General features: G+C 35.3%; 5 protein-coding genes, 1 long non-coding RNA gene and 5 pseudogenes across 13 annotated transcripts; 5 read left to right on the top strand and 6 right to left on the bottom strand.

Moving 5' to 3' along the window:
- Positions 1-43700: 43700 nt before the first annotated feature.
- Positions 43701-59809, bottom strand: LOC146897661 (uncharacterized). Its single transcript, XM_085736200.1, has 9 exons — positions 56882-59809; positions 56538-56786; positions 55720-56415; positions 51652-52476; positions 50714-51424; positions 48008-48823; positions 45720-46415; positions 44094-44917; positions 43701-43764 (listed from the first exon to the last, which is right to left on the bottom strand). The coding sequence occupies exons 1-9, from the start codon at positions 59807-59809 to the stop codon at positions 43743-43745; spliced, it is 7767 nt and encodes a 2588-aa protein (XP_085592326.1). The 3' UTR covers positions 43701-43742.
- An 11800-nt stretch (positions 59810-71609) lies between these two features.
- On the bottom strand, positions 71610-73734 carry LOC146897660 (F-box/FBD/LRR-repeat protein At1g13570-like; annotated as a pseudogene). The gene is made up of 3 exons (XR_015023076.1): positions 72972-73734; positions 72378-72524; positions 71610-72268 (listed from the first exon to the last, which is right to left on the bottom strand). The product of XR_015023076.1 is annotated as an F-box/FBD/LRR-repeat protein At1g13570-like (transcript).
- Positions 73735-73825: 91 nt separating this feature from the next.
- Positions 73826-77531, bottom strand: LOC146897659 (PKS-NRPS hybrid synthetase cheA-like; annotated as a pseudogene).
- On the top strand, positions 77519-79294 carry LOC146897658 (uncharacterized; annotated as a pseudogene). The gene is made up of 2 exons (XR_015023075.1): positions 77519-79056; positions 79144-79294. The product of XR_015023075.1 is annotated as an uncharacterized LOC146897658 (transcript).
- LOC146897657 (uncharacterized) lies at positions 79260-80326 on the top strand (annotated as a pseudogene).
- Positions 80327-81958: 1632 nt separating this feature from the next.
- Positions 81959-108471, bottom strand: LOC146897656 (uncharacterized). 5 transcript variants are annotated; one of them, XM_085736196.1, is made up of 13 exons: positions 108147-108471; positions 107827-107937; positions 106943-106993; positions 95003-97968; positions 94659-94907; positions 93841-94536; positions 89118-89939; positions 88180-88890; positions 86318-87133; positions 84650-85345; positions 83029-83847; positions 82632-82705; positions 81959-82361 (listed from the first exon to the last, which is right to left on the bottom strand). In XM_085736196.1, the coding sequence occupies exons 4-12, from the start codon at positions 97925-97927 to the stop codon at positions 82664-82666; spliced, it is 7776 nt and encodes a 2591-aa protein (XP_085592322.1). In that variant the 5' UTR covers positions 97928-97968; positions 106943-106993; positions 107827-107937; positions 108147-108471; the 3' UTR covers positions 81959-82361; positions 82632-82663. The 5 variants fall into 5 exon arrangements, with proteins under 5 accessions (XP_085592322.1, XP_085592324.1, XP_085592321.1 ...); XM_085736198.1 differs by having other exon boundaries at positions 95003-97960; XM_085736195.1 differs by having other exon boundaries at positions 108339-108471.
- An 844-nt stretch (positions 108472-109315) lies between these two features.
- On the bottom strand, positions 109316-110178 carry LOC146897655 (uncharacterized). Its single transcript, XR_015023074.1, has 2 exons — positions 110075-110178; positions 109316-109963 (listed from the first exon to the last, which is right to left on the bottom strand). It is a non-coding gene; the product is annotated as an uncharacterized LOC146897655 (long non-coding RNA).
- A 689-nt stretch (positions 110179-110867) lies between these two features.
- LOC146897654 (tRNA (guanine(26)-N(2))-dimethyltransferase 2-like) lies at positions 110868-118621 on the bottom strand (annotated as a pseudogene). Its single transcript, XR_015023073.1, has 18 exons — positions 118427-118621; positions 117915-118002; positions 117398-117555; positions 117131-117212; positions 116937-117051; positions 116496-116627; positions 116114-116196; positions 115211-115555; positions 114985-115042; positions 114439-114560; positions 114022-114161; positions 113864-113936; positions 113337-113457; positions 112996-113104; positions 112700-112768; positions 112447-112504; positions 111300-112194; positions 110868-111055 (listed from the first exon to the last, which is right to left on the bottom strand). The product of XR_015023073.1 is annotated as a tRNA (guanine(26)-N(2))-dimethyltransferase 2-like (transcript).
- Positions 118622-128283: 9662 nt separating this feature from the next.
- On the top strand, positions 128284-133271 carry LOC146897653 (uncharacterized). Its single transcript, XM_085734304.1, has 7 exons — positions 128284-128433; positions 128561-128710; positions 130564-130629; positions 131341-131415; positions 132039-132168; positions 132457-132582; positions 132819-133271. The coding sequence occupies exons 2-7, from the start codon at positions 128562-128564 to the stop codon at positions 132960-132962; spliced, it is 690 nt and encodes a 229-aa protein (XP_085590430.1). The 5' UTR covers positions 128284-128433; position 128561; the 3' UTR covers positions 132963-133271.
- A 1023-nt stretch (positions 133272-134294) lies between these two features.
- LOC146897652 (desiccation protectant protein Lea14 homolog) lies at positions 134295-135419 on the top strand. The gene is made up of 2 exons (XM_085735206.1): positions 134295-134575; positions 134949-135419. The coding sequence occupies exons 1-2, from the start codon at positions 134370-134372 to the stop codon at positions 135202-135204; spliced, it is 462 nt and encodes a 153-aa protein (XP_085591332.1). The 5' UTR covers positions 134295-134369; the 3' UTR covers positions 135205-135419.
- Positions 135420-139334: 3915 nt separating this feature from the next.
- Positions 139335-140333, top strand: LOC146897651 (late embryogenesis abundant protein At1g64065-like). The gene has a single exon (XM_085734846.1). The coding sequence runs from the start codon at positions 139445-139447 to the stop codon at positions 140102-140104; it is 660 nt and encodes a 219-aa protein (XP_085590972.1). The 5' UTR covers positions 139335-139444; the 3' UTR covers positions 140105-140333.
- The last annotated feature ends 415 nt before the right edge of the window (positions 140334-140748 follow it).

Genomic DNA, 140748 nt, shown 5'->3' with positions numbered 1-140748 from the left:
GATCTAAGACTCTTATGTATGAAGAAATTCATGTTGGAAGGAGGACAATCCACCTTGTGTATCCTATAGATTTTATGACAGAGATTAGTCACCATTAAACATTGGCGCACGACTGTTACAAACGACATTGATGCATCCACTTCACATGTTGTATAGACTCTAGAGGCATATATACTGCATATTGATATGATTATGAGCAACATTATGAGTATGAGCAGCATGACGAGTTGCCACATGCGCCACCACCACGGTACCTGAAGGTGAGAAAAACACAAGAAGGGGGGTTGAATTGTGTTTTTAAAAATTCTTCGTTTCTCCTAAAAACTGAACACACTGATCAGAAGCTAGGTGAGACAGCTTCTGAAGTGATAATCAGAATCTAAATGCAGCGGAATAAAACAGAGAGAGAGAAGAAGAACGACACAAAGCAATTATACTGGTTCCTTCCACAATCCGGAAGTAGTCCAGTCCCCCTTGCACTTCCAAGGAGATTTCACTATGAGTAATATCTGATTACAAATGCTCAAGCACACAAGCAAGAGACTTCCTTTGCTCAAGCACACAAGCTAGAGACTTCCTTTGCTCAAGAACACAATCAAGAGACTTCCTGCTCAAGCACAACTGCAAGAGACTTCCTAACTAAACAAAATTACACAGAAAATTGTTTAAGGTTGAACACTTGATATACAATCAGAGGTGCTCACAATACAAATCAGATACAGACTCAATGAACTTAAGAATTTCTAAGATATGACTTTGAGACACAGAAATTCTAAGTGAATGCAGAACAATTTCAGCAGAGGTTTGGTACTTGTGAAAATCTTGTGAGTCTTTCGTTTAGCGTTCTTGCATTACCAATTCTCTAGGTCTTCACTCCTTTATATAGAGGTGTGAAAGAGACGCTATGAAATTGCCAGCACACCAAAGAGTCGTTAGTTGAAGCTTGATCTTTCACCAATGATCTTTTGCCTGATTTGGTTGTTGTCCTATGAAGAACCAATTTGAAATCCATTCCTTATCCAAGGGAACATATATGCAGGCGAGACCGTATTCTGGAGCTGTTTTCTTGTCTTGAAGCGTGGACACAAAACAGAGTAGTGGAGAACGTGGTTGTACAATTCGTACAAAGTACAATGTCAACGCTTTCGTCCAAAATGCAAGCACAAGCCTTCAAACATCTTTGAAATGACCGTTGCAAAATTCCACTAATCCTTTGTTTGTGTTTTCGAATCCAATGGACAGCTTTTGCATTGATAATTCTTCAATTCTTGAATCTTTTGCAAATCCAGTTGAGATTCAGCTTCTGGTGAAATAGCTTCTGATGAGGCAGCTTCTGATGATATGACTTCTGCAGCTTCTGATGACGCAACTTCTGATGATGTGGCTTCTGGACCTCTTGTCTTCAGAAGCACTATTCTTCAGGAGCAGCTTTACTTCAGGAGCGCTATTTCTTCAGGAGCAGCTTGACTTCAGGAGCGCTTTGCCTTCAGAATCATCTAAGCTTCATTTTCTTTTGCTCTTTATTTGCTCATTCAGAACCAATGATGATGTGACTTTATAATTATGGTCCTGTACACTTGAACAAATATTAGCTAGTCCAATTTACAATTTTTAATACCTTGTTATCATCAAAACTCTTTAAGGTTCATTGTTAAACACATTTTGTTCCAACAATCTCCCCCTTTTTGATGATGACAAACAAAAGTATTTAAAATTGATCAATTGTTGTTAATCTAATTAACAAGTTGACTTTGGGGTTCTGAGGTTTGTAAGCCCAGAATCTGAGGTTTGTAAGCTCAAACTCCCCCTGAGTCTGATAGTATTTAAGGTGAGGTTTGTAAGCTCCCCCTAAGTTCTATCCAGGTTAATTAAATTCATTTTTCGCGCAATAAAATTATCAGAGCTTAAAAACAAAATTGAATCATTGAAAGAATTAACTTATAGATAAGAAGAATGGTTCAATTAATTTTACTTGAATTTTGATACTCCTTCGTTCGTTCATAGCTTATACCAATAAGGTAAAAAAAATGATAGAAGTTTTTCAAAAATTTCAAATGCCATTAATGGGGCTCAGAGCCTTTAAATACTTGTCACATATACTCCCCCTTTTGTCATTATCAAAAAAAAATAAAAAAAACATAAAAGACAAAAGGAGAGTATACAAGAAATTAATCAAAAGAGAGTATACAAGAAATTAATCAGATCAAAAATATATGAACATGAATATCTAAAATATCAGAAGCAGCTAAACAGTCAGAATCAGTAAGCATTCAGAAGCAAAGAGAATTAAAACAGAATGGTTTCAGAAGCAAGGACTAGGAATTCAAAACAAACAACAAACAAAAAGAAAAACACAAGGGTGTGCAACTAAGTGTTGGTTTGATGTTGTTTCTTCATCTCCTCCATTTCTTCAATCTTCTTCTGCAACAGTTCTTCAAGCTGTTGTTGCCTCTGGAGAAGAGCTTGTTCCCTTTCTCTAGCTTCTTGCTGCTGCTGTGCCATCTGTTTCTTCAGAAGCTTACACAACCTTGCTTCTCTGGTCAAGTAATCCGTTTCTAAGAAGAAAGGCTGGTTTGCCAGGAGCAGTGTAGAACTTCTTACTCTAAGACTCTGATTCAGATTTTCCATTAACCTTCTGACTGATGCTTGCTTGACTCTGATGCATTTAGCCTTGATCTCTTCAATAAGCTCAGCTGCCCGGTTCTGAAGAGATGCCCAGGAGTCTTCATATGCACTTGTGAGATCAATTGTCCTTCGTTGATCCACAAGATTATGCAATCTACTAAGGATTGTCAGAAGCTCAGAATTAATATATCCAGATTCCAGGATGTTTGTGGGTGGTTGTTCAAGGATTTCAAGATCAGAATCACTGATTTCCAAATCTTGAAAAGGGTTAGGAATTGGAATGGTAAAGTGTGTTTGAGTGTTTGAAGATGAAGGCTGGTCAGAGGCAATGTGAGTGGTAGAGGTTGAGGCTTGAACATTGACTAGAGAGATGTCAACATCCATGGGAGTTGGTTGTGGGGAGTGTTCAATTTCAGTTGGTGGTTGTTGTGGTGAAGTTGATGTTTGAGTGTTGAGTTGGGGGTCAATGGTAGCTGTTGGTGATTGTGGGGGTGTTGTGGGTTTATGTGGTTCAGGTGTTTGTTGATGGGGGTTTTCTGAAACAACGTTTTCAGAAGCAGCTGCTTCTGGAGTTGCTTCAGAGGCCTTTTCTGAAGTAGATTTGTCTATGGGTAACTCACCTGAGTAATGGAGAGCAAGATTGTCTAAGACAGAAGTGTCTTCTATTGGTTCAGGTACAGATGGTGAAGAAGGTGAAATGGGGATAGAGGTGACTGGAATCTGAATTACCTGATCTGCAGGGCCAGCTTCAGAAGTGATCTTCTGTGGATCAGCAGCTTGAGGAACTACTTCTGAAGTTCCCTCTTCTGGAGCATTTTCAAAAATGAGCATCATATCGTCTTCCTCATTGTCTTCAGTGGGCTTACCAGCAATGGCTCTTACTTCAGCCAATTTATCTTTGTAGAACCTATCACAGTCTTCCAATCCCAAAGCCTTGAGCTTTTCATCTCTTTGATGAGTGTATTGTGCTTTTAGATCCTTTTTGTCTGCAATAAGTTCAGAAGCACGTTCATCTGCCATCCTTTTCCTTATTGGAGTCATCTCAACCATAGGACTCACAAGTTGAAGGGGAGCCTTCTTCTTCTTCAGCTTGGGATCAGCCTCTTCTTTTTCCATTTCTTCAAGAGCTTCCTCCAGCTGCTCTTGAGTGATTACCAAGTCTGCCTTACCTTTTCTTCTCTTCTGAGGAATAGAAGCAGCACCAATCTTCTGCATCTTTCCTTTATCCTTGATAGAAACAGGTTTAGCTTCAGACTTAGCAACTTTAGCAATAGCAGCTTCTGACTCAGTACTGGTTCTGGCCTTCTTTCCTTTAGTAGGAGCAGCATCAGATTCAGAACTAGTTCTGGCCCTTTTCCCTTTAGGTGCATCAGAAACAGCAGCTTCTGACACAGCAACTGCTTTGGCCTTCTTGCCTTTCCCTTTAGCAAGAGCAGCTTCCTCCTGAGACCTCGCATCTTCCTCCAAGACGTACTCAGCTACTAATCTAGCTAAGTGTTCAGGATTACTTTCCTTAACTATGGAAGGAAAGTCTCTGATAATCTCAGATTCTTCTGTGGTCAACTCCAACCATTTCTCATCTTTAGGAGCTGTCTTGAAAAAGTGCATTGAATGCAAAGTCTTGCTACTGATAGTCTTCTCTGCAGTAGAAACTTCGAAGCATTTATCAGAAGCATCCCTTGTTCTTCTCAACAAATCCAGCACTTTCCCTTGATAAAAGATCTCAGAGAGCAATCTTCCATAGGGCACTTGTTTCCTTCCTTTGACTGTGCTTTCATTAATAGCCCAGCAGAGATGATCCAATACATATCTTGGAAAGTTTATCTTTTCCAGATTGGTCATGAAATAGATTGCTAGCTTCTGTTGGTTGTTGGGTTGATCAGACCCACCTGCTCTTTGAAAGAAGCAATCATTGCTGAATTTCACCAACATTCTATTGTGAATCTCCATTTCAGAAGGCTTAGCATCTTTGTTTCCACCCAGAAGAGTGTTGTAGTAGTTTTGCAGAAGGACATCATCCTTTTTAACAATTTCTTGAAACCTTCCTTCTGCATCCATTCTACAAGCTTTAGCAACTATCTCCTCTGTGATGATTACAGGAATACCCATCACTTCAGACCTTATCTCAAGGCTACTGAAGGAAGTGGGATTCAACTCAATCTCCTTCTTTCCTTTCTTCGACCCAGCTGGTTTATCTGCTGCCTTCACAGGCTTTCTATTGACGATTTCAGCCCTTAACCAGAAATCTTTGACCAAGTTCACATATGTTGGCCCATTTAGCATGTTGAAGTAGCCAGACAGTTTCTGAGTTTCTACGTAGCCTTCCATGTCCACTTCGTACTTCTTGAGTGAAGTGAAGTCCACTGGCGATTCTACTTGGACGATTAAGGATTTCCATGGAATATCCATAGTCTTCTCTTTGTAGATGGACCCAGATTCTGATACGCTTTGCTTGTTTGATGTAGATTCTGAAACTTTTGAGCTTGATGATGCCATTTGATGATTGACGAAGATTTGAAGAAGATAAAGATTTTAGGGTTCTAAGGTTGAGAGAATGCGCTTACTTCGCAAGAGGTTTGAGAGCAAATGTGTTTGTTGTGAGTGAGTAGTGTGTGAATTGTCAAAGTGTTAAAAGTAAAACGATTGCAATTCAAAAGAGACAAACAAACATAACATTAATGACAAAATTGGGGGCGCGTGAAAAGTACTTTCAAAGCTATTAAATCATCATTGCCCTTTTAGTTATACACCAACACATACAGGCCACGTAAGAAGTTCACAGAGTGACTACCAAGTTAGTGGGCCAGAAGTTACTTTTTAAAAGGTAACTTCCAACGTTTCCACTAATTCAACTATTCAGAAGCAACAAATCCAGCTTCTGGACTTCAGATGCTGACGTCATCATCAGAAGCGAGTTTTCCTCAGAACCTCAATAAAGAGCTTCTGATGGACTACCGCTTCTGAACTAACTTCAGAACCTAAAATCCTATTCAGGAGCAAGCAAGCATTTAATCAGATACAAAGTGCATGTTCAAATTTTTCTTTATAAAATCAAATCTTTCAACAGTTAAAGGCTTAGTAAATATATCAGCCCATTGATTTTCAGTATCAATGAATTGTATATCTAAAATTCCTTTTTGAACATAATCTCTGATAAAATGGTGTTTGATTTCAATGTGCTTCGCTCTTGAATGCAAAATTGGATTTTTAGACAAACAAATAGCAGCAGTATTATCACAATAAATGGGAATACTGTTAGCAGTCATCTGATAATCTTCCAACTGATGTTTCATCCAGAGTAGTTGTGTACAACAACTTGCAGCTGAAATGTATTCTACTTCTGCTGTAGACATAGCAATAGTTGTTTGTCTTTTGCTAGCCCAGGATATAAGATTATCACCCAGAAATTGACAATTGCCACTGGTTGACTTTCTTTCAATCCTATCACTAGCATAATCAGCATCACAGAATCCAATTAGCTTATAATCTAAGGATTTCCTATAAAGGAGTCCAAGATTAGTTGTTCCTTTCAAATACCTGAAGATTCTCTTGACAGCAGTCATATGAGATTCTTTAGGATCTGATTGGAATCTTGCACACAAGCATACACTGAATAAAATATCTGGCCTAGATGCAGTGAGGTATAACAAAGAACCAATCATACCTCTATACAGCTTCTGATCTACTTTAGCTCCTTCATCTTCTTTGCTTAAGGTGCACGTAGGGTGCATTGGAGTGTTCATCACTTTACAATCTTCAAGTTTGAACTTCTTCAGAAGCTCCTTTGTGTACTTTGATTGATGAACATAGACTCCATCTTTGCATTGATTGATTTGAATGCCAAGGAAGAACTTCAGCTCTCCCATCATGCTCATTTCAAATTCATCCTGCATCAACTCAGAAAATTCCTTGCAAAGAGATGCATTAGTAGAACCAAATATTATATCATCAACATATATTTGCACAACAAGAATATCTTTCCCAAGGGTCCTTCTGAAGAGTGTAGTATCAACCTGTCCTCTTTTAAAGTCATTTTTGATTAAGAAATTACTTAGTCTATCATACCAAGCTCTGGGAGCTTGTTTCAAGCCATATAGTGATTTCTTCAGTTTAAAAACATGGTCAGGATATTTAATATCCTCAAATCCAGGAGGTTGCTTGACATACACTTCTTCTTCTATGACACCATTTAGAAAAGCACTCTTGACATCCATTTGATATAATATTATGCCATGATTAACTGCATAGGAAAGAAGTAACCTGATTGCTTCCAATCTTGCAACTGGAGCAAACGTTTCAGTGTAATCAATGCCTTCTTGTTGACTATACCCTTGTGCAACAAGCCTGGCTTTGTTTCTTGTTACTTCACCTTGCTCATTCAGCTTGTTTCTGAATACCCATTTTGTTCCAATAATGTTCTTGTGCTGAGGTTTGGGTACCAGATCCCACACATCATTTCTTTGAAATTGATTCAACTCTTCTTGCATAGCTAGGATCCATCCATCATCTGAAAGTGCTTCATCAACTGTTGTAGGTTCAATCATTGAGATTAGTCCAATCATTGACTCCTCTTGTCTGAAATGTGATCTTGTTCTTCTTGGACTATCTTTGTTTCCAATGATTAGCTCCTCAGGATGTGAAGACTTGTGTTTGAATGTGTTTCTGGGAGGATCTGCTTGATGTGAGCCATCTTGTGCTTCATCAGAAGCAGCTTCATCTTGTGCTTCTGATGTGGGTTCAGCTTCTGGACTATCTTCAGACTCAGCTATCTGATCAGGTTCTGGAGTAGCTTCAGGAACCTGTATCTCTGCAGAACTTTCACCTTGCTTTGAAGTTTTATCTCCAAGCTCCTTGTCATCAAATTTAACGTGCATAGATTCTTCAACACAAAGTGTTTCTGAATTATACACTCTGTATGCCTTTGACCTTTCAGAGTAACCTAAAAAGATTCCCCTTTGGGCCTTGGCATCAAATTTCTTTAGGTAGAGCTTGTTGTTCAGAATGTAACATGTACATCCAAATTGATGAAAGTAAGAGATATTGGGTTTTCTTCCTTTAAAGAGTTCATATGCTGTTTTCTCCAAAATAGGTCTAATATAGATCCTGTTCTGAACATAGCATGCTGTATTCACTGCTTCTGCCCAAAAATGTTTTGGTAAATTGTTTTCATGAATCATGGTTCTGGCCATTTCTTGTAAAGTTCTATTATTTCTCTCTACAACCCCATTTTGTTGTGGTGTTCTAGGAGAAGAGAACTCATGGAAAATTCCATGTTTTTCACAAAAAGCTTCAAATGGCTCATTTTCAAATTCTCCACCATGATCACTTCTGACTTTCAAAATTTTTGATTCTTTTTCAGATTGAATTTGAGTGCAGAAGCTACTGAATACATCACACGCAACATCTTTACTCTTTATGAATTTCACCCAAGTCCATCTGCTGTAATCATCAACAATGACTAATCCATATCTACTTCCATATAGGGATGCAGTATTCACTGGTCCAAATAAATCAATATGGAGTAATTCTAAAGGTCTGGAGGTTGAAACAATGTCTTTGTTTTTAAAAGATGATTTCACAATTTTCCATCTCTGACATGCACCACAGAGTGCATCTGAATGATAGTCAATGTCTGGTAGCCCTTTCACAAGTTGTAACTTACTAAGCTTAGAGATTAACCTCCAGTTAGCATGTCCCAACCTTCTGTGCCACATCCATTTCTTATCATTCATTGATAGTAGGCAAACCACCTTCTGATCAGCCAGTTCAGAAAAATTGATTTTATAGACATTGTCAACTCTCTTTCCCTTGAACACAATGGATTTGTCTTTCTTGTTGATTACTGTACAGTTGGGTTTTTCAAAAAGCACATCATAACCATTATCACAAAATTGACTAATGCTCAAAAGGTTATGTTCAAGACCATCTACCAACCATACATTATTAATTGAGGTAGAGGAATTACCAATAGTTCCTGTACCTATGATCTTGCCTGACTGGTTGCCCCCAAATTTCACATTTCCTCCCTCTTTCATTGTTAGGCTGAGGAACATGGACTTGTCTCCTGTCATGTGTCTTGAGCAACCGCTGTCTAGGTACCATGATCTTTGCTTTGGCACTGCTCTTAGACATACCTGCATCATTGACATTTTTAGATTTAGGTACCCATTGTTCTATGGGTCCTGGAAGGTTAGTACTTAAGGCTTTACTCTTCACTTCTTGTACCTTGTGCTGTGAGTTGGGTTGCTTCTGATTAACCATCACCTTAGGTTTTGGTACTTCAGAAGCAGTAACTATCTTCTTCTGAAACTTAGACTTCAGAACCCCAGATTTTGGTTTCACCAGACTCTGAGGAATAGGTTCTGATCTTTTCAGGATCCTGACCTTTGAAGTCTTGGAATCAGATTTGATCATAGCCTTTGACTTAGAGTTCTTTGGCGTTGAAGTAATCTTAGCCTTAGGACTAGAAGCTTCAGGTTCTGATTGAACAACAGTTTCCAACTCAGCCCCTTCTGGTACAAAGAATGTTTTCAGACCTTCCTTGATGCATTCACAACAAGATTTTAGATTGGTTTTCTCAAGTTTCACTTCTGGAAAACCAATTCCTCTGCCATTGTTCTTGTAAATGCTATAAATCATAGAAGCTACTCTGCTTCTGTCAATGCCAGATATAATAAAATCTTCAAGAGCAATTTCATGGTTACTTAAAGGTTTTTCATTACACTTTTCTTGTAGCTTCTGACATAAGAACCTGAGCTGATCTTCATATGTTTTACACATGAAGTCAAAGCCCCTAAGTCCTTGTTCAGAAGCTTTCAGATCCAATAGAGTTGATTTTTGCTGTTGTACCAAATCAGCATATTTTTCTTTTAAATCCTTCAACTCATTGGTTCTTACTTCAAAATGTGTAAGAAGTTCTTTAAGTGACTCAACAAGTTCATCTCTGGGAATTTTGGAATATACCTCGTTTTCATCTTCTGAGTCTGAATCTGATCCAGCTTCTGAAGTTGCTGTTGCTACCAACCCAACAGCTACCTTTGCATCTTCATCAGCTTCCTCTTTATCAGATCCAGATTCACTACCCAAATCATCCCAGGTTGCCATTAAACTCTGCTTAATCTGCTTCTTGAGTTTGCTTGGTTTGAATGTAGACCTCTTTGACTTGTCCTTTGACTTTTCTCTTTGAAGATCAGGGCATTCAGCAATGAAGTGTCCAGGCTTCTTACAGTTGAAGCATCCCTTCTGATCTTCTTTCTTTGAGCTTCTGGAGTTACCCCTTCTGGAGAGAAACTTTCTGTTCTTCTTGGCCAGATATTGAAGTCTGTTTGAGAGCATGGCCATTTCAGCAGCATCTGGTTCAGAATCTGAACTTGACTGTTCTTCCTCTTCAGATTCAACTACTTTGAGAGCTTTTGATGACTTGCCTTTGGATGGAAGAGCTATTGATTTACTCTTCTTAGTAGACTCATGTTCATTAAGACTTAACTCATGAACTTTGAGAGAACTAACAAGATCTTCAACACTTAAAGTGTTTAAATCTTTAGCTTCCTCAATGGCAGTCACTTTTGGTCTCCATCTGGCAGGTAAGCTTCTGAGTATCTTGCTTACATGATCAGAAGCAACATAGCTCTTCTTTAGAATCTGTAGCCCAGAAACTAAGGTTTGAAACCTTGAGTACATCTCCTCAATAGTTTCATCATCCTTCATCTTGAATAACTCATACTGATGTACAAGCAGGAGAGCCTTTGCTTCTTTGACCTTCTTGCTCCCTTCATAATTTGAACAGAGAGAAGCAAACATAGCTTTAGCAGTGGATTTGTCACTCATCTTCATATACTCTGCTTTGGGTATGGCAGTGACAAGGGCTCCTTTGATAATATGATGCTTCTTGTAAAGTTTCCTCAGTTCTGGAGTATGTTTCTTTCTATCCACAGCAGCTCCTTCTTCATCAAGGACTAAATCACCAACACCATCTTCCAGAATATCCCATAATTCTTCATCCAGGCTCATGATGTAACTGTAAAAGTTGGTCTTCCACCAAGAGAACTCTTCAGCATCTCCATTGAACTTTGGAACTTTTCCAACACTGGTTTTCTTACTATCACTATAATCATGTGAGACATGTTTATAGCTAGTATCACTAGAACCAGTAGGAGGAGGAGTAGACATGTTTTTCTCAGATCTTTGACTGTTGCACGGTTAAGTGTTACACAACAGACCCAGGCTCTAGATACCAATTGAAGGTGAGAAAAACACAAGAAGGGGGGTTGAATTGTGTTTTTAAAAATTCTTCGTTTCTCCTAAAAACTGAACACACTGATCAGAAGCTAGGTGAGACAGCTTCTGAAGTGATAATCAGAATCTAAATGCAGCGGAATAAAACAGAGAGAGAGAAGAAGAACGACACAAAGCAATTATACTGGTTCCTTCCACAATCCGGAAGTAGTCCAGTCCCCCTTGCACTTCCAAGGAGATTTCACTATGAGTAATATCTGATTACAAATGCTCAAGCACACAAGCAAGAGACTTCCTTTGCTCAAGCACACAAGCTAGAGACTTCCTTTGCTCAAGAACATAATCAAGAGACTTCCTGCTCAAGCACAACTGCAAGAGACTTCCTAACTAAACAAAATTACACAGAAAATTGTTTAAGGTTGAACACTTGATATACAATCAGAGGTGCTCACAATACAAATCAGATACAGACTCAATGAACTTAAGAATTTCTAAGATATGACTTTGAGACACAGAAATTCTAAGTGAATGCAGAACAATTTCAGCAGAGGTTTGGTACTTGTGAAAATCTTGTGAGTCTTTCGTTTAGCGTTCTTGCATTACCAATTCTCTAGGTCTTCACTCCTTTATATAGAGGTGTGAAAGAGACGCTATGAAATTGCCAGCACACCAAAGAGTCGTTAGTTGAAGCTTGATCTTTCACCAATGATCTTTTGCCTGATTTGGTTGTTGTCCTATGAAGAACCAATTTGAAATCCATTCCTTATCCAAGGGAACATATATGCAGGCGAGACCGTATTCTGGAGCTGTTTTCTTGTCTTGAAGCGTGGACACAAAACAGAGTAGTGGAGAACGTGGTTGTACAATTCGTACAAAGTACAATGTCAACGCTTTCGTCCAAAATGCAAGCACAAGCCTTCAAACATCTTTGAAATGACCGTTGCAAAATTCCACTAATCCTTTGTTTGTGTTTTCGAATCCAATGGACAGCTTTTGCATTGATAATTCTTCAATTCTTGAATCTTTTGCAAATCCAGTTGAGATTCAGCTTCTGGTGAAATAGCTTCTGATGAGGCAGCTTCTGATGATATGACTTCTGCAGCTTCTGATGACGCAGCTTCTGATGATGTGGCTTCTGGACCTCTTGTCTTCAGAAGCACTATTCTTCAGGAGCAGCTTTACTTCAGGAGCGCTATTTCTTCAGGAGCAGCTTGACTTCAGGAGCGCTTTGCCTTCAGAATCATCTAAGCTTCATTTTCTTTTGCTCTTTATTTGCTCATTCAGAACCAATGATGATGTGACTTTATAATTATGGTCCTGTACACTTGAACAAATATTAGCTAGTCCAATTTACAATTTTTAATACCTTGTTATCATCAAAACTCTTTAAGGTTCATTGTTAAACACATTTTGTTCCAACAATCTCCCCCTTTTTGATGATGACAAACAAAAGTATTTAAAATTGATCAATTGTTGTTAATCTAATTAACAAGTTGACTTTGGGGTTCTGAGGTTTGTAAGCCCAGAATCTGAGGTTTGTAAGCTCAAACTCCCCCTGAGTCTGATAGTATTTAAGGTGAGGTTTGTAAGCTCCCCCTAAGTTCTATCCAGGTTAATTAAATTCATTTTTCGCGCAATAAAATTATCAGAGCTTAAAAACAAAATTGAATCATTGAAAGAATTAACTTATAGATAAGAAGAATGGTTCAATTAATTTTACTTGAATTTTGATACTCCTTCGTTCGTTCATAGCTTATACCAATAAGGTAAAAAAAATGATAGAAGTTTTTCAAAAATTTCAAATGCCATTAATGGGGCTCAGAGCCTTTAAATACTTGTCACATATACTCCCCCTTTTGTCATTATCAAAAAAAAATAAAAAAAACATAAAAGACAAAAAGAGAGTATACAAGAAATTAATCAAAAGAGAGTATACAAGAAATTAATCAGATCAAAAATATATGAACATGAATATCTAAAATATCAGAAGCAGCTAAACAGTCAGAATCAGTAAGCATTCAGAAGCAAAGAGAATTAAAACAGAATGGTTTCAGAAGCAAGGACTAGGAATTCAAAACAAACAACAAACAAAAAGAAAAACACAAGGGTGTGCAACTAAGTGTTGGTTTGATGTTGTTTCTTCATCTCCTCCATTTCTTCAATCTTCTTCTGCAACAGTTCTTCAAGCTGTTGTTGCCTCTGGAGAAGAGCTTGTTCCCTTTCTCTAGCTTCTTGCTGCTGCTGTGCCATCTGTTTCTTCAGAAGCTTACACAACCTTGCTTCTCTGGTCAAGTAATCCGTTTCTAAGAAGAAAGGCTGGTTTGCCAGGAGCAGTGTAGAACTTCTTACTCTAAGACTCTGATTCAGATTTTCCATTAACCTTCTGACTGATGCTTGCTTGACTCTGATGCATTTAGCCTTGATCTCTTCAATAAGCTCAGCTGCCCGGTTCTGAAGAGATGCCCAGGAGTCTTCATATGCACTTGTGAGATCAATTGTCCTTCGTTGATCCACAAGATTATGCAATCTACTAAGGATTGTCAGAAGCTCAGAATTAATATATCCAGATTCCAGGATGTTTGTGGGTGGTTATTCAAGGATTTCAAGATCAGAATCACTGATTTCCAAATCTTGAAAAGGGTTAGGAATTGGAATGGTAAAGTGTGTTTGAGTGTTTGAAGATGAAGGCTGGTCAGAGGCAATGTGAGTGGTAGAGGTTGAGGCTTGAACATTGACTAGAGAGATGTCAACATCCATGGGAGTTGGTTGTGGGGAGTGTTCAATTTCAGTTGGTGGTTGTTGTGGTGAAGTTGATGTTTGAGTGTTGAGTTGGGGGTCAATGGTAGCTGTTGGTGATTGTGGGGGTGTTGTGGGTTTATGTGGTTCAGGTGTTTGTTGATGGGGGTTTTCTGAAACAACGTTTTCAGAAGCAGCTGCTTCTGGAGTTGCTTCAGAGGCCTTTTCTGAAGTAGATTTGTCTATGGGTAACTCACCTGAGTAATGGAGAGCAAGATTGTCTAAGACAGAAGTGTCTTCTATTGGTTCAGGTACAGATGGTGAAGAAGGTGAAATGGGGATAGAGGTGACTGGAATCTGAATTACCTGATCTGCAGGGCCAGCTTCAGAAGTGATCTTCTGTGGATCAGCAGCTTGAGGAACTACTTCTGAAGTTCCCTCTTCTGGAGCATTTTCAAAAATGAGCATCATATCGTCTTCCTCATTGTCTTCAGTGGGCTTACCAGCAATGGCTCTTACTTCAGCCAATTTATCTTTGTAGAACCTATCACAGTCTTCCAATCCCAAAGCCTTGAGCTTTTCATCTCTTTGATGAGTGTATTGTGCTTTTAGATCCTTTTTGTCTGCAATAAGTTCAGAAGCACGTTCATCTGCCATCCTTTTCCTTATTGGAGTCATCTCAACCATAGGACTCACAAGTTGAAGGGGAGCCTTCTTCTTCTTCAGCTTGGGATCAGCCTCTTCTTTTTCCATTTCTTCAAGAGCTTCCTCCAGCTGCTCTTGAGTGATTACCAAGTCTGCCTTACCTTTTCTTCTCTTCTGAGGAATAGAAGCAGCACCAATCTTCTGTATCTTTCCTTTATCCTTGATAGAAACAGGTTTAGCTTCAGACTTAGCAACTTTAGCAATAGCAGCTTCTGACTCAGTACTGGTTCTGGCCTTCTTTCCTTTAGTAGGAGCAGCATCAGATTCAGAACTAGTTCTGGCCCTTTTCCCTTTAGGTGCATCAGAAACAGCAGCTTCTGACACAGCAACTTCTTTGGCCTTCTTGCCTTTCCCTTTAGCAAGAGCAGCTTCCTCCTGAGACCTCGCATCTTCCTCCAAGACGTACTCAGCTACTAATCTAGCTAAGTGTTCAGGATTACTTTCCTTAACTATGGAAGGAAAGTCTCTGATAATCTCAGATTCTTCTGTGGTCAACTCCAACCATTTCTCATCTTTAGGAGCTGTCTTGAAAAATTGCATTGAATGCAAAGTCTTGCTACTGATAGTCTTCTCTGCAGTAGAAACTTCGAAGCATTTATCAGAAGCATCCCTTGTTCTTCTCAACAAATCCAGCACTTTCCCTTGATAAAAGATCTCAGAGAGCAATCTTCCATAGGGCACTTGTTTCCTTCCTTTGACTGTGCTTTCATTAATAGCCCAGCAGAGATGATCCAATACATATCTTGGAAAGTTTATCTTTTCCAGATTGGTCATGAAATAGATTGCTAGCTTCTGTTGGTTGTTGGGTTGATCAGACCCACCTGCTCTTTGAAAGAAGCAATCATTGCTGAATTTCACCAACATTCTATTGTGAATCTCCATTTCAGAAGGCTTAGCATCTTTGTTTCCACCTAGAAGAGTGTTGTAGTAGTTTTGCAGAAGGACATCATCCTTTTTAACAATTTCTTGAAACCTTCCTTCTGCATCCATTCTACAAGCTTTAGCAACTATCTCCTCTGTGATGATTACAGGAATACCCATCACTTCAGACCTTATCTCAAGGCTACTGAAGGAAGTGGGATTCAACTCAATCTCCTTCTTTCCTTTCTTCGACCCAGCTGGTTTATCTGCTGCCTTCACAGGCTTTCTATTGACGATTTCAGCCCTTAACCAGAAATCTTTGACCAAGTTCACATATGTTGGCCCATTTAGCATGTTGAAGTAGCCAGACAGTTTCTGAGTTTCTACGTAGCCTTCCATGTCCACTTCGTACTTCTTGAGTGAAGTGAAGTCCACTGGCGATTCTACTTGGACGATTAAGGATTTCCATGGAATATCCATAGTCTTCTCTTTGTAGATGGACCCAGATTCTGATACGCTTTGCTTGTTTGATGTAGATTCTGAAACTTTTGAGCTTGATGATGCCATTTGATGATTGACGAAGATTTGAAGAAGATAAAGATTTTAGGGTTCTAAGGTTGAGAGAATGCGCTTACTTCGCAAGAGGTTTGAGAGCAAATGTGTTTGTTGTGAGTGAGTAGTGTGTGAATTGTCAAAGTGTTAAAAGTAAAACGATTGCAATTCAAAAGAGACAAACAAACATAACATTAATGGCAAAATTGGGGGCGCGTGAAAAGTACTTTCAAAGCTATTAAATCATCATTGCCCTTTTAGTTATACACCAACACATACAGGCCACGTAAGAAGTTCACAGAGTGACTACCAAGTTAGTGGGCCAGAAGTTACTTTTTAAAAGGTAACTTCCAACGTTTCCACTAATTCAACTATTCAGAAGCAACAAATCCAGCTTCTGGACTTCAGATGCTGACGTCATCATCAGAAGCGAGTTTTCCTCAGAACCTCAATAAAGAGCTTCTGATGGACTACCGCTTCTGAACTAACTTCAGAACCTAAAATCCTATTCAGGAGCAAGCAAGCATTTAATCAGATACAAAGTGCATGTTCAAATTTTTCTTTATAAAATCAAATCTTTCAACAGTTAAAGGCTTAGTAAATATATCAGCCCATTGATTTTCAGTATCAATGAATTGTATATCTAAAATTCCTTTTTGAACATAATCTCTGATAAAATGGTGTTTGATTTCAATGTGCTTCGCTCTTGAATGCAAAATTGGATTTTTAGACAAACAAATAGCAGCAGTATTATCACAATAAATGGGAATACTGTTAGCAGTCATCTGATAATCTTCCAACTGATGTTTCATCCAGAGTAGTTGTGTACAACAACTTGCAGCTGAAATGTATTCTACTTCTGCTGTAGACATAGCAATAGTTGTTTGTCTTTTGCTAGCCCAGGATATAAGATTATCACCCAGAAATTGACAATTGCCACTGGTTGACTTTCTTTCAATCCTATCACTAGCATAATCAGCATCACAGAATCCAATTAGCTTATAATCTAAGGATTTCCTATAAAGGAGTCCAAGATTAGTTGTTCCTTTCAAATACCTGAAGATTCTCTTGACAGCAGTCATATGAGATTCTTTAGGATCTGATTGGAATCTTGCACACAAGCATACACTGAATAAAATATCTGGCCTAGATGCAGTGAGGTATAACAAAGAACCAATCATACCTCTATACAGCTTCTGATCTACTTTAGCTCCTTCATCTTCTTTGCTTAAGGTGCACGTAGGGTGCATTGGAGTGTTCATCACTTTACAATCTTCAAGTTTGAACTTCTTCAGAAGCTCCTTTGTGTACTTTGATTGATGAACATAGACTCCATCTTTGCATTGATTGATTTGAATGCCAAGGAAGAACTTCAGCTCTCCCATCATGCTCATTTCAAATTCATCCTGCATCAACTCAGAAAATTCCTTGCAAAGAGATGCATTAGTAGAACCAAATATTATATCATCAACATATATTTGCACAACAAGAATATCTTTCCCAAGGGTCCTTCTGAAGAGTGTAGTATCAACCTGTCCTCTTTTAAAGTCATTTTTGATTAAGAAATTACTTAGTCTATCATACCAAGCTCTGGGAGCTTGTTTCAAGCCATATAGTGATTTCTTCAGTTTAAAAACATGGTCAGGATATTTAATATCCTCAAATCCAGGAGGTTGCTTGACATACACTTCTTCTTCTATGACACCATTTAGAAAAGCACTCTTGACATCCATTTGATATAATATTATGCCATGATTAACTGCATAGGAAAGAAGTAACCTGATTGCTTCCAATCTTGCAACTGGAGCAAACGTTTCAGTGTAATCAATGCCTTCTTGTTGACTATACCCTTGTGCAACAAGCCTGGCTTTGTTTCTTGTTACTTCACCTTGCTCATTCAGCTTGTTTCTGAATACCCATTTTGTTCCAATAATGTTCTTGTGCTGAGGTTTGGGTACCAGATCCCACACATCATTTCTTTGAAATTGATTCAACTCTTCTTGCATAGCTAGGATCCATCCATCATCTGAAAGTGCTTCATCAACTGTTGTAGGTTCAATCATTGAGATTAGTCCAATCATTGACTCCTCTTGTCTGAAATGTGATCTTGTTCTTCTTGGACTATCTTTGTTTCCAATGATTAGCTCCTCAGGATGTGAAGACTTGTGTTTGAATGTGTTTCTGGGAGGATCTGCTTGATGTGAGCCATCTTGTGCTTCATCAGAAGCAGCTTCATCTTGTGCTTCTGATGTGGGTTCAGCTTCTGGACTATCTTCAGACTCAGCTATCTGATCAGGTTCTGGAGTAGCTTCAGGAACCTGTATCTCTGCAGAACTTTCACCTTGCTTTGAAGTTTTATCTCCAAGCTCCTTGTCATCAAATTTAACGTGCATAGATTCTTCAACACAAAGTGTTTCTGAATTATACACTCTGTATGCCTTTGACCTTTCAGAGTAACCTAAAAAGATTCCCCTTTGGGCCTTGGCATCAAATTTCTTTAGGTAGAGCTTGTTGTTCAGAATGTAACATGTACATCCAAATTGATGAAAGTAAGAGATATTGGGTTTTCTTCCTTTAAAGAGTTCATATGCTGTTTTCTCCAAAATAGGTCTAATATAGATCCTGTTCTGAACATAGCATGCTGTATTCACTGCTTCTGCCCAAAAATGTTTTGGTAAATTGTTTTCATGAATCATGGTTCTGGCCATTTCTTGTAAAGTTCTATTCTTTCTCTCTACAACCCCATTTTGTTGTGGTGTTCTAGGAGAAGAGAACTCATGGAAAATTCCATGTTTTTCACAAAAAGCTTCAAATGGCTCATTTTCAAATTCTCCACCATGATCACTTCTGACTTTCAAAATTTTTGATTCTTTTTCAGATTGAATTTGAGTGCAGAAGCTACTGAATACATCACACGCAACATCTTTACTCTTTATGAATTTCACCCAAGTCCATCTGCTGTAATCATCAACAATGACTAATCCATATCTACTTCCATATAGGGATGCAGTATTCACTGGTCCAAATAAATCAATATGGAGTAATTCTAAAGGTCTGGAGGTTGAAACAATGTCTTTGGTTTTAAAAGATGATTTCACAATTTTCCATCTCTGACATGCACCACAGAGTGCATCTGAATGATAGTCAATGTCTGGTAGCCCTTTCACAAGTTGTAACTTACTAAGCTTAGAGATTAACCTCCAGTTAGCATGTCCCAACCTTCTGTGCCACATCCATTTCTTATCATTCATTGATAGTAGGCAAACCACCTTCTGATCAGCCAGTTCAGAAAAATTGATTTTATAGACATTGTCAACTCTCTTTCCCTTGAACACAATGGATTTGTCTTTCTTGTTGATTACTGTACAATTGGGTTTTTCAAAAAGCACATCATAACCATTATCACAAAATTGACTAATGCTCAAAAGGTTATGTTCAAGACCATCTACCAACCATACATTATTAATTGAGGTAGAGGAATTACCAATAGTTCCTGTACCTATGATCTTGCCTGACTGGTTGCCCCCAAATTTCACATTTCCTCCCTCTTTCATTGTTAGGCTGAGGAACATGGACTTGTCTCCTGTCATGTGTCTTGAGCAACCGCTGTCTAGGTACCATGATCTTTGCTTTGGCACTGCTCTTAGACATACCTGCATCATTGACATTTTTAGATTTAGGTACCCATTGTTCTATGGGTCCTGGAAGGTTAGTACTTAAGGCTTTACTCTTCACTTCTTGTACCTTGTGCTGTGAGTTGGGTTGCTTCTGATTAACCATCACCTTAGGTTTTGGTACTTCAGAAGCAGTAACTATCTTCTTCTGAAACTTAGACTTCAGAACCCCAGATTTTGGTTTCACCAGACTCTGAGGAATAGGTTCTGATCTTTTCAGGATCCTGACCTTTGAAGTCTTGGAATCAGATTTGATCATAGCCTTTGACTTAGAGTTCTTTGGCGTTGAAGTAATCTTAGCCTTAGGACTAGAAGCTTCAGGTTCTGATTGAACAACAGTTTCCAACTCAGCCCCTTCTGGTACAAAGAATGTTTTCAGACCTTCCTTGATGCATTCACAACAAGATTTTAGATTGGTTTTCTCAAGTTTCACTTCTGGAAAACCAATTCCTCTGCCATTGTTCTTGTAAATGCTATAAATCATAGAAGCTACTCTGCTTCTGTCAATGCCAGATATAATAAAATCTTCAAGAGCAATTTCATGGTTACTTAAAGGTTTTTCATTACACTTTTCTTGTAGCTTCTGACATAAGAACCTGAGCTGATCTTCATATGTTTTACACATGAAGTCAAAGCCCCTAAGTCCTTGTTCAGAAGCTTTCAGATCCAATAGAGTTGATTTTTGCTGTTGTACCAAATCAGCATATTTTTCTTTTAAATCCTTCAACTCATTGGTTCTTACTTCAAAATGTGTAAGAAGTTCTTTAAGTGACTCAACAAGTTCATCTCTGGGAATTTTGGAATATACCTCGTTTTCATCTTCTGAGTCTGAATCTGATCCAGCTTCTGAAGTTGCTGTTGCTACCAACCCAACAGCTACCTTTGCATCTTCATCAGCTTCCTCTTTATCAGATCCAGATTCACTACCCAAATCATCCCAGGTTGCCATTAAACTCTGCTTAATCTGCTTCTTGAGTTTGCTTGGTTTGAATGTAGACCTCTTTGACATGTCCTTTGACTTTTCTCTTTGAAGATCAGGGCATTCAACAATGAAGTGTCCAGGCTTCTTACAGTTGAAGCATCCCTTCTGATCTTCTTTCTTTGAGCTTCTGGAGTTACCCCTTCTGGAGAGAAACTTTCTGTTCTTCTTGGCCAGATATTGAAGTCTGTTTGAGAGCATGGCCATTTCAGCAGCATCTGGTTCAGAATCTGAACTTGACTGTTCTTCCTCTTCAGATTCAACTACTTTGAGAGCTTTTGATGACTTGCCTTTGGATGGAAGAGCTATTGATTTACTCTTCTTAGTAGACTCATGTTCATTAAGACTTAACTCATGAACTTTGAGAGAACTAACAAGATCTTCAACACTTAAAGTGTTTAAATCTTTAGCTTCCTCAATGGCAGTCACTTTTGGTCTCCATCTGGCAGGTAAGCTTCTGAGTATCTTGCTTACATGATCAGAAGCAACATAGCTCTTCTTTAGAATCTGTAGCCCAGAAACTAAGGTTTGAAACCTTGAGTACATCTCCTCAATAGTTTCATCATCCTTCATCTTGAATAACTCATACTGATGTACAAGCAGGAGAGCCTTTGCTTCTTTGACCTTCTTGCTCCCTTCATAATTTGAACAGAGAGAAGCAAACATAGCTTTAGCAGTGGATTTGTCACTCATCTTCATATACTCTGCTTTGGGTATGGCAGTGACAAGGGCTCCTCTGATAATATGATGCTTCTTGTAAAGTTTCCTCAGTTCTGGAGTATGTTTCTTTCTATCCACAGCAGCTCCTTCTTCATCAAGGACTAAATCACCAACACCATCTTCCAGAATATCCCATAATTCTTCATCCAGGCTCATGATGTAACTGTAAAAGTTGGTCTTCCACCAAGAGAACTCTTCAGCATCTCCATTGAACTTTGGAACTTTTCCAACACTGGTTTTCTTACTATCACTATAATCATGTGAGACATGTTTATAGCTAGTATCACTAGAACCAGTAGGAGGAGGAGTAGACATGTTTTTCTCAGATCTTTGACTGTTGCACGGTTAAGTGTTACACAACAGACCCAGGCTCTAGATACCAATTGAAGGTGAGAAAAACACAAGAAGGGGGGTTGAATTGTGTTTTTAAAAATTCTTCGTTTCTCCTAAAAACTGAACACACTGATCAGAAGCTAGGTGAGACAGCTTCTGAAGTGATAATCAGAATCTAAATGCAGCGGAATAAAACAGAGAGAGAGAAGAAGAACGACACAAAGCAATTATACTGGTTCCTTCCACAATCCGGAAGTAGTCCAGTCCCCCTTGCACTTCCAAGGAGATTTCACTATGAGTAATATCTGATTACAAATGCTCAAGCACACAAGCAAGAGACTTCCTTTGCTCAAGCACACAAGCTAGAGACTTCCTTTGCTCAAGAACACAATCAAGAGACTTCCTGCTCAAGCACAACTGCAAGAGACTTCCTAACTAAACAAAATTACACAGAAAATTGTTTAAGGTTGAACACTTGATATACAATCAGAGGTGCTCACAATACAAATCAGATACAGACTCAATGAACTTAAGAATTTCTAAGATATGACTTTGAGACACAGAAATTCTAAGTGAATGCAGAACAATTTCAGCAGAGGTTTGGTACTTGTGAAAATCTTGTGAGTCTTTCGTTTAGCGTTCTTGCATTACCAATTCTCTAGGTCTTCACTCCTTTATATAGAGGTGTGAAAGAGACGCTATGAAATTGCCAGCACACCAAAGAGTCGTTAGTTGAAGCTTGATCTTTCACCAATGATCTTTTGCCTGATTTGGTTGTTGTCCTATGAAGAACCAATTTGAAATCCATTCCTTATCCAAGGGAACATATATGCAGGCGAGACCGTATTCTGGAGCTGTTTTCTTGTCTTGAAGCGTGGACACAAAACAGAGTAGTGGAGAACGTGGTTGTACAATTCGTACAAAGTACAATGTCAACGCTTTCGTCCAAAATGCAAGCACAAGCCTTCAAACATCTTTGAAATGACCGTTGCAAAATTCCACTAATCCTTTGTTTGTGTTTTCGAATCCAATGGACAGCTTTTGCATTGATAATTCTTCAATTCTTGAATCTTTTGCAAATCCAGTTGAGATTCAGCTTCTGGTGAAATAGCTTCTGATGAGGCAGCTTCTGATGATATGACTTCTGTAGCTTCTGATGACGCAGCTTCTGATGATGTGGCTTCTGGACCTCTTGTCTTCAGAAGCACTATTCTTCAGGAGCAGCTTTACTTCAGGAGCGCTATTTCTTCAGGAGCAGCTTGACTTCAGGAGCGCTTTGCCTTCAGAATCATCTAAGCTTCATTTTCTTTTGCTCTTTATTTGCTCATTCAGAACCAATGATGATGTGACTTTATAATTATGGTCCTGTACACTTGAACAAATATTAGCTAGTCCAATTTACAATTTTTAATACCTTGTTATCATCAAAACTCTTTAAGGTTCATTGTTAAACACATTTTGTTCCAACAATCTCCCCCTTTTTGATGATGACAAACAAAAGTATTTAAAATTGATCAATTGTTGTTAATCTAATTAACAAGTTGACTTTGGGGTTCTGAGGTTTGTAAGCCCAGAATCTGAGGTTTGTAAGCTCAAACTCCCCCTGAGTCTGATAGTATTTAAGGTGAGGTTTGTAAGCTCCCCCTAAGTTCTATCCAGGTTAATTAAATTCATTTTTCGCGCAATAAAATTATCAGAGCTTAAAAACAAAATTGAATCATTGAAAGAATTAACTTATAGATAAGAAGAATGGTTCAATTAATTTTACTTGAATTTTGATACTCCTTCGTTCGTTCATAGCTTATACCAATAAGGTAAAAAAAATGATAGAAGTTTTTCAAAAATTTCAAATGCCATTAATGGGGCTCAGAGCCTTTAAATACTTGTCACATATACTCCCCCTTTTGTCATTATCAAAAAAAAATAAAAAAAACATAAAAGACAAAAAGAGAGTATACAAGAAATTAATCAAAAGAGAGTATACAAGAAATTAATCAGATCAAAAATATATGAACATGAATATCTAAAATATCAGAAGCAGCTAAACAGTCAGAATCAGTAAGCATTCAGAAGCAAAGAGAATTAAAACAGAATGGTTTCAGAAGCAAGGACTAGGAATTCAAAACAAACAACAAACAAAAAGAAAAACACAAGGGTGTGCAACTAAGTGTTGGTTTGATGTTGTTTCTTCATCTCCTCCATTTCTTCAATCTTCTTCTGCAACAGTTCTTCAAGCTGTTGTTGCCTCTGGAGAAGAGCTTGTTCCCTTTCTCTAGCTTCTTGCTGCTGCTGTGCCATCTGTTTCTTCAGAAGCTTACACAACCTTGCTTCTCTGGTCAAGTAATCCGTTTTTAAGAAGAAAGGCTGGTTTGCCAGGAGCAGTGTAGAACTTCTTACTCTAAGACTCTGATTCAGATTTTCCATTAACCTTCTGACTGATGCTTGCTTGACTCTGATGCATTTAGCCTTGATCTCTTCAATAAGCTCAGCTGCCCGGTTCTGAAGAGATGCCCAGGAGTCTTCATATGCACTTGTGAGATCAATTGTCCTTCGTTGATCCACAAGATTATGCAATCTACTAAGGATTGTCAGAAGCTCAGAATTAATATATCCAGATTCCAGGATGTTTGTGGGTGGTTGTTCAAGGATTTCAAGATCAGAATCACTGATTTCCAAATCTTAAAAAGGGTTAGGAATTGGAATGGTAAAGTGTGTTTGAGTGTTTGAAGATGAAGGCTGGTCAGAGGCAATGTGAGTGGTAGAGGTTGAGGCTTGAACATTGACTAGAGAGATGTCAACATCCATGGGAGTTGGTTGTGGGGAGTGTTCAATTTCAGTTGGTGGTTGTTGTGGTGAAGTTGATGTTTGAGTGTTGAGTTGGGGGTCAATGGTAGCTGTTGGTGATTGTGGGGGTGTTGTGGGTTTATGTGGTTCAGGTGTTTGTTGATGGGGGTTTTCTGAAACAACGTTTTCAGAAGCAGCTGCTTCTGGAGTTGCTTCAGAGGCCTTTTCTGAAGTAGATTTGTCTATGGGTAACTCACCTGAGTAATGGAGAGCAAGATTGTCTAAGACAGAAGTGTCTTCTATTGGTTCAGGTACAGATGGTGAAGAAGGTGAAATGGGGATAGAGGTGACTGGAATCTGAATTACCTGATCTGCAGGGCCAGCTTCAGAAGTGATCTTCTGTGGATCAGCAGCTTGAGGAACTACTTCTGAAGTTCCCTCTTCTGGAGCATTTTCAAAAATGAGCATCATATCGTCTTCCTCATTGTCTTCAGTGGGCTTACCAGCAATGGCTCTTACTTCAGCCAATTTATCTTTGTAGAACCTATCACAGTCTTCCAATCCCAAAGCCTTGAGCTTTTCATCTCTTTGATGAGTGTATTGTGCTTTTAGATCCTTTTTGTCTGCAATAAGTTCAGAAGCACGTTCATCTGCCATCCTTTTCCTTATTGGAGTCATCTCAACCATAGGACTCACAAGTTGAAGGGGAGCCTTCTTCTTCTTCAGCTTGGGATCAGCCTCTTCTTTTTCCATTTCTTCAAGAGCTTCCTCCAGTTGCTCTTGAGTGATTACCAAGTCTGCCTTACCTTTTCTTCTCTTCTGAGGAATAGAAGCAGCACCAATCTTCTGCATCTTTCCTTTATCCTTGATAGAAACAGGTTTAGCTTCAGACTTAGCAACTTTAGCAATAGCAGCTTCTGACTCAGTACTGGTTCTGGCCTTCTTTCCTTTAGTAGGAGCAGCATCAGATTCAGAACTAGTTCTGGCCCTTTTCCCTTTAGGTGCATCAGAAACAGCAGCTTCTGACACAGCAACTGCTTTGGCCTTCTTGCCTTTCCCTTTAGCAAGAGCAGCTTCCTCCTGAGACCTCGCATCTTCCTCCAAGACGTACTCAGCTACTAATCTAGCTAAGTGTTCAGGATTACTTTCCTTAACTATGGAAGGAAAGTCTCTGATAATCTCAGATTCTTCTGTGGTCAACTCCAACCATTTCTCATCTTTAGGAGCTGTCTTGAAAAAGTGCATTGAATGCAAAGTCTTGCTACTGATAGTCTTCTCTGCAGTAGAAACTTCGAAGCATTTATCAGAAGCATCCCTTGTTCTTCTCAACAAATCCAGCACTTTCCCTTGATAAAAGATCTCAGAGAGCAATCTTCCATAGGGCACTTGTTTCCTTCCTTTGACTGTGCTTTCATTAATAGCCCAGCAGAGATGATCCAATACATATCTTGGAAAGTTTATCTTTTCCAGATTGGTCATGAAATAGATTGCTAGCTTCTGTTGGTTGTTGGGTTGATCAGACCCACCTGCTCTTTGAAAGAAGCAATCATTGCTGAATTTCACCAACATTCTATTGTGAATCTCCATTTCAGAAGGCTTAGCATCTTTGTTTCCACCCAGAAGAGTGTTGTAGTAGTTTTGCAGAAGGACATCATCCTTTTTAACAATTTCTTGAAACCTTCCTTCTGCATCCATTCTACAAGCTTTAGCAACTATCTCCTCTGTGATGATTACAGGAATACCCATCACTTCAGACCTTATCTCAAGGCTACTGAAGGAAGTGGGATTCAACTCAATCTCCTTCTTTCCTTTCTTCGACCCAGCTGGTTTATCTGCTGCCTTCACAGGCTTTCTATTGACGATTTCAGCCCTTAACCAGAAATCTTTGACCAAGTTCACATATGTTGGCCCATTTAGCATGTTGAAGTAGCCAGACAGTTTCTGAGTTTCTACGTAGCCTTCCATGTCCACTTCGTACTTCTTGAGTGAAGTGAAGTCCACTGGCGATTCTACTTGGACGATTAAGGATTTCCATGGAATATCCATAGTCTTCTCTTTGTAGATGGACCCAGATTCTGATACGCTTTGCTTGTTTGATGTAGATTCTGAAACTTTTGAGCTTGATGATGCCATTTGATGATTGACGAAGATTTGAAGAAGATAAAGATTTTAGGGTTCTAAGGTTGAGAGAATGCGCTTACTTCGCAAGAGGTTTGAGAGCAAATGTGTTTGTTGTGAGTGAGTAGTGTGTGAATTGTCAAAGTGTTAAAAGTAAAACGATTGCAATTCAAAAGAGACAAACAAACATAACATTAATGGCAAAATTGGGGGCGCGTGAAAAGTACTTTCAAAGCTATTAAATCATCATTGCCCTTTTAGTTATACACCAACACATACAGGCCACGTAAGAAGTTCACAGAGTGACTACCAAGTTAGTGGGCCAGAAGTTACTTTTTAAAAGGTAACTTCCAACGTTTCCACTAATTCAACTATTCAGAAGCAACAAATCCAGCTTCTGGACTTCAGATGCTGACGTCATCATCAGAAGCGAGTTTTCCTCAGAACCTCAATAAAGAGCTTCTGATGGACTACCGCTTCTGAACTAACTTCAGAACCTAAAATCCTATTCAGGAGCAAGCAAGCATTTAATCAGATACAAAGTGCATGTTCAAATTTTTCTTTATAAAATCAAATCTTTCAACAGTTAAAGGCTTAGTAAATATATCAGCCCATTGATTTTCAGTATCAATGAATTGTATATCTAAAATTCCTTTTTGAACATAATCTCTGATAAAATGGTGTTTGATTTCAATGTGCTTCGCTCTTGAATGCAAAATTGGATTTTTAGACAAACAAATAGCAGCAGTATTATCACAATAAATGGGAATACTGTTAGCAGTCATCTGATAATCTTCCAACTGATGTTTCATCCAGAGTAGTTGTGTACAACAACTTGCAGCTGAAATGTATTCTACTTCTGCTGTAGACATAGCAATAGTTGTTTGTCTTTTGCTAGCCCAGGATATAAGATTATCACCCAGAAATTGACAATTGCCACTGGTTGACTTTCTTTCAATCCTATCACTAGCATAATCAGCATCACAGAATCCAATTAGCTTATAATCTAAGGATTTCCTATAAAGGAGTCCAAGATTAGTTGTTCCTTTCAAATACCTGAAGATTCTCTTGACAGCAGTCATATGAGATTCTTTAGGATCTGATTGGAATCTTGCACACAAGCATACACTGAATAAAATATCTGGCCTAGATGCAGTGAGGTATAACAAAGAACCAATCATACCTCTATACAGCTTCTGATCTACTTTAGCTCCTTCATCTTCTTTGCTTAAGGTGCACGTAGGGTGCATTGGAGTGTTCATCACTTTACAATCTTCAAGTTTGAACTTCTTCAGAAGCTCCTTTGTGTACTTTGATTGATGAACATAGACTCCATCTTTGCATTGATTGATTTGAATGCCAAGGAAGAACTTCAGCTCTCCCATCATGCTCATTTCAAATTCATCCTGCATCAACTCAGAAAATTCCTTGCAAAGAGATGCATTAGTAGAACCAAATATTATATCATCAACATATATTTGCACAACAAGAATATCTTTCCCAAGGGTCCTTCTGAAGAGTGTAGTATCAACCTGTCCTCTTTTAAAGTCATTTTTGATTAAGAAATTACTTAGTCTATCATACCAAGCTCTGGGAGCTTGTTTCAAGCCATATAGTGATTTCTTCAGTTTAAAAACATGGTCAGGATATTTAATATCCTCAAATCCAGGAGGTTGCTTGACATACACTTCTTCTTCTATGACACCATTTAGAAAAGCACTCTTGACATCCATTTGATATAATATTATGCCATGATTAACTGCATAGGAAAGAAGTAACCTGATTGCTTCCAATCTTGCAACTGGAGCAAACGTTTCAGTGTAATCAATGCCTTCTTGTTGACTATACCCTTGTGCAACAAGCCTGGCTTTGTTTCTTGTTACTTCACCTTGCTCATTCAGCTTGTTTCTGAATACCCATTTTGTTCCAATAATGTTCTTGTGCTGAGGTTTGGGTACCAGATCCCACACATCATTTCTTTGAAATTGATTCAACTCTTCTTGCATAGCTAGGATCCATCCATCATCTGAAAGTGCTTCATCAACTGTTGTAGGTTCAATCATTGAGATTAGTCCAATCATTGACTCCTCTTGTCTGAAATGTGATCTTGTTCTTCTTGGACTATCTTTGTTTCCAATGATTAGCTCCTCAGGATGTGAAGACTTGTGTTTGAATGTGTTTCTGGGAGGATCTGCTTGATGTGAGCCATCTTGTGCTTCATCAGAAGCAGCTTCATCTTGTGCTTCTGATGTGGGTTCAGCTTCTGGACTATCTTCAGACTCAGCTATCTGATCAGGTTCTGGAGTAGCTTCAGGAACCTGTATCTCTGCAGAACTTTCACCTTGCTTTGAAGTTTTATCTCCAAGCTCCTTGTCATCAAATTTAACGTGCATAGATTCTTCAACACAAAGTGTTTCTGAATTATACACTCTGTATGCCTTTGACCTTTCAGAGTAACCTAAAAAGATTCCCCTTTGGGCCTTGGCATCAAATTTCTTTAGGTAGAGCTTGTTGTTCAGAATGTAACATGTACATCCAAATTGATGAAAGTAAGAGATATTGGGTTTTCTTCCTTTAAAGAGTTCATATGCTGTTTTCTCCAAAATAGGTCTAATATAGATCCTGTTCTGAACATAGCATGCTGTATTCACTGCTTCTGCCCAAAAATGTTTTGGTAAATTGTTTTCATGAATCATGGTTCTGGCCATTTCTTGTAAAGTTCTATTCTTTCTCTCTACAACCCCATTTTGTTGTGGTGTTCTAGGAGAAGAGAACTCATGGAAAATTCCATGTTTTTCACAAAAAGCTTCAAATGGCTCATTTTCAAATTCTCCACCATGATCACTTCTGACTTTCAAAATTTTTGATTCTTTTTCAGATTGAATTTGAGTGCAGAAGCTACTGAATACATCACACGCAACATCTTTACTCTTTATGAATTTCACCCAAGTCCATCTGCTGTAATCATCAACAATGACTAATCCATATCTACTTCCATATAGGGATGCAGTATTCACTGGTCCAAATAAATCAATATGGAGTAATTCTAAAGGTCTGGAGGTTGAAACAATGTCTTTGGTTTTAAAAGATGATTTCACAATTTTCCCTCTCTGACATGCACCACAGAGTGCATCTGAATGATAGTCAATGTCTGGTAGCCCTTTCACAAGTTGTAACTTACTAAGCTTAGAGATTAACCTCCAGTTAGCATGTCCCAACCTTCTGTGCCACATCCATTTCTTATCATTCATTGATAGTAGGCAAACCACCTTCTGATCAGCCAGTTCAGAAAAATTGATTTTATAGACATTGTCAACTCTCTTTCCCTTGAACACAATGGATTTGTCTTTCTTGTTGATTACTGTACAGTTGGGTTTTTCAAAAAGCACATCATAACCATTATCACAAAATTGACTAATGCTCAAAAGGTTATGTTCAAGACCATCTACCAACCATACATTATTAATTGAGGTAGAGGAATTACCAATAGTTCCTGTACCTATGATCTTGCCTGACTGGTTGCCCCCAAATTTCACATTTCCTCCCTCTTTCATTGTTAGGCTGAGGAACATGGACTTGTCTCCTGTCATGTGTCTTGAGCAACCGCTGTCTAGGTACCATGATCTTTGCTTTGGCACTGCTCTTAGACATACCTGCATCATTGACATTTTTAGATTTAGGTACCCATTGTTCTATGGGTCCTGGAAGGTTAGTACTTAAGGCTTTACTCTTCACTTCTTGTACCTTGTGCTGTGAGTTGGGTTGCTTCTGATTAACCATCACCTTAGGTTTTGGTACTTCAGAAGCAGTAACTATCTTCTTCTGAAACTTAGACTTCAGAACCCCAGATTTTGGTTTCACCAGACTCTGAGGAATAGGTTCTGATCTTTTCAGGATCCTGACCTTTGAAGTCTTGGAATCAGATTTGATCATAGCCTTTGACTTAGAGTTCTTTGGCGTTGAAGTAATCCTAGCCTTAGGACTAGAAGCTTCAGGTTCTGATTGAACAACAGTTTCCAACTCAGCCCCTTCTGGTACAAAGAATGTTTTCAGACCTTCCTTGATGCATTCACAACAAGATTTTAGATTGGTTTTCTCAAGTTTCACTTCTGGAAAACCAATTCCTCTGCCATTGTTCTTGTAAATGCTATAAATCATAGAAGCTACTCTGCTTCTGTCAATGCCAGATATAATAAAATCTTCAAGAGCAATTTCATGGTTACTTAAAGGTTTTTCATTACACTTTTCTTGTAGCTTCTGACATAAGAACCTGAGCTGATCTTCATATGTTTTACACATGAAGTCAAAGCCCCTAAGTCCTTGTTCAGAAGCTTTCAGATCCAATAGAGTTGATTTTTGCTGTTGTACCAAATCAGCATATTTTTCTTTTAAATCCTTCAACTCATTGGTTCTTACTTCAAAATGTGTAAGAAGTTCTTTAAGTGACTCAACAAGTTCATCTCTGGGAATTTTGGAATATACCTCGTTTTCATCTTCTGAGTCTGAATCTGATCCAGCTTCTGAAGTTGCTGTTGCTACCAACCCAACAGCTACCTTTGCATCTTCATCAGCTTCCTCTTTATCAGATCCAGATTCACTACCCAAATCATCCCAGGTTGCCATTAAACTCTGCTTAATCTGCTTCTTGAGTTTGCTTGGTTTGAATGTAGACCTCTTTGACTTGTCCTTTGACTTTTCTCTTTGAAGATCAGGGCATTCAGCAATGAAGTGTCCAGGCTTCTTACAGTTGAAGCATCCCTTCTGATCTTCTTTCTTTGAGCTTCTGGAGTTACCCCTTCTGGAGAGAAACTTTCTGTTCTTCTTGGCCAGATATTGAAGTCTGTTTGAGAGCATGGCCATTTCAGCAGCATCTGGTTCAGAATCTGAACTTGACTGTTCTTCCTCTTCAGATTCAACTACTTTGAGAGCTTTTGATGACTTGCCTTTGGATGGAAGAGCTATTGATTTACTCTTCTTAGTAGACTCATGTTCATTAAGACTTAACTCATGAACTTTGAGAGAACTAACAAGATCTTCAACACTTAAAGTGTTTAAATCTTTAGCTTCCTCAATGGCAGTCACTTTTGGTCTCCATCTGGCAGGTAAGCTTCTGAGTATCTTGCTTACATGATCAGAAGCAACATAGCTCTTCTTTAGAATCTGTAGCCCAGAAACTAAGGTTTGAAACCTTGAGTACATCTCCTCAATAGTTTCATCATCCTTCATCTTGAATAACTCATACTGATGTACAAGCAGGAGAGCCTTTGCTTCTTTGACCTTCTTGCTCCCTTCATAATTTGAACAGAGAGAAGCAAACATAGCTTTAGCAGTGGATTTGTCACTCATCTTCATATACTCTGCTTTGGGTATGGCAGTGACAAGGGCTCCTCTGATAATATGATGCTTCTTGTAAAGTTTCTTCAGTTCTGGAGTATGTTTCTTTCTATCCACAGCAGCTCCTTCTTCATCAAGGACTAAATCACCAACACCATCTTCCAGAATATCCCATAATTCTTCATCCAGGCTCATGATGTAACTGTAAAAGTTGGTCTTCCACCAAGAGAACTCTTCAGCATCTCCATTGAACTTTGGAACTTTTCCAACACTGGTTTTCTTACTATCACTATAATCATGTGAGACATGTTTATAGCTAGTATCACTAGAACCAGTAGGAGGAGGAGTAGACATGTTTTTCTCAGATCTTTGACTGTTGCACGGTTAAGTGTTACACAACAGACCCAGGCTCTAGATACCAATTGAAGGTGAGAAAAACACAAGAAGGGGGGTTGAATTGTGTTTTTAAAAATTCTTCGTTTCTCCTAAAAACTGAACACACTGATCAGAAGCTAGGTGAGACAGCTTCTGAAGTGATAATCAGAATCTAAATGCAGCGGAATAAAACAGAGAGAGAGAGAAGAAGAACGACACAAAGCAATTATACTGGTTCCTTCCACAATCCGGAAGTAGTCCAGTCCCCCTTGCACTTCCAAGGAGATTTCACTATGAGTAATATCTGATTACAAATGCTCAAGCACACAAGCAAGAGACTTCCTTTGCTCAAGCACACAAGCTAGAGACTTCCTTTGTAACACCCCGTTTTCCCAACATAAAAATTTCATTTAAAATCAGAGTATTTTGATCACAACGGAATGTCACATACTTCATTTAAATCATAAAACGGATAATAATAATTATCTTTTCAATTCAACATCATGAAAATCTTAAAATTGTTGCAGCGGAAAATAGTTCAACATCTAAAAGTCTTGGCACGCAGGCCTTATTGGAAAATCTCATAAATTAGTTCATAAAAGAGACACGTAAGGAATAGAAGTAAAAGCAAGCCCCCATCCCGTTACGTATCAGAGCACCTAGACACCAACTGAGAGTCCACTCATGAACGCCTCTAATCTTTATTACCTGCACATTACCCACGGTCGAGGCAACATATACGCAGAAGGGGTGAGATTTCATAGTCAATACATTAAGCATATAATCCAATAAAATGCATTTAACAACTTAAACATTAATAACATGTCAACAATTAACAATCAGTATATATTTCATTTCATAACAAATACAATCATCAAATATCATTACTAATTTTCATCACAATCATAATCAACTTAACACTCAGCTTGACGACACAACTCATCTTTGACCATGCAACTCTATCAACTCAACAACAACTTGACAACTTAACATCATGAACTTCTTGATATGCAAATGCATGTGGTACCAATCAACAACAAATGAGCATAATAGGCTCTTCAACGTGTGAGCACAAAGGCTGCCGGGCCTAAAGCCCCCAACTTTAATGAGCACAAAGGCTGCCGGGCCTAAAGCCCCCAACTTTAATGAGCACAAAGGCTGCCGGGCCTAAAGCCCCCAACTTTAATGAGTATGCAATGGACTCAAACTTCCAGCAACTTAGACGACATCATGAACGACTCATACGACTCATAATCATGGACAACTTCTTAATTTCTTGCAACATAGACCGACTCATGCAATCTCAAGACATTAAAGGTCAGCAGCAATGAACAGCAACAGATTTACAACATATAACAGTGTTGGAATATCTCAACATCATTTAAGGAATGGATTACATCAACATAATATCATAAAAACATCATAACATTATTCATGCAACATTACTAATCATTTCAGTCATATAAACAGACTTCTGTAACATCTGGAAACATTCTAAATCACCCCCATTCTTACTTCTAAGGTCAGCTCAAGACTATACGTGCGAAAGGATCGCATCGGGACAATTTTGGGCAACTAACAGCCTAACTCGCAGTTGCGAGTAACTTCACTCGCAATGGCGAGCAAAGTGTGCATTCTGGGTTCCTACGTATTTACTCGCAGTGGCGAGTTATTCTGCTCGCAGTTGCGAGCTCACAAGTCACTCGCAGTTGCGAGTTATGTTGCTCGCAGTTGCGAGTTCTGGGTTCTAGCTCGCAGATGCGAGTGTTCTTGCTCGCAGGTGCGAGCGATGAATGTCAGTACGGCCAGAAACCTAAAAATCACAACTTTTCACCTATATTCATGATTCCTTCATCCAAATAGCATCTAATTATCATCTTAAGTCATATCTAAGGTCTGTACACTAATTTTGCATCAATCTAACATCTGTTCTTGATTCATTCATCAAAATTGATCCTAAACCTAATTCTCAATTCTCACCAAAACTTAACCTAATCATGCTAAATTCATCCTATAGAATTATACCCTTAATAATATTGAAAATTAGTCTCACCCTTACCTGATAATAGCAGAATCGCAGCTCTCCTTGGTCCTTCTCTCTTTCTGACTTTTTCTCCAAAAACGTACGTACTACTTTTCTTAACTTATGTCTGTCTATTTATCTTTCCTAATTACTCTTATCACTACTAATTGCTCATCTCACCACACAGCCCAATTTTTAATATTTTTATTTTATTTGTCAAATCTTATTTTATTTAATAATAAAATAAGTCATAACAACCTAGCAACTTCACCACAACAAAATACTCCACATTATGCAGTTATAAATCATGTAACCCACTCAACTTCATGAATCATAAAATTCACACATATCAATCATGAAAATCACGTAAATCATATATATAAATATATTTTTAAATAATCGAATAATTAAGACGGGCGTTACAACTCTCCCCAACTTATAGAATTTTCGTCCTCGAAAATTTACCTCAAGCAAACAACTCTGGATAAGACTCCATCATCTTACTCTCTAGCTCCCATGTCAGGCTTTCACCAGTCGTTCCACTCCAAACAACTCTCACTAGAGGTATCTCCTTGCCTCTCAACGTCTTCATCTTGCGATCATCAATCCTCAAGGGTAAGGTCTCCACCGTAAGGTTGTCTCTAACTTGCACATCATCACTCTGAATCACATGGGACGGGTCTGGAACATACTTCCTCAATTGCGACACATGGAATACATCATGCAAATTTGATAAATGCGGTGGTAAGCCAACTCTGTAAGCCACCGTGCCAATTCTCTCAGATATCTGATAAGGACCAATAAACTTTGGAGTCAACTTCTTTGACTTCAATGCACGACCAACACCGGTCGTTGGAGTAACTCTCAAGAACACATGGTCTCCCTCTTGAAACTCTAGGTCTTTTTTACGCTTATCATGGTAACTCTTCTGTCGACTCTGCGACGCTTTCATCTTCTCTTGAATCATTTTCACCTTCTCGGTAGTCTGTTGAACAATTTCTGGTCCTAGAACCACACTTTCACCTGTCTCAAACCAACACAACGGAGTCCTACACCTCCGACCATACAAAGCCTCGAATGGTGCCATCCCAATACTGGAATGATAGCTATTGTTATAAGTGAACTCTATCAACGGAAGATGACTATCCCAAGTTCCACCTTGCTCAAGCACACATACTCTCAACAAATCCTCAAGTGACTGAATCGTTCTTTCCGACTGACCATCTGTCTGAGGATGATAAGCCGAACTCAATCTCAACTTAGAACCTAAAGCCTCTTGCAAACTCTTCCAAAATCTAGAAGTAAATCGTGGATCTCTATCTGACACGATGCTTGAAGGAACACCATGCAATTTCACTATGTCTCGAATATAAATCTCTGCCAACTGAGCCACAGGAAAACTAATATTAATCGGAAGGAAATGTGCCGACTTCGTCAATCTGTCAACAATCACCCAAATAGCGTCATTTCCCTTAGGAGTATTCGGCAAACTTGTCACAAAATCCATGGATATACTATCCCATTTCCATTCTGGTACATCTAACGGTGTCATCAACCCAGCAGGTTTCTGATGCTCTACCTTCGACTTCTGACAAATCAAACAAGAGTACACAAATTGTGCCACATCACGTTTCAATCCTGACCACCAAAACAGCTTCTTTAAATCATGATACATCTTTGTAGCTCCCGGATGAATGCTCAAGCTACTCCTATGACTCTCTTCCAGAATCATCCTTTTTATCTCATCATTGTCTGGAATACAAATCCTACCTCGGAACCTCAACACACCTTGATCATCGACTTTAAAGTCACCATCTTCAGTTTGATTACTAGCAACCAACAAGTCCACAAACTTAACATCAACCTTCTGTGCATCTCTAATACTTTCCAAGAAATCGTTATCAATTTTCAGCATTCCTAACTTAACGCTCCGAGACGACATTTCACAAACTAAGCTCATATCTCTAAATTGTTCAAGTAATTCAAATTCCTTCACCATCATAGCAGACATATGTAAACTCTTCCTACTTAAGGCATCCGCAACAACGTTAGCTTTACCCGGATGGTAATTCAAGCTAAAGTCATAATCTTTCAACAATTCGAGCCACCGCCGCTGTCGCATATTCAATTCTTTCTGATCAAACAAATACTTCAAGCTCTTGTGATCACTAAACACCTCAAATCTCGAACCATACAAGTAATGTCTCCAAATCTTAAGGACAAATACGACTGCAGCTAACTCAAGGTCATGAGTAGGATAGTTTCGTTCATGAGTTCTCAACTGTCTTGATGCATAAGCAACAACTTTACCATCTTGCATAAGTACACCGCCTAAGCCCAATTTGGATGCATCACAATACACTGCAAAAGGTTCATCAGGTTTTGGCAAAATCAAAACTGGAGCCGTCGTCAAACGCTTCTTCAATTCATTAAAACTGTTCTCACAATGAACATCCCACACAAAGGTTTTACCTTTACACGTCAACTGTGTTAACGGAAGTGCCAACTTAGAAAATCCTTCTATAAATCTCCGATAGTATCCTGCCAAACCCAAAAAGCTTCTAATCTCTGTAACTGACCTAGGAGTCTCCCATTGTGATACTGCTTCAACTTTAGATGGATCAACCGCAATACCACTACTAGAAATAACATGGCCCAGAAAACTTACCTCGTTCAACCAGAATTCACACTTAGACAATTTAGCATACAACTTCTTCTCCTTCAGCACTTGCAGAACGATTTTCAAATGTTCTGCATGTTCTTCTTCTGTCTTAGAGTAAATCAAAATATCATCGATGAACACAACCACAAAGCGATCCAAAAATGCATGGAAAATGCGATTCATATACTCCATAAACACGCCAGGCGCATTACTCACACCAAAAGGCATCACCTTATATTCATAATGACCATATCGCGTCCTAAAGGCCGTCTTCTGCATATCTTCATCTTTTACTTTAATCTGATGATAACCCGACCTTAAATCAATCTTGCTGAACACACGTGCACCCACCAGCTGGTCCATCAAATCATCAATTCTAGGAAGTGGATATCTATTCTTTATAGTCACTTTATTCAGTTGTCGATAATCAATGCACAACCTCATACTTCCATCTTTCTTCTTAACCAACAATACCGGCGCTCCCCAAGGTGAAACACTCGGTCTAATGAACTTCTTCTCTAGCAAATCCTCCAACTGTTTCTTCAACTCAGCCAACTCAGAAGCTGACATACGGTAAGGTGTCATAGACACAGGCTTCGTTCCCGGAACAAGGTCAATAGAAAATTCAACTTCTCTTTCCGGTGGTACATCGGGGATTTCATCAGGGAAAACTTCAGGAAAATCACACACCACTTGCAACTTATCAATCACTGCTTGATTCTCCAATGATAAGGATGCCATCAAGGAAAACATCAAGATCCCATCACGTTCTAATTGCTTCAGCTGCTTAGTAGACAAAAATTCTGCTCCACTTTCCTCTTCGGCAGAAGAGAAATGCACCGTTTTACTAAAACAGTTAATGAGAACATGGTTGTACTCTAACCAGTTCATACCAAGAATTACATCCATTCCACTCAGAGGCAGACAAACTAAATCAATCTCAAAATCACGATCAAACATAGACAAAGGACATCGTAAGCAAACAAGAGAAGTAGTCACCGAACCCTTAGCTGGAGTTTCGACGACCATTTCTCCACTCATATCAGACACAGCAAGACCCAACTTAGAAGCACAATCAAAAGCAACAAAACAATGTGTAGCACCAGTATCAATAATAGCAACTAAAGGAGTATTGTTAATATAACAAGTACCTCTGATCAAACGATCCTCATTTTCAGTCTGAGTACCAGTCAAAGCAAACACTTTCCCTCTAGTCTGAGTCTTCTTCGGATTCGTACACTGAGACCCAATATGACCCTCTTCTTTGCAGTTAAAACACACAATGTCCGCATGCTTACACTCTGCAAGTGTATGTCCTTTACTGCCACAACGAAAGCACCGTTTAATATCCTTAGTACAAGCAGTACTCTTATGGCCTTTCTCGCCACAAGTGTAACAAACAACCTCAGCACCAGCATCCTTCTTATTAGACCTCCTCTCATCATTAGCTCTTCCTTTTCCCTTGTCAGCAGGAGCACTGTAAGGCTTTGGGCGACTTTGTTGGCCCTTACCCCTCTTCTCACTCATAATCTTATAATGAGCTTTGCTGTCATCTTCATAGATTCTGCATCTGCTCACCAAAGCAGAAAAGTCACGGATCTGTTGGTAACCAATGGCTCGCTTAATATCAGCACGCAAACCATTCTCAAACTTGATACACTTGGAGAACTCAGCATTGTCCCCCGTGTAGTGTGGATAGAACTGAGCCAGCTCCACAAACTTTGCTGCATACTCTGTCACCGACATGTTTCCTTGCTTTAGCTCAAGGAACTCGATCTCTTTTCTCCCGCGAACATCCTCAGGAAAGTATCTGTTTAGGAATTCTCTCTTGAACACAACCCAAGTAATAACTGCATCATCCTGCTCTAGGGTAGGTTGGAGGCTCACCCACCAGTCATCAGCTTCCTCAGCCAGCATATGCGTTCCAAAACGCACCTTCTGATCATCAGTACATTGCATAACTCTGAAAATTCTCTCAACCTCCTTGAGCCACGTCTGTGCTCCATCAGGGTCGTACCTTCCTTTGAAGGTAGGAGGATGATTTCTCAGAAAGGTCTCCAACATTCTCACATCAGCATTCGCACCAGCACCAGCATTTGGATGTTGTCCCACAGCTTGGGCTACAGCTTCCAAAGCAGCAGCAATCGCAGCATCATTTCTTCCAGCCATTCTAGTCCTCTTATAGCAAATAAGATTCGCAGCCTCCAGGTCTCTTCTCTGCACAACACACAACGTTTAGAATATCATAATAGTGGTATTCCAACTGCTAAGGACACAACTCGACTCACTACTTGGCCGGACGGACCGACCTGCTCTGATACCAATTGTAACACCCCGTTTTCCCAACATAAAAATTTCATTTAAAATCAGAGTATTTTGATCACAACGGAATGTCACATACTTCATTTAAATCATAAAACGGATAATAATAATTATCTTTTCAATTCAACATCATGAAAATCTTAAAATTGTTGCAGCGGAAAATAGTTCAACATCTAAAAGTCTTGGCACGCAGGCCTTATTGGAAAATCTCATAAATTAGTTCATAAAAGAGACACGTAAGGAATAGAAGTAAAAGCAAGCCCCCATCCCGTTACGTATCAGAGCACCTAGACACCAACTGAGAGTCCACTCATGAACGCCTCTAATCTTTATTACCTGCACATTACCCACGGTCGAGGCAACATATACGCAGAAGGGGTGAGATTTCATAGTCAATACATTAAGCATATAATCCAATAAAATGCATTTAACAACTTAAACATTAATAACATGTCAACAATTAACAATCAGTATATATTTCATTTCATAACAAATACAATCATCAAATATCATTACTAATTTTCATCACAATCATAATCAACTTAACACTCAGCTTGACGACACAACTCATCTTTGACCATGCAACTCTATCAACTCAACAACAACTTGACAACTTAACATCATGAACTTCTTGATATGCAAATGCATGTGGTACCAATCAACAACAAATGAGCATAATAGGCTCTTCAACGTGTGAGCACAAAGGCTGCCGGGCCTAAAGCCCCCAACTTTAATGAGCACAAAGGCTGCCGGGCCTAAAGCCCCCAACTTTAATGAGCACAAAGGCTGCCGGGCCTAAAGCCCCCAACTTTAATGAGCACAAAGGCTGCCGGGCCTAAAGCCCCCAACTTTAATGAGTATGCAATGGACTCAAACTTCCAGCAACTTAGACGACATCATGAACGACTCATACGACTCATAATCATGGACAACTTCTTAATTTCTTGCAACATAGACCGACTCATGCAATCTCAAGACATTAAAGGTCAGCAGCAATGAACAGCAACAGATTTACAACATATAACAGTGTTGGAATATCTCAACATCATTTAAGGAATGGATTACATCAACATAATATCATAAAAACATCATAACATTATTCATGCAACATTACTAATCATTTCAGTCATATAAACAGACTTCTGTAACATCTGGAAACATTCTAAATCACCCCCATTCTTACTTCTAAGGTCAGCTCAAGACTATACGTGCGAAAGGATCGCATCGGGACAATTTTGGGCAACTAACAGCCTAACTCGCAGTTGCGAGTAACTTCACTCGCAATGGCGAGCAAAGTGTGCATTCTGGGTTCCTACGTATTTACTCGCAGTGGCGAGTTATTCTGCTCGCAGTTGCGAGCTCACAAGTCACTCGCAGTTGCGAGTTGTGTTGCTCGCAGTTGCGAGTTCTGGGTTCTAGCTCGCAGATGCGAGTGTTCTTGCTCGCAGGTGCGAGCGATGAATGTCAGTACGGCCAGAAACCTAAAAATCACAACTTTTCACCTATATTCATGATTCCTTCATCCAAATAGCATCTAATTATCATCTTAAGTCATATCTAAGGTCTGTACACTAATTTTGCATCAATATAACATCTGTTCTTGATTCATTCATCAAAATTGATCCTAAACCTAATTCTCAATTCTCACCAAAACTTAACCTAATCATGCTAAATTCATCCTATAGAATTATACCCTTAATAATATTGAAAATTAGTCTCACCCTTACCTGATAATAGCAGAATCGCAGCTCTCCTTGGTTCTTCTCTCTTTCTGACTTTTTCTCCAAAAACGTACGTACTACTTTTCTTAACTTATGTCTGTCTATTTATCTTTCCTAATTACTCTTATCACTACTAATTGCTCATCTCACCACACAGCCCAATTTTTAATATTTTTATTTTATTTGTCAAATCTTATTTTATTTAATAATAAAATAAGTCATAACAACCTAGCAACTTCACCACAACAAAATACTCCACATTATGCAGTTATAAATCATGTAACCCACTCAACTTCATGAATCATAAAATTCACACATATCAATCATGAAAATCACGTAAATCATATATATAAATATATTTTTAAATAATCGAATAATTAAGACGGGCGTTACATCCTTTGCTCAAGAACACAATCAAGAGACTTCCTGCTCAAGCACAACTGCAAGAGACTTCCTAACTAAACAAAATTACACAGAAAATTGTTTAAGGTTGAACACTTGATATACAATCAGAGGTGCTCACAATACAAATCAGATACAGACTCAATGAACTTAAGAATTTCTAAGATATGACTTTGAGACACAGAAATTCTAAGTGAATGCAGAACAATTTCAGCAGAGGTTTGGTACTTGTGAAAATCTTGTGAGTCTTTCGTTTAGCGTTCTTGCATTACCAATTCTCTAGGTCTTCACTCCTTTATATAGAGGTGTGAAAGAGACGCTATGAAATTGCCAGCACACCAAAGAGTCGTTAGTTGAAGCTTGATCTTTCACCAATGATCTTTTACCTGATTTGGTTGTTGTCCTATGAAGAACCAATTTGAAATCCATTCCTTATCCAAGGGAACATATATGCAGGCGAGACCGTATTCTGGAGCTGTTTTCTTGTCTTGAAGCGTGGACACAAAACAGAGTAGTGGAGAACGTGGTTGTACAATTCGTACAAAGTACAATGTCAACGCTTTCGTCCAAAATGCAAGCACAAGCCTTCAAACATCTTTGAAATGACCGTTGCAAAATTCCACTAATCCTTTGTTTGTGTTTTCGAATCCAATGGACAGCTTTTGCATTGATAATTCTTCAATTCTTGAATCTCTTGCAAATCCAGTTGAGATTCAGCTTCTGGTGAAATAGCTTCTGATGAGGCAGCTTCTGATGATATGACTTCTGCAGCTTCTGATGACGCAGCTTCTGATGATGTGGCTTCTGGACCTCTTGTCTTCAGAAGCACTATTCTTCAGGAGCAGCTTTACTTCAGGAGCGCTATTTCTTCAGGAGCAGCTTGACTTCAGGAGCGCTTTGCCTTCAGAATCATCTAAGCTTCATTTTCTTTTGCTCTTTATTTGCTCATTCAGAACCAATGATGATGTGACTTTATAATTATGGTCCTGTACACTTGAACAAATATTAGCTAGTCCAATTTACAATTTTTAATACCTTGTTATCATCAAAACTCTTTAAGGTTCATTGTTAAACACATTTTGTTCCAACAGTACCCATCACCACCACCACAATACCCACCACCGCCACCACTTTGCTATTTAAACAAGGCAAGGGTTCGATCTAAGACTCTTATGTATGAAGAAATTCATGTTGGAAGGAGGACAATCCACCTTGTGTATCCTATAGATTTTCTGACAGAGATTAGTCACCATTAAACATTGGTGGAAACTCCGTATCTATAACATGGTAATAAGACAAAACAAGGCAAGCAAGACTTCCATGTCAGGTCAAGCCCGATTTCAAGTTATTTCTTGCAAGACAAGCTAAGGGTCTTCAAAACATGAACACATTGTAATGGCACCAACCATGCTATTGACACATGCTACTTCAAGCATGGTCTTCCTCCAAGGTATAGATACAAGAATGCTTCTCATAGTGTATGCACTGATTCTGTTGCACAAGAAGTTGATTCAGATGACAACAACATGGTTTTGGGTTTAAGCAAAAAATAAATTCGAAGTTTTCTTGCACCGTTACCCTCTGCTTCCCCTACTGATGCTGCCCACTCCTCAAAACTTGTCAGCTCATACAATCACTCCATCACATCTCCTAACTTTAGTAAATGATCCTAAATTTCAGATTCAGAAATTACTGATCATATAATCTTTTCCTCACACTTTTCCTCTCTGCTTATCGAACAATTCAGCCGATTTCGGTTTTCCTACCAAATGGTCAGTCATTGCAATATACTTAAACTGATTCTTTAGTGTATTTTAACATTAATGTATCCTTAAATGACATCCATAGTGAAACTGAAACTAGAAATAAATGGACAAAATTAAGAGTAAACAAATGGAACCAATACATCATACTGAAAAATGTTCTTGAGTTTGTTATCAAACAATACAGTATTTTCTTTTATAATTAACAGTACATATATCAAACAATACAAGGCCATATTTATTCTTCATGGCAGCCAGCCAATAAACTTGCATACAATCACACACATTGTTACATTAATATATAGAACAATAAACTTCTTGTAACTTAAACCACACAACCGTACTTATTTTCTTAAACACAAAACATAGTAACACTGGAATAAATCCAAATATAATAAAGTAAAAAGTATGACCACTGGAAAAATCCGTTCCTCTTCATCAACTGTCGTTACCATCAACCTCATTTTCCAGTTATTTTGCTGCGGTATTGGAGTTGGACCTCACCTGTCAAATTATAAAAAGAATATAAGTTCTACATCTTATAATAGTCACACACATTATTAATATACTAACATATAAATCTAGAGTTTAATAAACTATACACTTAGTGTAAAAAATTTAACAAATGTGTTAAATCATATTTCAGTAAACAACCTGTACAAATCATTTTCTTTTTTTAAGGTATTACGATTGGATTAAACACACACACACACACAACCCTCCCCAAAATAAAGTAATGTCATATATCACTCTCCAAAATAAATTAATACTCTTACCATTCAACAGTCTTTATCAACGTCATGCATCCTCTTACGGTCTTACCGAGTTATTAGGGTCAGCCTAGGTACAAAAACAGTGATGTTAGTTTGATAATAATGAAGGAAAAAAAAAAGGTTCTTTAACTATAGAAATGGTAATATTTTATTTTTCAAGCTAAAATTAATATCTCCCCTTGCTGGTTTGCTTTCAATTGGGAGTTATTGACAAGGCAAACTCATTAATTGAACTTCCATTGTGAAAATATTAGCAGTATATATGTGATGGTTGCTCACAAATACAATGTACTTCCCATCCAAAAAAATTGACCTAATTACTAAAATGGTACACAAAGGTGTTCAAAAACTAAAGTTTCTATCTTCAAAAAACGAAAAAGAAAAGTTAAAACATACTTGCATTGTGCCAGAAACTCCTTATGTATGGTAGAGTTGAGGTCAATTTCCAATGGGACATCATCTGAGATATCCTGAAATTTAACTCCCAACAACTTGTCTGCATTGATAGTACCTGGACAGAAAGTTTCCATCTTGTGGCAGTTGATTACAAACACGTGCTCCAAGGATGGAAAACACAGAGTAAAATTCCCTGAATAAAAGCACTTGAGTTCATGTAAATCTTTAAGATACAAAGCCTGGAGCTCCTCAAATATTATCTTTTCATCCTCATCCGATGCATCACCTTCATGAGATACTATCTCTTGTATTGATTCACAACATATAATATCCATTGTTTTGAGTCGAGCCAAACTTTTGGCTGTTGAGGATGCGAACAAGTTTACCAATCCGTTGCAGTCAGACACAAACAAATGCATCAGATTGGAGAAACATACAGTAGATACTGCTATGTTCCTTAAACGAAAGCATCTAGCTATTTCCAATGTTTCTAGATTCTTGATTAAGGGTTCAACCCAAGAGTGCTCTAACCCAATGGAAACGAGCTCCATAAGTAAATCCAATGTTAAAACTTTCAGATGGGATAGGAGTTCTGTATAGACCACATCAGGCCTTTGAAAGCAGAAAATCTCCGTGAAGGAACTACAAGACACCGCAAGCTTCTGTATATTAGGCACCTGTTGTAAAAATGCATATGGAAATACATCTGATTCAACATGAAAGCACTCCAAATAAAGAGCTTTTAATTTGTGCAAGAGGTTTCTCTGCGAAATAATCTTCAATTCTTTCTCACTCAGTAACAAGCTCTGCAGATTGGGTGTAAGCTACAAAGATAAACCAACGATCAAGCAAAAGAAGGTTAGGGAGCCGGTTATAGATCCAACTCTTTTACATATAATGAAATAATGAACCTTTCAAGCTACAAGATGCTCAATGTATAGTTATTGATAGATTAACTATTTCAACAAAATATGGGCAAACAAGTTAGCTTAAAAGAAAAAAACCTTTACATTTTTAAAAGAAAGTGAAGTATTCTATTTAAAATGGTGGAAGGTTGGAGTGGAGATCATTAAGAAGGTCCGCATGGTCCCTATGAAGAATATATGATTATGAAAAATCGTTTTAGATGATAAAGGCCTTTAAAACAATTTAAGCACCATTGATATGTATGTATGATATAGTACAATGGCTTGCAAGAATACATCATTATTAATAGTCTAGTTAGTATAATATTTGAATTTATGTAGATGTGTAAAACATACAAAAGTTCATAATTAACAAGAATACTTCATTTCTATTTTACTTTAAAATGATATATCAGCTTACATTTTAGCTATATCACTTGTTTTTACTTTAAAATGTTATATTTTTATTGATCATGTCTCCTACAATTCATAATACGATTTGATTCATAACTCAAAAAATAGGTTTTTGATTTACAATTGGAATCTTGATTTTAAAACCATGATTATAACTTTATAAGCACTACCAAGGTCATATCTCTAGTTAGTGTTGGACATTCAACAAATGTCAATACCATTCATATAAAAGTAAGAAGGAAATTAAGTTCGGTTTTTAGGAACCATTCGGGATCCTGCATCAAGGAGAGTTGTAAAGAAATGATACCTTTTCAATATCGATCACTTCACCTTCAGAATGTGACTCTTGATGTGTGGATAACTTCAACGTGTCAAAATGAAGTGAACGGTAAAAACACTTGAGCTTTGGCAATTCTAGTAGTGTCATTGAGATCACACTAGGGAATGAAAGCTCCAAAATTGTTCCTTTGGGATCTGCATTATTTTCTGCAACAATAACCATCAGCTCTTCACAGTGTTTCACGTGTAGATCTTCAAGTTTCACAAGATCTTTGGCTACTGAGGCTGGGAACAAACTTCTAAGGCCTTTACACTTATCAACATATACTTGTTTTAGAAGTTCAATTGTTAGAATTCCATGAGGATCTTCATTCCAAACATTCTCCAAATTTGGCAACTGCTCTAAAGTCAATACCTTCAGGGAAAAAGGGAAGGGAATCAGGGCTGGTCCCTTAGTTGTCATTTTTCTGTCTTCTGTTATACATTTCACATCAAATATGGTTTTCACAAAACCACAATTTCGAACTGCCAACTTTTCCATTTTTGTTAAGAAAGGAAGTAAATTGGATGGTAGTACTTCAGACAAAAATTGGCACCCGTCCACAATTAATTCCTCCAAATTTCCAAAGCAAGAGTGTGGGACTGGCAAGCCATGCCATACATCCTGTAGTACTGGTTCATCAAAGAGACTCACAACAGTTCCTTTTGGTGCATAATCAGAAATCTGCACATGCAATAGAGTAGAAAAAATTACTTGCTATTTACCAAGGTCAATAAGAATTGAGATGTGGAATTGTAATTTCATTTCATTTTCCAAACATAGAAATTTGTTCAAAAGGTTATATTTTTAAATCTGACTTTTTCTAAGGCTGTAATTAAACCAGGTTTAGGGGATTTGAGTTTTTGTATAGACCATAACAGCTTACTACATGCAGTTTAATGATGGCCTTGTAATATCAAATATATACCAAAATAGACTTATCCCTCCAAAAACTCCCTCTTCAAAACCCAACTCTCAAACATACCCGAAGCAATCAAGAAAGGTAGACTAGCACCTTGTAAATCATCAACAATGTATACACTAAGCAAGGGAAACAGACTTGTAGAGCTAAGTATTCTGAGATCAAATAAGTATGTTGTTAACATGTGTTGATGTGTTAAGAAATTAAAAATAAAAATATCAAATGAATTGTACTAACATCTAATATTATAAAAAGGGCAGCACGGTGTATTGTACGCAACCTTACCCCGTTTTTTACACAAGAGGTTGTTTCCAGGCTGTGATACCCGGATACGAGATACGATACAGATATGATGCTGCACCGATACGTCGATACATAAAAATTTCAAAAATCAAGATACGATACGGCTGAGATACGTTAATAAAAAATATTATATAATTAAATGTACAACATAATTATAACCATTTTTTAATATGCAAATATATTAACAAACAAAAGAAACCAGTCATAGGCTCGTAGCACATCAAAATAAATATGAATAATATTGACGATTAAGAGAGTGATGATTAGTCAATGACATACACATTATATCCCAAAAAGAGCACCATCAGTGTTATACTATATCAAAAGGAACATTGTTAATGTTATACTATATCGATCCAAAAAAGAAGCACTATATCCAAAAAAGAACAGTACTCGAGAGTTAAGTTATTTTAGTTAACATTAATTGGGAACTATCGGGGCAGGTAGCGGTGCAGGATAATTATCGGACACTCTCCTGATACGTATTAGGAAGTATCGGATAATTATTTTTTTAAAAAATAAAATTTAATCTTCAGATACTCTCCTGATACGTATCGGGAAGTATCAGACAGGTATCGGTGCAGGATACGCAGGGGATACGGTACGTCATCCATTTTGAAGTATCGGGGCTTCATAGTTTCCAGGACACTAACATCTAATATTATAAACAAAAACATTTACTTTTTTACTAACTAATTAATAAAAATAGTAAATTCTATTTCAATTCTTTAATATTGTGTCCAACACACTTTAACCAGAATTTATAAAATAAATAATCAATATGACCTATAGATAAATTTTTGGTTTGAATTTTTTTAAAATTCAAATCGATTGTGTTTACAATTGTAATTAGTTGCATATATATATAAACTCAATTTTAATTTGATTGACTAAATTTTTGAAATAATTCAAATTGACAATCTTATGCTAATCTTAATAATAATATAAGCAAATCTAAATTCTAATAATATTGTGTTATACATGAATACTTGTAATAATGTATTTTGATCAACAACCGTAAGAGTATATATGTTATTGATTCTGTACATACCTCTTCCTCAAACCTCTTGCCTATTGTAGCATTCAGATCACCTTCCCATTGTGGTGTTTTATCTTTGATGAATGTAACTCCAGAAGACAATTTGGTTGGATCTATCTTGTTGACTGGACTGAAAGTTTTCATCCAGATGCATTGAATCAAGGACACTTTCTCCAAGGATGGAAAGCACAAGGAAAAATTCCCAGGGTAAAAGCACCTTAGCTTAGATAAATCTTTTAGAAACAAAGTGTGGAGGTCCTCAAATATTAACTTTTTGTCTTCACCTGATTCATCCCCCTCTGTGGACACTATCTCTTGCATTGATTCACACAATTCTATCTTCATTACTTTGAGTCGGCGCAGACTTTTGGCTGTTGACGATGTAAACAGATATAGCATTCCACTACATATATTTACAGCCAAATATGTGAGGCTGGAGAAAGATACCATGTCTGGTACCAAGTTTATTAAACGATAGCAGCGTCTTACTTCTAATGTTTGGAGATTTTCAAGAATGGGGCGTAGCCAAGAGTGCTCTAAACCAATGGAGTTGAGATTAAAAATCTTATTTAACTCTATTTCTTTTAGGTGCAAGAGGAATCTTGTGTAATCAGCATTAGGTCTTTCAGCAGAGAACAACTCTTCAAGTAAACCATATCTGAATTCCAACTTTCTTATAATGGGTAACATGCCAAGGAACCGATATAGAACACTATCTGACTCTTGTTGAAAGCATTGCAGTTTTTCAAATTCTAATTTACAAGACTTGGGATTCCATGTAACCCTGGTGTCTCCAATACCAAATGATAAATGCTTCATACTAGGAATCTGGATAGCCAATGAGGAAAAACAAATAAAGGAAATTATATATATATATATTAGATGTATAGACAAACACAACTTACATAGAACTAACTCTTCTATTAAAATAAAGATTTGATGTTAATAGGATCAAACTGAAGGGATAATTGAATATGAAAGAGTGAATACGAAGGATTGTAGAAGATACAGAAGCAGATCCTTCTAGGAATTAATGTATTATTTGCTTAAGAGGGAATACAATGGATGGAGAGAATTCTCCCTGCAACAATAAAAAATGTAAAGGCTACTGAAATGCTGGCCGAATGATAATTCCACTGGGAATATCCCCTACTGAGTGGAGAATGGCTCTCGCTCCCCCAGTCCCAATTTTCACTCCAAAACTAACCCCCTTTCCTCATTGACTCAATTCCATTATATTCACATTCTCCTTACTGATTCTCTCGATCCCCACCACTCCCAAGCTGCTACCTGTACAATTATTATTAGTTACATTTCATCTTAGTTCATCATTTTTCTCCTCATTTCCTGCCATCTGTCCCTCTTGCACACCCACTCCTTCCTTTTTCTTTCCCTTTTCTACCCTTCCTTAACATAAACGTACATATTCAAGAAGCCTTTAAGAAGTATTCTAAAAAATATTTGAAATCCCATAATTGTTATAAAACTATATCTGTTTATTATTAGTCCATCACTAGACAACAAAGTATGAGTCAAAGCATGGAAGAATTGGATATTGATGAGCTATGTTGCATATGTACGGGTACAGTACCTGGTACGAGAATACAACAATTTTATGAAAATTAATAAGGTACAGGGTACATCAATAAAATCATGAGCTTTGTTATATAATATAACATGAGACAGATAAATTCTTCAATTTACAACAAAAACATCACCATAAAAGTTTTAAAAGTTGAAAATTAGAGTTGGTTACAACAACAAAAAAAACTCATGCACATATAACACTAGAATAAATAGCAAAAATAGAGTACTACGAGTACATACGCGTACCCGATACGGGTACTTCACAATTTTACAAGTACCATGCTTCAGAGTTGATGAGCTTTAGGAATTAGATTAATTGTTTAAATATCATCCATTGAATAAAAAAAGAAAAATAGGAATTGTTCTGGACCGGCCAGAAGGCCAATCCCATAATGACACGTGGGCCAAACGTCCACCGCACTAAGGCGCGACGCGCCGACGCCTGAAGGACGCCAATATCAGTGCACCGCATCACATTCGAGCATGCCTCCGTGCGTCAATCAACCTACACTTGTCCTCTAACCGCTCCGTAATCACACACCGCATATCCCAGAGACGGTTATTCTCACTCGCCCCTGTATAAGGGTGACTTATCTTCACCCTCAAGGTACGATTCACTTTTCACCACACTTTTTACACACTCTCTCTCTCTCTCAGTTCCATAACTGACTTGAGCGTTGGAGTGCTAACGTGCCTGCAGGCACCTTTCGCTCCACCGCACCAGAGCACTTTAGCCACCGTTGCCTCTCATCCTCACCGGCCAGATCAGGAATAGATTTCAGTGATAGATACATTATCCGGTTATAGGTTCGTCAATGTGATGCCGCTGGGTTGGGTATACTCTATATTATCTAGGGAAGCGAAACTATTTTTAACCACCTCAGACCAAGTTGTGAGAAGTACTGAAATATTTTATTATTATTATTATTATTATTATTATTATTATTATTATTATTATTATTATTATTAATCTTAATAGTATTTGATTTTATGTTTATTTTATTTTATTTCATTTCCTTAAATCACTCCTTAATTTATATATGGAGTGTCATTACTTACTCTCTCCTATAAAGGAGCACATTTCTCATTCGAATAAACAAGTTGTGAAGGCATAGAATACTTTCAGCATACCTTTTCAATTGGAATCAGGGCTTGCTCCTCTGGATGATCTTCTTGACATTCGAGTATCACCAAGTTACAATGATATGCATACAATTCTTTTAGCACGGGCCATTCTAACTTATGTAAACCACGATAAAAGTATTTGAACCCTGGCAATTCTACTATGTACAATGAGGTCAGAGAAGGAAACATTAACTCTTTAGTTGCTTCTTCTGCAGGTATTTCATCCTCTGAAAATATTTCTACCAACTCTTTACAGTCTGTTACGCTAAGCATCTCAAGTCTAGTAAGATCTTTAGCCACCGATGCAGGAAACAAATATTTAAGGGTATGACATCTTGAAACACTCATTTCTTGTAGCACTTGAAGGCAAAAATTTCCTTCTGGATCTTTGTCCCATACATGCTCCAGGATTGGTAGATAGGAAAAAATCAATTTTTTCAAGCGAAATGTTCCCAAAGCTTTTGTTGCCCTTGTGTCATTTATATTAAATATGACTTTCACAGCACTGCACCCTATTACGTTTAACTCTTCCAAATTACCAAAGCAAGGAAGTAAATGAGATGGAATTACATGCACTAGATTGTTACATTGTGATACCACCAAAGATGTCAAGTTGTGAAACATGTACTCATGCACCAAATCACTGCAATGCCATACTTGTTCTAATAATTCAGGATGATCATAAAGGTTCAGTTTCTTTGTATATCTGAAAAAAATCTGTAAAATCAAAGAAATAAAGTAAAAATTATTAAAGAATTACAAAGAAATGAAGGTGCTGTGAGTTAAGACTCAAATATTCAACAAGCTAAATTATTTATTATAAATCAAAAATATGACTATAATGTTTAGACTAAGATTCTAAAATATATAAATGGAATCGGTATTATTTTGATTAAAAAGTAAAAAATTAAGATGAGAGAATCTGGTATTTAATGAATAAGCACCTTGTCTTTGAAAACTTTTTGTATAGTGGAATTCAAGTCACCTTCCCAATATTGTTTCTCTTCCTCTTCTCCTCCAATGGTGTGTATATTTTGTAGCTTTGGTGCTGTTGTCTGACCCACAGTGAATGTTTCCATTCTGAGGCAATCTCTCACAATCAATATTTCCAATGATGGAAATTTAAATTCACAGTTCTTGTAGCTGCAGAAACTTGTAAGGTTTTTTAATCTCACCAGCTCTAAAAAAACCAATTTTCTAAATACAACTTCAATCACTCTGTCTTCTTCATTTCCCTCATTGGCTACTATTTCCTGTACGTTACATTCGATCACCTTCATTTTTGCAAGTTGAGCCATGCTTTTAGCTGTTGAGATTGCCATTAAATTCATTAATCCACCACAAGAGTGTACTTCCAAATATGTTAAGTGAGTCAAAGATAGAGAGGAAGGTGCTAAAGTGACCAAACTGTGGCAGTTAAATAAGAGCAAATGCTCTAGTCTTTGTAGAAGTGGGTCTCGGTCAAATCCTAGATCCTTTATCGCTGATGACTGCAAATACAATGTCTTGAGCTGTAATACAGTTCCCAATCTTTCTTGTGGTGCTATGTTTTCACGTGGGACTAACTCTTCGAGCATATAGTCAGAGAAAAGCAAGTCTAGCCTTTCTAGATTAGGCATTCTGTCCAGAAACCAGTAGAGAAGTTCAATACTCTCCAATGAGCGCAAGCTAAGCTCTTTCATACAGTCCATTCGGTACTTCCATTTGTTGCTCTTTAACCACCGTGCTTCCTTTAAGCCAGTTTCCATGAACTCCAAGTTGGAAATTACCTAGAAAACAATGAAATAAAGGTACAAAGAAGAAGGAAATCTCAAAATAAAAAACTATTGATGAATAGAATCCACACATACATCCCACAGTATGGAGGACCCACTTAATTTAGTGAGATCTGCATGAATTTCATTTAATGATAGAGCATGCATAATAAAAAGAATATGTCATAATTTTATATTGTGTTGCTAGCATTGTTGTAAGTGGTAACATTCTCTTTCTTAATTGCTAGTTTTTTCGGTCATATGCCATTTTATTTTTCTTGGTTTTGGATTGGATCTAACTTAACTCGACAAAATGGTTTTTAAGGTGAGAGATGTCTCCACTTAAAAACATTATTTCAGGCCATATACAATTCAATATGAGGCTCTCAACACACCCCACTCACGCCTACAATTGGACATGATATGGATGGCCCGCCAGAAGGTTGCCCATTGTATTTTTAATAGGCTCTAAAACCATCTTAAAATTTGGGATGCACCAAACGCAATCCCACAAAACTAGCTTAGAGGCGAGGGATGTCTCCCACCTATAAAACCTAATTTTGGGCAATATAGCATCCAATGTGTGGGACTTTGAACAATTTTATTCTTAAAAAAGGAATAATAAGGGAGACATATAAAGGGGATATGTGACTAGATGCCTTTAGAGGGATTTTCTATAATAACAACAACAATAATGATGATGTAGTTTTGACACAAGTGAATTGGTTGTGAAAAGTGTCAATAGATTACATAAAAAGCTACATGATCTAATCATACATGGTAACATCAATCAATAGTATATATATAAAGTAAGACTTTTTATGTCACGTGTCACTTCCACATTCATTCTCAATATTTTTATTATTTTTTCTATTTTTAAAAACCAATCAATCAATAGTATATATACAATGTAAGGTTTTTTATGCCACGTGTCACTTGCACATTCATTCTCAATATTTTTATTATTTTTTTCAATTTTTAAAAACCAATATTTTATTTAACATAAATATCTCAACAAACTTTTGATCTTATATGCATTGAGTATTTTCTTTAAATTTTTATTGAATTTCTAATATTTTATGTAGCAGAAATATCTCAATAAACTTTTTTTTTGTGGTGGGAAATATCTCAACAAACTACACATCAATATAAATCAATGGTGTATATATATATATATATATATATATATATATATATATATATATAAAGTAATGTTTTTTATGCCACGTGTCACTTCCACATTCATTCTCAATATTTTTATTATTTTTTCTATTTTTAGAAACCAATATTTTATTTAACATAAATATCTCAATTTGATCTTATCCACTCAATATTTTCTTTAAATTTTTATTGAATTTCTAATATTTTATGTAGCAGAAATATCTCAACAAACTACACGTAATACTTTCAACAAAGTTTATATATATGATCTTATTTTATGATTAAAAGACTACAATTTGTTTATTTGTTTTTAGGAAAAGAAGCTTCAATTAGTTATTACTAATCTTTTAGCACTATACCATTCAATTATTTTTTATGTTTTAGGAAAAAAAAGGGTTCAATTAGTTATTATGTTATTTTTTAGCAGCATATTCTAATGCAAATGTTAACTATAAATAAATTAATTTTCGTTAATCACATATTTACATATTTTGAGCACAAGCAGAAACCTCAAACCTTCTTTTCATCTAACAATTTTCCCTTTTCAGGTTTGTCAAACACCAATTTTATTATTTCTCATACATATACTATTGATATATATATATATATATATATATATATATATATATATATATATATATATATATATATATATATAGAGTCAGGATCCGTTGACACCAGGTGTCAACGGATTCGTTGACACCAAATCTCAACCATCAATTTTTCTAATCCAAAGGCTGTAATTGTTTCATAAATTAACTCACACGAGCCTTCTCTGTAGACTTTCATATGATTATACACTCATTAAACGAACAACAATGAAAGCATGTATGTTCTCACCGATCTCACCTCCTAGTCCTGATTCATAACAATCAAAGATAGCAACTTGTGGTTTTCAGTGAACCGATAATTGGCAGCCAGCTCTATTTAATTTGAAGGGTTTTTTCATTTAACCAAAACCATAACTTTTGATTTTATCTATTATGCATCCAGATCTGCAATTGCTTTTTCATTCATGTATATTTTGCAAGCCTAAAATCCCAACTATCGAAGAAAAACATAAAAATATACAAATGGATTTCAATTGATTTAGTAAATTTACATAGGTTATGATTCATATGAGCAATTAGCCATGGGTGAATGAAGATGCAAAGGACCAACCAATAATTACTCTTCTGGGTGTGAATAATTGGTGATTGTATAGTAGATAATTTGAGACTAATCAAAAGAAATGATTGTTGAATAAGGTCTTTTAGGAATAAACGATTCTTGAATAATAAGGTCTTTCAGGCACTAATTGATCAGAGCGATATTCATTTACCTAAAATGAAAATAAGGAGGTGATTCAGTGCACCAAGAAAGTTGGAAATTTATGGAGATATTTTAATGAGAATTATGAGCCTTTGATCAAACTTAAATGAATGGTTGAGATTTGGTGTCAACGAATCCGTTGACACCTGGTGTCAACGGATCCTGACTCATATATATATACACACGTACATATATTTCAACCACTTTCTTCACTTTCAATCGATTTTTTTTCTCTCATACGCATGGGCCACGAAACAAACCCATGACCCCAAAACTCTTACCACTTGGACTAATTCATTATTGATTTTTTTACACTTTTTATTCTTACATTGGACATTCATCTCATCATTTATATTTATTTTTAAGATATTATTATAATTGTAAATTTAAATAAATTCAATTTAATACTTACACGTGTATTCGTGCATACAAACTTATAAAACTTATTTAATATTTAACACGGGCAACACCGGGTCTCTAAACTAGTCGTATAAAAAATGGTAGGGGAGAAGACTTTCATGCATGATATTCTCCGTATTTAAGTTGTGTGTGAGTGCGTGAAATAATTAACTATCAATACTTAAAGTCTAATAAGTATATCAGTCAGCAAAAAAAGAGTTTAGTGGTGGGTGCTACACTTTTGGATAAAATTTTGAGCTTTTACTTTCCCTATTAATTTTCGTTTTAAATTCTTGCAAGACTGGGTATTTTGTTTTCTTGATGTCAATTTAAAATATGTAATTCTTATGAGTTGGAACAATTAGATAGCAGTTAATAGTTCCTTACCTCCTCAGCTAAGAAAACTGCTGGTCTTTCTTCATTTGTGGTTTCTGCTGTGAATATGTCCAGCTTCTCACAAAAGTCCACAGCCAACTGCTTCAATTTTGGACATTCTATATGTCCCCCCTTATAGAAACGCTTAACTTTTGACAGGCCATAGAGTTTCATGAAGGTTACTTCAGGAAACACTAATCGTGTTTGCGGTCCATCATCCCAAGCAACAATTTCCTCCATTCTATCACAAATATTTAGCGAAATGCCTTCAAGCCTTTTTAGATCTTTGGCCACAGAAGCTGGTAAGAGATAGCCTAGTTGATTACAATCAGAAACCTTTATATTCCGCAGATTTTTGAACCTAAGAATTCCTTGTGGGTCTCTGTCCCATACTTGCTTCAGGTTTAGTAGTTGCTCTACCACAATAAGCTGCAAGTTTGTGTCCATCCTAGATGCATCCATTTGTTGAAAATCTTTGATTTCAAAAATCACTTCCACTGACATGCAATTAATAACCTTCAAGCTGTCTAAACTCCCAAACCATCCTGTCATGTAACTAGGAAAAATCTTGTCAAGTTTATCACACTCTTCAATTTGCACAGAAATGAGACTAGAAAAGGAATCAGCGCCAACTTCAACTTGCCATATATCTTTCAACCTATTCAGTTTGGTGAGGTGGATTTCCTCCAACTTAGGAAAGATGCAGACCTGAATTTTGATGCATAAAAGCCATATGGCAATGAACTCAAATACTCAACAAAAATGCACAAGAGCAAGAAAGAACTGTATACATAACATTAAGTCAACTACAACTTTACACCTTTGCATACCTTGTCCATACTGTTTCCTTCAGTGATAAAAATCTTCTCCATCATCCCACAATCACTTATAAAAAGGCCTTTCAATTTCTTAAAATTGCTAGCCACAGACAATGAACATAAGTATTTTAAGTTATAGCAATCATTCACAGTTAATTTTATTAAATTTTGAAAGCAGAAATTTGATATAGGCTGATCTCTCCATATCCTATGGCTTTTGATTGAGGATAACTTCAAACTCTCCAGGTTTGGAATTTCAATCTGCAAGAACACACGGAATTACTATATTTGTATCAAATGAAAGAGAGAAAAAAATCACAAATCAACAAAAACTGGAGGAATATTATGCATCATACCAGTTCACCAAAGAGTGAAAGGGGATCCATGACACTGTGATCATCTTCTGCAACAGTAATTTCTATGTGATCTCTTTTTGTTATTTGCTCTTCTGTAGAGGGCATCTCAACACAGGTATAAAAACTAGTAAATATTGGTAACGATTGTAGTGTTAAAGAGCGTAGCTTATTAAACTCGACCTTATTAAAATTTGCTTGCCCTTCCTTAACAACAATCTCCTCCAAAGAATCACATTCAGAAACATCGATTGTTTCTAGACTAGCAAGAAATTTAACCATGTAAAAGGAGAAAAGAGTCTTCAACTGGGTACACATCTTGACCTTGATGGTTTTTAATTTGGCAAATGAGGCATCTGTAACTGGAGTATAACACAGCATCTTTATCTTCCTCAGTTTGTAGAGGCATAGAGATTCCAAATTGAGAAAAACATTCTGAGGATTGAGCAGCTCTATTGAGTTAACAATATATTCAATGCCATTGTTATTTATGATGGATAAATGTTTGAGATCTGGAAATCCATTCAAATTCAACTCGTAAAATGCATTTTGAACACCATTTAGCTCTCCCAACAACAAATTTTCAACTCTTTCAAACAACAACTTTATCCCTTTCTGAGCGTGAATGTCAGTGCCGTCTGTTAGCAATGCCAAAGATCTTGATGCTTTGTACTTATTTGGCATCCTGAAATCTCCAACTGAAAGCATCTTGAAGTCTCCAATCACAATTTTGTAATCAGTTAACCTGTCAAAGAACAAGTCCCTAGGCAAAACTGCAGCACTTGGGATGAATAAGTCTACAACCCTAAGTTGGTGTAAATGTTTTAACTGAGAAAGAAATGAAATTTGACTTTGGTTTGGCTCTCCATCTACCACCACTTTGATCAAGCTCTTTCTTATATACAACTCTTCTAAAGATGTCAACCTTGATATAAAATTAGGTGAAACCGCCTTCATTATGGAACAGTCGCTGATGTCAAATAACTGTAGCTTATCTAAGAACCCTAACTCAGCTGGCAAGTTTTCAATTTGAGATCCAGAAAAGCTGAGAATTCTTAATTTTTTCAGCTCTCCTACGATGGATAAGTTTTCACCTAGAGCACACCGCTCCAAACAAAGCATTCTGAGGTTTAATAGGCATTTAATCGAAGATGGTAGGCATGATAAATGAAAACCAGTCAATATTAATACTCGTTTTTCCATTCCTTCAAAAAAATTCTCAGGTATTTTCAAAGAAGGATCATTGCTGTCAATTTGGAAGAACTTAAGTTGAGGACAATGTATGACTTTAGGAAGCTCGTCAATGATATCACAGTTGCGTATAGAGATAGCAGTGCACCTCTCGAGTATATCCTTGTCCGGCCAGTCATCTAATTTGCCATTTCTCAAAGCAAATACATTTTTCTCCTTGTGTGCTATAGACAAAGCGGCATCTTGAATCATATCATGCATATTGAAATGATCATTGGAACTACCATCCAACATCAAACTCGAGTCTTTTAGCTTTTGGATTGATGTATATATTCTATCACGAGCTTCCCATAGCGTATAGACCCTTTCAAGTATACCCAATCCAAAGCAATACTTCACCAAGTCCATAATTAATTGTTGATGACCCATTTGAGCACTAAGTAAGAAAATGGACCGGAGCTCCTCACTTTCTAGATGATCATAACTCATCTTCACATAAATCTCCATAGATTTCTGCACTCCACACAGTTCCTCTTTTTTAAGTTTTTCAAGTGTGGCTTCCCACACTGACTCACTCTTTTTTCGTAATGCCCTTCCAACAGTAACAATTGCCATGGGTAACCCTGCACAATACTGAACAATATCCTTTTTAAAAGTGGACATTTCATCATGTATTCCAGCCTCCTTCTTAAACAACTTTAGAGATTCCTCATCATTTAATTCCCCCACATAGAAAACTGACTCGACGTCCATTTTATCAGACAATACTTTTTTGTCTCTCGAAGTTAGCAAAATTTTGCACCCATTATAATCACCAGTAGATTTTCCTTTTTTCACCATTGTGAAGTTACGGCCTTTCATATCTTCAATTGTCAGACGGCTTGAATCATCATCCATATCATCGTCAAATGGAATCCCTATCTTATTCAAGTCTATTCTGTCCCAAAGGTTATCCATGATGACAAGGGTGTTCTCCTTCTCTTTCTTTAACCTCCTCCTTAGACGGTCTGCTCTCACAGTCTCACCTTCCCCTTCCAAATTCAATCCTAACACGTACGCAATTTCTTCCTGGATTTTTCGCAGGTTGGGATTGTCAGTTATTTCTACTATAACTACCACATTGAACAACTTCTTGTCTTGAGCTTGTTTACCAATTTCTCTGATTAAAGTGCTCTTGCCCACACCACCTGGCCCATGCACTCCAATCATTCTCACTGTAGAATCTTCTAGTTTTTCCATTATGCTTTTAATTGTATCTTTTCTGGAACCAAAGTCTTCATAGTCAGCATTATACAATGAAGTATGCATAGATGTTGGCTTTTGCTGATAGGAAACTTTTTCAAACTTTGACGCTTTACTTAATATCCCCTGGACATTCACTGCCAGCTTCTTTGCTTTTCTTCCTAGTCTATGTCTGTTCCTCAAGTAACGATATAAACCACTGGAAAACCTTGTCTTCGTGTGGCCTTCATCATTTTTAAATGCCTCCAATTCATTTTTATTTTTTTCGTCCACTTCCGAAAGCCAAGCTGCGACATCACTTTCGATTATTCCAAGATTATCCTCAGCTTCATCTACTCGATGTTTCAGGCTCTCTCTTTCAAGAATTAGCTCCTCAACAAGATTGTTTAGTGCACTAACATTTTCCTTGTAATAGAAGATGTAACCCACATGCCGAATAGACAGGTTCAACACAAAATCAACAGCTTTTTCTACACATTTGGAGGATGCAGCCTCCATACTTTCTTCTCGATTTTATTGAACTAAGTATACCTACATCTCTTTATTTCAGACAAATCAGAGAGTGGAAATATATCAGAAAAAAGGTAATTAAGAAAGGTAAGTGGAATTTGATCAATCAACAATCAAAAGTAGATTAGTAAATTCAAGTAATGATGATTTTGGAAAACAAAAACAAATGACTGAAATGAATAGTTTATTAAGAACTGTCGTGTAAAACAAATAATCAACTCAAAAGAAAAAATGGAATCGATATTGACTAGATAAAATGTTTAGTAGAGTTAGTTGTGATTAGCTTTATATAATTTGGATAAGTTTGTTAGTTAGTTACATGAAGACCTGTTCTCTAATGTTTTGTTTGCGAGTTTAGAGGGGAAGAGATGAGAGGGTTTGGAAAAAAAGGAAGGAGTAAGTGGAAAAAATAAAGGACATTTGGAGGAGGGGTTTTGGGGGCTTCTTTTTCTTCAAAATATAAAACCCTCCTCATTTAGGGAACTAAAAAATTGTATTGGTTCCTTCAACAAAAAAAAAATGTATTGGTGGATGGTTTTGGGGGGGTTTGAGAGGGTTTATGTGAATTCTTCACATTTAATATATGTTGTTATAATATTCTTAAAATTAAAAATATATTAATCAATTAATCATAAGCATTAATTTATCACTTTCTAAAAAAATACTATTTAAAAAAAAGTGAAAGATTTCTCAATTTTCCCCTATATTTTTGTCCCCCCAAAGCTCTTCCTTCCCCTCCCTTGCAAATTCCCAAACAAAGCCTAAGTCATGTATATAAATACTATGTAAACTCTATTCATCAATCAATGAAAATAACAACTTTCCAATACTCTCTTCTCTCTCTATAACAACCTCTAATTACTCTATTCTTCTTCCTCCATAATTCATCCAAAACCTAGATTGCTTGCATTGCAAGAAACACAAGCTGCACTAATATCCGACACCCTATAAAATGAACATCGAATAAGTGTTGACGTTGGACCCGAAGAGAGAGAGAAAGAATTAAATAAAAAGAAAATACCATATAGGATTTCTCTAAAAATTAATACCCAACCTTACTTTTGTTCATTATTATATGTAAACATGAACATATTAGCGCCCTTGTTAAAAGGTTCATCTCTAATGTGTTTTTTTCCAGCCTAAACTCGGATACTATATAAAACATTTCCACTAATGGCCTTTTTTCCTTAATATTGCCCCAATAAGAATATTCACTGCCAACTCCAAGGCGTCTTCTTCTTTTCATTTAAGCTTATAGGATTTCAAAGTGTGTGTGTGTCTATATATATATATATATATATATATATATATATATATATATATATATATATATATATAAATATATATAGTCTCAGACTGAATTTGATGTACCGAACAAGAGAGAGAGAGTCATCCGACGGCACTGCAGATTCTGCGGCGGCGCGAACCCAACCAACAATTTGATTTAAACTTTTTCTGTCTCCCTTATTCAAAAAAATAAGTATTAAATAAACATATTATATCAGTTTACTTTTTTGGATGAATTATGTATCTCTATATGCAATTGCAAAACTAATCCATTGAATTGAATATAACACGTGATAAAATTTAGTTTTCAAAATAACGAAGGAAGAAAAGAATTTCGTCATTCTTGATTTGAAGAGGGTGACGAGGTTGTCAACTACAGATCGACATGCATTATTACATTCTCTAAAGCGTAGTAAAAAGAAAAGCTTAGTTAACAAATCTTCTCGTTCTACTCAAAATGTTAATGGTGTTCCGTAGTCAATTGGAGCGACGTCAGTTAGTAATGATGATTAGCAAAATTGGACGATCTTACATGCTAATTCTAAGGTAGCGGTAGAAGATGTTAGTGAAATAGGCAAGTCCATCGGGGTGAAATTTAAAGGGGATAGTGCTAACATGTTTAATGTTTTATCGAGGGTTGAAGGTAGAGGTCGGCAAGGAGGTGAGGTAAGCAATTCTCGAATTGAGGATGGAAAGAGGGATGTGGGTGGATATTTGGAGTAGTTGGGTTTTTGGTGGTGGCAGTAGGAGGTCCTTATGAAGATAATTACATTTAATAATAAAGGGTTGGAGAGGAGCGAGGGAGGTGATGAGGTTAGTTAAGGACAAATGTCTAACTGTGTTGTTGTGCATTCAAGAAACAAAGTTGGAACTTTTAAATGATTATCTGTGTTTAGGTCTTTAGGGATCCTCTAACAATGGATTCTCTTTCTGTCCTTCAATTGGAGCATCATGAGGTGTTCTGACATTGTGGGATGTGTTTGAGGTGGAAGTGTGGGTAACTAGAAGTTTTGAAAATTTACGGTAGATTTATTACAAGTGGTAATGATTTCTCTATTGCTAATGTATATGTTCCTTGCGACATTATTGATAGACAGTTGCTTTGGATGAGGTTGGGAGTTTTTCATTAATAATAATAACTGGGAGGCTACTTGGTGTGTGAGTGGTGATTTCAATGCCATTGAAAGAAGGAGTAGGGGACAAGTAGCCAGCAAGAGGATTTTTTCTAATTTTATTCAATTTATTGTCGACAATGTGCTACTTGATCTTCGTCTTTGTGGGAGAAGATTTACTTGGTTGGGGGGGGGGGGGGGGGGGGGGGGGTCATTGAGTCGCTTGGATATATTTTTTATTGTTAGAAGAGTGGAGTTTGCTATGGCCTAATTATATTCATGTGTGTACTTGCAAAAAAAGTACGGTAAGGATACTAAGATTCTAGGGTTTAGACTGATGATTAGATGCCTTGAGAATGCTCCCAAGAGTAGTATTTATAGCCCGCTGTGGGCTTGGGTTTCGGTTTCTTGGTTCCCAAGCAACAAGGGTATTTGTGTATTTTAGGCGGTTTCTTGAGGTTTCTAGAAGCTTAGAAGGGCGGTGCCTCAAGGCGAGCGCGCCAGGGTCTCAGGAGCCCTTCTGGAGGGCGCCCGAGCCCTTCTGAAGGTCTTAGAGCCTTTCTGGAGGGCTTATAAGCCTTTAGGAATATTATGACGGTTCAATGTGGCTCTCCCTTGTGGTTTATCAGACCATTGCCCGATATTGTTAATTGTCAATGAGTGGACTTAAAGGGTGATTTGATGCGGTTTTTTTCTAAGTTTCATAGGAATGACAAACTGACAAAAGCACTTAATTGTACTTTTATAGCTCTTATATCTAAAGTGGAGAGTCCTCAACGAATGACTAATTTATATCCCATCTCTTTGGTTGGTTGTTTGTACAAAGTGTTGGCTAGCAGATTGATAAATGTCATTGGGAGTGTTATTTCAAAATCTCAGTCGACATTCATAAAAGGTAGGAAAATATAGGATGGGATTCTGATAGCTCATGAGGTGGTAGATGATGTGCGTCGGATCAAAAAAGATTTATTAATATTTAAAGTGGATTTTAAAAAAGCTTGACTTTGTCGATAGGAAGTATCTTGATGATGTTATGGTTAAAATGAACTTCCAAACTTTGTGGCGTAAGTGGATCATGGAATGTACATGTAATTACGGAAATGACATCAGTCTTGGTTAATGGTAGTTCGACTTATGAGTTTAAAATGAAGAGAGGGTTACACCAAGGAGATCTCTTTTTCTTTGCTTATTCATGTTAGCGGCTGAAGGGGACATAATATGCTTGAATAAGGAGAAGGACGAGTTGGGGGTTAGAAAGATGAGGGAGTTTAATTTTGCTTTTCTTGGAAAATCATGTTGAAAAAAAAAGAAGAAGACAATTTATGGTATATAGTGCTAGCTGCCCGTTACAAGGAGGAGAGAAGGCAATTATGTTATGGCGGGGGAGTTGGTTCAGTTTGGTGGAGGAATTTTAATTTGATTCGTGAGGGAGTTGGTTTAGGGGTCGAGAATTGTATCTTTGATAATATGTGGAGGGAAGTAGGCGATGGGTCCTTTACCTTGGTTGGAGGGAGGTTAGTGTAGTGTCAGGTTCAGAAGGCTTTATGATTTGTCTGAAAACAAATTAGTGATTCTGGGGGAGATGAAGTCTTAAGTTTTGGGCCTGAATGGCGATGCATGGAGGTGGCGAATGAGGTTGTTGGCTTGGGAGGAAGATCATGTGAGGGAATGTTGTGAGTTGCTATCTAATGTTGTTTTGCAGGGTGGTTCAAAGGACATATGGATTTGGCAGTTACATCTTTCCAAATGTTACTATGTTAATCTTTTTTTTGGCATCGGTAAATAGTGACAATCATGTTGCAAACTCTAATATGCTTTGTCTTAAAGTGGCTCCTCTCAAATTCAATATCTTTGCTTGGCGCCTTTTTCTTAATCATATCCCCACCAAAGACAGTTTGCTCAAAAGGGGAGTGATTTAGAACGAAGATCAACAATGCGAGGTTGTGGTTCCAATGAAGATGTGGATCACTTGTTTGTCAAATGTATTTTTTTGGTAGAATTTGGTATTTGATTTCAGATTGGCTCGAATTTGTTACGGTCACATCGGGTATATTATCATATCAATTTATGCATTTCATCTTCATAGGTGGTTTCTCAAAGAAAATTTGTTCGACATTGAATGTTATTTGGCTATCTTCTATTTAGGTTATTTGAAAGGAAAGGAACAGGCGTCTTTTTCAGCACAAGGAGGAAAATTTGTCAACCTTATGTGACAAAATAAAGTTACAGTCTTTTTGGTAGTTGAAAGCGTATTATGCGACTTTCGATTTTGACTATCACTATTGGTGACTTCACCCTTTTCAGTGTCTGTATACAATATCTTATCTCGTTTCTTTTGTTTTTCATTGGTTTTTTCTAATTGTATTTGTAACATCTTTATACGTCTACTTCTGGTACATCTTGTTTTGAAAGGACTTATTCGGTTTTTTATTTTATTCCATTTTGACATAAAAAAAACACGTGACAGAATTTAGTATTTGTATTTATGCTGTTTTCTTTATAAAAAAATAATGAAAGTTAAAATTTTATCTCCTTACTTGTTTATTTTTTTTGTGCTGAGGGCCTATCTATTTCATTACATAGAGCTTAGCTTGAAGGTAATATCCACAGAGTAAAAATTTGTCAAGGATCTACCATAATTAATCATCTCTTATTTGCGGACAATATTTTTATTTTCTTTCGGGAAAATGAGGGAGAGGCTCAACATCTTCAACATATGTTGAATGTGTATGCTAATGCTTCGGGGCAATGCATAAATATTTAAAAATTTGAGATTTTCTTTAGTAGAAATGTAGAGGGGGAAAGAAAAGTAACATTACTCATATCTTTGAAGCTTTAGAAAGTATTAGGACAAGTAAGTATCTCGGTCTTCCTTCCATGATTGGTAGAAGGAAGAGGTCTATCTTTAAATACATAAATATAGAGTTTGGAAGAGAATATCTAGTTGGAGTAGCATAATGTTGTCACAAGCAGGTCGTGAATTATTGATTAAGTTTGTGGCTCAAGCTATACCTTTGTATTGTATGAATGCATTTCTTATGCCTAAGACACCTTGCAAACGAGATTAAAAAAATGATTAATTCATTATGGTGGGATTCGAAAAATGGAAACAAAGGCATTACATGAGCACAATGGGAGAAACTTACTATGCGAAAGGAGTACAGAGGTTTAGGTTTCTGAGATTTACATGGCTTTAATCTTGCAATGTTGGGGAAACAAGGTTGGCAGTTCATGACCAACTCGGATGCTATGATTACAAGAAATTTCAAAGCTAAATATTTCAAGATATGGGATTTTATCAGGGTGGCGATAGGGCACAACCCTAACTATGTCTAGCGTAGCATATGATCTTCTCGAATGTTGTTAGCTGAAGGTCATTGGTGGAAGATTGGAAACTGATACCTCATTAGTATATGGAATGATCTTTGGCTTTCATTTATGAAGAATGCACAGGTCCAAACAGCAGCACCAACGAAGTCTCAGATATGCTTGTAAGTCAGATTATTAATTATACGGATGTCAGTTTTGTTGGCGAATGTGTTGATGTCAATATTTGAAATTCAACATTTGTTGAAGATTGTTGAACAATTTTTTAGGATGAAATAGTTTTTTTGGCGACTGTGTTGATGTCAACTTTTGAAATTTAGGTATGATTATTGCTCAACATTTGAAATTATTAACCAGATCCAATTGCAACTTCGATGTATATTGTTTTTTGGCGAATGTGTTGATGTCAACATTTGAAATTTTTGAGTTTGTCAAAGTTGCATATTGTTATCAAAATGATTTAATATATGATTGAACATATTGATCTGGACGTAAATATTAATGACTCAGCATCTAAAAATTCTCATAGGATTTATTTCTTAACTCGATAAAAAGTATCATTTTCAAGTAAATTATTTTCACACTTTAGGAAATCAAAATTTTTATACTAATTAATTAAGATCTAAATTATAGGTTCGTCCTGAGCCACAATATTAATGAGTCGGGCATTTTGTTTAGAGAAATGAAAATAGATAACACGTTTTGGATTCAACTCATTCTAAAAATAAAATCGAATAAAAAAGTTGACATTTAAGTGGCTTATCACATCATTCATGATGAGGACACATATATACTTAATGGGTAGGGTTATACCCAACCTTAACCTATAGTAAATTTTGGTTGGGTCAATTCGTTAATTAACCTTTAATATATTCTTTTCTTTTACTGAATATATGTTCTTATTTTTTACCTAAATAAATGTGATGTTTTGTGGTCAATTGAATATGGGAAGGAATTAGTCTTAAAGTTGAATTGGATATCAAGTTTTAAAAAAGAAGTTGTATCGGATTATGAATTATAGAGGATTTGAATTTTTAAAGTGACTAAAATGTAAAGTGAGAAAATTATGGTTGTTATTTTGATAAACTAGTTATTTCTTAATTTTTTGTTAAGAGGTAGTTATTTGTTAGATTATATCTATAATCTTTACATTTGATTTATTAATTAATGTGGTTGATATTATCTATTTTCTACTTCAAAGGAAATTGCACCTTGCCTCGCTCAATAGCAAGCCAACGAGTTTGCGGATCGGTTTATCAAACAAAAAAGCTATATTTTTATGTACTTTTTTTTGTCAATTTTGTTGTAATGAAAAAAAATTGGTGTTACTTAATTAAATGAATAAAATTGACTGCAAATATATTTGTGTTAAAGATAAACTTATAAGATCAATTTAGGTTATGATGGATTATTGGGGCTCTTTACTTTAAATTTTATCTAACCATTGAACAAAAATAAATATAACAATTTGATGAGTTGGCGGACAGGCCCGTCCCATCGATGTCCCACCCCGATTTTTCGATGAGGTAAGCAAGGCATACCAACTAGAGGTAACGAGTTTAAAAGGACTCATTGACCAATTTTACTCACCCCTAATATTTTTTGGTGCCCTCAGTGAGGCTGATCATTTTCCACAAAAACAAACGAATAACAAGAAATTACGAACAAACGAATAAAAGGACTTAATTTCATGCTTAAAGATTGTAAGACGGGTAAGGGTAAATAATCTTAAAATTTAGGATATTATTACCTTCAAACAAACGGATAACAAGAAATTAGCTCTTCAATGTTCTCCAGCACCAACTCCATTTTCCAATTTCATTAATCAATTTGAAGCTTCTTCTGTGTGCTCTACAATAATCTTTAATCTGTTATTCTTTTTGGAGAATGGTTTAATTTGTTAATATTTAAAACAAGTTATATTATGTTTGCTATGTTTTCAAACATTTTCGTAAGAAGCAGTTAAAACAAAAATTACGAGTCATTAAATTAAATATATAGATGTATAAGTTTTGAAGGAACAAACCTCACTTTATGACCAGAAGTTTTTTTTTTTTGAAGGATTTATGACCAGAAGTTGTGATTTGTCTTCATAATTTATTTATTCATCTTGGAACGAGGATCAAATTAATATTGCAAATTAAATGAAGAAAGGTGAGATTTTAGTACACGTTTGTAAACTAAGCTTTAGGGAGTAAATAAAAAATCAGGAAAATAATAAGAGATTGTATGCATGAGAACGAAATAAATAGGAAAGTATATACTGATAAACTGGGGGAACAAGTGATCCTCGCGTGTCACTCTAAACTTTAAAAAAATATATTCTTTACCTCTCATGTCAAGCATAACCTTATTCTAAAGGTAGGAATAAAATATACCGAATTTCGTTTTTAGTTCTTATAAAAAAAATTGCCAGATTTTGGTCCCTATAAAAATTTTCAACACTTAGTTTTAGTCCCTGTTAAATTAAAAATTGTTTAATTATGCTTAAACTTCTAAATTGTTTAATTATGCAGAGAACCCTAGTCCACGCCCATATTCTTTTTTATTTTTCACAAAGTAATAAAAATTATAAATATGTTGTATGTGAAATGATGTTTTAACAAAAAAAATTGACATTAAATATCCATACTATACATAAATGGAATATGTAGAATTTTCATGAATTTTAGAATTGGAACATACTTTTCTGGAGATGGTGTTCAAATTGTTACTCTTCCCACTTTCAAACTTGACTAACTTACCACTTCTATGCAAGCACGTCTGAAGTAGATAAAATAGTCACAAGGAAGGGGGGGTTTGAATTGTGACCCTTTATAAATTAAACCTGTCACTTAAAATTTATTCTCAAGTTAAAGACTTGGAATAGTTAAGTTAACTGACAGACTTGAGAACGTTCTGAAGTGTTAGTCTAAGAAACAGTTTAAACAGTTAAGATAATTAAACGTGTTTGTGTGTGTGTTGTGTTTACTGTAATTAAAGAGTAAAGAGAAGAGAAGAAGAACACACAAAAGTTTATAGTAGTTCACCCAATGTGGGCTAGTCTACTCCTCACAGTTTTGTGAGATTTTCCACTATGATGCTTGAGATAACTTCTCAAATCCTGCACCTTACAACTTTGTTCACCTGAACAATTACACAACCTGTATTCTCTAAGCCTCAGCAGGCTTGCACCTTTCTTGCTAAGTTACCTACTTAGACTTTACACCTCTCTGCTCAACCTAACACTTTATTACCCCTAAAGCTAGATGAGTATTTTGTTTACAATTTGTATGGAGTTTGAATGATATAGATCAGACAGAGGAGAAATGGAGGAAGAGATTTATCTTTGAAAAGATAAGAGAAATATTGATGTACACTTTGAAGACTTCTTGGAATCTTTGTGATGATCAATGTTTTTGCTAAAGCTTCAAACACTCTTATGTTGTTTTCTTGTATGCTTTGCAAAGGTGTGTATTATGCTGAGGTCTTGATCTCTTTTTATAGAGTTTCTTGAACCTTTGTAGCCGTTGGAGAGTGTCCACTGGTCTTGTGCCACGTGTCCTGGGACCCACCAACTTACACTTGAATTCTGGGCAAAACTGATATACTTCAGAATGTTGCTGTGTTCTTGAGAATACTTCAGAATGTTGTTGTGTTCTTGAGAATAATTCAGAATGTTGTTGTGTTCATCATGATCTTCATCTGGGTTCATGAGGATGGACGGTCAGATATGTATCCGGGCTTTTGCAGATGAATGTCACATGAATTTCTGGGTTGTACTATGAAGATTTCCTTTGTACGACTTCAGAATGTTCCAGAGTCAGATCTTCTTTGAAATCTGTCTTGAAACGTGTGCAGGATCTCATAAAGTGGAGCTGTCACTTTCAAGTCTATGCTTTAGGGGATTTGGTTTGCTTTGTACAGTACCAACTCCCTTATGTGTCAAGTTCCTGCAGAATCAGACTTGATCTTGCTTTTGGATTTGCCTTTTACTTTCCAACTACTGTACTGTTCATGTCAGAAAAAGCATGGAGCAGGATCGAACTTTCTGAACTCAGGGGACTTCAGAATGTTCCTTTTTGTTTCACTTAGGATGATTTGTAAGACTCTTATTTGATGTAATCAAATCCTAATAGTGAAACATTTATGAAGTGCAGCTTGAAAAACATCTAGGATGATATTCTCTATGGAATATTCCTAAAGTTTTGTACTTCAAATGTTCATAGTCTTGAATGAACATTGAAGGTGCCCTTTTTGACTTTAATCAAATAAATGCCTTTATTCTTTGATTTATTTTAGTCAATGTACTTTACTGGACTTTCATTAAAGTCACGTAGACCTTGCATGTTCTTCATTTGGTTCATGAATATCTGGGCTTGGTTCTTGATGTTCATCATGAACAACCTTCTGAACTCTGTCCAACCTTCTGAACTCTTTTTAACTTTCTGAACTCTGACTGAGTTCTTAAGTCTTTATGTCCTTTGATTTTTGTTTCTTGGTATGAATTGAAACTTGTTCCTGTCTTAATTAATCACTCAAGAGCACAAGTTAAATACCAACAAATTAATCAAAGTCCACTAATTCCTTAATCATCAAGGTTTGTTATCTTTAAAATTGATTAGGGATTTTGCCTCAACAACGTCAAGCTTAGAGAAAATACTCCTACCTTCAACCACTTACAATACGAAGATACACATATGTACCACTTATATGTCCCATAGGTTTTCCTACTGAGATTAGTCGAGGTGGAAACTCCGTACCTATAACATAGTAATCCAAATAAAGAAAGAAACAAAAAACAAAAAACAAGGCAAGCAAGACTTCTATTTCAAACCCAATTTCAAGTCATTTCTTGCTAGACAAGCTAAGGGTCTTCCAAGCATGAACACGTTGTAATGTTATAATATAATTTTCTACAAAAACCTAGACATATATTTATATGATTTGACGTATATGTAAAATAAGCATTCCTTCTTCACCGTGTGATTTAAAACCATTTGCTCACTACTGGATTAAACACACACACACCCTGTAACCAAAAAACTGAATGCTATGTAACCAAAAAAAGAAACACCCTGCCCAAAAATAATGTCCCATATCACTCTCTTAAACATATGTTAATACTCTTTCACTCTCCAACCATTCAACAAGCTTTATCATCAATGCCATATATCCTCTTACGGTCTTAAGGGGTTGTGAGAGTTAAAAAATGTTACTTTAACAATATAGAAATGATAATGTTTTAATTTTCAAATTACAATTAATATCTCTCCTTGCTGGTTTGCCCTCAATTGGGAGTTACTGACAAGGCAAACTCATAATGAATTGAACTTCCCTTTTCAGAAACAGTGTGCATTACATCCCATACAACAGATTGACTAAATTGCTAACACTAAAGTTTCCATCTTCAAAAAAAGAAAAGTTATTTCTGTTCTCCTTCTTTATAGTAGAGTTGAGATCATTTTCGAATGGGACAGCATCTGACATATTCTAAAACACCTTTCCATGTTTGGATTGAGTTTGGTGGGAGGAAAGAGTACCATGAGAAATAACTGCAACTTATGGAACTCGTTTAGGTTCCCATCACCACACTGCATAGTGAGTGAACTCGATTAGTGAACACCAATTTGTCAACCCATTCGGGATATGACTTCCTATACACAGGCTTATCCATGAGTTTCAGATGTATCCAAAAATACTTTTTGATTGTATCGGCTCTGAGGTCGAGATCCAACTATTGTTGTTTTGGAGGCCTTGCCTCGACTGCAACTGCCTGGCAGCACACATTTTCTAGAAGATTTTGGAAACCTTGGTATGCCTAGACTTGAGGTGGAGGAATCCCCCATGTCTGCTTTAAGTTCAGCTCACAAATCACAATTATTGTTGATGAGTGGCATTACATGAAACGTCATTATAATAACAGAAAGACAATTTTTTTTTTGACAAGAATATTAGCGTCAACTTATGTAACACTAAATTCAATTAATTTTTTTATACCAAAAAAAAATATTAATTTACAGAAAATGCAGCCTGTTTAGAACGTGAACTAGAAATATCAGCTTCAAGAACCAACCTAGTCATTCCAACTCTAAACCACTACTTTATAGTAGTAGTCAATGAAAAACATTAAACATTGAAATAAGAACTTGAGTCATATTAAAACAGAGTATCAATCTATAAAATATTCGAATTGTCTCAAGAACAAGAGAGATCATATGTAACCTAGCCTAAAAATCCTAATTGCACAAGATAGACACAGGATAAGAAGATAAGGAAGTAGGTGACTCCATAAGAGCTCCAAGTACTCTTTCCAAACCTTAGGACTGTAATGATGGGATGCAAATGACCTTTCCCAAACGTTCGAGCAAACTGGGTTTTGAAAAACTGAAAAGGTCCCAAAAACATGCTTAGAACATGTATTTATAATGGTTGGGAATTGTCATATCTTTGGGTGAAGGAATTCAACTTGTGCTCTTTGTGATGCTCTTTCCATCCTTAACAAGTCTTGTGAAATGTTTAACAGAATTGCTGCATCAAAATTCTTATGACCAAAACCAACTTTAAAAGTAAGAGTCTTTAACGATGAGGAATTTGCAAGTATGAACCGTATCAAACTCATTGCATGTTTAAACCTGCCTCCAACTCTGATACGCACCGTCTGAAGTTGACTAAGACAACAACTATTGCATTCTAACTCTTCCGATTGGTTCGGCTCTTCAACACCATCATAGTTATTACTCTAAATTATAAAAAATAAGAGTCAAAAGTATGAAAAGAAAAGACAAGCTAAGATTGGTAAAAAAATAAATAAAAGACAAGCCAAGAAAGAATAAGGTATTTATTGTCACCTGTATATTAAGTTCAACCAGGTTAGAAGCACTTTTGAGTACACTAACAATATACAAAACTTCTCCTCTGTCATTCATATTCAAGGTAAATAATTCCAGATACTTTAAGCTTATCAACTGTGATGGATGAATGATATCTGCATAGAGCTATGAGGTATATTTGTACAACACTTATAAGTACAACTTTCAATGTAAATACTGGAAACATTGGATTGAACCATAAAAAAAGATGCAACATTGCTTCTCTTTCAAACATACAATAAAAGATAAGTTTAAAAGATCAAACTGTGAGGGCATACTAAATGGAAGTGGTTTTCAAAAACAACCAAATTGAGATTGGATTTGGAACATCAAAAGTAACATTACAATATATTACTCTAAATTCATGCAACAAAGCTTGGTTACATCCCCTTGTAAAAAATTCACCCCATGTAGAGTAGTGTAACTAGAGAAAACAAGTGCATATGTCAACAAAATATTATGCTCAACAATTTTAAAGTTCAAATGTACCAAACAAATATATGGGTCAGAAATAGAATATTATCCAACAGAACAATAACAAGTAGACTGATATTAGTGATGATGTTTCCTAACCTTGTAGCCATATGATTTTATATGTAGCCTCTGAATTTTCGGTAAACTTTTGATCAAACCAGATACTCTATCTTGATTAACCGTGAGACTAAGATCAATCAGATTCTTTGCATTTTTGAGACAAATTGATTTCGCATCTGGAGGAAATATTATGTTGAGCTCTTCAAGTAATGGGCAGCCAGCAATAAGACTCTCAAGTGAACCGAGCTCATATCTATTACATCCTAAGTGAAGGACCGGCAAACTTTTGAAGCCACAGAAATTGGGCGGAACTGATAAGTTAAATCCGGAAAGCCGCAAGTGAATCAATTCTTGACAAGAGAATACAAAAGATGGCATTTTCATATGAGGCAATTCGAAAAAAATTCCGGGATTCGGAAACTGAAGATGTTTAATGCCCCTCCTTGACAAAAATAGAATCCACTTATTGAGGTATTCATTTGTGATCAAGAAATCGGAGAATGTAGGGACGATAAGAGTAAAACTATATATTGGCCCATTGTGAAGGAAAAGGACTTCAGTGATGATTCTGGAAATCTCAGGGCCAGGGTCATCAAGATCCTCAAACCTACTAAAAAAGTCCTTGTCGAACAAAAGGTGTTCGTATCGAACTGAAGTCCACATATACCTCCATTTTCTAGACAGAATACTGGTACTAACTAGCTCTTGGATGCTTAAGTGTTTTAGGATGCCATCAATGACATTACTTGGTAAGTCACTAATTCGATCAACGTGATTAGCCTTCTTCTTGGACAGAGTCATAAGTGAACTACAATACAAATATGAAGAGCTAAAGTCAAATTAAATAAGCAAATAATAATTATAGAAATGAATAAAGGCAAAATTGAATTGATTGTTGGTGATCGTGACGGTTGACTATCCGGATTTTGGGAATCAACAACCTCCCACGAAGAAGGGATTCGACTAGTCGATGTAATCTTCCCTTTAGACCTCGCAGTGTCCACTTGTTTCTTGGCTCCCTTGGTTGGTACTTTTCGTGGTGGTGGAGACATCATGGTGGTTTCAGGAAATGCCAACTGCTGCAAAACCTCTTTGACTTCAAGCTTCATTTCGTAAGGGAGTCTCTTGAGACATTGTTGAATACCGTTCCATTCTTCATCGACAGAAAAACCATGGTCATTACTTTCTTCGCCCATACGTAACCTATGCCAATGTGGTGCATCTCATCCAATAAAATTGGCTTGTCTTCAAGGATTTTAGTAGCAATTTTGCATGCACATGGAAGCCCGTAAGAAGTCCTTTGAACACAACCACAAATTTCTTTGTCCATGCACAATGTTTCCCTACAACGTGACTCTTCCAAAGCAATGTTGTCCAAAGCCCATCTAGACACATGACCACCTAAACCGGAGTACAAAGTGACATCTTTGAATCTATGTTCCAATACGGTAATGCTCTGACCAAATGTTGTTTGTATCGCAGTGAACTGAAGAACCGACATGTCATGTATTTTCTCCCAACAAATACCCAAATCACCCACACTATTGTCCAAATATTTCTTTACTAAAGCATGAGCCGATTCTACCCTGTTGGTGGTTCTGCAACCAATAAGCAACACATGGTCTGTCCATGCCCTCACTATTTTCTCCTTCACTTCATTCAAGGTGATCATGGCATACTTTAGAAAAAGTGGGAAATCACTACAAGCATCTTGGAACTCCACTAATGCATTTGCATATAACTCTTGAGTGGGCGATTCAACCATAACTTTCCATGTCCTCATTATCTTCTTGACAACATCACGATTACTCACCTCTTTCCCATCCTTTTTCCCCAAAGGATATTTACAATCTAAGATGCACCTTTGTTTAACATTTGCTTGCACATGAAAGTAATAATTCATTGCATAACTTTCCGGGAAAACAATTCCAACCGCTTTCATCAAAGACCCATCCCTGTCAGTAACAATCACCTTAGGCATATTCATCTTTGACGTAAGAAGTTTACGCAACATTTTTAAAACCCAAACAAAGTTTTCCTCTTTCTCATGTGTCACAAATCCAAACCCAACCGAATATGTCAAATCGGTCGAAGTTACCCCAACTACCTCAAACATTGCCATCTTGTACATGTTGGTTTTGCAGGTGGAGTCCATAACCAAAACCGTTGGAAAATTGTTAAACAACTTAACGGATGTTGGATGAGCCCAAAAGATATCTTCAATTGTAGTACTTTCGCTTTGTGTTCTTGAGAAATAAGTATAGTTGTACTCCTCCAACTTCGAGATTAGATATTGCAACAGCTTCTTGTCACCTCTATTTGCCTTCCATATTTGTTGACGTTCATTGTACACTTGCTTGATATTTGTCATGCAATGTGGTATTTTGTTCTTCAAATTTATCAAAATATTTCTTGGAAGCATCTTGCTCTTGGTCAAGTCACGTACAATCTTCTTGTCGTCCTCCTTTAATCTACCGGCAAGAATGTGTCCTTCTAAAGCCGGCTCCATCGCATGGTTGTGAACTCCATTAAGAATGTCCAATCCCCATTCCTTTGTTTGCCTACTTTGATATCCACTAATCATGAACAAGCACCAACATTTTCTTGAGCCCGTTGTCGCATGCTTCGGTTTTTTTTCGGCACTTTGTGAGCGCCACTCCTTTCACACACTAGGCGGAACATTGGATTGATCAAGCTTGATATTTGTGTAACAATTGTAAATCCCACCTTATTTGCTTGACGACGTGCCCACTCAAACAATTCTTCTCTAACTTTCGACTTAACGTCGTCTGAAAAAAACCTAGCCGTGTCAACTTCGTGGGCTTGAAGTGGGAGGACACCGGAGTCAACATATTTAGAAGCTTCAACACGGACGGAAGCTCCATCAATGTTTGGTTTGGCTTCAACCTTAGGCGGTTTGACATCTCCGGAAATTTCGACAAAATTTGGTTTTGCCTCTCCCGGAACATCTTTCACGTTTTCTACCATTACTATAATTAAACAACATAAAAATATGAATTAACAACTAACTAATGCATAAACATCAATGCCATAATGAATTAAAACAAAAACAAAAAAACAAAGGAATTTTTTTTTTTGAAAAAATAGGCAGTAGCTGCCATTTTTTCGGTGTGAAAAAATTTTCACAAGTATTTCTCGGTAGTTAACTACCGAGCTTTTCCTTGGCAGTAAACTACCAAAATTTACTTCGGTAGTAAGGTACCGAGGATTCCCATGACAGGGTTCTACGTAACTAAAGTAAAACCCATTACAAAACCAAAAAATAAACCGATTAAAATGCTCAATACCTGTTTTTTACGTCAAAAGTGTGTTGATACCTCCTATGCTTGATGCTTGAATGATTTTGGAGCAAAATTTGATGAAAAAAAATATTGGATTTGGGGATTGGATGGAAGTGGTATGGAAGTTGATGATGAAATAGTGTGTAGGGGGAGCAGGTGACTGTTTCATCTGATGAAACATATTTTTCGGCAGTTAACTACCGAGGTTTTCCTCGGCAGTTAACTACCGAGGTTTTCCTCGGCAGTTAACTGCAGCCGGTTTTTGAATTCCTCGGCAGTTAACTGCCGAGGGGCATTTCCGTCTTTTATATGTGTTTCTCAGCCTTATGATATGTGTGAACAACAAACTTCTTCTATATTTATATAAAAAATAAAAGGAACAATAAAGTGTGGTGATAAAATAATTTTCTAAAATCAAGAAAGGTTTGGATTTTCCTGATTTTGAGCTGATTTTTTTGCAGAGACCTCTACAGACTACATATAAAGGATCTCCAAAGATTCATAACATTCTAAAGACACCTCAATTTATTGTTTTTTTGATCAAAATATGTAAAATCGCAATTTTGTTTCAAGTAAGCATATACTCACCCATGAGTATATACGTACTCAGAACAAAATTGCGATTTTGTATGTTTTGGTCGAAAAATCAAAATAAATTGAGTCATCTTTGGAATTTTATGAAACTTTACATATCTTTTATATGTATTTTTCTAGAGGTCTATGTAAGAAATCAACTCAAAATTTGATTTCTAAATTGAGAATTCTGTTGTTTTGATTTTTGAGTTTTGAATTTTTGGTGCTTTAAAAATTCATAATTTTATGTGGGAGACCGTATTTTAACATCCTAAATCAGTTTGAAAAAAAATTCGACCTCTAAAGTCTGAAAAATATTCTGGATCACTTTTTATGGACTTTATGTCTATAAATAAAAGAGCAAATTGCACTCACCTCCCCTGAGGTTTTAATAAAAGACACTCACATCCCCTCTAGTTTTGAAAAAACATTCACCTCCCTTTTTTTAACACCGTTAACCTAACTCACGTTTCCTTGCTACTCCAAATTTAAACCCTAATTTGTATTTTCTCCCAAAAGTCAAGAATATGAAACGATGACATCAAAATTCATTTCACTCTGACGTATCATCACCAACTTTCCACCAAAACACACCTTGCCTCTCGCCCTTGTCTCTTGCTTCTTGTTTCTACTTTAACTCATAAACAACAATTAGGGTTTTATCTTTTCTCGTTAACATACAAAACCAGCCATCGCAGACATCATCTCGCACGTATTTTTCCATCGTTTGTCATCTGGTTTGTTCAATATTTCATTCTTATCAACTTTTAATCACTTTTGGCCCAAAATTCTCACATATTTGTTGTTTGGTTATGTTTAAGGTGGGTTAGTTGATGGACAATAACAGGCATGATGAACCAGAACCAGGATGTGTGCATTTGCTTCTACATTGTGCAGGGGATGTAAATTTGCCACTACGAAATGTTGATCTTGACCGTTACTCGTATCTTGATTTGATCGACGATATTTGTAGATTGTTGGATATTCCCACTGGATGCAACGATGACAGAGGTTTGCCTTTCTCCATTTCTTTCAGCCATCCAGGTAGCCATATAAGAATCCCAATTAATACGGATTCTCATATTCTTGATATGTTCAAGTTAAACAGTAACTGCATTTACATTCATTTGTATGTTATGTTGAGGAATTTTAATGATAATCAAGTTGATAGAGCTGAACCTGAAATAGTAACTAGTGAGTCTGATGATGAATGGCAAATGACCGCCGAACCTCAACAAAATGAAGGAGGCGAAACTGATTCTGTCTCTAGCTATATAGATGAAGAAGAAATGAAAAATGAGAATAGTGATGACGGGCTAAGTGATTATGAAGAAAAATATGATGTTATTGCTTATGAAAACTCTGATGAAGATAAAGTGCCTATTTATGTTGATAGAGGTATGAAAGGGAAATTATTTGACCATGAATCTGATGGAAAAGTGAAATTAGAACAAGGTTTATTCTTTGGCGATGTGGATGAGTTTAGAGCTGCCCTTAGAGATTTTGTTATACAAGAGGGATTTGAGATCAAAAGAATTAAAAATGAAAAGGCTCGAGTAACTGCTAAATGTGCTTCAGATTGTTGTTCTTGGCGGATTCATGCCTCTCCTACACCAGATGGGAAAACATACAAGATTAAGACAATATAACCATGTGCATTCTTGTATAAGATTACCAAAGAACTCAAATGCCACATCTACTTGGATTGCAACAAAGCTAGAGAGTAAACTGAAAGCTGAGCCAAATATGAGCTATGCGAGCATGAGTCAAGAGTTGTTGGATAGGTATGGCATAGAACCAACTAATGTAACTAAGCTTTATCGTGCAAGAAACAAGGTAAGACAAGATAGTAAAGGTATTCATGCACTTTCTTATAATGACCTGCCAACTTGGGCTTTTCTGCTTTCCCAGGATCTATCATAAAGCTAGAGTTGGAACCCAGACTCAACAAAAATCCAGAGTTTAAGAGGTTTTTTGTCTGCCTAAATGCAATGAAAAATGGATTTGTTAGGGGTTGTAGGCCTTGGTTTGGGATTGATGGATGTCACCTAAAAGGACCATATGGTGGAGTATTACTCTCAGCTGTAGCAATTGATGGAAACAAAGGCATGTTTCCAATTGCATTTGCGGTAGTTGAAATTGAGTGCAAGGACTTGTGGATGTTTTTTTTATCCTTGTTACGCGATTCATTGAGTTCTGTTTCTGAATGGAAAGATAGACAAGTGACAATCATGTCAGATATGCAAAAGGTTGGTGAAAATTAATTTGTTAATTTCAATTTAATTTATAGTTTTATATCATACTTGGTTGCCTACTTATAAATACTTGTGTAACAGGGGTTGCATAATGCAGTTTCAGAAATATTTCCTTATGGCAAACATAGGTAACTAACTATTTTACTTTATATGTTTTCTTGAACATATTTGTTGTCCATTCTATTAATTGTTTGTTTATGTCTCTTATCTATAGGTTTTGTTGTAATCATTTATTTGCTAAGCAATTTCAAATTAAAATTTAGAACGTTGCTTCTAAGTACACATTTTTGGAATGTTGCAATGGCATACAATGAGTTTATGTTTGATAAATCCATGGAAAAACTTAGAAAGGTGAGCAACGAGGTTGCAAATTGGTTGTTAGATAGTGAAAGACCCAAAAGTATGTGGGCTAGATATACTATAGACCCTGAGTGCAAATCTGATCACGTAACAAATAATGTGTCGGAGTCCTTTAACAACTGGTTGGGAAATGATAGAAAGAAGACAATTTTGTCGATGGTTGAGTCTATTACTTGTAGGTTGATGTCTAGATTTCAAAAGAGATATGAAGAAGGGTGTGGGTTTGAAAATGTTATCACACCTAAAGTCAGAAAAGTATTAGACACTTCAATGCAAGATGGAAGAATGTGTAAAGTCACATATGCTGGTGATGATGAGTTTAGAGTAAAAGATGGGTTTACCACCTTTGTGGTGAACTTGAGGGCTAAAGTATGTGATTGTGGTTATTGGAGGCTAACTAGTTTACCATGCAAGCATGCATGTTCATGCATTGCATATAAGAGAGCTAATGTGGAGATGTTCTGTGATGATTCTTATTCTACCACAACTTACAATTTGTGTTACTCAGAGATCATACATCCCATGCCTGAATTAGATTCCAACAATAGAGGCTCTTATGGGAAAATTGATCCTCCGGGAATGAAGAGGCTTCCTGGAAGGCCGAACTAATAGGAAGAGAGGTATTACTGAAGGTCCAGCAGCTTCACATGATGCAAGAAGATCAAGCACGGTTAGATGCGGGAACTGCCATGAATTTGGGCATAATAAGTTGGGATGTCAAAGAGATAAAACTAAAAAACAGGTATTATTTCTATTTGTAATCAACCTTAATTATTGATTAGCTTTATATTGGACTAATATTGACATTTATGTTGTATTTGTAGAAAAAGTTGCAGGTCAGAGTACTACCAGCCAAGTTACTAATGAAATACAAGAAACTCCAAGTCAAGTGCAACTGAGTAGCCAAGTTACTCAATGAAAGGAGATAAACATTTGCTTTCTGCAACAATAAGAAGGAACCTAATTTTTAGAACTGTCTATTTGAAGAATATTAGTATTTTGGATATTGTGATTGTTTTTTCACATTAATTGTTGGGAGAACCAATGGTAAATTTGATATTGTTGCTGGTTTTGGATTTGGGAATCAATTGTCATCATATAGATTTTGGATATGTTTGAATTTTATCAATGGTTTTAGTTCCAAATATGGACTACAATTTTTTTGTTCTGCAGATAGAACATTGTCTTTGCTATGATATAACTGTTATATTATTGCTTCTTCAATTTTATGAGTGCAAACCAAATCTGTTTCAAACTTTAGACCAAATTTGCTTCCATTAACTGTAACCATGTGCAAAACAAATTGAAAAGGCATGCTATATAATAGGCAGAATCTTATTTTGGCTTGTTCAATTTTAATTGAAATTTAAGGACCCTTGCAATCCCTCAATTAATGTTTGAAAAAAAAAATGAAAAAAGAATTTGTGAGAATTTCTTTTTATTTTTTTTGAAGGATTGTGAGAATTTATTTTTTGTAGAAAATACCACGTCATAAAAAAAATACCTTTAGGTGTTTGATGAAATGTTTTAAAGAATGGTAATTGATATTTTTCTGATGTTTGTTGTTGATATGGTTGACGACGTTGGTAGGAAGAGACTCGACGTAATGGCCTAGCCCAACTCCGCACACAAAGAACATGTTGCATCTAATCCTCTTCCTAAATGGGGTTGTCATGGGCGCACGACTATTACGAACGACAATGATGCATCCACTTCACAGGCTGCATAGCCTTCACAACCTCTAGAGGCATCATATACTGCATATTAATATGATTCTGAGCAACATTATGAGTATGATCAGCATGACGAGTTGCCACGGGCGCCAAGACCACCACCACCACGGTACCCATCACCATCACCACAAGAGCCCACCACCTCCCACCACTTTGCTATTTAAACAAGGCAAAGGGTTCGATCTTCGACTCTTGCGTATGAAAAACAGTTGGAATGAGGACAGTCCACCTTTTGTTCCCCATAATAAAACAAAACAAGGCAAGCAAGACTTCCATGTCATGTCAAGCCCAATTTCAAGTCATTTTTTGAAGACAAGCTAAGGGTCTTCCAAACATGAACACATTGTAATGGCACTAACCATGCTCTTGACACATGCTACTTCAAGCATGGTTTTCCTCCAAGGTATAGATACAAGAATGCTTCTCATAGTGAATGCACTGATTCTGTTGCACAAGAAGTTGATTCTGATGACAACATGGTTTTGGGTTTAAGCAAGAAACAAATTCAAAGTTTTCTTGACTGTTACCCTCTGCTTCCTCTACTGCTGCTGCCCCACTCCTCAAAACTTGTCAGCTCATACAATCATTCCATCACATCTCCTAACTTTGGTAAATGATCCTAAATTTTAGATTCAGAAATTACTGACCAAATAATCTTTTCCTCACAATTTTCCTCCCCGCTTATCGAACAATTCAGCCGATTTCAGTTTTCCTACCAAATGGTCAGTCATTGCAATATATTTTAACATTAATGTATCCTTGACATCCATAGTTAAACTGAAACATGAAATAAATGGACAAAATTAAGAGTAAAAAAATAGAACCAATACATCATTACTGAAAAATGTTCTTGAGTTTGTTATCCAAAAGATAACATGCAAGAACACAATATTTTCTTTTATGATTAAAAGTACATATATCAAACAATATAAGGCCATATTTATTCTTCATGGCAGCCAGCCAATAAACTTGCATATAATCACACACATTGTTACATTAATATATAGAACAATCAACTTCTTGTAACTTAAGCCACACAACCGTACTTATTTTCTTAAACAAAAAACATTGTAACACTGGAATAAATCCAAATATAATAAAGTAAAAAGTATGACCACTGGAAAAATGTGTTCCTCTTCATCAACTGTCTTTACCATCAACCTCATTTTCCAGTTATTTTGCTGCGGTATTGTAGTTGGACCTCACCTGTCAAATTATAAAAAGAATATAAGTTCTACATCTTATAATAGTCACACACATTATTAATATACTAATATATAAATCAAGAGTTTAATAAACTATACACTTAGTGTAAAAAAATTAACAAATGTGTTAAATCATATTTCAGTAAACAACCTGTACAAATCATTTTCTTTTTTTAAGGTATTACGATGGGATTAAACACACACACACACAACCCTCCCCAAAATAAAGTAATGTCTTATATCACTCTCCAAAATAAATTAATAGTCTTACCATTCAACAGTCTTTATCAACATTCATCAATGTCATGCATCCTCTTGCGGTCTTACCGAGTTATTAGGGTCAGCCTAGACACAAAAACAGTGATGTTAGTTTGATAATAATGAAGGAAAAAAATAAGGTTCTTTAACTATAGAAATGGTAATATTTTATTTTTCAAGCTAAAATTAATATCTCCCCTTGCTGGTTTGCTTTCAATTGGGAGTTATTGACAAGGCAAACTCATAATTAATTGAACTTCCATTGTGAAAATGTTAGCAGTATCTATGTGATGGTTGCTCACAAATACAATGTACTTCCCATCCAATAAATTGACCTAATTACTAAAATGGTAAACGAAAACACTAAAGTTTCTATCTTCAGAAAACGAAAAAGAAAAGTTAAAACATACTTGTGCCAGAAACTCCTTATGTATGGTATAGTTGAGGTCAATTTCCAATGGGACAGCATCTGAGATATCCTGAAATTTAACTCCCAACAACTTGTCTGCATTGATGGTACCTGGACAAAAAGTTTCCATCTTGTGGCAGTTGATTACAAACACTTGCTCCAAGGATGGAAAACACAGAGTAGAATTCCCTGAATAAAAGCACTTGAGTTCATGTAAATCTTTAAGATACAAAGCCTGGAGCTCCTCAAATATTATCTTTTCATCCTCATCCGATGCATCACCTTCATGAGATACTATCTCTTGTATTGATTCACAACATATAATATTCATTGTTTTGAGTCGAGCCAAACTTTTGGCTGTTGAGGATGTGAACAAGTTTACCAATCCGTTGCAGTCAGACACAAACAAATGCATCAGATTGGAGAAACATACAGTAGATACTGCTATGTTCCTTAAACGAAAGCATCTAGCTATTTCCAATGTTTCTAGATTCTTGATTAAGGGTTCAACCCAAGAGTGCTCTAACCCAATGGAAACGAGCTCCATAAGTAAATCCAATGTTAAAACTTTCAGATGGGATAGGAGTTCTGTATAGACCACATCAGGCCTTTGAAAGCAGAAAATCTCCGTGAAGGAACTACAAGACACCGCAAGCTTCTGTATATTAGGCACCTGTTGTAAAAATGCATATGGAAATACATCTGATTCAACATGAAAGCACTCCAAATAAAGAGCTTTTAATTTGTGCAAGAGGTTTCTCTGCGAAATAATCTTCAATTCTTTCTCACTCAGTAACAAGCTCTGCAGATTGGGTGTAAGCTACAAAGATAAACCAACGATCAAGCAAAAGAAGGTTAGGGAGCCGGTTATAGATCCAACTCTTTTACATATAATGAAATAATGAACCTTTCAAGCTACAAGATGCTCAATGTATAGTTATTGATAGATTAACTATTTCAACAAAATATGGGCAAACAAGTTAGCTTAAAAGAAAAAAACCTTTACATTTTTAAAAGAAAGTGAAGTATGCTATTTAAAATGGTGGAAGGTTGGAGTGGAGATCATTAAGAAGGTCCGCATGGTCCCTATGAAGAATATATGATTATGAAAAATCGTTTTAGATGATAAAGGCCTTTAAAACAATTTAAGCACCATTGATATGTATGTATGATATAGTACAATGGCTTGCAAGAATACATCATTATTAATAGTCTAGTTAGTATAATATTTGAATTTATGTAGATGTGTAAAACATACAAAAGTTCATAATTAACAAGAATACTTCATTTCTATTTTACTTTAAAATGATATATCAGCTTACATTTTAGCTATATCACTTGTTTTTACTTTAAAATGTTATATTTTTATTGATCATGTCTCCTACAATTCATAATACGATTTGATTCATAACTCAAAAAATAGGTTTTTGATTTACGATTGGAATCTTGATTTTAAAACCATGATTATAACTTTATAAGCACTACCAAGGTCATATCTCTAGTTAGTGTTGGACATTCAACAAATGTCAATACCATTCATATAAAAGTAAGAAGGAAATTAAGTTCGGTTTTTAGGAACCATTCGGGATCCTGCATCAAGGAGAGTTGTAAAGAAATGATACCTTTTCAATATCGATCACTTCACCTTCAGAATGTGACTCTTGATGTGTGGATAACTTCAACGTGTCAAAATGAAGTGAACGGTAAAAACACTTGAGCTTTGGCAATTCTAGTAGTGTCAGTGAGATCACACTAGGGAATGAAAGCTCCAAAATTGTTCCTTTGGGATCTGCATTATTTTCAGCAACAATAACCATCAGCTCTTCACAGTGTTTCACGTGTAGATCTTCAAGTTTCACAAGATCTTTGGCTACTGAGGCTGGGAACAAACTTCTAAGGCCTTTACACTTATCAACATATACTTGTTTTAGAAGTTCAATTGTTAGAATTCCATGAGGATCTTCATTCCAAACATTCTCCAAATTTGGCAACTGCTCTAAAGTCAATACCTTCAGGGAAAAAGGGAAGGGAATCAGGGCTGGTCCCTTAGTTGTCATTTTTCTGTCTTCTGTTATACATTTCACATCAAATATGGTTTTCACAAAACCACAATTTCGAACTGCCAACTTTTCCATTTTTGTTAAGAAAGGAAGTAAATTGGATGGTAGTACTTCAGACAAAAATTGGCACCCGTCCACAATTAATTCCTCCAAATTTCCAAAGCAAGAGTGTGGGACTGGCAAGCCATGCCATACATCCTGTAGTACTGGTTCATCAAAGAGACTCACAACAGTTCCTTTTGGTGCATAATCAGAAATCTGCACATGCAATAGAGTAGAAAAAATTACTTGCTATTTACCAAGGTCAATAAGAATTGAGATGTGGAATTGTAATTTCATTTCATTTCAAATTGAGATGTGGAATTGTAATTTCATTTCATTTTCCAAACATAGAAATTTGTTCAAAAGGTTATATTTTTAAATCTGACTTTTTCTAAGGCTGTAATTAAACCAGGTTTAGGGGATTTGAGTTTTTGTATAGACCATAACAGCTTACTACATGCGGTTTAATGATGGCCTTGTAATATCAAATATATACCAAAATAGACTTATCCCTCCAAAAACTCAAACATACCCGAAGCAATCAAGAAAGGTAGACTAGCACCTTGTAAATCATCAACAATGTATACACTAAACAAGGGAAACAGACTTGTAGAGCTAAGTATTCTGAGATCAAATAAGTATGTTGTTAACATGTGTTGATGTGTTAAGAAATTAAAAATAAAAATATCAAATGAATTGTACTAACATCTAATATTATAAAAAGGGAAGCACGGTGTATTGTACGCAACCTTACCCTGTTTTTTACACAAGAGGTTGTTTCCAGGACACTAACATCTAATATTATAAAAAAAAAAACATTTACTTTTGTATTAACTAATTAATAAAAATAGTAAATTCTATTTCAATTCTTTAATATTGTGTCCAACACACTTTAACCAGAATTTATAAAATAAATAATCAATATGACCTATAGATAAATTTTTGGTTTGAATTTTTTTAAAATTCAAATCGATTGTGTTTACAATTGTAATTAGTTGCATATATATAAACTCAATTTTAATTTGATTGACTAAATTTTTGAAATAATTCAAATTGACAATCTTATGCTTATCTTAATAATATAAGCAAATCTAAATTCTAATAATATTGTGTTATACATGAATACTTGTAATAATGTATTTTGATCAACAACCGTAAGAGTATATATGTTATTGATTCTGTACATACCTCTTCCTCAAACCTCTTGCCTATTGTAGCATTCAGATCACCTTCCCATTGTGGTGTTTTATCTTTGATGAATGTAACTCCAGAAGACAATTTGGTTGGATCTATCATGTTGACTGGACTGAAAGTTTTCATCCAGATGCATTGAATCAAGGACACTTTCTCCAAGGAAGGAAAGCACAAGGAAAACTTCCCAGGGTAAAAGCACCTTAGCTTTGATAAATCTTTTAGAAACAAAGTGTGGAGGTCCTCAAATATTAACTTTTTGTCTTCACCTGATTCATCCCCCTCTCTGGACACTATCTCTTGCATTGATTCACACGATTCTATCTTCATTACTTTGAGTCGGCACAGACTTTTGGCTGTTGACGATGTAAACAGATATAGCATTCCACTACATATATTTACAGCCAAATATGTGAGGCTGGAGAAAGATACCATGTCTGGTACCAAGTTTATTAAACGATAGCAGCGTCTTACTTCTAATGTTTGGAGATTTTCAAGAATGGGGCGTAGCCAAGAGTGCTCTAAACCAATGGAGTTGAGATTAAAAATCTTATTTAACTCTATTTCTTTTAGGTGCAAGAGGAATCTTGTGTAATCAGCATTAGGTCTTTCAGCAGAGAACAACTCTTCAAGTAAACCATATCTGAATTCCAACTTTCTTATAATGGGTAACATGCCAAGGAACCGATATAGAACACTATCTGACTCTTCTTGAAAGCATTGCAGTTTTTCAAATTGTAATTTACAAGACTTCGGATTCCATGTAACCTCGGTGTCTCCAATACCAAATGATAAATGCTTCATACTAGGAATCTGGATAGCCCATGAGGAAAAACAAATAAAGGAAATTATATATATTAGATGTATAGACAAACACAACTTACATAGAACTAACTCTTCTATGAAAATAAAAATTTGATGTTAATAACTGAAGGGATAATTGAATATGAAAGAGTGAATATGAAGGATTGTAGAAGATACAGAAAGAAGCAGGTCCTTCTAGGAATGTATTATTTGCTTAAGAGGGAATACAATGGATGGAGAGAATTCTCCCTGCAACAATAAAAATGTAAAGGCTACTGAAATGCTGGTCGAATGATAATTCCACTGGGAATATCCCCTACTGAGTGGAGAATGGCTCTCACTCCCCAGTCCCAATTTTCACTCCAAAACTAACCCCCTTTCCTCATTGACTCAATTCCATTATATTCACATTTTCTTTACTGATTCTCTCTATCCCCACCACTCCCAAGCTGCTACCTGTACAATTATTAGCTGCATTTCATCTTAGTTCATCATTTTTCTCCTCATTTCCTACCATCCGTCCCTCTTGCACACCCACCCCCTCTTTTTTCTTTCCCTTTTCTACCCTTCCTTTTATAAACATAAACATATTCAAGAGACCTTTAAGAAGTCTTCTAAAACATAGAATTAAATAAATATTTTAAATCCCATAATTGTTATAAAACTATATATGTTTATTATTAGTCCATCACTAGACAACAAAGTATGAGTCAAAGCATAGAAGAAATGGATATTGATGACTGATGAGCTTTAGGAATTCGATTTATTGTTTAAATATCATTCATTAAATAAAAAAAGAAAAATATGAATAGATTTCAGTGATAGATACATTATCCGGTTATAGGTTCGTCAATGTGATGTCGCTGGGTTAGGTATACTCTTATATTATCTAGGGAAGTGAAACTGGTTTTAACTGCCTCAGCCCAAGTTGTGAGAAGTACTTAAATCACTCCTTAATTTATGTATGGAGTGTCATTACGTACTCTCTCCTATAAAGGAGCACCTTTCTTGCTGGAATAAACAAGTTGTGAAGTCATAGAATACTTTCAACATACCTTTTCAACTGGAACAAGGGCTTGCTCCTCTGGATGATCTTCTTGACATTCGAGTATCACTAAGTTACAGTGATATGAATACAATTCTTTTAGCACGGGCCATTCTAGCTTATGTAAACCACGATAAAAGTATTTGAGCCCTGGCAATTTGTTTATGTACAATGAGGTCAGAGAAGGAAACATTAACTCTTTTGTTGCTCCTTCTGCAGGCATTTCATCCTCTGAAAATATTTCTACCAACTCTTTACAGTGTGTTACTCTAAGCATCTCAAGTCTAGTAAGATCTTTAGCCACTGATGCAGGAAACAAATATTTAAGGGTATCACATTCTAAAACACTCATTTCTTGTAGCACTTGAAGGCAAAAATTTCCTTCAGGGTCTTTGTCCCATACATGCTCCAGGATTGGTAGCTCATCCAAAAACAATTTTTTCAAGCGAAATGTTCCCAAAGCTTTAGTTGCCCTTGCGTCATTTATATTAAATATGACTTTCACAGCACTGCACCCTATTACGTTTAACTCTTCCAAATTACCAAAGCAAGGAAGTAAATGAGATGGAATTACATGCACTAGATTGTTACATTGTGATACCACCAAAGATGTCAAGTTGTGAAACATGTACTCATGCACCAAATCACTGCAATGCCATACTTGTTCTAATAATTCAGGATGATCATAAAGGTTGAGTTTCTTTGTATATCTGAAAAAAATCTGTAAAATCAAAGAAATAAAGTAAAAATTATTAAAGAATTACAAAGAAATGAAGGTGCTGTGAGTTAAGACTCAAATATTCAACAAGCTAAATTATTTATTATAAATCAAAAATGAGACTATAATGTTTAGACTAAGATTCTAAAATATATAAATGGAATCGGTATTATTTTGATTAAAAAGTAAAAAATTAAGATGAGAGAATCTGGTATTTAATGAATAAGCACCTTGTCTTTGAAAACTTTTTGTATAGTGGAATTCAAGTCACCTTCCCAATATTGTTTCTCTTCCTCTTCTCCTCCAATGGTGTGTATATTTTGTAGCTTTGGTGCTGTTGTCTGACCCACAGTGAATGTTTCCATTTTGAGGCAATCTCTCACAATCAATATTTCCAATGATGGAAATTTAAATTCACAGTTCTTGTAGCTGCAGAAACTTTTAAGGTTTTCTAATCTTACCAGCTCTAAAAATACCAATTTGCTAAATACAACTTCAATCACTCTGTCTTCTTCATTTCCCTCACTGGTTACCAATTCCTGTACGCTGCATTCGATTACCTTCATTTTTGCAAGTTGAGCCATGCTTTTAGCTGTTGAGATTGCCATTAAATTCATTAATCCACGACAAGAGTGTACTTCCAAATATGTTAAGTGAGTCAAAGATAGAGAGGAAGGTGCTAAAGTGACCAAACTGTGGCAGTTAAATAAAACCAAATGCTCTAGTCTTTGTAGAAGTGGGTCTCGGTCAAATCCTAGATCCTTTATCACTGATGACCACAAATGCAATGTCTTGAGCTGTAATACAGTTCCCAACCTTTCTTGTGGTGCTATGTTTTCACTTGGTACTAACTCTTCCAACTTATAACAGAAAAGCAAGTTTAACCTTTCTAGATTAGGCATTCTGTCTAGAAACCAGTAGAGAAGTTCAGTACTCTCCAATAAGCGCAAGCTAAGCTCTTTCATACAGTCCATTCGGTACTTCCATTTGTTACTCTTTAACCACAGTGATTCCTTTAAGCCAGTTTCCATGAACTCCAAGTTGGAAATTACCTAGAAAACAATGAAATATAGGTACAAAGAAGAAGGAAATCTCAAAATAAAAAACTGTTGATGAATAGAATCCACACATACATCCCACAGTATGGAGGACCCACTTAATTTAGTGAGATCTGCATGAATTTCATTTAATGATAGAGCATATGCATAATAAAAAGAATATGTCATAATTTTATATTGTGTTGCTAGCATTGTTGTAAGTGGTAACATTCTCTTTCTTAATTGCTAGTTTTTTCGGTCATATGCCATTTTATTTTTCTTGGTTTTGGATTGGATCTAACTTAACTCGACAAAATGGTTTTTAAGGTGAGGGATGTCTCCACTTAAAAACATTATTTCAGGCCATATACAATTCAATATGAGGCTCTCAACACACCCCACTCACGCCTACAATTGGACATGATATGGATGGCCCGCCAGAAGGTTGCCCATTGTATTTTTAATAGGCTCTAAAACCATCTTAAAATTTGGGATGCACCAAACGCAATCCCACAAAACTAGCTTAGAGGTGAGGGATGTCTCCCACCTATAAAACCTAATGAAAATTGCTTTTTTGACAAAGAATACTTCCAATTGACACATGGAAATGACCTTAATGCCCCTGGCGATAGTTAACAACCGCTGGGAAACACGCCGGTAGTTAACTACCGCTGAGACCCAGCGGCTGTTAACTACCGCTGCATTCTGTATCTTAAGAATGCATAAACTGCAGTTTCTGGTTTACAGAAACACATTCAACACAACTTCAAAAGCATACAAAACTCACCCAAACCTCATTTGCACGAAAATCATCCTAATTTCTTTAAGCAAATCACAAGTAAATCACAAGCAAATCACAAGTGGGAGATGGCTCACTAGCAAAGGTCATAAGAGTGTTCACCATTACCGCTCACGCCTGGATCGCTTGGAGGTGGATGACGTCAGGTTTTCTACCTATGGTGATCGCAGAGACGTGCACCCATTTCAGATGATGTGCACTTACTCGGGATGGCTCATGTGCGGGAAGGAGAGGGTGTATCGTCATTTGCCAGAGCGGGTGAAGAGGCAGTTCTCCTTTGTCCAGGACGTTCCCAGACATCCTTCAGCTGTCCCTCTGGTGCCTACACAGATGCTGACTACTGTGTTGATGGACGCTGCGGCATGGTTAGTACCTGGTTGGGTAGATGGGTGTGAGACACCATGGCAGCATGTTCCTGGCTACATGGCTTGGTATGCCAGAGTCTCTCACCCTCGCATTCTCCCACCTAATGAGGGATCCCCTCCCAGGCCGGCGAACGTGGAACAGTTGATTGAGGAGGAGCATGCCAGGGAGATGTCTGACACATTGACGATCGTCCGGGATGTGGCGCACATAGCCCGAGATATTGTGGCCAGGCAAGCCGACATGACCAAAGAGGAGATTGTCCAGGAGGTCATGCGGATAGCTAGTGCTACTGAGCCTGCACTTACTTATCAGATTTCCAGGCGACGCAGGGGGCAGCAGAGGCAGGGTAGGCAGGGCTGATTAGTATTAGGATTTTTTTATGTATTTTTTGACTATGATGATCATGATGTATTATTATGACATGTTCCATACATTTTCCTATTTCTATGACATATACGTACGTTCGTTTTATATTATTTCTTGCGTTTTAATTTTACCATGTTCCTGTTAAATATTGGATGAATATGTTTAGGTATCAATTGGTTATTATATGAAAATTTTAGAAGAATTTTCAAGTGGTTATTTGATGAAAATCTTAGATGAAAATGAATATGAAAATGAAAATTGGTTAGGAAACCTTCAGGAAAATGGAAATGAGCTTCTGGAAAATGGGCAAGCACGTAGCGGCAGTTAACAACCGCTACCTTCAGCTTCGGCGGTTGTTAACAACCGCTGGCACTCAGCGGTAGTTAACTACCGGCGTTTTTCCCAGCGGTCGTTAACTGCCGCTGGGGGTAATTTGGTCATTTACTTGTGTCAAAAGGAAGTATTCTATGTCAGAAAAGCAATTTTCAAACCTAATTTTGGGCAATATAGCATCCAATGTGTGGGACTTTGAACAATTTTATTCTTAAAAAAGGAACAATAAGGGAGACATATAAAGGGGATATGTGACTAGATGCCTTTAGAGGGATTTTCTATAATAACAACAACAACAATAATGATGATGTAGTTTTGACACAAGTGAATTGGTTGTGAAAAGTGTCAATAGATTACATAAAAAGCTACATGATCTAATCATACATGGTAACATCAATCAATAGTATATATATAAAGTAAGGCTTTTTATGTCACGTGTCACTTCCACATTCATTCTCAATATTTTTATTATTTTTTCTATTTTTAAAAACCAATCAATCAATAGTATATATACAATGTAAGGTTTTTTATGCCACGTGTCACTTGCACATTCATTCTCAATATTTTTATTATTTTTTCAATTTTTAAAAACCAATATTTTATTTAACATAAATATCTCAACAAACTTTTGATCTTATGCACTGAGTATTTTCTTTAAATTTTTATTGAATTTCTAATATTTTATGTAGCAGAAATATCTCAATAAACTTTTTTTTTTGTGGTGGGAAATATCTCAACAAACTACACATCAATATCAATCAATAGTATATCAATCAATAGTATATATGTGTGTGTGTGTGTGTGTGTGTGTATATATATATATATATATATATATATATATATATATATATATATATATATATATAAAATAATGTTTTTTATGCCACGTGTCACTTCCACATTCATTCTCAATATTTTTATTATTTTTCTATTTTTAAAAACCAATATTTTATTTAACATAAATATCTCAATTTGATCTTATCCACTCAATATTTTCTTTAAATTTTTATTGAATTTCTAATATTTTATGTAGCAGAAATATCTCAACAAACTACACGTAATACTTTCAACAAAGTTTATATATATGATCTTATTTTATGATTAAAAGACTACAATTTGTTTATTTGTTTTTAGGAAAAGAAGCTTCAATTAGTTATTACTAATCTTTTAGCACTATACCATTCAATTATTTTTTATGTTTTAGGAAAAAAAAAAGGTTCGATTAGTTATTATGTTATTTTTTAGCAGCATATTCTAATGCAAATGTTAACTATAAATAAATTAATTTTCGTTAATCACATATTTACATATTTTGAGCACAAGCAGAAACCTCAAACCTTCTTTTCATCTAACAATTTTCCCTTTTCAGGTTTGTCAAACACCAATTTTATTATTTCTCATACATATACTATTGATATATATATATACACACACACACACACACACACACACACACACATATATTTCAACCACTTTCTTCACTTTCAATCGATTTTTTTCTCTCATACGCATGGGCCACGAAACAAACTCATGACCCCAAAACTCTTACCACTTGGACTAATTCATTATTGATTTTTTTACACTTTTTATTCTTACATTGGACATTCATCTCATCATTTATATTTATTTTTAAGATATTATTATAATTGTAAATTTAAATAAATTCAATTTAATACTTACACGTGTATTCGTGCATACAAACTTATAAAACTTATTTAATATTTAACACGGGCAACACCGAGTCTCTAAACTAGTCGTATAAAAAATGGTAGGGGAGAAGACTTTCATGCATGATATTCTCCGTATTTAAGTTGTGTGTGAGTGCGTGAAATTAACTATCAATACTTAAAGTCTAATTAATATATCAGTCCGCAAAAAAAAAGTTTAGTGGTGGGTGCTACAAATTTTGGATAAAATTTTGAGCATTTACTTTCCCTATTTATTTTCATTTTAAATTCTTGCAAGACTGGGTATTTTGTTTTCTTGATGTCAATTTAAAATATATAATTCTTATGAGTTGGAACAATTAGATAGCAGTTAATAGTTCCTTACCTCTTCAGCTAAGAAAACTGCTGGTCTTTCTTCATTTGTGGTTTCTGCTGTGAATATGTCCAGCTTCTCACAAAAGTCCACAGCCAACTGCTTCAATTTTGGACATTCTATATGTCCCCCCTTATAGAAATGCTTAGCTTTTGACAGGCCATAGAGTTTCATGAAGGTTACTTCAGGAAACACTAATCGTGTTTGTGGTCCATCATCCCAAGCAACAATTTCCTCCATTCTATTACAAATATTTAGCGAAATGCCTTCAAGCCTTTTTAGATCTTTGGCCACAGAAGCTGGTAAGAGATAGCCTAGTTGATTACAATCAGAAACCTTTATATTCCGCAGATTTTTGAACCTAAGAATTCCTTGTGGGTCTCTGTCCCATACTTGCTTCAGGTTTAGTAGTTGCTCTACCACAATAAGCTGCAAGTTTGTGTCCATCCTAGATGCATCCATTTGTTGAAAATCTTTGATTTCAAAAATCACTTCCACTGACATGCAATTAATAACCTTCAAGCTGTCTAAACTCCCAAACCATCCTGTCATGTAACTAGGAAAAATCTTGTCAAGTTTATCACACTCTTCAATTTGCACAGAAATGAGACTAGAAAAGGAATCAGCGCCAACTTCAACTTGCCATATATCTTTCAACCTATTCAGTTTGGTGAGGTGGATTTCCTCCAACTTAGGAAAGATGCAGACCTGAATTTTGATGCATAAAAGCCATATGGCAATGAACTCAAATACTCAACAAAAATGCACAAGAGCAAGAAAGAACTGTATACATAACATTAAGTCAACTACAACTTTACACCTTTGCATACCTTGTCCATACTGTTTCCTTCAGTGATAAAAATCTTCTCCATCATCCCACAATCACTTATAAAAAGGCCTTTCAATTTCTTAAAATTGCTAGCCACAGACAATGAACATAAGTATTTTAAGTTATAGCAATCATTCACAGTTAATTTTATTAAATTTTGAAAGCAGAAATTTGATATAGGCTGATCTCTCCATATCCTATGGCTTTTGATTGAGGATAACTTCAAACTCTCCAGGTTTGGAATTTCAATCTGCAAGAACACACGGAATTACTATATTTGTATCAAGTGAAAGAGAGAAAAAAATCACAAATCAACAAAAACTGGAGGAATATTATGCATCATACCAGTTCACCAAAGAGTGAAAGGGGATCCATGACACTGTGATCATCTTCTGCAACAGTAATTTCTATGTGATCTCTTTTTGTTATTTGCTCTTCTGTAGAGGGCATCTCAACACAGGTATAAAAACTAGTAAATATTGGTAACGATTGTAGTGTTAAAGAGCGTAGCTTATTAAACTCGACCTTATTAAAATTTGCTTGCCCTTCCTTAACAACAATCTCCTCCAAAGAATCACATTCAGAAACATCGATTGTTTCTAGACTAGCAAGAAATTTAACCATGTAAAAGGAGAAAAGAGTCTTCAACTGGGTACACATCTTGACCTTGATGGTTTTTAATTTGGCAAATGAGGCATCTGTAACTGGAGTATAACACAGCATCTTTATCTTCCTCAGTTTGTAGAGGCATAGAGATTCCAAATTGAGAAAAACATTCTGAGGATTGAGCAGCTCTATTGAGTTAACAATATATTCAATGCCATTGTTATTTATGATGGATAAATGTTTGAGATCTGGAAATCCATTCAAATTCAACTCGTAAAATGCATTTTGAACACCATTTAGCTCTCCCAACAACAAATTTTCAACTCTTTCAAACAACAACTTTATCCCTTTCTGAGCGTGAATGTCAGTGCCGTCTGTTAGCAATGCCAAAGATCTTGATGCTTTGTACTTATTTGGCATCCTGAAATCTCCAACTGAAAGCATCTTGAAGTCTCCAATCACAATTTTGTAATCAGTTAACCTGTCAAAGAACAAGTCCCTAGGCAAAACTGCAGCACTTGGGATGAATAAGTCTACAACCCTAAGTTGGTGTATATGTTTTAACTGAGAAAGAAATGAAATTTGACTTTGGTTTGGCTCTCCATCTACCACCACTTTGATCAAGCTCTTTCTTATATACAACTCTTCTAAAGATGTCAACCTTGATATAAAATTAGGTGAAACCGCCTTCATTATGGAACAGTCGCTGATGTCAAATAACTGTAGCTTATCTAAGAGCCCTAACTCAGCTGGCAAGTTTTCAATTTGAGATCCAGAAAAGCTGAGAATTCTTAATTTTTTCAGCTCTCCTACGATGGATAAGTTTTCACCTAGAGCACACCGCTCCAAACAAAGCATTCTGAGGTTTAATAGGCATTTAATCGAAGATGGTAGGCATGATAAATGAAAACCAGTCAATATTAATACTCTGAGTTTTTCCATTCCTTCAAAAAAATTCTCAGGTATTTTCAAAGAAGGATCATTGCTGTCAATTTGGAAGAACTTAAGTTGAGGACAATGTATGACTTTAGGAAGCTCGTCAATGATATCACAGTTGCGTATAGAGATAGCAGTGCACCTCTCGAGTATATCCTTGTCCGGCCAGTCATCTAATTTGCCATTTCTCAAAGCAAATACATTTTTCTCCTTGTGTGCTATAGACAAAGCGGCATCTTGAATCATATCATGCATATTGAAATGATCATTGGAACTACAATCCAACATCAAACTCGAGTCTTTTAGCTTTTGAATTGATGTATATACTCTATCACGGGCTTCTCTTAGCGTATAGACCCCTTCAAGTATACCCAATCCGAAGCAATACTTCACCAAGTCCATAATTAATTGATGATGACCCATTTGAGCACAAAGTAAGAAAATGGACCGGAGCTCCTCACATTCTAGATGATCATAACTCATCTTCACAGAAATCTCCATAGATTTCTGCACTCCACTCAGTTCCTCTTTTTTAAATTTTTCAAGTGTGGCATCCCACACTGACTCACTCTTATTTCTTAATGCCCTTCCAACAGTAACAATTGCCATGGGTAACCCTGCACAATACTTCTTAACAATCTCCTGTTTAAATGTGGACATTTCATCATGTATTCCAGCCTCCTCCTTAAACAACATTAGAGATTCCTTATCATCTAATTCCCTCACACAGAAAACTGACTTGACGTCCATTTTATCAGACAATACTTTTCTATCTCTCGAAGTTAGCAAAACTTTGCACCCATTATAATCACCAGGAGATTTTCCTTTTTTCACCATTGTGAAGTTAGGATCATTCATATCTTCAATTGTCAGACGGCTTGAATCATCATCCATATCATCGTCAAATGGAATCCCTATCTTATTCAAGTCTATTCTGTCCCAAAGGTCATCCATGACGACAAGGGTGTTCTCCCTCTCTTTCTTTAACCTCCTTCTTAGACGATCTGCTCTCACAGTCTCACCTTCCCCTTCCAAATTCAATCCTAACACGTACGCAATTTCTTCCTGGATTTTTCGCAGGTTGGGATTGTCAGTTATTTCTACTATAACTACCACATTGAACAACTCCTTGACTTGAGCTTTCTTAACAATTTCTTTGATTAAAGTGCTCTTACCCACACCACCTGGCCCATGCACTCCAATCATTCTCGCTGCAGAATCTTCTAGTTTTTTCATTATCCTTTCAATTGTACGTGTTCTGGAATCAAATTCTACATAGCCATCGTTAAACAAAGCAGCATGCATAGATGTTGGCCTTTGCTGATAGGAAACTCCATCAAACTTCGACTCGTCTATTAATAAATTGACATCCACTGCCATCTTCTTTGCTTTTCTCCCTAGTCTATGTCTGTTCCTCAAGTAATGAAATAAACCACTGGAAAACCTTGTCTTCGTGTGGCCTTCATCATCTTGAAACTCCTTCGTTTCAGTTCTAGTTTTATCCACTTTCTGAAGCCAAGCTGCAACATTACTTTCGGTTATTCCTAGATTATCCTCAGCTTCATCTACTCGATGTTCCAGCCTCTTTCTTTCAAGACTTAGCTTCTCAACAAGACTGTTTAGTTCACTAACATTTTCCTTGTAATAGAAGATGTAACCCACATGCCTAATAGTCAGGTCCAACACAACATCGACAGCTCTTTCTACAAATTTGGATGCATACTCCATACTTTCTTCTCGATTTTCTTGAACTAAGTATACCTACATTTCTTTATTTCAGACAAATAAGAGAGTGGAAACATATCAGCCACGAAATAATTAAGGAAGGTAGATGGGATTTGACCAATCAACAATCAAAAGTAGATTAGTAAATTCAAGTAATGATGTTTTTGGAAAACAAAAACAATTTAATGAAATGAATAGTTTATTAAGAATCGTTGTGTATAACAAATAATCAACTTAAAAGATAAAATGGAAAACTACTCTTTGAAATTTTTTGAAAGATTTCTCCATTTTCCCTTATATTTTTCACCCCTCAAAGTCTTCCCTTCCCCTCCCCTCCAAACTCGCAAACAAAGCCTGTGTTTTTCCAGCTTCAACTAGGATACAATATAGAACATTTCCATTAATGGGCTTTTTTCTTAATATTCTCCTAATCAGAATTTTCTCTGCCAACTCCAAGATGTCTTCTTTTCATTCAAGCTTATAGGATTCGAGAGTAGAGAGAGAGAGAGAGAGAGAGAGAGAGAGAGAGAGAGAGAGAGAGAGAGAGAGAGAGAGAGAGAGAGAGAGAGAGAGAGAATCTCAAACTGAATTTGATGTACCGAGCAAGAGAACTTGGTATTTATAGGATACAATAATTTCGTACAGTTTGCAACTGCCTTCAACAGAAAGACAACTGTAACCAACTGATGAGCTGGCATACAGATGGAAGTGTAACTAACTGCAAAGCTGGCAGAAATACAATATTAACAAGTTTAAGTACTCAATAGACCTTATCCTTCCCCCCACAAACTCAGGGTGGGAGCTGGCTGATGCTTTAGAACCCTGAGTTTGTCTCTTAAAGTACGGAACTGGGAATTGGGTAGCAGGTTCATAAGAATATCAGCAACCTGTGCAAACAATTAAGGACTTGCTAAGAACCTTTTCTCCCACAAAGAAAATGTTCAGTTACCTGTTTTGTCCTTGAATGAAGGACAGGATTATGACTTAAGGCAACAATACCATGACTGTCACAATAAACCACAGGAATGGTAATCAGAACCTGAAGTTCGTGAAGAAGGGACCGCACCAATAAGACTTCAGAGGTAGTCTGTAGACATGGCAATGGCATGTCTAAACTCCTGTACTTTGCTTCAGCACTTGACTTGGCCACAAGTGTTTTCTTCTTAGATCACCAAGAGATGTGATTTGGACCAAGGAATAAAGAAGTGTCTGAGGTTGAACGTCAGTCGTAAGCATAATAAGCCCAATCACCATCACAAGGCTTGTAAATTAAGAGGGAGAAAGGCAGAGGCGGGTTTCAGGACCAAACCAAGATCCTGAGTGCCTTTGAACTAGAGTAAACAGAGATTTATACTCTAGTTACTCGGATTTGCTAGAAACTAGAGTAACCAGGGATTCATACTCAATCGGAAGGCCATCATGGATAACATCTAGTTGTTCTCGAATTGAGACTATTTCTCTAATAGACAGAAGAGAATGTGACGGATTTGATGCAACTCAGAAACGAAGCAATAAATTTGCCAATTTCTTCGTGTTTCAAAGATTAAACCATAGCTCGCGCGCTAGCACTTTGATCTTAGATTGACAGTGATGTTGAATTTTCTCTTGGAGTTGAGAGAAGAGCGAGGCTGGAAGACATGCGAGAAGCAACTGATCTTGATGTTCTGAGGCTATGTAGGCAGGATTCTAAATTTCTGCAAGATCATTTTCTGTGTGAAAGCAAACAGGAACTTTAGGAGAAACAAAAAAGCAATGAAGGGACGCATGCACACAAAACCAGCTCAACTTGTTCAAGCCATACCAAATCATAGAACTTGGATTGGTCTTGATTGAACCTTATAAGGCTTGTAAGGTGAGGGATGGCTCCCACTTATAAACCTTTTTTCAGACCATATCATATTTTGTGTGAGACTAACACTAGATAATTGTCATGACCAAGCCTCTTCGATGATTGATCCGAGTATGAAGAGAGCCCGGAAAATGGTGGCACACCGAGCTTTGCACCGATAAAGAAGAATGATTTGGCTGTGCTGAAGGTGAAGTATTTGAAAAAATAGGTTGTAAAGCTAGCGGTACTGGTAGAAGTTGCTACACTGAAGGCGTTAACAGAACACGGTATTTATAGGATACTACAGTTACATGCAGTTTGTAACTTGCAACCGTCTTGAACAAAAAGAGACAACTGTAACCAACTGATGAGCTGGCAGCATAGCTAACTGCTGAGCACTGAGTATAATAATTACTCTATATATACACAATCAAAGCTTCAGCATAGCCCCTACGATGCAACCCTTCTTGTTCCATCCTCCTCGTCATTACTTTCTACCATGTTAGAAACCCCCATTCATGAAATATGCATTTGTTAAACCCTTACAAACTATTACAGTATACACATTCAACTAGGGTTAGTTAGAATTGGTAGGTTAGTTGAGTATGGTTATAAGTTGGTTAGTGTAATTGTGGTCTATAAATAAGGCCATTCATGTACTCATCACTCATCTTTTATCAATCAATAAGATTTGAGTCCCCTCAAAAAAAAAAAAAAGATTTATTATGATTATCTACCTCATGAGTACTCTTATGCTCTCTTTCTTGCAGATCACTATGATCTTTATCCCTCCGACCGTATGATTCATAGGACAAACACAAAATCCCAACCTCTAAAAGCTTAACAACCTCATCATGATTATTAGGACTGTAGAGAAACAGTCAAGTACCTCCAGAGAGAAGATTATATTTGAAACCATAATTCAAATCAAGAGAAGGAAAATGATTACCATAACATATGCTGGTTTAAATAGGGTGATGATAAATAACTAACTTTCCCAACAAAACTGCCTGGCAACTAACCTATAACTAATTAACTCATACAATTAAAGCAGATTAGTTAATATAGAGTGTTGTGTTCAGTGTCTGACACCAGTATATATGATTAGAGTGAAGATCTAATTTAGTCTTTCACAATTTTCTCGCGGCCCAATTTAATCCCTTACAAAAAATAATACCCAAAATAGTCTCGGACATTTTTATTTGAGGGACAAATTAGTCCCTCTTTTTATGAGTCAAGGACTAATTTGTCCCTTGAATGAAAATGCTAGGGACTATTTTGGTATTATTTTGTAATGAAATAAATTGGGTTTCGAGAAAATTGTGAGATACCAGATTGGGTCTTACCTCGTATGATTATATTCAATCACTTTCATTTTCGTAAATTATTACCATGTCTACATGTCAGTGTTAGTGTCAGCGCTTGGAGTCAACGTCGGTGCTTCATACCTCAAAGAACCCCTTAAGGAGGACCGAGAAAGGTTGAACTTAAAAAGATACTTCAAAATAGGAACAGCATAGATACAAACAAACGAGGGGATGTTTAGATTGACTTATTTGAGCTTATCTACTAGCATAAACACTTGTAAGATTGTTTGGCAAAACTTATGAAAACGTCTTATGACATGTTCATAAGTTGTTTTCAGCTTATTTTCATCGGCTCTCCAGGATGGCTTATGGAAATAATTAACAGCTTATTCGAAAACAGTTTGACATTATTTTATCATTTGATATGCTATAAGCTGCAAATTAAGTTGTTTATCGGTCATGCCATAGTTATAGGCTATACCATTGTAGCACTAACATTTATGATCGATGGTGTGTCTTCCTGGTGTCAAACACCAACATTTGTGATTACGTTCAATTATGTTATTTTCTTACACTACTACCCGTGTCTGTGTCAATGTTTGATAGAGTTACAATAAAAAAAAAAACAGATTTTCGCCGGAATCATCCACGCCACTACAGATTCTGCCGCCACCCAAGTTGTTGCCACCGTCCATTTTAAGTCTCCCGACACGCGAACCCAGCCAAAAATATTGATTTTCACTTAATATCGTTTCTCACGCACTCAAAATATGAGTATTAAATGCTTTAAAAAAACAATATTTCATTTTAATTGTTGTTTTTTTTTGTACAATTTTAATTATTGTTTTTCAACTAATTTTGCACGGTTTGAAGGAAATTATTGGTTTGATCGATAACATTGTTATCAATAAATAAAAAAATAAAAACATATTAATAAAAAAGTTAAATGTTGTAGTGAAATTTAAAGTAACAATTATTTTGAAAATGAAAAAAGAAATTTTTTTTAAGGGGAAAATGAAAAAAGAATGTTAAATTGACAAGTAAAATGAGATGGGGAGCAGTAATTTAAGAAAATAACATAATTGAACGTAATAACAAGTGTCAGTGTTTATTCCAAAATATAAGTATTCTTTAAGAAAAATATACGTATTGAAAACAAAAAAAAATAAGTATTCATAATATATGCAACGTCCGAGGTTCGAACCCCGGACACCAAAAAAAAAAGTATTAAGACGAGCTTATTCAAAATTTAAGACTAAGCTCTAGATATCAAACTATTGTAAACCGTTGAATCGTCCAAAAAAAAAAAAAACTAAATTAATCCCTTATTTCATGTTCTTAGTTCCACCTTCATATTATAACCAATATTTCCCTGCTCTAGATAGAAAGCAGACCCCTTCACAAACAGATCATTCAAACTTTTCATACAGCTTAATAAAGTTCAACTTGACGGAAAACATAAACCTTTGACTCAAGCCGAGGAAGTTTTAAATTGAAAATATGAAAATATGGTTGCTCAAAATGACATTCTTCGGAATCTCAACAAAAAGGCAGATAAGATTAATGAAAAAAAAAAGATGAGACAGATGAAAATCTCATAGTTTTGTCTAAAAAAAAATGCAAAAACACTATCAAAACTTGAAAGCTCAAGTCTCTCAAATGGGCCACACGGTTTAAGAAGGATGATAGAAGATAAAACTTTTGGCAATATGATTTTGACCAAAAGAAAGAGAAATTAGAAAACTACAAAGCCAAGTAAAAGAAATTGATGATTTCTTAAGAGCCTTCAAAGAGAAAAAAACCAACACATGCTGAAGATCATTTCTTTAACCCTCATACCTTTCCTACTCACTGTGCACAACAAGAAAGACTCACTCCTTTCTATCCTTCATATGCCTCATCATCAACAAATTATGTCAAATACATACCCTCAACCTATAGAAAAAAAATCTACCACAACCACCACTTCAACCTCCGGGTCCAAAGAAATAAATAATTGTCTTTTAAGTGTATCATCCTATAATTCTCAAGATGTTACTCAAACACCTCATCCGAAATTCCAAAAGAAGAAATCCCAAATAAAAGCTTCCAAGCTATGTCGATCAATAAAATTGCGAGTTCTCCGAAGGAAATTATTATTTTTCCTCAACATAAAGTAGTAAAAACTCCTTCTCTTTGATGAAAATTATTCTTCTCACAATATATCCATTGACGAAACCTCATGATCTTTTTCATCAGAATCGGAATGTAAAAACGATTACATGAATATTTATAGACTCTTTATGGTGAATGTAAAAGAGGAATGATCTTTTTATGATGAATCACTTGAAAATGAACAAACTCAAGTCTTTAAAAGGGCTAAAATAGATAGTGACCCTTGGTTCACGCTTGATGATTTACCGCCTAGTGGCCAGAGAAAAAAACTTCTCAAATTTGATGCATGACTTGATACTCAGTTGATTAAAACAAGCGCATTTACATACAAAATCATTGAAGAATTTTGTTGTAAAATGACAAGCACGTTGAAAGAATGGTATCATAGTTTTGGTGCATTCAAGCAATATGAATTAAACGAACTAGACAATGATGTTGATGTTCTTGGAGTTCTTCACAATGAATGATGTGCATTCAAGCGCATTTGTGATATGGAGATATTTAATAGAAAAAGCATACAAGAATTCTTTGATATAAAATGTTGTTATCTAGAAGTTAGAGACCACGAAAAACATTATCAAAGAATGTCCCAAAGGTATAATCTTTTCAATGGATTTAATTACCCTATTCTCAAAACTGCATATATATCCTCGCTACCACAAGAAATATTGATGGCAAAAACTCAGAAGGGTATTAAAATCATGAGTCTTGGGGATATGTGCATTTTTGAGACTATGGTCGTTAAATTCATTGAAAGGATAATACCTTTGGGATATTCTTTGATAATGTTTTTCGAGGTCTCTTGCTTTCAGAGGAAAAACATTTCATCTCAAAGAATTCTTGTATGTTTTTTCTATCAAGTATGTCCATATCACTAATGAATTCATTATGAAGAACTACAAGAATAGAAACATCATTTTCTATTTTGTGCAATTCGTTTTGATTGAATGCACCAAGATTATGAAACCATTCTTTCAATGTGCATGTCATCCTACAACAAAATTCTTCAACGATTTTGTGAGTATTCGTGCCTTTTTTAATAAACTTTGTATCAAGCCATGCATCAAATTCGAGAAATCTTTTTCTTTGGGGACTAGGTGGTATATCATCAAGTGTGAACAAATGGCTACAAATTATTTTAGCCCTTTCAAGAGACTAGTGTTTCTTCATTTTCAAGTGACTTCTCATAAAAAGATCGTCCCTCTTTTACATTCACCACAATGTGTCTAGAAACATTCATCAGATTTTAATTCTGATGAAAATGATCACGTGGTTTCATCGATGAATATATTTTGAGAAGAACCATTTTCATCAAAATATAAGGAATTTCCACTACTCTCTGTTGAGGATAAAGAATAATTTTCTTCAGGTAACTCATAATTTTATGCGACTGTCATGACTTGGAAACTTTTATGTGGAATTTATTCTTTTTGAAATTTTGGAGGTGTTTTAGGAACATCTTGAGAATCAGAGGATGATACACTTAAACTGGCAATTCTTTCTTTGGACATAGAGATTGAAGTAGTGGTTCTGGTATATTTTTCGCTATAGACTGAGGGTATGTATTTTGCATACAGTGGTGATGATGATGCATATGAAGGGTAGAAAGGATGGGGTCTTTCTGGTTGTGCATCGTAAATAGGAAAATAATGAGGGTAAAAGAAAAAAAATCTTCAACTTGTTTGGGTTTTTTCTTTGTAGAGACTCTCAAGAAATCATCAATTTCTTTACTTGACCTTGTAGTTTTTTGTTTTCTTTTTTATTTTGGTTAAAATCATTGTCAAAAGTTTTTTCTTCTAATATCCTACTTAAATCATGGTCCAATTGGGAGACTTGAGTTTTGAGCTTTCGGTAGTGTTTTTGTATTTTTTTTGAGACAAACTTTAAAAAAATTATATGCATATTATCTATTTTTTTCAGCAATCTTATCTGCTCTTTTGTCACGATTCTGAAGAGTATCAGTTTGAGAAACAATATTTTTAGATTTCCAATTTAGAACTTTCTCAACTTGAGTTGAAGGTTTAAGTTTTCCATTAGGGTCAAATTTTCTCTGTGGTGGATAAGATGGTCTACACGCCCATTTCTTCTTCTTTTAACGGAGGATAATTTCTCTATCAATTTCATCATCATGCATCCTTCAGTCACACCATCGGTCGCACATATTGGGATCTACATCCCAAACAAAATGGTCATATACTTTGTCGAAAGCATAAATAGTACACTAATCTTCTTCAAGCATTGGTTGTATGATCATGGTTTGAAAAATAGGATAAGCCAAACTTGGCCAATTATCTGGTTTCTTGAAAACTGGTTTGACTGGTCTACCATTGGATCTTGTGAAGGTAGCATCCTAAGACTGTATTGGTTTTCTGTCAAGATGGATTTTTTTTATAATTCATTACCCATTTAAGAGGAATTAGTTGAGTTGATTCCTCTCTTGAGATTTTCCTTGGGATATAGACAATAAAGGGTGTATCTTATTCTCTTTTGTTAATAACCAACAATGAATCAGAAGAACATCCTGAGTGGCAAATCTATTGAGTGATTTTGAAGGCGATACATTATTTGGTGATAAAGAGTAGTATGCAAGGCTTTTGAGACTTAATTTGATCCAGTGATTTGAACTTGGACTTCCAATCTTGTAGATCAGTGTTGTCATTAAGACTTGCATTATAATTTGTGAAAATGGCGAGAACAACACTCCCAGCATGAAGTAAAGTTAGAACAATCTCAATTACATTTTTGTAATGAAGATAGATTGAATCTAGAAAAGATATCTTACAAAAGACATACTGGTTTTTTCTTGCATGAAGAGAGAAAATTAGCGTAACCGCTCTAAAATGTAAAGTTTTGTATCCTTCAAATTTCAAGTGATTTATGAGGCTTTGAAGAATCTTTAAATCTACATATTGTTCTTAGTTTGTTGCTCTAAGATTACATTGTTCAAGTCGATATGATCGGGCTTTCATATGAAAGAGATATGTAGAAATTAAGTTTATGATAGATCAGGTAATTGATTTTTGTCTTTAGAAAATATTATAAAGGGCTTAAAATAGGAGGTATGGTTTCAACAATTTGGGTGTCATCTAGTGTTGTCTTTTGAACATGAGAATACTCAGCAAGGTTTTGTATTTTGTGAGAATCGATCTTTTGACAAGATCTGGGAGGAGACAAGGAAGAAGTGAGAATAATAGGTTGATCTTTTGGAATTTTGGTTTTGGTGTTTCCATGGTTATGTAATTTCCTTTCTTATCACTCTTTTTATTATGTTTATACTGTATGCACCCTTTGTTCTAGTTGAAGCTCTGATACCACATTGGTCGAGAGCCTCACATATTATGAGATTAGTCTTAACTGAACTGTTAAGCGAGACACTAACTAACCATCTATATGGAAACAAAAGAGATTACAAGGATATGTTATATGTTATGAGATTAGTCTTAAGAGGTATCTAATCTAATATTATTTAAACGATTAAAGCATCTAATATTTTAAGTTAAGGAGGTAAAAATTGAAAAGAAAAAAAAAACCTCGTGAAACCTATAGATAAAAAGCAGACATACTTATTTAAATATATTCATATTGAATAAACTTTTAAACATCCTAGTAGGTTATATCAACCTTTCAAAAAGTCAGATTTAGACCTAAAAAATAAGCCTTTAACAGATCTTAGATCAGACTTAAACCTTAAAAAAATTTGCAATCAAATTTAAGTGTTACGAAACCTACCTCGCCCTAGCCCGTTCCCACCCTGCTTATAGCCAATCAAAACAATACATCCTGTAATAAAAAAAAAATCCATCAAAACAATATATACATTAATTCTTTTGTGAAAACCAAGCAAGTGCATGAATGATAAAACGAGCAAAACATATAACAATATGATGATAATTGTGCATCTCTGAAAAAAAATGATTATTGTGCATCCTCTAAAAAAATGATTATTGTGCATGTTACTTCTACTCTTTTTTTTTTATCAAGTTGTGCATGTTACTAAAATAAAACTAATTAGCAATATGATGAACAGGGCCGGACCCTGGGAGTGCAAGAGGTTCTACTGAACCGGACATCTAAAAACTATGAACCTCAAAAAAAATTATAATATCCACCCCCACTTAAATTAAAAAATTACATGTTACTTTTTTTTTTCTTCAGTACATGTATGTGTTTTTTCTAAACTCTAGTTCTACTTTCTGAACATAGATTTGATGCTATCAAACCACCATTAATTTGTATAATCACTTAATCAGTTAATTTGAAAAGCTATTTTATTGAAAGAATCACTCTTTCACTTAATTTTATTTTGTTTTGTTTCATGCTTAAAAGTTCTAATGATTCTGATTTTTTAATGAAACTTAGCTACACAAAAAAAATTGAATTTTTATTTTACTGGGGCCTATTTTAAAAATAGAACCGAGCCTCCTATTTCATAGGAACCAATATTTATTTGTTCAATATGGCTACGAGCTAAAACTAAGTGCTTAAACTCAAAAAAAAAAAAAAAAAAAAAAAAAAAAACACTAAGTGCTTGTATTGTAAATTAAAATCTTGATATTAATTCATGCTTAATTGTAAGCAACTGTTAAGGGTAAACGATCTTAGTATCTTATTACCTTCAGAGTTCAGACAGAGAGACAAACCAATAACAAGGAATTAGCTCTTCACTGTTCTCCAGCACCAACTCCATTTTCCAACTTCATTAATCGTTTTGAAGCTTCTGTGCTCTACAAAATTCTTTAATTAATTTGTTATTGTTTTTGACAAGGTTTAATATGTTAACATTTAAAATGCTACAAGTTGAAGGGCAAGTTATATTATGTTTGCTCTCTTTGTCTTCAAATATTTTCGTAATGAAATCAAATAAACTTGCTACAAAAAAAGTCATTAAATCAAGCTTTGAATAAATAGAAATATAAGTTTTGAAAGAACAAACCTCACTATTTCGAAATGGATGGCCATAAGTTGTGATTTGTCTTCATTACTTATTGATCATAGGGCAAGTTATATTATGTTTGCTCTCTTTGTCTTCAAATATTTTCGTAATGAAATCAAATAAACTTGCTACAAAAAAAGTCGTTAAATCAAGCTTTGAATAAATAGAAATATAAGTTTTGAAAGAACAAACCTCACTATTTCGAAATGGATGGCCATAAGTTGTGATTTGTCTTCATTACTTATTGATCATATTTACTGAAGAAAGGATGAGAAGTATAATGAATGAGATCAAATGAATATTGCAAATTAAATGAAAGAAAGGTGAGATATGCATGTTTGTAAACTAAGCTTTAAATAAGAGCATCCATAATGGTAGTTTCTTAACAAGGACTCCTTAAATGGACCCCACGTGACACATCATTTATTTATAATTTTTTAATAAAAGTATCTATTAAGGACTCAATGACTCCAATGGCAATACACGAATAAGGACTCCAATGAAAAGTACTTAAATATGTCCCACTATCTTTACATATTAAACAAAAATAATTTATCTATTACTTATTTTTACAAGTGGAACCAAGCAGTACACATTTTATTATTCATTTATGCAAGTGGGATCAAGTAGTACACATTTTATTACTTTTTTAAACGCGGGACCCGTTAGTTACCCAGGAAAGAGAGGGTTCTTATATAGTTGATCGTTCCTTAACAGAGACTCATTTTTTCTTCCTCCAATAGAGGGTCCTTAATGAAGAGTGGTCCTTGTTAAATAAGGACTCCATTGGAGATGCTCTAACACAATAAGAGTATGCATGAGGATGAAATAAATAGGAAAGTGTAGTGATAGAGTGGGAAACAAAAAGTGGTCTTTTCACTTGTCACTTTAAACTTTAAATAAATAATTCAGATTCCTTCATCTCTTCTCAATCATAATCTTATCTACATTGCTTTGCTTCTCTCAAAAAAAATCTACATTGCTTTGCTATAATTGATGATGATAATATCTTTTGTTTTTGAAGGAACTAGTTGTCAACCCGTGCTTCGCACGGGGTGGATTGCTTTTTTTTCTTTTCGGATAATTTTGTTGGCAATCACATTTGTTAATGCTTAAAAGTGAACTGATTGCGAACATAGATATTACATGCTTATAAATATAAAAAACCATGATCCATAACATACCAAATCTTAGATAGGTCTACCATAAAAGATTCCAAAACAGAAGTTATACAACATAGATTCTAAAATAGTTGTGTTTGATGGATTACAAAGTTAAATTTCCAAAACGGCCCCATCATCTTCAATCCCAAAAGTAAGCATTACCTTTCATTGTTTACTGGCCGCGGATGTGTCTAACATACATTTTGGTTGGTGGATCTTCTAAATCAAAGATCAACTTGTCATCCTCTTGTAAGTCGTTGTTTCTGACGAAGTCTGACCATTCACCACCCAAATATTTCTCGGCATTTTCCTTGCCAGCAGTTATCTATTAGAGTAAACCATTTAGTTAATCTAAATATTTTTTTTTGCTGTCATTAATAATTTTTTTAATTGTTGTCCAGTTAATCTAAATATAATAATGATGTTTTGTACCATGATTGAATCACATTTGAATTCCAATCTGGTTCCAGGAGTGATGCCATTACATAAGCAAAATCTTTTCCATCCATTTCCGATTATAGATGTGTTAATATTTGTTTTAGGGTCATTTATGAAAAATAATTTACATATCGTAATTGTGTTAGCGGTACCGCATAGTCTTAGATATTTGTGGTTTTTAGTTAGTAAAAAGTTACCATGATCAGTTGGTAAAACCTGCAAAATGAAAGAAAGGTAATAAAATAGTAAAATATTTATGAAATTGATTGAAACTTAAATGGTAATAAATAATTTGTGATAATTGAACTTAAATACTATGGAGCTTACGAATTTTGGACCAATTGGTGAATTTTCTGGAATTGTGACTTGGAATGTTAGGTCTCTGGTAATGCAAGTGGATAACCTACAATTTTTTTATTTACATTGTCATTCTTCGTAAATTTGAGAGCGACCAAATATGTATGGGGCAATTAAAAGAGCATATAATTAGTTTATGAGATGATGAATTGAACACTCTAAGGCCAATTTTTTTTTTAATCTAAATAACTAAAAAAAATGTCCTTAAACGCATGGTTATTTGATTTTTTTTAAAAATGATATAAATGATGGAAAACACCAAGAATAAAAGCAAATTGTAATCATGTTATAAATGATCAATTAATTTCATTAGTATTAGTATAAAGTCAATTTCTTTGTTAATGAGACAAAATTCATATGTTGAGCATTGATTTAGAAACATTTTTTCCTCATTCTCTTCAAGCGCTTACTCAAATTGTGGATTTATATCTAGTTGTGCTATGAATTATAAATCAATTCTAAGAAGTACATGAAAAACATTTTATTCATACCAAAAGAAACTCTTGATAGGCTACTATTTTATCTTTAAGGCTACTATTAGATCAATAGAAATTGTTTGCCTCATGACATTTTTTTGGGTCCTAATCCAAAGTAACATAATATTTGGCTCCATCATGGAATGGAGGCAATATATTACAGTAGTGTGAAATATCACAGATAAATTAGAGCACATAAGCTTTTATGCAATCGAGACTGAAATTCAACAGTCTTAAACTCACAAGAAACAAATCAGAGGTTGTAGTTTTTAGAGAAATACAAAAGGGAGATAAAGGACTTCTTTATAATTGAGTAATACCATATATTTTATCCTTTAACTGAGACAACTGCAAATGCTTTGACCCCATTTGACCTTAAACGTTCTACATGACCAATCAATAGTGCATTGAACTACCAACCTATGGAGTGCTTTGACTGTTGCAACTTTAAATTGTAGGACCTTTCTATCTCCTCCTGCAGTATTCATTACCAACAATAGTTATGGAGTGCTTATTTATATATTGTTATCAAATTATTAACAATAGCAGCATCAACATAATTTGGTTAACGGACACTAAAGAATAGGGGGAAGAATCTGCGCATGTTTAAATGAGAAATAAAGGCATCGTAGATTTTTAGCATTTTTTGGCATTCTCACATAAAATTATTTCTGTTCAATCAGAATTTACTATAGAAACAATTTAAAAATGCTTCATACCTTGCAGGCTTTTTACAAAGATTCTAAGAACGACAATCTGAAAAGCGTAACAGAGTTTCCAAGGGAAGTTCCACTCCATTATGCTACCAAACAATGTATCAAAATCACTTCTAATGACAAAATGCAATAAGCATTAGAAGAAATGAGGGGATCGCAATGAAAAGGTTCAGCAAAATGGAAATGTAGGGACCAACTTACTTCCTTTGTTTCTTGTTTTTATATCCACTTAAAAACTAAGCATTATAGAATGCCTACTATAAATTCTTAAATATGTTTCAAAAGTGAAAACAGATGCAATATTTGTAGAAATTTGAAAAATGTTAAAGAACTATTCTCAGTGTTTCCGAAAATGCAATATCCCTATTAAATTTTCTTATACATGGCATAATCAAATAAAAATTGCAAATGTTTAGGAATCAAACAGGATTGTTCAAGTATAAAATTACATACTACCATTAACATCAGCTCTCAAGCCTTCATTATTAACCTCATCTAGAAGCTGCAATGTTGCAAATCACAATATCAGGAGTCACAAACATAAAAAGTCTAGAAAATATTATCAGAAAACAGTATACTTATAGAAGATATAGGGATCCAGCCAGGCCAAACGGGAATTTATACCCACCATAGGTATGCTTAAAGATTGCCTTTTCTTATCCAACACGACAATATATAGGAAAAGGGGTTAGTGCTTTTATGCAAATGCCTCCTACTCCAAGTAATAAATGTAAACATCCCTAATGAAAAATATGCAAAGATTTAAGCCAGAGGGAACCATCACTATTGCAAATAAAAAACAATAATATTGTTGCATATTTTACTTGGAAAAGGGTGGACACAGTGGTAGGATCAAACCCGTCGCACCGATTTGGGTCAATAGGAACACAGACACAACCTAGAACAAAGAAGAATTACCAAGTAATTATGTAGTTAAACAAACCAAATAATTATGCTAGACGATCGAATTATCTAATGAACCTATCTGACAATTTCCAAAGAGAAGATATATTTAATATTTCAGTTTTCTATCTGAAAAATCATAAGTGAAAGATAACAGCTTATGATGCCATCAATAAAGTCTCACCATAAGGAAACCCTATAGCTTGAGTCAATATAAAAGTTGTATGTGGTCATATTTGATACTAACCTGTTTTCGGATGTACACAATATGGTGCTTTAAGCAAATGATTCATGTGTTTTGAAATCTGAAACATAAATAGTCTTGGTTAAACGCAAAAATTCAGATTGGAAAACTGAAAATTAGTCAAAAGTATTATAGGTCTTTGATACATAGATACATATTGTGGGGGAATTATGAATGTGCATAAATGAAAATAGCTTAATAGCATGAAAGATCATAGAGAAAATATGAGAAAAGTGGGAGCTGTTGATAGACAAACCTCCATATCTAGCCTGGGGTAAGTATAGCAGAACACAATCTCATCAACGCATCTACGCAACCCTTGTGCCTACGAAAAGAATTAGGAAGACATTAACAATAAATATTAACTAATATAATGCTTACTTCAGAAAATCTTGTATGATAATAGAATTGAGTTATATTTAAAATTCTTGCAAGCAAAGAGTATCAATGCCATATATAGCATTTGCTGTACTTCATAATTTGACAGGCTTATTTTTTCATAATTCTCAACTACAAAATCATCAAACACCACATACCAAAATTTAATGCTACCTTTATAAGAAGATTGCGACTTCGGAGGTGGCGAAAAATCATCAGAAACATCAGGGACATGCTTCCTTGCTTCCAACATCTGATTCAAAATTTGACGAACTAATTTCACCTAAACCAAAACAAACACAATCTCAATTCACATTCAAATCACCATAAATAAACACAAGAACAAAAACAGAGTGAAAATTGAAAAAACCTTGTAATTCTCAACTGAGATTTGTAATTACATTGTTGATTGAATAATTGTTAACTATTGTCACAAAAAATGGTTTAGTTTAGTCTACTTTTATATAACAGATTTCTAAGCTCCAAAGACATATATTTAAAAGTGCATTCCTCACCATGAATGTCAAAATTCTGAAGTACAATTGCTCTTAGTTCATCTGGCTCCATCGATGATACCATTTTCGGCAGCCAGAGAGTTCTTTTACTAATGTGCTCTAGTTCTTCTTCCATGATGTGCTAACAAAATAAAATAAGCTGAGATGGTGGAAACACAAAGAGCATAGAGAGATGAGTGCATAATGTGAAAATATAAAAAAATTCGATATTCTGCACACAACAATAAAAGAAGACTATTTTTAGGGAACAAAACAATGAATCTTGTGCTTGACTCTAAATAAAAGAACCAACATATTGTAAACGGAATGAGCTGGTAAAATAAAGTTATATAGTATTTATAACCTAATTTTTATCCCAAAAAAACAACTTTCAGATTCCGATTAATTTAAAAAACTTAAACAAACACAATTAAAACCACTAAAGATGACTTAATCAACCAAATATAATTTTTTTTCTCAAATAGTCTAACAAATGGAATCCAATTAATCTATTGCTGATTTCATTATGAAGTGCTTCAGATATATACCTCAATTGAAGCAAGAATGACCCTCAAAGCCATTTCATGGATATAATTCCCTCTCGTTGGGTATGATCCATATCTGATGTAAAAATCAGTCGTTAGAAGACAGGTTCACGAAACAAACAATAGTGCAAAGAATGCTCATCGTCGGGTATTAACATTACTTTGAATACCAGATATTCCCGTTTGAACCGTAGAGTACAACCATATCTGTTGCAGCACACATCATTACACCTCCATAAGCAACAGATTGAACTGCCGAATCAAGAAACACAGAAGGCGAACCATATGGATCAAGATCAACCTGGAAAACAGAAAAATGTGAACACCGTCAAAAGGGTATTTTCATTATATTAAATTAAAAGCAGTTTTGTCGACCGCAGTCGTGCAGATAGCAGTTTATTCAAATATTGCTACGCTATAGTGCTATATTGCCGCTATGTGACAACACTTTCGCACTAAATAGCACATTGCATAAAAATAGTGATTTTTTCAAATTCTGCTATACTTTAGAGCCTTTATTTAACAACATTGATTAAAAGATGAATAAAAGTGCATAATAGTCACAAGCATCGACTTACCACAACAAACTTTTTAGGGTTTTCTAGCATATACACACGAGCATCAGTAAGATGAGACTCCACTTTTGAAACTGCAACGAAACAATTGAATTTAATGTTCCTTCTGTAAGCTTCAACAGATGCTGCAAGAAGCAAAAATTAAGAGTAAGCATGCATATGCATAAGCTTAATAATCAAAGAAGAATCACTTATCTCAAACAAAAGTAGCCAACTTTAAGTGCCCAATAATTTAGAGATAATTTTTAGAAATTGTTAAGAAAAGTATAAATTATTGTGTTTGTTTACCATAATGAAAACAAATTTATTTAAAAATTGTTTATCAGAAATAATTTTCAAGAGAAGCTGCTCAATACAGCGTCTCATTTTATGCAGTTTATGGATTTTTTTTCCTTCAGATTCTCATTTTTTTATAAGCTGTAACAAACAGATGAAAACTCCTAAAAGTGAATATTTTTTAAATAAAAAGTTGTAATAACCATGCCCTTAAAACCATGGAACAAAATTCAAAGATTATGTAAACTCATAAACCAGAAGCAACAACCTGACCATTCCCTTCTATTTCACGAGTATATCTGAGAGCCCTTAAACCAGAAGCAGACAAGGCCTATATGCAAACAAATAAAACAGCAGTTATGCACATGACTCTAGTTTCAGATTCAACTTATAGAGAGAGCAGAAAAATTAAATCAGGTATCGAATTAACAATCGTGACGGTGATTCTTGATTGACATAAATGAGTTATATAAAAGACGTCTAAAGGGGCAAACGGAACCTCAAGAACCCTCGGTGGCTCCAGCTCTGCCGGTCTTTTTCCCTCCGAATCATCAACTTGATCTGCATCAGCACCACATTCTTCATCAATCTTGACTGAACCTTCCATTGTAGTTCAGGGGATTCTCCATGAGATGTTTCTTCTGCTAACTCACATTTTCCATTTGACTTCTGATCTTTCGGTGGAGTTTTGTTATCAACTTCCTCCACAGCCATTTCAAAAGAATCATTTTCAGATGCTTTCTTTGCCCATTTTGCTTTCTTCAACAAATATATTATTTATACCCTTGCTTCCTTTTCAATATAAATGCCCTCAAAACAGCAATCGATAAATCCCTGTTATTAACTTGAAAATCACAAAACCAGAATGAATATAAACTAAACAAAAGTTGACTTCTTTTCATTTCACACCAAAAACAATTATAATAAACAGCGGAATTACATAGAAAACATCTCATTTGCTGCCCTGATGATTAATATAAGACCTTCTTCTTACCTAATCTATTTGGTTCCATCAAAGAATTTAAGTTTTAAAAGTATTGTAAAGGACTAATTCTACATAGCTTAAATAGATATGACACAACTATAGCAAAAATGATGTGATATCAGCCGCCATTTACCATAATAGAGAGTTCCTAATCTGCCACCGCAATCCGCCATTTCAAATGTTCATTTCTAGACACATCAACTAATAGTTTTTTGTATTTCCCGTAGATTTGTTACCGTATTAAGCTACATTAGATCAGATTTAGCTAATAATCAGACATAGCTAATAGTAATAGGCTATCAACTTTAAAGCAAAACACAAATAAAAATGTGTTTGTAGAGTATTGACAACGTGAGTGAGTGAGAAAGGGTATTGAAAAAGTTGCAATAAATAGGCTGATTGAGAGAGACGACTCACCAAAAAGCATGCATCAAGGCTGACGAATAACATAATCATATAAAAGCAGCTTCTCACCACCTAGAATGAATCCATCACTTCACCTACAAAAGAATACAAAACCAATAATTGAGCAAAAGAATGAAAAATTAAAAGATATTTCCCCCACTCACTTGTCGCACTATGATTAATATATGACCTTCTTGTACATACTCTAATCATACATGGCTTAAATAGATATGTCATAGTTATAGTAGAAAATATGGGATATCAGTCGCCATTTACCATAACCGAGAACATAAAAACTATCACCGCAATCTGCCATAGCGCCGTAGTGACAGATATTCCATAACAATGCTAAGAAAAAGCATTAGAAACAAATTAATTTTTTCCAGAATCTCACCTTACAATATGTCTGGATAGTTGATCAGACATTGTTCACCTTATAAATTGTGCCTACATAATTCTGTCAACCCAGGCTCTTTTGTCATTGTTTTCAAATTCAATGAACGTAGTGTGAGGCCGTTTGATATATCTGTGGAGCAGAAAGAGTTGATAAGCAAACATGAGCAGAAAGTAGACGGGGATTTTAAATGCGTTGGATAGAAAACCATAACCTTGCTATTTTCAAATTTACCTATGTCAATAATGCTCAACTGATATGACATTTTATTAATGCCTTTGGTTCTAGTATGATGATAACTACAATAGTTCAAATTGGGGTATTGAGATTTTGTTGTTCTAATGGTAGTATGACAAAACTCAGATTATTATGAGTCAAAAGAAAAATAATTTCAGAACACGATGCCATTAGCAAAGATAAATACATGTACATAATGTATACCTGCAAGCTTGCATTGAGCATGAGTCAATATCAGAACAATAGGTCCTATATCATTCCGATCATCCAACCAACTCAGCAATTGTTTTCTTCGGATGCATACGAAGAAATTCATCCTCTAAAGAACAAATGCTAAATAAGCCTAAATTTTAGCTAAGAAATTTTCACAAAATTTAAGCAAAAGGCTCAGTTGGCACCTTGAAGAAAAAAGCCTAATGCAAGAAGCTTAAGAGCCCGTAAAACCGCCTTTCTAGTCGCATCAACTTTGCAAGATGGTTTCTGTTGAAGAAAAAGAAAAGGTAGATTAACAAATGAACAATTTATCAACAATGTTTCAATACAAATTCTGATTCTAGTCAAGTATCATAAAATGAATATAGATCAAAGAATTCAAAGATACTGCATTATCACTAAATAATATCATTACATTCTTTGTAACTATAGAAAAGTTTCAAGTAACATACCTTGTATGTGAATGCTAGTGCAACACCAACAATAAAAAGTAAAGATGGCATAACTAAATCTGCTATTGTTAAGCCATTCCATGGAGAATGAGTGCTGCAATAAGTCCACCAGCATCATCCACCAATATCATAAGCTGCATTGAGTATCAGTTGCACATCTAAGAAGAGGTTACACTATTGTTAGTGCTTACACTGCAAGAACCACCTCTGATAATCAAAGGTAATTCAAAACTGACTTTCATTTCTGTCAACATCGATTTCAATTACTATTAGTGTGAGTCTTGATGAGTGTTTGGTATAGGCGATTTTGAATGAATTTGATTATAAAAAAATTGAGAGTGAAGTGATTTATTTTAAGACGTGGGCTCTAAATTTTTAAGAGCAAGTTTGGCATAGAATTTAGTAATTTAGTTTAAAATTTTCCATCTAATTCAAAAGCCATTTTCCAGAAATTTTAATCCATATTCATACATCATCTTCAATGTTGAATCTTCATTGACCAGTACCTCAAACATACCCAGAGCTTCATCAACATTCTTTTGTAGATACTGAATCTGACTTTGGCGGGCAGGTTTTGTTTCCAACAGTTCTGAAACAGAAAGAACCTGTACAACAATGAACAAACACAAAACATTAAAACTAAATGTAAAAAAAGAAGAAGAAAAAACCATCGATTGAAATTCTGAACACAAAATTGCAACAATAAATAAAATTACGAATAAAAAAAACCAGCAATTCAACCACAATCACACAAACAACAAAACCAGAAATCAAAAATGGAAGGAAACAACCAAAAAACTAAAAATCAAGAACACCAATCTTATAGAAATGCAAAGAACATGTTTTAGAGACATGCAACAGAACGATCATCCATTTCAAATTCCCCCAGAATAAAAGAAAAAAATGCAAAACACAAAGCCTTAACATCAAATCAAAAGGAAAAACAGAGATTCCAACCTAAAATAACCAAAACTGATTCAATAAAGCATTTTTAGAGACATGCATGATCTCAGATGAACTTAACATTACCAGAAACACCAGAAGGACCACTTTGGGACCCAGAGGCCATCAACAGATTATGACTTTCAATCCACTGCAATTTCGTCGCCGGAATCGCCGAATCGTCCAATCCCACCGTCGGCGAGTACTTCTCCGGTACTCCCTCCCACCGCCGGCAACTTCTTCTCCGGTACTCCCTCCCCCCGACCCCCTCTTTCTCTCGTTCTGTTTCTCTGTCTCTTTTCTCATTTCTCTTACCAACATGCCCGTTGATTTTACCAAAATGCCCTTCTCCCAAATTTCAGAATTACCAAAATGCCCTCAGAAGGGCAAAATGGTAATTTCCACGGACATTAATTTTCTTATTTAGTTTAGTAGATGATGATAAAATCTAGAATGTGTAACACGTTGTACGATATCTTTTTTATTTTTCCCTCAAATAGTAAAAATCAGAAATATATTATACAAAAATTACACGATATTTTTGACACACAAATTTGAAATTAAATTTTAATGGTTATTGTAATTTAAATATGTCACACATTTTAATAGATGGTTAATGAATACTCTCTCCAATTGTAAATATAAGAAAATGTTTTTTTAGTTTTATTGAATAATTGATGTATTTAATTTATAGATCATATACATCAATGATTATTCAATACTTGAGGGAGTATACAAGAGAACGTCACAACTCTTCACTTATATTTTTTTAAGTAACAACTCTTTACTTATTTATTGAGCACAATTAGCATTAAACATAAGGAAAAACCACAATTATGAATATCATTTATTACGATTTTCAAGTGTATATTTGAATATTTAAACACAACTAATCAAAGTATATGCAAAGTGTAAGCATCTGAAAATCATATAATCAACGCATAAAAATAATATTTTTGAGTCCCCGTGAGCATAGCTCAGTTGGCAGGGACATGTATTATTATATGCAGGGGTCAGGCTTCGAACCCCGAATACCTCACTTATTCACCTTGAAAAAAGGTGAATTCTAACCACTAGACTACTTGACAAAAAAAATATTTTTGAACATCATGATGCTAAAATAAATTTCAATACTCGTAGCAAAAGATGTGTTAATATTAATTAATTAATAATAAAAATAATAACAATTTTCTTTCAAAAATAAAAATAATAACAATTTGTCAAAAAAAAAAAGAATAATAACAACAATTTTGAAGATAAAATGTCATGTTGATTCAACACCATTACCCAACAACAGACAACACATAAATTTTCTTTAAAAAAGAGAAAGAAAAAGCAGACAATACATAAATTTGACACCTCATAATTTTTTTCCACTTAATGCCATGATTAGACCGTCCACTTAATGCCACTGTTGGTGATTTCCAAAATAATGGAATCACTTTAGAACCAAAAGTTGTAACTCTTCATGGGAACTATTCATATACATTGGAACATTATTATTTAGGAAAATGCTAACAAATGCCCTTAGGGCATTGTTTAAGCATTCAAAAGTAGTAACTTTTGCATTGGAAATTGTGTAGTTAAGACTTTTATACTTGTTTGACTTGTATTTTCAAGACAATATTTCCTTTTGTGGGATCCTTAAACAATGCTCTTAAGACACTTTTTAGCAAGACCCTATTATTTATTATAGATAATGAACCATTACATTGATTCAAGTGTATATGGTTATAACATTTGGCAAAAGGGTGGGGTGCTTAATGAACCATAGCATTGATTCAAGTGTATATGATCATAATCTTTGGCAAAGGGGTGCTTAATGAACCATAGCATTGATTCAAGCCAAAGGGGTGTTGTCTCTCATGTGAAGAGTCATATAATGCACTATAAATGTTTGGCATTTGGGCATTAGTTGGACACACTACAACACAAAATTTTGGACATGATTCTGTTACATTAACAACATAATTCTTCATCATTCTCTTACTCTAAATCATTCATCAATTCTCTAATGCATGAGCGAATTGCTGGAACCATAAATTTGTAAAATATTGTTAGGAGATATGCTTGGTGTGGTTGTGCAATACACGTCAAGGAACTCATAGTATCCTGAAGAGGATTCGCCGGTCATTCCTTGTTGCATCCAATATACAGTTATTGGTGGGGCGAATCGAACCTAAAGGTTAGTATGGCAACCACATACGCTTTGAGTTTACATGCATAATTATTAAACTTTTCAGGTTTCAAGTGCAGCATCCTCTTCCCAACAATCAAGATATACAACAATCTTTGGAATTTATGTGCACACTTCATCGTATTCATCTTCATCATCTTCTTGGTCAAGTTATTGCAGCAGACCCCCAACACAAGATTCAACAATCTTTAGGTTCGATTTATGATTTACTTGTGATTAATGGCTGCAATTTTGGGAGAGATGAAAGCCATGACTACGGTAAATGGTAAACAAATTCCTTTTATGAACATATGTTGTGGAAATTTATGGATAAATATTTCATATGTGATGTGTTTATGTTAAATTTACATGTGGTTGTAGATAATATATGCATGATAAATTTTGATATGTATGAAATTTATCATTTGAAATCTGTTTGATGTTAATTTGAACATGAGATAATGTGCATATAAGTGATTACCTATTATGAAATATTTGGTGTTCTAAATGCATGTGTATAGTATCTAAGTAAATATGAATATGTTAGATTTAACATGGGTGACATATATATACATGATTTAGAAATTGTTCAAGTATATGAATTTTGATGTTAAGAATGTTTAAACACTATTTTATTTATGAAAGTAGTGTAGATAAATTGTCAAAATATCAAGTGGTTGCTTTAATGATATTATTTACTTTGTGTAAGAAATTATTATCATTAATATTGTGTTGATATTATATGTACATGATAATATGAAAAGTAATGGTTAATTTCTGTTTATCATGATATTAAAATAATTTGGGTATGTTTTGAATTATTGTAAGTTGATATATGTTCATGGAAGAAAGTCATAGAAAATATTAATGATTTTAGTTCATTGTTTATTTTTCTATGTCATTGTTTATTGAAATTTAGCATTGAACATATTTGAACATAAACTTGAATTTAACACAATGAATTTATGATATATGTATTAGTTATATGATAACTAAAATCAAAATATTTGTGTTATATTTAATTTTATGTGGAGTATATGACTTGCATGTTTAATCCCATCTTTTGAAGTTTGGTTATGACATTCTTTTATGATCAAGTTTTATTTTGCTATGTATGTTTAATGCCTTCAATGTATGATATATCTTGATTAGATATAAAGGAAAAGTTGAAGTTGGAATTGAAATGCATGTTAAATATTTTTATAGCAAAGGTGTAATGACATAAAAGTTTGTGTATTATTACAATATACTCAATTGACAAAAGTGTCATGGTTTGATGATAGTTAGTAAATACTATCAAGAGTATATAAGTTGATCCATAGACATAGCTATGATAATTAAAAATCTATGTGAAGAATTGAATATTCAAAGTCTATAAAAGTTAAAAGAAAATTTTGCAATTATTTGACGAAATGATTGACAAGGAATGATGTCTTTGGAAATGATGTTGAATACATTGAAGACATTATTAGGGATGTGGTACAAACTCAAATCTAATTGATCACCAATGGTGGAAACTCAACCCACACTTGAGTAGCATCAAGTCTTGGGTTCAATGGTGAAAGTACACTATTAGAGTGATTGAAGTACTTGACAATAGATACATCCCAAAGGGCAAAAGTACTTGGACCATAAGAAGAAAAATGGTAGGATGATGTTTTCCTCTTAATGGACATATAGCATATATTTGCTGGAATGCATACTTATGGGGCATTTTTGATATAGTCTACCTATGTGAGAATGAAGTTTGGCCGCTTCACGGAGTTCAAGGGTTTGACTCTTAAATTCTCATGAAAAGGGATATATGACACAAGGCCTTCTTAATGTGTCATCTTACAAGTCTCTTTATCAATGGTACCGAGATTCTATGTGTAAGTTATGCACACTTGTTCTAATGAATAGTTGGTTCAAAGCTTGCCTACTGATGACATGCTGTCATTACGTAATTTTTAGGACTTATTTTGACATTTTGATAGAGTTCTAAGCAATATAAAGTATCCAGGAGGTGTTAAAAGCAATAAATTTTGAAGAACTGGAAGCTGTCAATCGTACTGCGATTTTCACCATCGCATTACGATTTCTTGAAGCCAGAACGCATGTTTTTGAAGAAGCCAAATCGCAGTACGATTCTACCAGGCGTGATACGATTTCAAGAAGGATCTGGAAGGAAATTAGGGTTTAATGGACAAATCGTGGTACAATTATTGTCATCGTGGTACGATTCTGGGCGCAGCAGACTTGCCTATTTAAGCTGAAGTCACTCTCAAACATTAGAATTACGATTTTGGAGAGCTAAAGTGCGATTTTAACACCTAGAAGGCTGCAGAGGAGAGGATTTCATCATCTCTAACACAGTTTATGTATGTTTTAATTCTTTCATTGATTATGCTATTTGTAAACTCAATTATGAGTAGCTAAATCTCTCAGAGATTAGGTCAGAGATGAATCTATGTAACCCTAATTGATTTATGTTGCTGTGAAACTCTATTTATTATGAATGACAATCTAGTATTTATTCAATTCGATTTTTATTATTGTTATTTATATCTTGATCACATATAAACCTAGTGAGATTGAATGACTACTGACCATAGCTTTCAACTTAGACCGAATTGAATTGATCTAATAAACAGGGTTAGTCTAGGGATAGATAATCGTTTGTTAGTGATATTAGGTTAACGTGCTTAAACCTTCAAGGATTATTAGACCACCTAAGGAATTAGGGGCTGTAGTGCAAGAAGAGGGTCCTAACTCAAGGGATTGATTAGGGCTATTTTGTTAACTATCGTAAAGCTAGAGAATCATTCATAAGAATATGTGCAGTATACCAATTAGGGGAAACATAGAGGATTCGATAGACCTGATCTCATCTCTCTCCATATTTTCTTAATCAAACTTTATTTTCTGTTATTTGATTTCATAAAATCAAACCAATCTACTGCCTAGTGGCAAAACAAAATAACCTTTACACATCCTATTTTACTAACGCAATTGAATTATTGAAGTTAAAAACAGTCCTCGTGGGATCGATATTTTTACTACTTCGATAGTATTTGGTGCACTTGCCAAACGTCTATCACCTACCATACTATTTGGGAATGAGCGAAAACTTAACTTACTAAGTAATGGTTCAAATCGTGAGATACCATTATCTGAAGGCATGGAATTTCCGGATTTATGTGATTTAGTATTTTGAAAATGGTGGGGGATTGTTGGTGATTTCCAAAATAATGGAATCACTTTAGAACCAAAAATTATAACTCTTCATGGGAACCATTCATATACATTGGAACATTATTATTTATTATAGATAATGAACCATTACATTAATTCAAGTGTATATGGTTATAACCTTTGGCAAAAGGGTGGGGTGCTTAATGAACCATAGCATTGATTCAAGTGTATATGATCATAATCTTTGGCAAAGGGGTGCTTAATGAACCATAGCATTGATTCAAGCCAAAGGGGTGTTGTCTCTCATGTGAAGAGTCATATAATGCACTATAAATGTTTGGCATTTGGGCATTAGTTGGACACACTACAACACACAATTTTGGACAGAATTTTGTTACATTAACAACATAATTCTTCATCATTCTCGTACTCTAAATCATTCATCAATTCTTTAATGCATGAGTGAATTGCTGGAACCATAAATCTGTAAAATACTGTTAGGAGATACGCTTGGTGTGGTTGTGCAATACACGTCAAGGAACTCATAGTATCTTGAAGGGGATTCGCCGGTCATTCCTTATTGCATCCAATATACAGTTATTGGTGGGGGCGAATCGAACCTAAAGGTTAGTATGACAACCCTATACACTTTGAGTTTACATGCATAACTATTAAACTTTTCAGGTTTCAAGTGCAGCAGCCTCTTCCCAACAATCAAGATCTACTGTATCTTTGGAATTTATGTGCACACTTCATCGTATTCATCTTCATCATCTTCTTGGTCAAGTTATTGCAGCAGACCTCCAACACAAGATCCAACAACAATTTTAAAGATAAAATGTCATGTTGATTCAACACCATTACCCAACAACAGACAACACATAAATTTTCTTTAAAAAAGAAAAAGAAAAAGCAGACAATACATAAATTTGACACCTCATAATTTTTTCCACTCAATGCCATAATTAGACCATCCACTTAATGCCACCATAACCAAAACAACTCCTTTCAATACACCAACAATTATAGATCTAAAATACTCCTTTCAATCCTCAAGTATGTATAATTGGGCTTTAATTATGAGTTGAGAGAGTGTAATTGTGTACAAATATGCAAGGAAATGAAAGTTTGGTATCATATTTTTATTCGACAATATAGTAAACATTTGTTGCTGACATATGTTGTAGATTCTTCTTTCAAAAAAAATATGTTGTAGATTCTTTATGTTTAAGAATTTGCATTCCAGGAATAAAGGAAATAAGAAACGAGGAACGAAGGAATATAGACATGAAATTCAATTTTATTATTCAACATAGGTTTAGAACACTGTTATAGGAAATTTCAAGGAAAATTCTATAGATGTGGAAAAACATAAACACAGCCTAGGAAATTATCCTTGATAGTGTTTCCAACTTTTTTCTCCAACATACAGGAATATGATTTGGATGATTAATGGATACCGGATACGCATCTGTGTCTTTGAACACCTAAAAATCGTGGTTATGATCTCAAAAAATTAATTTGTCTGAATCTAAAGTGTTTTTTCTTCTAACAACTTGCATGTTCCATTAGGTATCAACATTTAAATCACATTAAAGCCACTTTGTACATGAAAACTAGGTTTGAAAGGGTGAAAGGAGCAATAGCGTATTGAAGATGGAAAAGAGATACCATCAAAACCGTAAAATAAGAAACGTGAAAAGAAGACGGTTATTAGTCTTTTTTTAAGAAGGCAGTTATTAGTTAAAATTTTATTTGATTTTTTCTTTTTTCTTTTTTTTTTTTGGTACAAAAGAGGGCCTAAGGCCCAAAAGAAAGAGGAAGAAAACTAAATTACACGCAGATTTCTAGGCATGCAAGCCCCAGAAATATCATCATAAATGAGTCTTTGAAGTCCATTAGGTGGAGACTCCAAAACAACCAAATTCCAAGAATCCAAGGATAGGCTAAAATTTGCCAGCCAGTCAGCACATCTGTTGCCTTCCCGCCAAGTGTGAATAACCTGAGTATGCCAATCTCGCTGAAGGATCTCCTGAATACGTCGAACCAGAGAAGGGATGGTTCCATTGATCTTGCAGTTGTTAGTAACCATATCAATAAGCACTTTTGAATCACTCTCAATAATCACGTGAGATAAACCCTCACTCCAAGCCATATCAAGCCCTAGATAAAGACCCCACATCTCAGCATGCAGAGCATCACAAGCTCCAATTTTGCGACTAAATCCCTTGATCCATCTTCCATCAGATTGACGTAAAATACCGCCACACCCGGCAAGCTCCCCTTTACCTTTGCACGCTCCATCACAATTGAGTTTCACCCAACCATTTGAAGGTCTCCTCCATCCAATATACACAGATTCCCTTTGATGAGGATTGTTTTTCAAATGATTTTTTCTATTTTTAACATTTAGGTGATGTGTCTCAAAGAGTGATTTTTAATGTGTAAAGTGGCGTTAAACTTAGGTTGATGAGAGTCTCATGAGCAGTTTCAAGTGCATCATGGAAACTAGCCATGGTGGAATCTTCCATGATATGACACAAACAATCCCAACACTATTTTGCATTCTAGTAAAATTGAGGTTGCACCGGTAAAGTTGGAAACAAAGGATATTGGACTAATAGAGCCAAAAAAATAACTACTTTTACTCAACATGCTATAAACATGTAATAGTTATCAAATTTGATTACTTTGCCTACCGTTCTTTGTCAAAGTCTAGGCCACAATTGTTATTTATTTTGATGTAGAAATCAATACATACGCACAAGAATTAAATCCAAGTGCTTCTTTGTATATAAGTCTACAAAGCCTTGAATTGAAAAAATCATACACAGAAAGTTAGGGTTTGTAGCTTTGAAGGAATCCATCGTCGAGAATGCTATAGATATAGAACGTGAATATGAGAAGTGACGATGAGCAGAGCGAGGATGGTATCACCTCTTCTTTTGAGGATGAAATGGAATCACTAGAATCGGAAGACAAAATCGACGATATCAATCGCGGGAAGGAAATGCACGGAGGAGTAGAAAAGAGAGGTGAACCATGCAAAGAATGGAAGGGAGCAAGATGAAGCTTTAGTGAAGATTCTATTTAAATAAGTGAAAGAAGAAGCTGATCATGTAAATCGAATTGAGAAGCTCGCCATGTTCTATCATTCAACCACCATGAAAATTAGGTTTGAAAATTGAAAGGGTGAAAGGAGCAATAGTGTATTGAAGATGGAAACTAAGAGACACTACAAAAAAAAAAAACCTTACAATAAGAAAGGTGGGAAGGAGGCAGTTATTGGTCAAGATTTTATTTGATTTTTTTTTTATTTTCAACGCTTAGTTGATGTGTGTCAAAGAGTGTTTTAATTAGTTAACAGTTTAAAGTGTAAAGAGATCTTATATGGTTAGGGTACTCTAATTAAACAATTTTTGAAAGAGGGATGCTATTTATAGCGACGAAATTATTCACGAGAACATTGCGAAAGAATTACAACCATTGAATTGTTTGCCCTTTGACTTGATACATGTTGATGGGAGTGAAAGGCCCCACTGCAAATACAAGTTTGTGTGTTTGAGATACTCTCGTGAGCGGTTCTATCGCGATAAATATCATTTTCCTTTTTGAAAATATTTCAATCATAAAAATAAAAATACATAACAACTAATTTTTGCACTGTGAAACAACCACAATCAATCTTGTTTTTTTTTTGTTTAGAATAAATCAAAGTCAATCTTATATGTAACTTCAAAGATAATTTTAATTTAAGTCAAACATTTTTAATAATTCAATAATTTTAATTGATCGATATTGCAAAAATAAATAAATTAGTGCATACCAATTAAATCTCATATTGTGTCGAGTACCATCAACTCAATGAGTTTCATTTTGTAACCTTAAAAGAAGTTTAAATAACATACAAGATAATTGTGAAATGCCTAATGGGAGATTGGGTATATGTTTAAGCTAAGAATAAAAAGTTGGAGATCTTGATTCAAACTCTTATGAATGAATAAATATTAATCTAACAACTAGCTAGTTACTAATAATTGTCGTTAAAAAAAATGGAAAACATCTTTTAATGTCCTAAACCTAGCCACCTCCATTCACCCCTACTTTTCTTATTCCGCCAAAGATGGTGGTTTAAGGTCAATTTTTTGGTCCAAAATCACCTCTCTATATCATTTTTCTCATTCTTTCTGTTTAAATAAATGATTTCCACGTATATTTAATTTTTCATTTTGTTGTCTTAGTGTAGCATTATTTTTCGTTCCTGTATCATTGCGATGTTCGTTCAATGCATATTGACAAATAAATATCGAGTAGACATGACTATTCATGACACTTTCATTTTGTTATATTTGTAAGTTTGTCATAATTATAGGCATTTTGTCGTTGTATGCTATTAATCTGAATGTTGTGAGTTTGTTCGCATATTCATCACGTTCAATTTAAGCGATTTTGAACTTATAATATTCGATGTATTTTCTATCAATTTGAATGAATGAATCAATTTTTTAGTTAAAAAAATATGTCATCATTATTAATAATAATTTTTCTTTCTCTACCCTTTTCAAAATTAAATCCTATTTTTTTTTTTTTTACCAAACAAGAGTCGTTGATGTAGTGTAAACCCTTTTCTGTTTTCTCTTTTTCCTTTGGGTGCATTCTCTACTTCCCTTCACTGTAGTCGCTCTACACTACTATCTACCTCATTTCTGCACATTTTCGGCGACACACACTCTTCCTCTTCCAGGTATGATTCAGAAACCTATATTTTCTTAACACTAAACAAACCTCGCGAAAATAGGAACAAAATCACGGAAATTAATAAACATTGTTTAAATCTTGTATGTGTTTGTGATGTTTTTGAATTTGTTCAGGATGAAGATGACGTCATTGGTTCGGCCACTCTTGTCGAGACGAGGATTCAGTACGAGTTCTGACAAAATTGTTGCCTCTGTGCTGTTTGAGAGATTGCCTGTGGTTATTCCCAAAATTGACCCTATTGTTTATGCTTTTCAAGAATTCTCGTATGTTCTTCTTCTTCTTCTTCTTCTTCTTCTTTTGTTTTTGTTTCATTTTTATCAATTTTATTACTATGCTCTGCTTGGGTTTGAATTGGTTAATAAAGCATCAAAGTAAAATGGATTTAAGTTTCACGTTTAATTTAGTTTTGGATTAGTAGTCATGTAAGAAACGAGTGAATAGACAAATTGATGATTGAAATTGTGAACGTTGATCAAAATGATTATGGTGGTTGAAATGGAGACGAGGCGCTGGTGTTTTATGTGATACAAAAGTACCACTCATGTTGGAGGGGAAATTTTATCGAATAGTTGTAAGATCGGCGATGTTGTATGGAACTGAGTGTTGGGCGGTGAAGAACCAACATGAGAATAAAATCAATGTAGTGGAGACGAGGATGTTGCGTTGGACGTGTGGTAAGACTAGATACGATAGGATTAGAAATGAAAATATTAGAGAGTTGGGATAGCACCTATAGTAGAAAAGATGGTGGAAAATAGGCTTAGGTGGTTTTGGCATTTAGAGAAAAAACCTATAGATTTTGTAGTATGGAGAGTAGATTAAATGAAGGATAGTCAAATCCCTTGAGGCAGAGGGCATTTAGGAAAGATTTGGAGATTAATGAATTGGACCAAAATATGGTTTATGATAGAACATTATGGCGTAAGTTGATCTATGTAGCCGGACCCACCTAGTCGGAAAAGGCTTGATTGTTGTTGTTGCTAATACAATTTCAGGATGTATTGCCAATTTGTAAAATACAAAGACTATTTTGACCAATGCTCACAATTTTGAGGACCAGTTTGTCTACTCATGCCGTAATAAATTAATACAAATTTTAAGGAAAAAGGTCTGCTGCAGTTGGGGGCAATAGAAAATGACAGGAATGCATACTGAATGTTGAATTTGGACTCAATTTTTTATGAATTTGTTGGTTTGGCAAACTTCTAGGTGGAGGATGAAGTATCTTATTAGAACCAGGGACGGATGCATGTTGGTACAAGTGTGGGCTTGTGCCGACACAAAATTTTTAGAAGCACTTCTTTTTAGTAGTATAATGTACCAATAGTTGACATTTTGACCATATGGCCCACACTTATCAGAAATTATTTCTCTCTTAGCCCACACATATCATCATATATCTCAAATTCTTTCTTGATAATATTCATATTATCAAGAATCAAATGTGAAATCGTGTGAGAGATGACCAGTTAAAAGATATTTTTATTGATATTGAAAATGAGAAATCATTCAAAATTTACATAATATAAAAAATGGCAGAGGATAATTTTATATATGGTGCCCCCACTATTCAGAAATCCTGGATCCGTCACTGATTAGAACCTATTGTTATTTGTGAATTCTTATATATTTTAAATATCAGGGGATTTACGGTTGGTCTAAACGTTAAACCCTAAATTAGTTTTAAACCGACATCTAATAAGAACTCATTGGGCTTCAGTGTAAAAATAGTTTACACTGGCCGTGCATATCCCCCTTACTCATATTTTTACATATTGCCAAGCAAGTTAAAGCTGAATACCTTAATTTACACCTCTTCATACTAAGAGAAAATAAGGAAACTTGTCTTTTGGTTTGTCCACATGATGTGAAATATTAACGTTTTCTCTCTTTTCTCTTTTAAGATGGAAAAAATGAGGTTAATGTTTGAAACATAAGGGTTTGCTGTTAATATTACATGGTTGGTAATTGTGCTATGGTTTGTTTAGTAAACTTGAAGCTGCTTTAGCAAACGTTGTTATTATTTTCTTCTCTTCTGTTGTTTTTTGTACTTCTTACTGATATTGTAGCTGTTCTTGTTTTATAACTACATTTTTTATGGGGTTTCAATGGCTAGGTTTCGATGGCGGCAACAATATCAACGCAGATATCCCGATGAATTTCTAGACAGATCCGATGCAAGGTATGGGTACTCAAGAGTAGCTCTATATTAAAAAAAAAATGGTTATTTAGAATTGATTCATCTAAAAGAGAGGTATCTTGAGATGATCTGTTTAAGTGATGACAGAAATGGCAAAATACCGATGAGAAATGCTACTAACAAACAAACACTCTCTTGTGAACACACGCGCATGTATTGGACCACGTTTCTGCTCTATTTTTGGCTACCGGCTATTCAAGTTTATTAGTTTTTTAATTGTTAGTTTTTACTTTTATATTTTTTTGTTTATGGGTTGATGGCTGTAAAGATGAGGAAGAGGTGTTGGCTGGATAGTTGAAGGATGGTGATGGTGGTTTAGATGGAGGTTTTGATGGTTATGGCAGGTATTCGGGAAGTGGAGGGTGAGTACTGTGGTAGTGTTGCTATCGCTGGATGAAGGTTTTGATGGTTGATGTTTGACCTACAAAAAAGATTGAAACATGACTAGTTTTTTTTTAGAAAAAGAAGTGTTAAAAACCACTTAAAAAAATTACTCAACTTTTTTGAAAGAAAAAAAAAAATTACTCAACTTGTTTAGCCCGTAAACAAGTAACTGATAGTTTATAAAGAGTGACGTAGCCTATCAAATGAGTGTGTGTTCATAGGAGAGTGTCCAAGCTTTTGTCTATATCCTCTCAAATACCGATAGATCCTTCTTTTCATCTACTATCATAAAAATTGTTTACTTTCCAGGGGGAAAGGTGATTATCAGATTGACTATGTGCCAGCACCGCGAATCACCGAAGCAGACAAACAAAATGATCGAAGGTATGCACCAATTTAGCAGACTGATCATTTGTAATTTACCATAAGAAAATGTTTCATTTCAATTTCTGGAATATATGAAGTAGAATAAATGATAGATATAACAGCTGTTTATGATTTCTCCAATGAATTATTAACTTGATTTCTTATGTTGTCCTCATCTTCCTTTGGAGCGAGCAAATGTCCTTTTTCTTTGGTGTGGTTTTACACTTTTACTACAGATGTTCTTATGCAAGGAATATTTAGTTTGTTTATTATGCACTTACCTTTATTATTTTTTGATCGTGTTTTAGCTTTGAAATATTGGTGATTAAATAATGTTGATGCAAGCTTGTCATCAGATATTTAAGTTGTAATGTTAGTGCACGTTCAGTCTTTAATTAATAATGCTATACTGTTATTGTTAGTTGTAACTGAGAAATATATCAATGTGAGGACAAGATAGGCCAATGCTCTCCTGTTTCTTAGATAATAATAGAGTCAAAGCTAATATTATTTTGAATGAGAGACATGAAAACTTAATCAGGCCATTTGCTTTATCATTGCTAATTTTTTAAAGAACTGAAGTTTGTCTTCAGAGATTATTGCTGTGTGGTTGAATAGTCTCTTGCTACTTGTCTCTTTAGGTCACTACAAAGGGCTCTTGACAGAAGACTTTACCTTCTTCTCTTTGGTGATGCTTATGGGGCTCCAAGTGGAAAGCCTGTGTGGCATTTTCCAGAAAAAGTATATGAATCAGAGGAAACTATGCGTAAGGTGAACATTCTTATGTGGTTTTCCCCTTCTTATTTCATATATCTTCCAGCGTTGTTAAATAGCGGCCTTAGCGACAATATACCTATGGCACTTTAGCACAGCAGAATTTGAATAAATCGATATTGTTTTGAGCTACATTTAGTACAAAATGTCGTCAAATAGTTGTTATAGTGGTGCTATAGCACTTTTGCATGGTGGAATTTGAAAAACCACTAATTTCTGTTATCTGCAATTGACAACATTGATATCTTGTTTTCACTCGTAACTTTAATTTTTTTTTTTTTGTAGTGTGCAGAATCTGCCTTGAAATCAGTCTTAGGAGATCTTTCTAATACATATTTTGTCGGAAATGCTCCGATGGCCCATACGGTTGTTCAGCCAAAAGAAGAGCAGACAGGATCAACATCTTTTAAGGTATGTTTATGGGAAATTTTGTGGTACTTCAATCTACTATTGGAAGGTTGACATCTTCCAATATGTTATTTCTATCGGTATGTGTTAGCATTTTCTGAAAATGACTCTGTAGGCCTTTGCTTTGTTTGGTTGTACAACATAATTCCGAAACTAGCCTTTTCAATACTTCTGATTTATTTCTCTGTGGAAATTCATTATACTTGCTCATTCTTTCCTTTGCTCAAATCTTCTGTCAGAAATTCTTCTTCAAATCACAAGTAATTGCTAAAAACAAGTTCGACATTGGCAAATGCGAGGACTTTGTTTGGGTGACTAAGGATGAATTGATGGAGTATTTTCCTGAGCAAGCTGAGTTTTTAAACAAAATGATCATTAGCTGATGACAGTGGAGACGGGTTGTTTAATCAAAAACTATTACCAATTAGTTCATTGAATTTTGAAAGATGAATGTAACAGTTTCTGGGATCAACAAAAGGTGTTGAATTAAAATTAGATTTCACATCTCAGTTTGAGGCCATTATTTAGAAACTTATTTCTACTTGTCAGCTGTATTTTGGTCGTAGTTTGTGCTGTAATAACAAGTTACCATGGTGATTATGATGTTGAGAATATGTTTCCCAATTTTGTAGTTGTTGTCCATGGATATCTATCTTATTAGCTCACCAACTAGTCTTGTTCTGGTGTCCAAAGTAACACTTTCTCCTGCTTTTTTATTTAAAACATTTTTGAAAGGAAATGGTGATTTCGATTGTCAAATTAATTTAGTGTGAACTGTAAAAACTTGATTAAAAATATATCAATAGATTTATTTTAAACTTAACCAATTTTTTTAGCAATGTGGAACTTGTTAGCTCGTGCAATATTTATTTTTTGTTTGATTTGATTTAAATTAAACTTAACCAATTACTTTTTTTTAATGGAAAATTTAACCAAATTTTTACACTTATTTTATTGAAAATATTATTACTCGTATTTGCACAAGTAGTGAATCAATAAAAAATAACTGTAATTTAGTTAAGTTTAAAATTGACTTAAGGGCACTTGATAGACTATATTGTTTGTTCATGATTTCGATAGCCATACTAATGATTTAGAGGAGATTTCTTGAAAAGTATTTAGTGTTCATTTCGGCTAACATTATCTTTCTTTAGTTGAATGACATGTATTTTTCTTTAGTTGAATGACATGTATTTCTATGGCGCTCGTTTTTTCAATTATGAATTATGGCTAAGGCGGAGTCACGAATACAAAGCTCTCCCATCATTATGGAACCTCTTAAGTTTTTTCAAGGTACTAACTACAAAATGCAGCTTCAACTTGAGTAAAATGACAATGGTTACCGTGATTATGGCAAATCCACTAAATACCAAACAAACAATAAACATTGCACGGTTGAATGAGCATTGACTTTGTCAAAACTTCAAAGACCAATAATGTCAAACAAGTTTTAAAATATAGTTTTTACTAAAATATCAATGATTCACCATAGAGAATTCATAGCACCGTTTGTGATTGTGATCAACATTCTAATCTAAACCTATCATCCTTTCCTTGTAAGAGGAGGTCACGTATATCATCACGTGTCAGTAGCAAACAAGACAACGACATATCACACACACGTGTCAAGAATAGAAACATCGTATGGTGACAAGCGTTATACCAAGAACATAGGACCTGTCACTATAAATCCATGAGTTCTTACATTATTCTCTAACCATCATCAACAAAGAACATCATCATCAACAAAAAATCACTAATCATTGTACTATCATATCAGCATTTGAAAAATGTCGCAGTTGGTGAATAAAGCCAAGAACTTTGTGTCTGAAAAAATTGGTGATATGGCCAAGCCAGAGGCAAGTGTTACTGACGTGGATTTCAAGAAAGTGAGCATGAACAATGTTGAATATTTGGCTAAGGTTTCTGTCAATAATCCTTATTCAACTCCAATCCCCATTTGTGAGGTCAAATACTCTTTCAAAAGTGCCAACAGGTACTACTTATATAGATAGATCCACTTATGTTATTTTTTACATGTAATTTATCATATATTAAAATTATCATTAATTTATATGGTTAACAAGTTTATATACATGTCAATTACTTAATGTATATGGGACATAAATCTTGTATATTTTATTATGAAGCACAAACACTTCTCAGATTAGGGCACGTGTCGTATCCGACATCAACACAACATCGACATTTATAATTACATTGAATTATGTGAATTTTTTTTAAACGACGTTGCAGTGTCCGCGTCGTATCCGGTGTATAATCAATATCATCATTGAATCAATATGTTATTTGTCAATGATCTATTTTTCCATTATTGAACTTAACTTTTTTTTTGTTGGGTGGTGAAGGGAGATAGCATCAGGGACAATACCAGATCCAGGGTCTTTGAAGGCAAAGGACACAACAATGGTGGATGTACCTGTGAAGGTACCATATAGCATATTGATGAGCTTGGCAAGGGACATTGGAGCTGATTGGGATATTGATTATCAATTGGATTTGGGACTTGTTATTGACCTTCCTGTTATTGGAAACTTCACCATTCCTCTTTCTCAAAAGGGAGAAGTCAAGCTACCAAGCCCTACTAACATGTTCTCATCCTAGTTGATGGGAAATGAATATTAAGTAGAAAAATAACTTTGTCACTCGTTATGTTTCCTTTTATGTGAATTTCTGCCTAGTGTATCTTTTCTACTTTGATTCTACTTTTGTTATATATGAGTGTATGCTCTAAGCCTCTAAACTATACAACAATGTACTCCCACTTGTAATTAAGAATATACAATAAATGGAAAAAAAAAAATAAGAATTAACCTTAATTCTATTGGTTAAGAATTATCCTTATTACTATAGATTACTTTTCATTATCATAATAAAATTTTTTTACACAAAGAAATAAATAGAAAGTGAAAAATTGTTGGGACTTTCATACTTATCGACATATACTTCTTCTTTTAAGTGAAAAATGGTACTTTCATATACTCCTTTTTTCTAAACTTCTAGTGTCCTTTGATTGAGAAAATATAAACCCTCTTTCAAATTGTTAGTCCTTTGATTGAGGAAAATAAGCTCTCCTTCAAATTGTTAGTTATTATTTCTCAAATATAATTTAGTTATTATATTTCACATATAATCTTAATCGATATTATTAATTTATGTAGTAAGCTTTCACTTATACATTCATTATGTTTTGTGAAATTGAGACATTTGATTTATTAATATGTGTAATTTCCTCACGTAAATTAATTATATTTTTTAATTTACATGAAATTAGTTATCATATTTCAAATATAATCTTAATCGATATTATTAATTTATGTTGTTACTTTCACTTATAATTCATTAAGTTTTGTGAAATTGAGACATTTGATTTATTAATATTTGTAATTTCCTCACATAAATTAATTATATTTTTTAATTCACGTGAAATTACAAAATCGTCATACATTAACACTTTCATTGGTATTCAAACAATAGAGTGAAGATATTTTGGTCATTTTGCGTAAATTAAGAAAGTATATTTGACCAAAAAGTCATATATTACTTATATTTGGGATGGAGGTGATGACCGAGATCTGGTTCTCTTTTTGCAGTTGTAACGATGGTGGCCCTAATGTCTTGTCGTGGCCGTAATGGTGTTACGAATGGCGTTTTTATGTGATTTTTCTTTCCACCATTGTAACGGACAATAACGACATCGTCCTCTGTCTATGCTGTTTTGTAACCATCGTTATTGCGGTAATACCCTGTGTTTTAAAACCTTGATACTTTTATTTATGCGAATTTGATTTACCGTCAATATAAACACTATTTTTAAGTCACTCACATTCATGTGGTTGAAGGTGAAATTTGCTTCTCTTTCCCTCAATTATCATGGTTGGTGGCTGAGTCCGTTTACCTTGTTGGGCATATGCTGATAGTTATATCTTTTTTTTGTTGTGTATCGACACTTTTGTTCTTCCTTGATACTAGAGCTGTCAAAATGGGCCGGGTCGTACGGGCCGGCCCGAAAGCCCGAATAAAATGTAGGGCCTGGGCTGAATAATTGCAGCCCGAATTTTTTCAGGGCTTTTTAGCCCGGCCCGAAAAAGCCCGCAGCCCATTAGGGCTGGCCCGTTAGGGTTCCGGGTGGCCCGCAAGCCCGCCAAAAAATACAATTTTTTTTTGTCTGTGTGTATATGAAAATACAATTTTTATCCATACATATTTTAACAAAAATTGTAATGATGTGATCACATTAGTATGAACTTCCCTACATCAACTTAAGATACCTAAATCAACAAATAAAAGTTTTAACCAATGCATTGCTGCATCAATGTAAGTTATACACAAATTCAGCAAGTACAAACAAAAACAATCTGTGAATGAAAATAGTACTATTGCATTCAAAAAGGTTTCAGAACATCGGTCATGTATTTCAGTACTTTTTTTTTTGAATAAAAACTGCATTCTTACTTATGCATACTATTTTGTTTATTGTTTCTTATGCTTTGTGATGCTATTTATTTTAATAAAATTATTTTTTGATTTTTGAAAGGAAAAAAAAAAGATACGGGCCAGGGCCGGCCCGTTAGCCCGGGAGCCCATGCAGGGCCGGGCCCGGGCCCCAATTTTCCAGCCCATATTCGAACCGGACTTTTTGGCCCGGCAATAAAAAGCCCGTTGCCCGACCGGGCCGGACCACCCATTTTGACAGCTCTACTTGATACACCTTGTGCTAGGAAAAACATTTTGATTTGGTAATATATTCCATTTTAGCCTCATAAAAAAACACTATTTTTATAAGGGTTGTGTTAACCGGTGCCCCCGGGGCACTGGTTAAGGAACCAAAAAAAGAAAGTTTTAGTTTAAAAATAACACTTTTTAAATCTTTAAAGAGTTGACTTCACAAGTTCCAATGTAATATTACTATACATGCTTCCTTAACCAGTGCCCCGGAGGCACTGGTTAACATTTCCCTTTTTATAATGGAATTAACACTTTCATTCATACTTCTTTCCCCTAAAAAAAACACTTTCATTAATACGGCAACCGCGTTCTAGAAGTGTAAGAACCATTAAGTGGTTAATTAATGATATACTAATAACGTGAAAAATAAAATACGCTATTTCACTCGAAAGAAATGGTCCTAGCTAGCTAATAGTCCATCGTTGTGGACTTATAAAACATGGTCTAGAGGAGATGAAATATTATTGCACACTCCGAGAGGAAAAAAAATGGATTATTTTTTGGCAGAAGGAAAAAATGGAATATGAAAACCATAATTTTTTCTATACATAGTTCTTTCAATCACAAGTATAAAAAAAATAATTATTTATATTTGGTTGTCCCATAAAAAACATTATTTATATTTGATGGGGTTTTTTCACTCATAATTGATAATGTAAATATAAGTAAATTTAACTTTTATTTATTGGTGTTATTCTTAATTCAAGTACGCCCTAAGTAACAGAAATTTTATTTTTTAATGAAACAATATCTCATACTCCCTCCGTTTCAAAATATAAGCAAAATTCACTTTTTAGGTTCATTCATTTAATGATGTATGTGGTTCATAATATGGACCACATACATCATTAAATGAATGAACCTAAAAAGTGAATTTTGCTTATATTTTGAAACGGATGGAGTAAGACACTTTTAAAAATGCAATTATTCGGAGTTTTTAATTCTAGGCTGAGTTATGTTTCCTGTGATTTGGGTTTGTCTGGTTTTGAGAATCAACTTGTTGTGATTAGTTTTCCTCAAATTGGTGTGTTTGTTGTCTAGTTGTTCTTTGTCGGTTCGGCTCATCCCGCTTTCACAACTCTTTTTTGTAAGCTGGTTTGACGTTCGTATTCCAAGTTCACTTTGTTGTGTTAGTAGGTGTTCCTCATTGTTGCGTTTTACGGTTTTTAGTATCCTTTAGGGTCGGTTTCATATCAAATTTGACTGTTAGTATTTCTCTTTAGAGATGTCTAAACGTTTTTGCATGGTTTAATTGGGTTAGGTCTGTCTTCTAGTCCATTTTTATTAATTAATCCACTTTTTATTTTACTTAAAAAACATTTTATATATATATATATATATATATATATATATATATATATATTTGTTTCAAATAATCAAGTTGTGAAACTCACACTAAGTAATATTGTTTGCTAAAAAAAATTATTGTTAGTTTGAATCTCCATCTCCAAATATCAAATTTCTTGCACTTCAAATTTTCACCCTAGGTTAAAGGTTCGATCATACCAGCACCAATGCATCAGATCCCATTAGAACTTCGCAGTTAAGCATATTTGGCTGAGAGTAATACTAGAATGGATGACTTCCTAAGAAGTCTTGTGTTGCACCTCTTTAAAAACATTAACAAGAATTTTTTGGTATATGAATTATATTTACATGACACAATAATTATAATTTTATATTTAACTAATTTTCTAATGCAATTTAAGTATTTTTTTTATTTAAAAATCTAATGCAATTTAAGTATTTTTTTATTTAAAAATGTAGAATTGCAATCCTGGTGTGTGGTATAGATATAGGTAAAAGTCAAGCAGTTCATTTAATGATGAAATAAATTCACCAGCTAAAGTCAATATAAACCAGCTCTAAAGTCTTGCTTGACACACAGGCCCACCCATTTATATCCGAATCTTCATTTTCTTTGGATTTATTAATTATAGTCAATTAGCTTCATCAAAACGTGTCCATACATTAAATACTAACAAGCCCAAAAATTCTTTTATATAAGTACAAACATATTCGATTTCAAAGTACCCCCACAAATCAAGCATCTAAACATAAATTTGTACACACTATTCCTTCACTAATATTATTCCCTTTGATACCTTCCACAACAATGGCAGAGACCGATCAAGGAAGACCTCTAGCTCCAGTTAGAGTCCACCCAAGAAGTGATGATGAAGAAAAAGCTCTTAAAACCATGAACCGTAGAAGAAAAATCAAGTTATGTGGTTGTGTAACTGCAATTTTGCTACTACTTTTAGTCATAGTAATTGTTATATTAGCATTCACGGTTTTTAAGGTTAAAGATCCAAAAGTAACAACAAATGAGATCCAACTCACAAACTTTGACGTCAACGTTGTTCAAATTCCAACACCTAAAGTTAAGATCAACATGACCATGGTAGTGAACATGTCTATTAAGAATGATAATATAGCATCCATTAAGCTAGGAAACAGCACAACAACGGTGTACTACCGCGGTATAACGGTCGCGGACGCGACAATACCACCGGGACTTGTGAAGGCAAAGAAGACAACAAGGTTGAATGTCACGATTGATGCTATGGCGGACCGCCTTGTTTCTAGTCCGAATTTGTTGGGGGATGTGCTTCAAGGGGAGATGGTCATGAACACTTATTCCGTAATTCCCGGGAGAGTGAAGATTTTGTTTATTAAGAAACATGTTGAGATGAAGATGAATTGTACTATGACGATTAATATTTCAAAGAGAGGAATCCAGGACATGACATGCACGCATAAGGTGAAACTTTAGAGATGGAATTTGGATTTTCTTGTTGTTGGGTTGTCCTTCTTTTTGGGACCTATGGTAGAATTCTTTATTTTATTTATTATATATTTTTTAAGAGATTCTTAGCCATAGATATACCTATAGATTTATTTGTGTGTGTGAAATAACGATGGCAGGGTGTAGATTTATCTTGGTCAAACTTCTGCACCCTATTTATACGATTTTAACATAGTATACAAGTATATTTAGTTGATTATTTTTTTTTACTTATGTCACACGATTCTTGATCCTCATGATCAACACTATGTGTCATACACAGTTACGTTCGAAGATAACATGTGTACTCCTTAGTTAATGGAATAATATGAACAACTTCATAAGTAACCCCGTAAGAAAGTAACTCACGGTATTCATTAACGAAAATATCACTGGGTACCATACATATTACACTTGCTATGGGAAATAGGGATGAACCTATTGCAAATACAAATACAAAAGGAAACACAACTCTTACGCAAACAGACAGAATCATACGCCACTTATAGCTGGGTAGCCGCTGCTTGGTACAAACAAAATTCACAACTGCAAAATTTCACGGTTTCACCAAACCAGGTCTAAAAATCCGTCTTTAGATACCAATGAATTGTTAACTGAGAAAGGCAAGTATC

This window comes from Medicago sativa, chromosome 8, assembly GCF_051527215.1.
Source record: "Medicago sativa cultivar Bolivia chromosome 8, Bolivia_mono, whole genome shotgun sequence".
In the NCBI taxonomy this organism is placed as follows: domain Eukaryota; kingdom Viridiplantae; phylum Streptophyta; class Magnoliopsida; order Fabales; family Fabaceae; genus Medicago; species Medicago sativa.
Note: the sequence above shows the minus strand (reverse complement) of the source record. Positions and strands in the feature narration are given on the sequence as shown.

Coding starts and splice junctions, on each gene's coding strand:
- LOC146897652 (XM_085735206.1), top strand. CDS start 134,370: ATGTCGCAGTTGGTGAATAAAGCCAAGAACTTTGTGTCTGAAAAAATT. Junction 134,576..134,948: donor TCTTTCAAAAGTGCCAACAG/GTACTACTTATA, acceptor TGGGTGGTGAAG/GGAGATAGCATCAGGGACAA.
- LOC146897656 (XM_085736196.1), bottom strand. CDS start 97,927: ATGGAGTATGCATCCAAATTTGTAGAAAGAGCTGTCGATGTTGTGTTG. Junction 89,940..93,840: donor CAGTTTTCTTAGCTGAAGAG/GTAAGGAACTAT, acceptor ATTGTTTTCTAG/GTAATTTCCAACTTGGAGTT. Junction 85,346..86,317: donor GCAAGAGGTTTGAGGAAGAG/GTATGTACAGAA, acceptor TTGCATGTGCAG/ATTTCTGATTATGCACCAAA.
- LOC146897653 (XM_085734304.1), top strand. CDS start 128,562: ATGAAGATGACGTCATTGGTTCGGCCACTCTTGTCGAGACGAGGATTC. Junction 132,169..132,456: donor CAGAGGAAACTATGCGTAAG/GTGAACATTCTT, acceptor TTTTTTTTGTAG/TGTGCAGAATCTGCCTTGAA. Junction 132,583..132,818: donor CAGGATCAACATCTTTTAAG/GTATGTTTATGG, acceptor ATCTTCTGTCAG/AAATTCTTCTTCAAATCACA.
- LOC146897651 (XM_085734846.1), top strand. CDS start 139,445: ATGGCAGAGACCGATCAAGGAAGACCTCTAGCTCCAGTTAGAGTCCAC.
- LOC146897661 (XM_085736200.1), bottom strand. CDS start 59,809: ATGGAGGCTGCATCCTCCAAATGTGTAGAAAAAGCTGTTGATTTTGTG. Junction 51,425..51,651: donor AAAAAGTTTTCAAAGACAAG/GTGCTTATTCAT, acceptor TTGATTTTACAG/ATTTTTTTCAGATATACAAA. Junction 43,765..44,093: donor GAGTTTCTGGCACAATGCAA/GTATGTTTTAAC, acceptor TTTTGTACCTAG/GCTGACCCTAATAACTCGGT.